Source organism: Tursiops truncatus, chromosome X, assembly GCF_011762595.2.
Source record: "Tursiops truncatus isolate mTurTru1 chromosome X, mTurTru1.mat.Y, whole genome shotgun sequence".
Taxonomy (NCBI): Eukaryota; Metazoa; Chordata; class Mammalia; order Artiodactyla; family Delphinidae; genus Tursiops; species Tursiops truncatus.
Window position 1 is genome coordinate 105,295,872 of NC_047055.1, and position 144,179 is coordinate 105,440,050.

General features: G+C 37.6%; 2 protein-coding genes across 2 annotated transcripts; both read left to right on the forward strand.

Moving 5' to 3' along the window:
• Positions 1-24,692: 24,692 nt before the first annotated feature.
• On the forward strand, positions 24,693-115,356 carry LOC101329221 (melanoma-associated antigen B10-like). Its single transcript, XM_073798900.1, has 2 exons — positions 24,693-25,052; positions 114,664-115,356. The coding sequence occupies exons 1-2, from the start codon at positions 24,693-24,695 to the stop codon at positions 115,354-115,356; spliced, it is 1,053 nt and encodes a 350-aa protein (XP_073655001.1).
• A 9,199-nt stretch (positions 115,357-124,555) lies between these two features.
• LOC101328930 (melanoma-associated antigen B10-like) lies at positions 124,556-125,275 on the forward strand. Its single transcript, XM_019933811.2, has one exon. It carries the CDS (start codon positions 124,556-124,558, stop codon positions 125,273-125,275), a length of 720 nt encoding a protein of 239 aa, XP_019789370.2.
• Positions 125,276-144,179: the final 18,904 nt, after the last annotated feature.

The window sequence follows — 144,179 nt, forward strand, 5'->3', positions numbered from 1 at the left end:
GCTAGTGACCTGGAGGTTTTGTGGTTATCATTTTGCAACTCTGCTGCTGAACCAGAGCATGTTCAGCCACAGTACAGACCTCAACTGGGTTACCCTTGGCCCTTTGGCTCAGCTGTCTGAGTCCCTTTGGCTACCGTAAGTCCTGCCCTCCCCACTTGTTGGTGCCCTGAGGAACCTTCCAACCACCATCAGGTCTATTCTGACCTCTAGGAACCTGGGGCTCTTCTGGACATGTGCCAGCCAGCATGTTGGTACTCTTGAGCACTTCCAGACATGTTTTAACCTTGCACTGATACGCTATGGGCCTTTTCTGAGACCAGACTGCTTGTGTACCCTTGCCCACTATAGTGCTGTGAAATATAGGGACCTATTAAGCAATCATCCTTCCAGCACAATGGCACTTCAGGGGACCCTTTCAGCCACCATACCTCCAGCACACTAGTGCATTGGGGAACCTTCTGGCTACCGTCTTCCCACCATCTAGGGTTCAGATGTTCCTGACTGACCCCCGCATATCCTCAGGCTGAAGGACCAAGGGTTCTTTGGCCACCAGCCTGTCCACTTGCAGTAGAAATCAGACCATTTTAGGTTATATTATTGGCCTTCCCCAAGGGTACCATAGAGCTTTTTGGACCTTGGTCAGTCCACAAGCTGACAAAGCAAGAAACCATTTGGCCACTGTCTGTTGAGCTTGTGCCTCAGGGAACATCCTGGCCACCAGACTTCCCACCAGCTGGGGTTCCAGCCTTCCTCCTACTACAGCCTGCTGGCATGCTATGAATCCAAGGGTTTTTCTGTTATCGGCCTGCCAAACTGTTGTGGAAACGAGAGTATATTCAATCACATAAAATGCCTGGAGCTGGGGAATACTGTTCCCTCTGGCCTGAAGCCAACCCACAAGCTCAGGAAGCTTGAGGCTTCAGCTATTCTTTGCACAGGGTTTCCTGGAGAAACCATTAGACCACCAACATACTCACTTGCTAGGGCTGCAGGGTTCCTTCCAGCACCCAGTCAGCCTGAATGTTGGGGAACCAAAGGTTTTTCAGACATCAGTCTATCCTTGTGATGTAGAAACCATAGCCTTTTAGGTCACTGAACAGGCTTTGCACTGGGGAACTGAGGAAACTTCCAGCCATAATCCAGCACATGTGTGTATAACATAGAACCCTTTTGGGCACTGTCCCCTTGGCACATTGGTACCTTTGAGGACCATGTGACAAATAGCCTGTTTACCTGCTAGCATTTATTGAGTTCTTATGGCTTTCAGCCAGCCCTGGGGCTGGGGAACTGAGGGGTCATAGGCTATCAGCCAGCCTACTTGCTATGGAACTAGAGCCTTTTCAGCCTTGTTCTATCCCACCCTCTAAATCCCCATGGCCCTTCCATACATGTGTCTGCTAACACATTGTTGTCCTGGGGGGAATTCCAGATATTTCTGTCTTTGCACTGATGCCCTGGTGGCCCTTTTAGCAACCAGACTGCCTGTACACTGCTGTCCCCACTGTCCCCAGCAGTGTCCCCATACACTGCTGTCCCCAGGGGCATTACAGACATGAACCAGATCCAGTGCTGTGAAATATATGGCCCTACTGGCAACCACCTATCCAACATTCTGGTGCTTCAGGTCCCCTTTTGCCAAGCTTACTGCCAATACATGCTGTTGCCTTAGAAAACTTCAAGCCAGCCACTTCTCTCCAGTTCGGCTGCCAGGAGTCCCTCCAATCCCTAGCAGGTCATGTGCTGGGAAACTGAAGATTCTTCTGCAGTCAGCCTGCCTGTCTGTTATGTTAGTGTCAATTCAAATTAGATTTTGCTATTACTTGAGGATGTTAAATGCAATCCCTATGGTAACCACAAAGAAAATATGGGTAGAATATATACAAAAGGAAATTAGAAAGGAATAAAAATGGTTCACTACAAAACATCAACTAAAATAAAAATAAGGTAGTAATAAAGATACAAGACATACACAGAACACATAACAAATTGGCAAAAGTCAGTCTTTATCAGTAATTCCCTTAAATGTTAATGGATTAAACTTTCCAATCAAAAGGCAGAGATTTGGTAAGATACATTCAAAATATGACCCAACTATTTGATCTACAGTGGGTCTACAAAAGACCCACTGTAGATCAAAAGAAACAAATATGTTCAAAGGGAAAAGAATGATATTGCAAAGATATTCCATGCAAATAGCAACCAAAATAGAGAAAGGTCACTACACTGATATCTTTTAAAATAGATTCTAAGTTAAAAAATACTATAACAGACAAAGGAGGGCACTGTACATTGATAAAAGGGTTAATTCATCAAGATATACTAATTATAAACCTACATGTAACAAATAGCAGAGCCCCTAAATATATGAAACAATGATGGACAGAATCGAAAACTTCAATACCCTACTTTCAATAATGGATAGAACATCTAGAGAGAAGAGCAATAAAGATATAGAGGTCTTGAACAACACTATAAACCAACTAGAGATAACAGGTATTTATAGAACAGTTCACTAAATAACAGCAAAATACACATTCTTTTCCAGTGCACATAGAACATTCCCCAGGATAGACCATATATTGGCCAGAAAACAAGGTTAATAAGTTTTAAAAGGTTAAAATAATACAAAGTATCTTCTCTTACCATAATGGAATAAATCTAGAAATCTATAACAGAAGAAAAATTGAATAATTCACAAATTTGTGTAAATTAAATAATACACACTTAAACAACCAATGAATCAGAGAAAAATCAAAGAGAAATTAGAAAATACAGACAAATGAAAATGAAAACACAACATAGCAAAACACATGGGATGCAGTAAAAGCACTGCTCACTAAAAAATATTACACCTGTAAATGCATACATTAGAAAAGATGAAAAAGACTTCTTGTCTCTGGTATGGAATGTAAGGAACTTTGAAATCATCACTCTCATTCTTACAACAAGAAAAAACTGAACAAATTGAAAATCAGCATCTCTTTTTAGATTTATCAGAGATGAGGTAATACAGAAAACTGCTGTTCTCCAAATTTTAGTGACACACAGAAAGATACAGAGAGCTAGCAGAAGTCCAGGAGCACAAACAACCACTGGAGCAACTTTCAGTTCCTTTTAATCGGCACATAATGGTTGGCTTTCAACAGAATAATTATAAGCCATACTAAAAGACAAAAACCACAACTTGAGGAGACAGAGAAAGTATGAGAATCAGATTTAGAGTGGTAAAGATTGTGGTAGTATCACACCAAGAATTTTAACAAATATGATTACAGATGGGTAATGTAAGCAAAGAGATGGAAATTCCAATAAAAAATCAAAAGACAATGCTAGAAATCAAAAACACTATAGTAAATGAAGAATGCCTTTGATGGACTCAGCAATAGACTAGACATGTAGGAGGAATGATTGAGTAATCTTTAAGATACGTCAAAAGAAACTTCCAGGACTTCCCTGGTGGCACAGTGGTTAAGAATCTGCCTGCCAATGCAGGGGACGCAGCTTCGAGCTCTGGTCCTGGAAGATCCCACATGCTGCAGAGCAGCTAAGTCCATGTGCTGCAACTACTGAGCCTGCATTCTAGAGCCTGAGAGCCACAACTACTGAAGCCCGCCTGCCTAGAGCCTGTGCTCCACAACAAGAGAAGTCACTACAATGAGAAGCCTGCGCACCGCAACAAAGAGTAGCCCCTGCTTGCCTCAACTAGAGAAAAGCCCATGCACAGCAACGAAGACCCAATGCAGCCAAAAATAAATAAATTAATTAATTAAAAAAAAGAAACTTCCAAAACTGAAATGCAAAGAGAAAAAAAAGAATGTAAAGACAAAATGAGATATTCAAGAACTGTAAGACAATTACAAAAGGTGTAACATACACATAATGAGAATAACAGAAGAAGAAAAAAGAAAGGAACAGAAGAGATATTTGAAGTAATAATGACTAAGGATTTTCAAATATTAACAACAGACACCAAACCACAGATGGATGAAGCTGAGAAAACACTGATCAAGATAAATACCAAAAAGTCTACTACTAAGCATGGCATATTCAAACTGCAGAAAATCAAAAACAAAGAGAAAATATTGAAAGAATCCAGAGTGGGTGAAAACACTTTACCAAAGAGGAGCAAGGATAAGAATTACACTGATCTTCTCTTTAGAAACCATGGAAACAAGAAGAGAGCAGAGTGAAATATTTACAGTGCTGAAAGAAACAAAAATCCATCAACCTAGAATTCTATACCCAGAGAAATTATCCTGCAAAAGTGAAGGAGAAATAAAGACTGTCTCAGACAAACAAAAATTGAGGTAATGTGTAGTCAGTACATCTGCCTTGCAAGAAATGTTACAAGGAGTCCTTCAGAGAGAAGGAAAATTATATAGGTAAGAAACCTTTAGAAACTTTAGACATCATGTTCTAAATACACCAATAAAAAGAAAGAGACTGGAAGAGTAGATAAAGAAGACCCAACTATATATCCTCTACAAAATCCCATTTTAAATATGAAAACACAGATTGATTAAAAATAGAGAGGTAGATATAGATATTACATGCTAAAACTAATAAAAAGAAAGCTGGAATAGCTATATCAATTTCTGACAAAGCAGGCATAAGAGCAAGGAAACTTATCAGGGACAAAGAGAGGTGTTAAATAATGATAAAGGGGTCAATTCTCCAAGAAGACATTACAACTCTTAATGTGTAACATTAACTACCAACAGAGCATCAAACTACATAAGCCATAAACTGATAGAACTTCAAGGAGAAATGGTCGAATCCGCTCTTATAGTTGGAGACTTCAACACCCCTCTATCAGTAATTAATAAACTCAACAGGTAGGAAATCTCTAAAGACAGAATTCAACTGAACAGTACCAATCAACGGAATCTAACTGACCTTTATATAATAACGCATCCAACAACAGCAGAATACACATTTTCATTATGTTGACACTGAACATTAACAAAGATAGACCATATTCGGGACTAAAAAGCACAACTTAACAAATTTAAAAGAATTAAAATAATATGTATTATGCTCTAAGATCACAGTAGAATTAAGCTGGAAACCAATAACAGAAAGTTAGCTGGAAAATCCCAAAATATTTGGAGATTAAACAACATGCTTCTTGATAACACACAGGTCGAATAACAAGTCTCAGGAGGAATTAAAAAGTATTTTGAACTTAGAAATATTTGAAATGGAAATGAAAACATAACATCAAAACTGAGATACAGCAAAAGCAGTACTTAGAGGGAAAACTATAGCATTGAATGCAGCTATTAGGAAAGAAAATCTAAAATGAATAATATAAGCTTCTACCTTAGAAAACCAGAAAAATAAGAATAAGTTAAATCTAACATAAGCAGAAGAAATTAAGTAATAAAAATTAGCAGAAATCAATGAAATTGAAAGCAGGATATCAACAGAGAAAATTAACGAGACCAAAAGATGGTTCTTTGAAAAGGTTAACAAAACTTACAAACCTCTAGACTGGCTAAGTAAGAAAAAGAAAGAAGACAGAAATCACTAATATCAGAAATTTTTATTTCTGATATTAGTGATTTATTTATTTCTGATATTTCAGGAGCCAATTACTGCTGATTCCATAGCTATTAAGAGGATATTAAAGGATTATGAGGAACAGCTCTATGCCAACAAATTTGATAACCTAAACGGAATGGACCAATTCCTTCAAAGACACAATCCGCCAAAACTTACACAAGAAGAAATAGATCATCTAAATTAATAACAACAAGAAGAAATTTGGAACTAATAATAAGCAATTATAGCAGATTTGCAGAATACAGTGTTAATACACAAAAGTCAATTGCTTTCTTACATAACACCAATGGACAATTGGAATCTGAAATTAAAAACATAATACTATTTATATTATCACCAAAAATATTAAATACTTAGGTATAAATGTAATAAAATGTGTCCAAGATCTATATGAGGAAAATGATAAAACTCTGATGAAAGAAATAAAAAGAAATTAATGGAGACATATTCCATGTACATGAATAGGAAGACTCAATTTTGTTAAGAGGTCAGTTCTGAGACTTCCCTGGTGGTGCAGTGGTTAAGAATCTGCCTGGCAATACAGGAGACATGGGTTCGATCCCTGGTCCGGGAAGATCCCACATGCCGCAGAGCAACTAAGCCCGTGTGCCACGACTACTGAGCCTGCACTCTAGAGCCCACGCACCACAACTACTAAAGCCCACGTTCGGCAACTACTGAAGCCTGCGTGCCTAGAGCCCATGCTCCTCAACAAGAGAAGCCACCGCAATGAGAAGCCTGTGTACCACAACAAAGAGTAGCTGCCGCTGGCCGCAGCTAGAGAAAGTCTGCACACAGCAACAAAGACCCAATGCAGCCAATAAATAAATAAATAAATAAATAAATCAGTTCTTCCCAACTTGATCTAGAAACTCAATGCAAACTCAACCAATATCCTAACAAGTTATTTTGTGGACACTGTCAAAACTAATTCTTAAGTTTACATAGAGAGGCAAAAGACCCATCATAGCCAACATAACATTGAAGAAGAACACAGAGGAGTGACACTACTCAACTTTAAGACTCACTGTAAAGCTACAGTTATCAAGATAGTGTGGTGTTGGGGAAAGGATAGAGGAGATAAATGCAACAGAAAAGAGAGTTCATAGTAGACCCACTCAAAGTCAACTTATCTTTGATAAAGGAGCAAAGGCTATTCAATAGAGAAATAATTGTCTTTTAACAAATCATGCAGGAACAATTGGAATCTATGCAAAGAAATGAGTCTAGACATAGATATTATATCCTTCACAATATTTAACTCAAAATGGATCAAACAGCTAAATGCAAAACACAAAAATATAAACTCCTAGAAGACAACATAGGGAAGCATCGAGATAATTTTGGTATTGGTGATGACTTTCTAGATACAACACCAAAAGTATGAGCTATGAAAGAAAAAATTGGTAAGTTGGACTTCATTTAAATTAAAAACTTCTGCTCTGCAAAAGACACTATTAAGAGAATGGAAAGAAGCCACCAACTGGAAGAAAATCTTTGCAAAACACATATCTGATAAAGGATTGTTATCCAAAACATACAAAGAACTATTAAAACTCAAGATTAAGAAAACAAACAACTCAATTAAAAATGAGTAAAAGATATAAACAGGCACCTTACCAAAGAAGAAACGCTGATGGCTAATAAGCATATTAAACATGCTCAACATCATATGTCATTATGGAATTGCAAATTCAAACAACAAGAACCACTACACTCCTATTAGAATGGCTAAAATCCAAACCACTGACATCGCCAAATGCTGGGAAGGATGTAGAACAACAGGAACCTTCTTTCATGTTGGTGGGAGTGCAAAATGGTACAGCCACTTTGGAAGACAGTTTGGCAGTTTCTTACAAAACTAAACATGCTCTTACCATACAATTCAGCAATTGCACTCCTTGGTATTTACTCAAATAAGTTGAAAACTTATGTCCACACAAAAACCTGCAAACAAATATGTAGAGTTTTAGCTTTATTCACAACAGCTAAAACTTGAAAGCAACCAAAATGTCCTTTAATAAGTGAATGAATAAACAAACTATGGTACATCTATATAATGGAATATTATTCAGCAACAACAATAAATGTGCTATCAAGTCCTGAAAAGACACGGAGGAACCTTAAAAGCATATTAGTAAGTGAAAAAGCTATGACATTCTGAAAAAGGCAAAAATATGGAGAGTATAAAAAGGCCAGTGGTTTCCAGGGGTTCAGGGGAAGGGAGGGAGGAATGAATAGGTGGAGGACAGGTGCACCTTACTAGGGCAGTGCAACTATCCTGTATGATACATGGCATTATACATTTGTGAAACTCCATATAATGTACAACACCAAGAGTGAACCCCTAATGTAAATAATGGATTTTTAGTTAATAATAACATACCATTATTGATTCATCTATGACAACATTTATACAACACTAATGCAAAATGTTAATAATAGGGGAAACTGTGTGCAGGGGTAGGGGGAGAACAGGTATATAAGAACTCTGTATTTTCTGCTCAGTTTATCTGTAAACTTAAACCTGCTCTAAAAATAAAGTAATAATTTAAAAAAGAAGAAATATCAAATCAAAACCTAACTTCACACCTTGAGTAATTAGGAAAAGAAAAGCAAACTAAAACTAGATCTAGCAGAAGGAAGGAGTAGAAATAAATGAAACAGAACAGAACAACAATAGAAAGAATCAGTGAAACCAAAATTTGGCTCTTCAAAAGGATTAGCAAAATTGACAATCCTTTCGCTAGACTAAAAAAGAAAAATAAGAAAAGATGCAAATAACTAAAATTATAAATGAAAATGGGAGGATTATTAATGACTTTTGAGGGAAAAAATGTATTATAAGAGAATAGTATGAACAATTGTATGCCAATAAATTAAATAACCTATTAAAAATGGACAAATTCCTAGAAACATGTAAATTGTCTAAACTGACTAAAGAAAAAAGAGAAACCTGATAGACTTAAAACATGTAAAGAGATCGAATCAGTAATCAAAGACCTCCAACGAAGTAAAGTCTATAACCAGAAGCCTTCACTGGTGAATTCAACCAAATATTTAAAGAATTTACACTAATCCTTCTCAAACTCCTCCAAAAAATATGAGAGGGAACATTTCCTAACTCATTATTTGAGGCCAGCATTACCTTGATACCAAAGTTGAATGAAGGCATCACAAGAAAGAAAATTAGAGATCAATATCCCTTATGAATATAGATCTTCAGAGAGATCAATCTTAGAGATCTTATTGATCTTAGAGATCAATATCCCTTATGAATAAAAATCTTCAACAAAATACTAACAAACAAAATACTAGCAAACAAAATACAACCAAACAAAATACAACAGGATTGAAAGCATTAAAAAATTATATACCATGATCAAGTGGCATTTAATCCAGGAATGCAAGGTTGAACATAAAATCAATCAACATAATACATCACACTAATATAACCAAGGGAAGAAAACAACACAATCATCTCATTCAACACTGAAAAGGCATTTGAGAAAATCTGATACCCTTTCATCATAAGAACTCTCAGAACACTAGAAATAGAAGGGAACTACCTCAACATAATAGAAGGCGTGTATCAAAAACCCACAGCTAACAACAGACTGAATGCTGAAAGACTGAACGTTTTCCCACTACGATTGAGAACAAGACAGGGATCCCTACTTTCACCACTGCTATTTAACACTGCACTACAGTTTTTAGCCAGAGAAATTAGACAAGAGAAATAAATAAAAGACATTCAAACTGAAAAATGAAGAAGGAGAACTATCTCTATTCACCAATGACAAGATCCTCTATGTAGAAAATCCCAAAGAATACGGAAGAAAATTATTATAGTTAATTTAAAAATTCAGCAAAGTTACAGTGTAAAAAATCAACACAAAAATTCAATTATATTTCTATATCAGAAATGAAAACTCAGAAAAGAAAATTAATATAGCAATTTCATTTATAACAGCATCTAAAAGAACAAAATACCTGGGAATAAATTTAACCAAGGAATTACACAATGAAAAGTATAAAACAATGCTGAAAAAAATTAAAGAAGGTCTATATATTCCTAATATAAAGTAGAGTGTTCCTCTGAAATCTTTTGTAAACTGAAATGGTGTAAAGCAAAGAAGCAGCTACCTGAGGACACATCTTGTTAATGGATGCACAAAATAAATTGAGGCAAAGCACAGATATTCACAGACACAGTTCATAGCTATGACAACTTGATGCTGAGTGTATTTCCCAGGGAAAGAGCTTGGTGGTGCCACTCTCACTGCTCAGGGAGCTTGCTGCCTCTATAACAGCTCCCTGCAAAAGAAATGCTGAACACTATTTTTGCTTTTTGCCTTTTCTTGTAAAAGTGAAACTCCTCTTCAGATTTCTTTTGGTTAGTGAAAACAGGTAGTAATGTTGGTATTTCATAAAAATGAAGTGGCATAAAGTGAATTTTTGAAAAGCTGGGGATACCTGTACTACCCAAAGCAATCTACAGATTCAATGCAATCCCTATAAGTATTTGAACAATCTTTTTTTTTACAGAAGTGCAAAAGCCAAACCTCAAATTCACATGGAAGTGCAAGGGGCCCTGGATAGCCCAAACAATCTTGAAAAAGATAAACAAAATTGTAGGACTCACACTTCCCAATTTTAAAACAATGCAAAGCTACAGTGATTAAAACAGTGTGGTACTGATATAAGGATAGACATATCAACCAATGGAATAGAATTAAGAGTTCAAAAATAAACCCATATGTCTATGGCCAATTGCTTTTTGACAAGAGTGGCAAGTCCATTAAATGGGGAAAGAATAATCTCTTCAATGGATGATGGCTAGGAAAACTGGATTCCTACATTCAAAAGAATGAAGTTGGACTCCTACTTCACCCCATATACACAGATTAACTCAAAATGAAGCAACAACTTAAATATAAATAGAAAAACCATAAAACTCTTAGAAGAAAACAGGAATAAATCTTTATGACCTTGGATTCAGAAATGGTTTCTTATAAATGACACCAAAAGCATGAGCAAAAAAAGAAAAAATAGGTAATGGACTTAATCAAAATTAAAGATCTTAGTGCATCAAAGTACATCATCAAGAATGTGAAAGGACAACCTATGGGATGGGAAAAAATATTTGGAAATCATATACCTGATAAGGGTTTAATATCTAGACTATGTAACATCTACAACTCTACAACAAAAAGACAGTCAATTAAACAATGGGTAAGGGACTTGAATAGACGTTTCTCCAGAAGATATACAAATGGCCAATAAGCACATGAAGAGATGTGCAACATAATTGGTCACTAGAGAAATGCAAATCAAAATCATAATTATATACCTCTTTATACCTACTAAGAGAGCTATCATTTTTTAAAAAATGGAATAAGTGTCGGATAACATGTAGAGAAATTGGAACCCTCATACATTTCTGGGAGGAATGTAAAATGATTTAGCCACCATGGAAAACAGTTTGATGGTACCTCAAAAAACTACACATATAATTAACTTATGGCCCAGTAAATCTACCCCAAGGTGTATAACCAATGGAATTTAAAAGCAGATACTCCAAAATACACTTGTATATACCAATATTCTTTGCAGTATTAGTCACAATAGCCAAAAGGTGGAAACAGCCCAAGTGTCCATCAACAGATGAACAGATAAATTAAGTATGGTATACACATACAGTGGAATATTATTCAGCCATAAAAAGGAATGAAGTTCTGATACATGCTACAACATGGACAAACCTTGAAAACATTATGCTAAATGAAACAAACCAGATACAAAAGGACAGATATTGTATGATTCCACTTATATGGGGTACCCTCAATAGATAAATTCATAGAGCCAGAAAGTATAATAGAGGTTACAGGGGCTGGGGCAGGGGGGATGGGAAGTTATTGTTTAATGGGTACAGAGTTTTCGTTTGAGATGGTGAAAAGTTCTGGAAGTGGGTAGTAGTTATGGTTGCACAACATTGTGAATGTACTTAATGCAACTGAAATTAAAAATGGTTAAAAGGGAAATTTTATGATACATATATTTTTACCACAATTTTAAAAAATTAATAATGTACTATATCAAAAACCATTGAACTGTACACTTAGGGGTGTGAATTGTATGGTATAGGAATTATATCTCAATATAGCTGTATTTAAAAAAGATAGTTTTGAAGAGCTTAGGTAACTGAAAACAGATTTATGCTAAATGATGTTAATTAACAGATATTCAGTAATATCTAGATCATTATAGATATAGATATCTAGTAATACCTAGATCATTATAAATGAGATAAAGTACTGAAAAATTAATTGCTAGGCATAATTTTAAGGTTGTACATATTTGGATTTATTAATGAACATGTTCACTTTTTTCCAATTTGAGAAATTTTACTGCAAGGACATACTACTATATCCTTTGTATGATTATAAAAAGTTGTGAAATGTATATTTGCAAACTTTGCTAGTCTGCTATAAAATGCTGGTGTATGACAGTTCATAATTATCCACTTCCAAGATTTTTCTACATAACAGAAGTTACCAATTATTAAAATTTATAATCGATATAGTGTATGCAAGATATAGAGAGTATATTTTTATTAAGGAAGAGAAATAGTTTTGTCCTAAAGTAAAAGAACTGGTTGTTCCAGAATGAAAAAGAAAAAAGTGTTAGACAAAACCTGGAAGGATATAAAAAGTTGTAAAAGGTTCATGGATGAGGAATTTTGTTGCGGTCCAAGCTAGTTAAGATTGACAAATTTATTAATAACATTTTAAAAACAGCTTTAATTCAAACATTATATTGATGCAAGACTAGAATTTGGTTTTCTCTGTGTTAAATGACACAATTTTCTTAGATTATTGGTCTGCTCTTAAGAGGTTGTAAAAGGTTTTACTTTTTCTTCTGGTAATCTGCTTTGAAGGTAAATAGGCTATGTCTTATTAGAATAATTTCCTGTGCCTTATGTTGACTTCACCATGCCCCTGATTATTTAAGAAAACAAAGTGTTCTCACTTTTAAAAGACGTAAGGTTTTTTACAATCATGTTAATTCCAATATTTACTTTTAAAATCTGTCTTTGTCACTGGCATAAACTAGGTAGCCAAGCACTGTTTTTCACTGACCCATGATCCCATTTAATTAAATGTTCAAACCTCCTGACAAGTTCTGACATTTTGCCTTCCTAGAACCGAATCCTAAATGTTATCTTTTGCACCTAAAACTGTCTCTGAATTTCCCAAAGGCCCCTGGAAATTCACAAAGGATTTGTTCTTTCACCTTGTAAAAAGAGTTGCTAGAAATTATCTGATATGTTTTGAGTTATGTGGGAAGTGTTGTCAAATCAGAAGAACCACTTAGCCTTCCCTAGGCTAAATATGTATGGGTAAAATGTTATTAATATAAATATTTAAGAAATTGCTTGAATTTCCTAGAGATTTATCAATGTCCTTGCTGTCAATGATGTTTCCATTTATCAGAGTCCTGGTACCGTTCTTCTTGATATTAGACAACAACAGTATAATGTTATTAGTGATAATTTCAGTTACTTTTTAAAGTGTTAACTTGGTCACAATTTTATTTCTTAAAATTAAATCCAGTATGTTCTAGGCCAATGGTTTTCAACTGAGAATTCCCATCACTTGCCTATGGAGTCTCATTAAGATGTTCAGGACCTACTCCAGATTTGACATTCTTTACTTAATATTTTTGATATATTCTTGGTATACTCTAAATAAATGCTTGATGTATTCTTGGTGTATTATGTCTCAGGATTATTACATGTTACATTTGAAGCTCTTTTTCTCTGCAAGCATTATGTTCACCCATTTTCATAAATTAGATACCCATTCTTTGAAAATAGGGCTAACTGCTGTTTATAGATATTTTGTCTAAAACCTTTTTGAATTGACTTTATTTTGTTTTGCATGCCACAAAATCAAATTTCCTGGTTAAATGCATTATTTTTATAATGAACTCTCATCAGATCATTCATTTTGAAAATTATCAGTAATAAGTTAACTACTGCCATTTTGTCTTCTGTCAACCACAGATAGTTTTCTTTTTTTTACTCTGATGTTTCCCTGAAAGCATTTGCCATCAGCTTCAGGCCAGACTGCTTGTCTTAAATAGGATTGTCTTAGAGACCCATGGAAAAGGACTATGCCAGCTGGGTATTCTTGGGCACAGGTTTCTAATAGCATCAAACAACTTTGAGGCCATACCAGTGGCCAAAATCAGGATTTCCAGAACTCTAGTAGAAAACCAGATGGGTTCATGAAACTGGTAACCTGAAATCAAGTGGAACAGGAATTAATTAAATAGGACTAAATGAAGTGATGAAGGATGATTATAGGTTTTGTTAGGAATATTGCTAGTACTTTAGTGCTCTATTTTCTGCATGTAAGCTATCTCTAACTCATAACAATTTAGTGGACTATGCTTTTGTGAAAAGAAATGAAACATTTATCTTTCTCTCCCTGCCTGATCCCTCTATAATTTGGAAACTCTTATTGAGTATTCTTATTTTCATGGCAATATTAGTTATGTGCATAGATTCAATGAGTCTATCCTCCTTGTTAACAGAACGTAATTGGAAGCATCAGTTATGCGACCAAGGCTTTTTCTGGAATGTCACATTTGAGACTGAGATTCATTTAATGAGATTGACTAGACACTTTAAAGGAAAGGAACAAAGGTTGACTTTATGGAGCAAATGCTTACAAAGCCTTCTTAAGAAAACTGGCCTGATACCTTAGGTACAGGTTTCTAGCTTTATAAATGAGTAAGGAAAATCACTTCCTGACAGGCAAGGAATCTTAGGATATTTTGTCGACCTCAAAAAAAGAGGGATTCAACCAAATCTACAGGTACTGAAGATAAAATGCGATGGCAAATTCTTGGCTTGCCTTCCTATCCTCAACAGGCTTTTTTTTTTACATTCCAGTCTGAGAGTCCTCGTGAAAACTTACAGCAAACTTAAAAAGGCTTATATACAAAATCATTACTGCTGTTTCTATGTAAATAATCAGGCCAACTCTAATGAGATCAGCCTTATTTTGTGATCCAGAATAATATTTCTTTGATATTATTGTTGTTCAAAGGGGGGGTGGGTAACTGTAGAAAAAAAAATGTTTCTGAAAAGGTACTCATCATCACTAATCATTAGGGAGATGCAAATCAAAACCATAGTAAGACATCACCTCACACCTGTTAGTATGGCTATCATCAAAAAGACAAGAGATAAATGCTCTCAAGGTATGGAGAAAGTGAACCCTTGTACACTGTTTGGATGATCATACATTGGTACAGCCACTATGGAAAGTATGGAGGTTCCTCAAAAAATTAAAAATAGAACTACCATATGATCCAACAATTCTACTGCTGGGTATATATCTGAAGGAAAGCAAATCACTATGTTGAAGACATGTCTGTACCCTCATGTTCACTGTGGCATTATTTACATAGCCAAGACATGAAAACATCCTAAATGTCCATCAAAAGACAAACGGATAAAGAAAGTGTGGTATATACATACAACAGAATTCTATTCAGCCACAAAAAAAAGAAGGAAATTCTGCCATTTGCAACAACATGGATGGTCCTTGTGGGCACTATGCTAAGTGAAATAAGTCTTACAGAGAAAGAGAAATACTAATGATCTCACTTATATGTGGAATATTCTTTTTAAAAAAACCTCATGGAAAAATAGATCAGATTTGTGGTTACCAAAGGTGAGGGTTGGGGCTGGGTGAATTGGATGAAGGTGGTTGAAAGGTACAAACTTCCGGTTATAAGATATATAAGTACTGGGAATGTAATGTACAACATAATGAGTATAGTTAACACTGATGTATGGTATATTTTAAAGTTGCTAAGACAGTAGATCGTAACAGCTCTCATCACAAAAACTTTTTTTTTTTACTGTACTATATGAGATTATGGATAACTAAATTCATTGTGGTAATTATTTCACAGTATATGTAAGTCAAGTCATTGTGCTGTGTATCTTAAAACTATACAGTGCTGTATGTCAATTATATCTCAATAAAACTGAAAGAAGAAAACAAATGAGATATAAAATTTTTTTTGATTATTTTTCAATAAAAAAACTATAGCACATCCTTCTGGGTTATCAGATACTGACCCTGTCAGTTTTCTTTGAGCTATTTCCTACCTCTTTGTGAATTGCAAGTAACTGATAGATATGAAAATTCTGTCTTGTCTGATAGAGATTTAAGTGACTTTCTCTCCCACTGTGGAAAAACCATTTTTGGCATCTACCTGTAAACTGGAATGAACCCTACTACCTTGTCCAAACTGTCAACCTGTACCAAATTTTTCAATCTTGCAGTTACTTTCAATATCTGGCTATATCCCTCCAAACTAACATTTCCAGGTTTTCTCTCTTTCTCTTACCCTGGAATCACCAAGAACTAAAACTTGACTACCAGATCCTTATAGTGACTCTAGGTGGCCTAATTGCTGGCTTTTTCTCCGGGATCTGAAAGAGCAATGTTTAGCTAAAGCCAGACCAACTTGATATATACCTTGAAGGATTCATCACTGTAGTAGACTATGCATGGCCTGATCTCTTCCTGGAGAAGTGTGTGGGTCACTAAGAAGTTCTGGTGAAATGCTAAGGCAATGCATGCCCTTATAAAAGAGGTAACAAAGACTGTTGACAACATCACCAAAAACTCAATGACCAGACATTTTCCGTAGCTTGGCCAAGAGGAGTAGGACGACTCTGAGCTCACTTCCTCTCATGGGCAGACCAAAATTACAACTATTTACAGAGAAACTACTTATGAGAAAGACCAGAATCTAGCAGAGAAGATCTTCTACAACTAAAGATATAAAGAAGGAACCACAACAAGACAGGTAGGAGGGGCAGAGTAGCAGTATACTCAAATGCATACCCCAGGGTGGGCAACCCACAAACAAGAGGATAATTACAGTTGCAGAAGTTCTCCCCAAGGAGCAATGGGTATGAGCCCCACATCAGGATCTCTAGTCCAAGGGTCCTGCAAAGGGACATAAGCCCCCAGAAAGTTTGCCACTGCAGGCCAGTGGGGCTTACTTTCGGGAGACCCAGAGGGCTGTGGGAAATCAAGGCTCCATTCCTAAAGGGCACACACAAAATCTTACATGCTCCAGAACCCAGGGCAGAAGCAGTAATTTGGAAGGAGCCTGGATAAGACCCACCTACTCATCTTGGAGAGCCTCCTGGAGAGGTGGGAGGCAACCAGAGATCACAATGGGGACACAGACATTGGCAGCAGCCATTTTCAGAAGCTCATTATACCACATGGACACTGATGCTGCCAAGAACCATTTTGGAATCCTTCATCTAGCTTATTAGCACCAGGACCCAGCCCTACTCACTAGCTTGTCTGTACCAGTAACTGGATGCCTCAGGCCAAGAAAGTAGCCTGTGGGGAGACAAAGGCCCACCCACCAGCAGGCAGACTGTCTTAAGAACTCCTGAGCCCACAGTGGCCCCAGGACATGGCCCTAGCTACCAGAGGGCCCAGGACATGGCCCTAGCTACCAGAGGCCCCAGGACATGGCCCTAGCTACCAGAGGGCCCAGGACCTGGTCCCACACACAACTGCACAGGTGCTATTCCTGGGACCCCTGGGGCCTTGCAGCCTGAGACTCCCAGGACCCAGCTCTGCCCAAAAGTGGGCAGACACCAGCCCCAGGACCCCCTGAGTCCTAGCTTCACCAACACACCAACTCTGGGAAGCCCAGGGTCCTGCAGCCAGAGACCCTGGGATGTGGCTCTACCTGTCAGTGAGCTGACATTAGCCTCAAGGTCCCCTGGGCCTTTTTCCCACCCATCAGAGGGCCAGTACTAGCCCCAAGACCAGCCTCACACATGAGTGGGCAGGTACCAGCCCCAGGACCCCTTGGGCATCAGCCCAACCCACCAGCAGGCTGGCAGCTCAGGGATACCTTGGGGCCCTCAGTCAGCCATACCAGGATCCAGTTCCATTTACCATTGGGCCAATATCAGCTCCAGGACACCCTGGGCCTCAGCCCCACCCACCAGAGATTCAACACTAGCTCTGGGACCCCTAGGCCCTGCAGCCAGAGACCTCAGGACCTGTATCTGCCTGACAGAGGGCTGGCACTAGCCCCAGGACCTGGATGCACCCACTAATGGGAGTGCACCAACTCCAGGATCCCTGGGGCCACAACCCCACCCATGATCACACAGACACTAGCCTCAGGGTCACTGCAGCTCCACAGCCTGCATTTTCAAGACCCAGCCAACATACCAGCAAGTTGGCATAGCCCTAGGACCACCTGGCCCTGGCCCTGCCTGCCAGCATGCCAGTACCAGCTCTGGGACTCCTTGGGTCCCTCAGTCAGCATCACTGAGAGCCAGTTCCACGCACCAGTGGGCTGACCCAAGATTCGGGACCCCCAGGGCCCTGAAGCCTGAGACCTTGGGACCCAGATCCACCCAACCAGTAAGCTGGCACTAACCCCAGAACCCCCTGGGACCTGGTCCTGCCCACCAGCAGGCCAGCACCAGCCCTGGAACCACCCAGGCTCCAACCTCACGTACCAGCAGGCCAACACCAGCTCTAAGATACCTTTGACTCCTCAGCCTGTCACTCTGGGATCCAGCCACTCACCAGTGGGCCAATACCAGCTTTGAGACACCCCAGAATCCACAGCTAACCATGTCAGGAACCAGCCATACCCACTGGAAGGCCAATACTAGATCTGGGAACCCCAGTCCCATAACCATCCACCCCAGAACTCAGCTCTGCCCACCAGTGAGCCAGCTGTAACCCTTGGAGCCCCCAGGGTTCTGTGGCCAGTTGCCTCATGACTCAGCCACGCCAACCAGTGGCTGGCAGTCTCCACACAAGGCAGGGCCTGGCAAACAACTGGACAGGGGTCCAACCACACCTACTAGACTACTCACAGTAGTCAACCCATAACAGTAGAAAGCCCCATGCAGTCCACATAGGGGGAAACCCCCTGGAGCATATAGGTCTGGTGACCAGAGGGGAGTACACTGCTGCAATGAATAGGATGTCTTCTATAAAAGGCTACTTCTCCAAGGTAGCAGAATGTAACCAATCTGCTAGATACGTAGAAATAAAAACAGCAAATTAGGCAAAATGAAGAGACAGAGGAACATATTCCACATGAAGGAACAAGATAAAACCCCAGAAAAAGAACTAAGTGAAGCAGAGATAGGCAATCTACCCAAAAAGAGTTCAAGGTAATGACTGTAAAGATGATCAAAGAACTTGGGAGAAGAATGCTTGAGCAGAGGGAGAAGTTAGAATTTTTTTAACAGAGTTAGAAAATATCTGGAACAAACAAACAAACAGAGATGAAGAATATAATAACTGAAATGAAAAATACACTAGAAGGAATTAACAGTAGATTAAATGATACAGAGGAATGGATCAACAAGCTGGAAGACAGAGCAGTGGAAATCACTAATGCTGAACAGAAAAAAAGAAAAAAGAATAAAAAAGCTTTCAGCTATTACGTTAAAGGAAACAGATATCAAGGTCTAGGAAGCACAAAGAGCCCTAAACAGGATCAACTCAAAGAGGATCACAGCAAGACACACTGTAATAAAATGGCAGAAATTAAAGATAAAGAGAAAATACTAAAAGCAGCAGGGGAAAAGCAACAAGTTACATTCAAGGGGACTCCCATATGGCTATCATCTGACTTTTCAGCAGCAACTCTGCAGACCAGAAGGGAGTGACACAATACATTTATAGTGATGAAAGGGAAAACCTACAACCATATGAGGCAAGGTTTTCATTCAGATTTGATGGAGAGATAAAAAGTTTTACAGACATGCAACAGTTGAAAGAGTTTAGCACCAACAAACCACCTTTACAAGAAATGTTAAAGGGACTTCTCTAAGTGAAAAGGAAAAGGCCACAAAGGAAACATGAAAATTACAAAAGGAAAAAGCTCATTGGTAAAAGGAAATTAACAGTAAAGGTAGTAAATCAACCATGTACAAACCTAGTAGGAAGGTGAAAAGACAAAAGTAGTAAAATTATGTATATCCAAAATAAGTAGTTAAGGAATACACAAAACAAAAAGTTACAAAATATAATGTCAAAAACAGTAATTGTGGAGGGAGGGTACTAAAAATGCAGGGTTGTTAAACTGTGTTTGAAATTAAGAGAGCAGCAACTTAAAATAATCATATATGTTTGTATGTGTGTATACATGTAAAAAAACTATATATAAACCTCATGATAACCACAAACTATAAATCTATAATACATACACATAAAAAAAGGAAAAATTAATCCAAACATAACACTTAAGGGAGTCATCAAATCATGATGGAAGAGAGCAAAAGAAGAAGAAAGGAGCAAGAAAGAACTACAAAAATTACCACCAAATAATTAACAAAATGGCAATAAGTATATACCTAACAATAATTACTTTAAATGTAAACAGAGTAAATGCTCTAATCAAAAGACATAGAGTGGCTGAATGGACACAAAAACCGGACCCATACATATGCAGCCTACAAGAGACTCATTTCAGATCTAAAGACACACACAGACTGAAAGTGAGGGGATAGCAAAAGGTATTTCATGCAAATGTAAACCAAAAGAAAGCCAGGGTAGCAGTACTTATATCAGACAAAATAGACCTTAAAACAAAGACTGTTACAAGAGATGAAGAAGGACATTACATAATGATCAAGACATCAATCTAAGAAGAAGATATAATAATTTTAAGTATGTATGTATCCAACACAGGAGCACCTAAATAACTAAAGCAAATATTAACAGACATAAAGGGAGAAATTTACAGTAACACAGTAAGAGTAGGGGACTTTAATCCCACTTACATCACTGGACAGATCATCCAGACAAAAAATCAATAAGGAAACACTGGCCTTAAATGACACATTCGACCAAACGGTCATAGATATATAAAGAACATTATATCCAAAGGCAGCAGAATACACATTCTTTTCAAGTGCACATGGAACATTCAGGACAGATCACATGCCAGACCGCAAAACAAGACTGAGTAAATGTAAGTATTTTGAAAAAAAAGTATCTTTTTTGATCACAATGCTATGAGACTAGAAGTCACCTACAAGAAAAAAAAAAAAAAACCCTGCAAAATACACAAATACCTGGAAGCTAAACAATATGCTACTAAACAACAAATGGATCACTGAGGAAATCAAAGAATAAATAAAAAGATACCTGGAGACAAATGAAAACAAAAACACAATGATCCAAAATCTATGGAATGCAGCAAAAGAAGTTCTAAGAGGGAAGTTTTTAGCAATACAAGCCTACTTCAGGAAACAAGAAAAATCTCAAATAACCAACCTAACCTTATACCTAAAGGAACTAGAAAAAGAAAACAAACAAAACCCAAAGTTAGTAGAAGGAAAGAAATCAAAAATATCAGAGCAGAAACAAACTAAGAACAATAGAAAAGATCAATGAAACTAAGAGCTGGTTCTTTGAAAAGATAAACAAAATTGTTAAACCTTTAGCTAGGCTCATCAAGAAAGAGAGGACCCAAATCAATAAATCATAAATGAAAAGGAAGTTACAAATGACAACACAGAAATACAAAGGATCCTAAGAGCTTACTATGAACAACTATGTGCTAATAAAATGGACAACCTAGGAGAAATGGACAAACTCCTAGAAGTATACAATCTCCTAAGACTGAAACAGGAAGAAAGAGAAAATGTGAGCAGACCAGTTACCAGAAATTTTATCAGTAATTAAAAGAAAAAAAAAACTCTCAATAAACAAAAGTCCAGGAACAGATTAATTCTGCCAAACATTTAGAGAAAAGTGAATTTTGCCAAAAATTTAGAGAAAAGTTAATACCTATTTTTCTCAAACTATTCCAAAAAATTTCAGAGGAAGTAACACTTCCAGACTCAGCCTCTGATGCCAGCATCACCTTGATACCAAAACCAGTCAAAGATATCACAAGAAAAGAACATTATAGGCCAATAACACTAATGAACAAAGATGCAAAAATCCTCAACAAAACATGAGCAAACCAAACTCAATAATACATTTAAAAAAATCATACACTATGATCAAGTGAGATTTATCAGAGGAATGCAAATCAATCAATGTGATACACCATATTAACAAACTGAAGATTAAAAAATCATGTGATCATCTCAACAGATGCAGGAAAAGCTTTTAACAAAAATCAATATCCATTTATAATAAAAACTCTACACAAAGCAGATATAGAGGGAACACATCTCAATATAATAAGGGGCACACATGATAAGCCTACATCTAACATCATAATCAACTGTGAAGTGCTGAATACATTTCCTTTAAGATCAGGAACAAGACAAGGATGCCTACTCTTGCCACTTTTATTCAACATGGTATTGGAAGTCCTAGCCACAGCAATCAGACAAGCAAAAGAAATAAAAGGAATTGGAAAGGAAGAAGTAAAACTGTTTACAGATGGCATGATTCTATACACAGAACATCCTCAAGACACCACCAAAAAACTATGAGAGCTCATCAATGAATTTGGTAAAGTTGCAGGATACAAAACTAACATACAGAAATCTGTTGCATTTCTATACACTAACAACGAACTATCAGAAGGAGAAACTTACCCATTTACCACTGCATCTAAAAGAATAAAATACCTAGGAATAAATCTAACTGAGGAGGTAAAACACTTGTACTTGGAAAACTATAAGACACTGATGAAAGAAATTGAAGACAATACAAACAGAATGAAAGATATACTGTGTTCATATATTGGAAGAATTAATATTGTTAAAATGACCATACTACCCAAGGCAATATACAGACTCAGTGCAATCCCTATCAAAATACCAAAGGCATTTTTCACAGAACTAGAACAAATAATTAAAAAATTTGTATGGAAAGATGAAACACCCTGAATAGCCAAACAATCTTGGGAAAAAACCAAAAACACAAAGAACAGAACTGGAGGTGTCATATTTCCTGGCTTCAGACTATACTAAAAAGCTACAGTAATCAAAACTGTATGGTCCTGGCACATATACAGACACATAAATCAATGGAATAGAATAGAGAGCCCAGAAAAAAACCCACACACATATGTTCAATTAATCTACCACAAAGGAAGCAAGAATATACAATGGAGAAAAGACAGCCTCTTCAATATGTGGTGCTGGGAAAACTGGACAGTACATGTAAAAGAATGAGATTAGAACATTTTCTCACACCATATACAAAAATAAACTCAAAATGGATTAAAGACATAAATGTAAGATGTGAATCCATAAAACTCCTAGACGAGAACATAGGCAAAACACTCTTTGACATAAATTATAGCAGTATTTTTTTGGATCTGTCTCCTAAGGCAAAAGAAATAAAAGCAAAAATAAACAAACGAGGCCTAGCTAAACTTAAAAGCTTTTGCACAGTAAAGGAAACCATTGATAAAATGAAAAGAATGGGAGAAAATCTATGCAAATAATATGACCAATAAAGGGTTAATATCCAAAATATATAAACAGCTCATACAACTCAATATCAAACAAATGAACAACCTTGATTAAAAAATGAGCAGAAGACCTACACAGACATTTTTCCAAAGAAGGCATACAGATGGCCAACAGGCACATGAATGGATGCTCAACATTGCTAATCATCAGAGAAATGCAAATCAAAACCACAATGATATCTCACCTCAAACCTGTCAGAAGGGCTATCATCAAAAAGACCACAAATAACAAATATTGGCAAGGTTGTGGAGGAAAGGGAACCCTTGTACAGTGTTCGTGGGAATGTAAATTGGTGCGGCCACTGTGGAGAACAGTAAGGAGGTTCCTCAAAAACCTAAAAATAGAGTTGCCATATGATTCTGCAATCCCACTCCTGGGCATACATTCCCACAAAACTATAATTCAAAAAGATAAATGCACCCAATGGCATTGCAGCACTATTCACAATAGCCAAGACATGGAAACAACATAAATGTCCAGTGACAGATGAATGGATAAAGAAGATGTGGTACATATATACAACGGAATACTACTCAGCCATAAAAAAGAACAAAATAATACAATTTGCAGCAACATGGATGGACCTAGAAATTATCATAGTAAGTGAAGTAAGTCAGAAAGAGAAAGACAAACACCATATGATATCACTTATATATGTGGAATCTAAAAAATAAAACAAATTAATGAATATTAAAAAAAAGAAACAGACTCACACATACAGAGAACAAACTAGTGGTTACCACTGGGGACAGGGAAGGGGGGAGGGGCATAGAGACACAAACTACTATGTATAAAATAAACAAACAACAAGGATATATTGTACAGCACAAGGAATATAGCCAATAGCCAACCCTAAACTTTATTTGAACTTCCTAACTACAACTTGTTTGTTCCCTTTAGGCCCAAACCTCTGACTCAGGTGCTTAAGCACAAATAAACATTTCCTGCCTCAACCTTTCCTTCAGTGCAATATTTGATATAGTTGTTAAGTTGCAGGCCCTCCTGCTTGCAGTTTTTAGCATCCTCCTTCCTCCTTCCACAGCCACCTATTCCATGCTCTGAGTATACAACAGCTTTGCTTGCCCACCCCTTTCCTAAGTTGTTTCTGGCTTAGGCTTCAAACATCTCCCAGTGCAATTGCTCCTCTCCCCCTATGGCAACAGTCACTCAATAGTGTCCTTACTAATGGCCATACGTGCATTTTTTTTTCCTGTATAGGGCTTTCCAGTCACCAGCCTGCCTGCGTCCAGGGAAAACAAGCACCCTTCCAGTCACCTTGCATGCCCCTCCCCCCAACCCCGGGGTGCTAGGGCTCTCTGGTTACCAGGAACTGGCCTGCCCCCATTCTGGGGTCTAAGGCTTTTCCTTTTGGCCACCATCCTTACCGCGTGCTGGTGCCCCGGGGTTCCTTCCAGTCACCAACCTGCCCACGTGGTATGGAACCTAGGGCCTTATCAGCAACCATCCTTGCCACACACTGATGCAGTGGGGTCCGTTCCAATCACTGGTCCGACCCTGAGCTCAGGACCCGGTTTCCCTTTCAGAGACTGTACAGCCTATGCAGTGAGGACCCTGGGGACCCCTCATGCCACCACCAAGCCCGCCCACTGTGGCACCCAGGCCCTTCCAGCCATTTACCTGCTTGACTGCTGCAGCACCTTCCAGTCACCGTTCGGACCTCGCGCAATTGACCCACTGGTCTTCCGGCCACTTCCGGCCTTTGAGCTGGTGCCCCCGGGGGCTCTTCCGATCACACGCGTGCCGACCCACAAGGGTTCCGGAAGCTCTGCAGTCACCAGCCTGCCCGTGCTCTGGCCACTGGGGACTCTTGTGCGGGTCTCCTCACGCGCTGGGGACCCAGCCAGTCCCAGAGGCAGCGACGGCCTGTTCCAGTGACCTGATTGCAGTGGTGGATGGAAGGCCTGTTACCAGGTCTGGAGAGTGGGTGAGGGGAAAGATAGAACAATGTACTGCCTTGGGCTAGCAGAGAGGGGCCAACGTTTTAAAAGATGTACTAGCCGTTTATAAAAGGCTTAATTCATATGGTATAAAAAGACTTCTCTCAGTTTTTCTCCCAACCTTTTAGGAGACAAGTTAAAATTCTTTTTGTGCTACATCGAGGCTTCTAGACCTAAAGAGGTTGCTGACACTGAATAAAAAAATAGAGTTAGAAATCACAGGTCTTATTTATTTTTATTTTTGCTTGCGCCTGGCTGCATGAGGGATCTTATTTCCCCCACCAGGGATGGAACCCATGCCCCCTGCAGTGGAAGTGGGGAGTCTTGGACCACCAGGGAAGTCCCTCACAGGTCTTATTAAGTGAACTTCTTGTTAAAAAAAAAATCTTAAAAAAACACATGTTTTCTGGCATGACTTTCGGAAATGGAATCTTTAGGCCACCACCAGAATAGACACCAGGAGCAACACAGGACTACATTTATTTGGTGGGTTAGAAGGGTGGAGCAAAAGGTCTTGGAAAGGAAGAAAGGAAAGAATTCATATTTAGAGGATATTTTCATGTTATAGCCATTGTTCTGTGTATGCATTTTATTTCCCTTCTGTATACATAGTTGATAAGGTGATGCCCTTTTTTGAAATATCTAATCTTTCTTCATGTTCCAAATTTTCTGAGAGGCACAAACTATGTTAAAAGTAGAGGTAGTAAAAGAACATATTTTGTTACTATTTTATTAAAATTTGTATGAAGTCTTATCTTTTGGTTACAAAATGACTAAACCTCCTCTTTGAGCTGCATTTTGTTTTGCTCTGTTTATAGTCCATAACGGACGAATAAATCCCAGCTTGCAACATCTAGTATCCAGATGTTTAAGAATTGTACGAATTCTTAGTTGTATGAATAAAATTAGCCCATTTGTGTACTTTATATTTAAACTCATAGGAAATCTTGTCCTCCGTAAAATACTTTTGGAAATGAATTTGAATTTGTTCAGCTGCCTCTGAGCAGTATACTTGTCTATACTTGTCCACTGTATTAGTGGTATAGAGGAGGAGGTGAGGAGGACATAGTTGAGGTCCAGGAAGGTCACAGTGAGCAGTCACCTTGGACCATTATCATTTTGTTACATGTGCATTTTTGTTTAATGGTACTGTGTATAAAGTGGACAAATAAGTTCTTATTTTAGATAGATAACTTTTCTAGAGATTTAGAAATGCCCAGTGTATTTAAAGTAGTGATAGTAAAATAAGACTTTTGAATAGCTGTGAAAATATTGATGGGAAATATTTTCTTTGGAAATGTAATTGCTAAAGCACTTCTGTGAGCAGTATACTATCAGCTTTTGAGCATTGGGTTGAAGGACATTGGAAGAGAGAATTGCAAAGGCAAGATATTAATCCTCACTATTGTGTGTATAGTTGACTATGTTATGCCCTTCTATGAAATATCTAGTCTTTCTACATGTTCTGAGATGCACAAAGTATGTTAAAAGTAGAAATAGTAAAGTGACACACTTCATTAATATGTGGGGGGTTTTTTGGTTAAAATTTGCATGAACTCTGTTAAGGGAAGGGAATGGCTAAACCTTCTCTTTGAGCAGTACCTACTGTACTTAGGTACTGGGTCAGGCAAAGAGGGAGGAGAAGACTGATGTATGTGTGCATACTATATGAATACATTGTAAAACAACTCAATAGAAACACCTTCTACATATTATTTTAATAGTATAGACCTAATAATTCTCTTATAAGCATTAAACTTATTGTACTCCTTTGCTTTGTGTTTCATTTTAAATTGAACATTAAGGGAATGCACTATTTTAATTGTATCTCTGCCAATATTTGTTTATCCAGAGGCTTGTCATTTTTGTCATTTAAGCAATATTTGCATGTCTATCCTGATTGAATTGGTGTATTATATTCTCGGTTATCCAAATAATCATGGCCTTTGGGCTTTCAACTGGTAAATATCTTTATATGTGAAAAAGAATGATGCATACTATATGATCTCAAGCACAAAACCATGTGTCACTGTGTAAATGTACAGACACACACACACACACACACACACACACACACACACACACAGGACTAGAAGTTCAAGTCAAACTGTAAACTTGTGATTATGGATGTTTCTTTATGTCCTTTGCTTGTTGGGTTCTATAATGCACATATCAACTTTTAAAAGTTGGGGGGGGCAATGTTACTTTTTTAAAAAATCCAGTAGATATTGCTGTTTTTACTTCTTAAATCTAATGCTCTTGAACAGAACTAGTAGTCCATCTTAACATTTGTCACCAACTTAATGGCCTTATTTCTCTGACTAAAGGCTTATGGGACTCTCTGTTGTTTAGTCATTTCACTAGGATATATATTAGCACTAATATTTCTTATGAATTGTCTTGGTACACAGTGAACACTCAGACTGAGTAGCTCGTCTTTTTTATTATAGAAAAATTCCCTTACGTCATATTCTTAAAATATTTATTTTCTATTCCATGTATTCATTTTGTTTTTCAGGCCACCCGCTACCCTCTCTTTACTCTCTCTGTGACTTTTACCAATTCTTACTTTTTGGTCACTGATTCACTTCTTGGCAGCTTTGTTTTTGCTCTTCACTGCTTTGACATGCATTTTAAATTTCTATCTTTTCTTCTCTGTTTAATTCCTTAATTTTGGAAGTGCCCTTTTTATCTTATTCTGTTTTTACATTATCTTATAACTCATAGTCTCATTTTCATAGTGGTAGTTTTCTTTTTAATTTCCTTGAAACTATGAAGGGTTGTTTAAACTTTTACCTTTTATATTCTTTTCCTTTCTTTTTTTTTTTTTTTCTTTTTTAAAAGAATACTTCTAGGGTGAGCTCCACTCCTCTGTCTCTCTTTTTCCTAATTTCTTCTGCCTTCCTGCCTTCCTTCCTTCTCCCTTCATCCTCTCTCTGGAGAATCCTCTACTTCTTCCTCCTCCTCCCGCTGCTTCTTCATCCTCCCTTCTCCTTTTATAATTTTACATAGTTCCCAATTTTATTTCCCCTACTTATCCATGAATCAGCATATGGATATTTCTTTGAGGGAATACATGTATACAGTTATTTTTATTTATTTATTTATTTATTTTTGCGGTACGCAGGCCTCTCACTGTTGTGGCCTCTCCCGCTGCGGAGCACAGGCTCTGGACGTGCAGGCTCAGTGGCCATGGCTCACGGACCCAGCCGCTCCGCGGCATGTGGGATCTTCCCGGACCGGGGCATGAACCCGTGTCCTCTGCATCGGCAGGCGGACTCTCAACCACTGCACCACCAGGGAAGCCCTACAGTTATTTTTAAATGCTAGCTTGGGGAATTCTCTCTGGGCCCACTCCTGGCACCAAAATGGTGTAATAGGTTTCACTTTGGCTTTCTTCACTATCTACATGGATACTGGATGAATTTTCATCTTAGACCATGAGCTGAGGAGCTGAAAACAAATGGATAGAAAAAAATGTTATGGCTTGGTTAAACTTCTAGTGCAGGCTTAGAATTTCTCTTCAATCATTTCACACATTTTATCTTTCTCATTGCACTAGGTTCCGTGGGAAGACTTTCTGCCTAAGTTCTATGAGGAGGCATTGTCATGCCAAAAATATGCTTTTTATATTGGGATATATTAGTAATTTTTTTCTTTTTTGTTTACTCATTTACTTACTCCTCTATGCCTTCCTTTCTAAAAGTGGAGCTTTAGAATTTCACTGCCAATATAAACCAAATTGTTAAATTACATTCTCTAAGCTTGGAACCTAAGTTTTAAACTCCTTCCATAGTTTTAGAGCTGATTACATACTCTCTTATTTTAGCTTCTTTTCATTCTCTTCAGTTGTTTTTCAAGAAAAAGTTGCTTTGTGCTTTCATGTATACCATTTCCCCCAGTTATGTATTTGTCAGCAAATGTTACTATATGCAGTGTAATAAGAGCTACATTTATAGAATGCCTACAATATGTCAGGCACAGATCTTTGCATAATTCTATTTTAGGAGACAGATAACTTTTCATATTTTTCAGAGGAAGAAAAGGCTCAGAGAGATTTAAAAATTATCCTACTTGTAGACCTACTGCCCAAGATTTATCTCAGTTTGTTTGTTTAAAGCTGGTGGGGTTTTTTAACTATATGTTTTGTTTGGTTTGCATAATTGTTATGATACACTACCTGCAGCCAGAAACAAAGATCAAAAGTGTAATGTTTGCTTGACTTTAGAATTATGGTCCAAAGGCCATGTATAACATCATCAGTAATATCAGTTCTCTATGTTTTGTTCTCAAAACTTGCTAATACATTTGGATTATACCTGTTCACTATGTATGCTCTCTACCTCAAATGATCATTAGATTTTTGAAGGCAGACATATCTTTCTATAGAACATAAAACAGTGCCCCACATCTGAGTCCTTCAAAGAGTAATGTTGCCTAACTGACATGAAAACTCCAGAATGAATCCTTGATGATGCACTGAAGGCAGCCTAAAAGGGCTTTTATCCAATGTAAATGTTTAAGCCTATCTCTCAAGAGGTAGGGAGCAAATATATATTGTAGCCCTCCCTAATTCACTCTGTAGCTGTATCAAATAGAGATAGTCACAAAAATATGGGAAAATTGTTACCTCCATGACTTAATTTTATTTCTATAATTAACTTTATAGTTTTAATTAATTAAAATGTTAAAGGTGAAGTGATTATGAAATGCATAATGCAGTTTGGTCTAGAGCATACTAATTAAGCATTTCTCTTCTTTCCAGTGGAAAGCCCTAGAATAAACAATTTACATAATAGCAAAGACCTGCCTTCATTTTTGGCCTGAATCATGGGATGGCAGTATGAGCACAGATTCTCTATCACTTGGGCATTAGCAACATATTTCTCATTCTAAATGAAGATGTTTAAGGGATATCCTATTGTAACAAAAATATTTTGGTGGCTCTAATATCAACAATTTATATTTCTATAGGTAATATTATTTTGAATATTTGCTAAATGTATTTTTTGCTATTTTTAATTAGTACCAGTTAATTTTGTAAAATTAATATTTTTAAGTTAAATTAAGCTGGATCTCTTTAGATTTATTATGAAGAAACTGTTTCCTTGCCCTGTTACAATTCTGAAATGCTGGCCACCATTTATGAGTAAAATAAATAAAATCTTGACAAATCTCATTAGTTTGCCTATTAAGATAGCTCTGGTTTGATGGATAAGAACAATAATACATCTAAAAGGCATTCTTGCAGTGGCTGTCGATCTGAAAGGAAACTACATTGTTATCAACATGAATAGTTCTCCGTGATGTGCAGTTCAACAAAATCATCCTTGGTATGAATGTTGTAGGTTTGAAAATTAATAATGTAAAAATGTGTTCCAAAAACCAATGATTGACACATTAAAAATTAAGTGCCAACTAATCTTTTTTCTTTGTAACTTTCCCCATTACACTCTCCTGTTCTTATCACAGTACTTTCCACATATTCAATAGCTGTGGCATTTTAAATTATTGTATGTGATAATTTAATTATAATTTTTCCAGTGTATGTTTACTTAACTGCTTTGACTTTTCTATGAAGAACCCATTCATAATATGAAGAATGTGAAAGCTGGATGTTAAATGGAACTATTTTAATCTTATTTGTGTCTGAGGCCACAGGATATTAAGTAGCAATAACCTCCTATTCCCAAATTAGGAGAAGACCATCTCTGCAGGGCTTGTAAAGGAGGTATGTAAATGCCAACTTGCTCACCAGCTTCAGTGTATAAAAACAAGTAGAGGTTGCAGAAGCAGGGGTACTAGAGAGAGAATTTCATGGGGTAAGGCATTTTTTTCTTTCCCCTAATGGTAGGACCGAAGCTCTGAAGCTCAAATTTTCAGCGGGGAGTTAGATAGTGGTGGAGAAGCAGGGAAAGTTCTTCTTCTCTTCTCCCTCCCAAGAAAACCTCATTGATTTCTGCCCATGGCTGTTTCCCACTATTCATGGAACTGGAATTTGAGCCATTTTATACTAAAAGAAAAGAATAACATCTAAAAATGGGGTATTCCATAGGAGGAGATACATACGTTAAATTTAAAGGACTGGAGATTAAACACTGAATCCCTTAATTGGCAGCCAGAAGAGACAAAGTGTTCAAAATAAAAGATTCACCATTATCTTTCTCACCAAGACACTGGCGGATCCTCAGAACCCAAAACTGCCCAGTTCTGCTTGACCAAATATTCACAATTGGCCATTTCTTACCCTCCAATTTGTCTTCACCAAACTTTAGTTAGGCTTATCTCCTTCCTACAGTCCGCTGTGCGCAGCTTGCTCCAAAGCCTTAGGAAGCACTAAAAAAATGGAACTGTTCCCCTACCCCCCACTTATCAGCTTCTCCTGGGAATCAGATGACCACAGGGAGACCCTTTTCCAATGAAACCCCACCGGTCATTTCTCCTTGCTTGTCCAGAGTCCTCTTAAAAGATTACGCTTGTCTCTGCTTACCCCTCCTTTACACTGTGGAAGAAGAACTTGCTCTGTTTGATTTTGAAACCCAGATTTCTGAGATTGCAGAGCTCTCACAACTGCAATTGTAATTCCTTCTAATTAAAATCGCTCCCTATCTAAGTTCGGATTTGTTTATATTTGACATACTTTTTTTTTAACATCTTTTTTGGAGTATAATTGCTTTACAATGGTGTGTTAGTTTCTGCTTTATAACAAAGTGAATCAGTTATACATACATACATGTTCCCATATCTCTTCCCTCTTGCGTCTCCCTCCCTCCCACCCTCCCTATCCCACGCCTCTAGGTGGTCACAAACCACCGAGCTGATCTCCCTGTGCTATGGGGCTGCTTCCCACTAGCTATCTATTCTATGTTTGGTAGTGTATATATGTCCATGCCACTCTCTCACTTTGTCACAGCTTACCCTTCCTCCTCCCCGTATCCTCAAGTCCATCCTCTAGTAGGTCTGCATCTCCATTCCCATCTTACTCCTAGGTTCTTCATGACCCTTTTTTAAATTTCCATAGATTCCATATATATGTGTTAGCATACGGTATTTGTTTTTCTCTTTCTGACTTACTTCACTCTGTATGACAGACTCTAGGTCCATCCACCTCACTACGAATAACTCAACTTCATTTCTTTTGATGGCTGAGTAATATTCCATTGTATATATGTGCCACATCTTCCTTATCCATTCATCTATTGATGGACACTTAGGTTGCTTCCATGTCCTGGCTATTGTAAATAGAGCTGCAATGAACATTTTGGTACATGACTCTTTTTGAATTATGGTTTTCTTAGGGTATATGCCCAGGAGTGGGATTGCTGGGTCATATGGTAGTTCAATTTGTAGTTTTTTAAGGAACCTCCATACTGTTCTCCATAGTGGCTGTATCAATTCACATTCCCACCAACAGTGCAAGAGGGTTCCCTTTTCTCCACACCCTCTCCAGCATTTATTGTTTCTAGATTTTTTGATGATGGCCATTCTGACTGGTGTGAGATGATATCTCATTGTAGTTTTGATTTGCATTTCTCTAATGATTAATGATGTTGAACATTCTTTCATGTCTTTGTTGGCAGTCTGTATATCTTCTTTGGAGAAATGTCTGTTTAGGTCTTCTGCCCATTTTTGGATTGGGTTGTTTGTGTCTTTGTTATTGAGCTGCATGAGCTGCTTATAAATTTTGGAGATTAATCCTTTGTCAGTTGCTTCATTTGCAAATAGTTTCTCCCATTCTGAGGGTTGTCTTTTGGTCTTGTTTATGGTCTCCTTTGCTGTGCAAAAGCTTTTAAGCTTCATTAGGTCCCATTTGTTTATTTTTGTTTTTATTTCCATTTCTCTAGGAGGTGGGTCAAAAAGGATCCTGCTGTGATTTATGTCACAGAGTGTTCTGCCTAAGTTTTCCTCTAAGAGTTTGATAGTTTCTGGCCTTACATTTAGGTCTTTAATCCATGTTGAGCTTATTTTTGTGTATGGTGTTAGGGAGTGTTTTAATTTGGTAAAGTAACAGGGTACAAAATTAATGCACAGAAATCTCTGGCATTCCTATACACTAATGATGAAATATCTGAAAGTGAAATCAAGAAAACTCTCCCATTTACCATTGCAACAAAAATAATAAAATATCTAGGAATAAACCTACCTAAGGAGACAAAAGACCTGTATGCAGAAAATTATAAGACACTGATGAAAGAAATTAAAGATGATACAAATAGATGGAGAGATATACCATGTTCTTGGATTGGAAGAATCAACATTGTGAAAATGACTCTACTACCCAAAGCAATCTACAGATTCAATGCAATCCCTATCAAACTACCACTGGCATTTTTCACAGAACTAGAACAAAAGAATCTCACAATTTGTATGGAAACACAAAAGACCCCGAATAGCCAAAGCAATCTTGAGAATGAAAAACGGAGCTGGAGGAATCAGGCTCCCTGACTTCAGACTATACTAGAAAGCTACAGTAATCAAGACAGTATGGTAATGGCACAAAAACAGAAAGATAGATCAATGGAACAGCATAGAAAGCCCAGAGATAAACCTACGCACATATGGTCACCTTATCTTTGATAAAGGAGGCAAGAATGTACAGTGGAAAAAGGACAGCCTCTTCAATAAGTGGTACTGGGAAAACTGGACAGCTACATGTAAAAGTATGAGATTAGATCACTCCCTAACACCATACACAAAAATAAGCTCAAAATGGATTAAAGACCTAAATGTAAAGCCAGGAACTGTCAAACTCTTAGAGGAAAACAGGATGAACACTTTGACATAAATCACAGCAGGATCCTTTTTGACCCACCTCCTAGAGAAATGGAAATAAAAACAAAAATAAACAAATGGGACCTAATGAAACTTAAAAGCTTTTGCACAGCAAAGGAGACCATAAACAAGACCAAAAGACAACCCTCAGAATGGGAGAAAATATTTGCAAATGAAGCAGCTGACAAAGGATTAATCTCCAAAATTTATAAGCAGCTCATGCAGCTCAATAACAAAGACACAAACAACCCAATCCAAAAATGGGCAGAAGACCTAAACAGACATTTCTCCAAAGAAGATATACAGACTGCCAACAAAGACATGAAAGAATGTTCAACATCATTAATCATTAGAGAAATGCAAATCAAAACTACAATGAGATATCATCTCACACCAGTCAGAATGGCCATCATCAAAAAATCTAGAAACAATAAATGCTGGAGAGGGTGTGGAGAAAAGGGAACCCTCTTGCACTGTTGGTGGGAATGTGAATTGATACAGCCACTATGGAGAACAGTATGGAGGTTCCTTAAAAAACTAAAAATAGAACTACCATATGACCCAGCAATCCCACTCCTGGGCATATACCCTAAGAAAACCATAATTCAAAAAGAGTCATGTACCAAAATGTTCATTGCAGCTCTATTTACAATAGCCTGGAGATGGAAACAACCTAAGTGTCCATCATTGGATGAATGGATAAAGAAGATGTGGCACATATATACAATGGAATATTACTCAGCCATAAAAAGAAACGAAATTGAGCTATTTGTGATGAGGTGGATAGACCTAGAGTCTGTCATACAGAGTGAAGTAAGTCAGAAAGAGAAAGACGAATACCGTATGCTAACACATATATATGGAATTTAAGGGAAAAAATGTCATGAAGAACCTAGGGGTAAGACAGGAATAAAGACACAGATCTACTGGAGCACGGACTTGAGGATAAGGGGAGGGGGAAGGGTGAGCTGTGACAAAGTGAGAGAGAGGCATGGACATATATACACTAACAAACATAAGGTAGATAGCTAGTGGGAAGCAGCCGCATAGCACAGGGAGATCAGCTTGGTGCTTTATGACCGCCTGGAGGGGTGGGATAGGCAGGGTGGGAGGGAGGGAGACGCAAGAGGGTAGAGATTTGGGAACACATGTATATGTATAACTGATTCACTTTGTTATAAAGCAGAAACACACCATTGTAAAGCAATTATACCCCAATAAAGATGTTAAAAAAAAAAAAAAAAGAACTACCATATGACCCAGCAATCCCATTCCTGGGCATATACACTAAGAAAACCATAATTCAAAACGAGTCATGTACCAAAATGTTCATTGCAGCTCTATTTACAATAGCCCGGAGATGGAAACAACCTAAGTGTCCATCATCGGATGAATGGATAAAGAAGATGTGGCACATATATACAATGGAATATTACTCAGCCATAAAAAGAAACGAAATTGAGCTATTTGTAATGAGGTGGATAGACCTAGAGTCTGTCATACAGAGTGAAGTAAGTCAGAAAGAGAAAGACAAATACCGTATGCTAACACACATATATGGAATTTAAGAAAAAAAAATGTCATAAAGAACCTGGGGTAAGACAGGAATAAAGACATAGACCTACTGGAGAATGGACTTGAGGATATGGGGAGTGGGAAGGGTAAGCTGTGACAAAGCGAGAGAGAGGCATGGACATATATACACTAACAAACATAAGGTAGATAGCTAGTGGGAAGCAGCCTCATAACACAGGGAGATCAGCTCAGTGCTTTGTGACCGCCTGGAGGGGTGGAATAGGGAGGGTGGGAGGGAGGGAGACGCAAGAGGGAAGAGATATGGGAACATATGTATATGTATAACTGATTCACTTTGTTATAAAGCAGAAACTAACACACCATTGTAAAGCAATTATACTCCAATAAAGATGTAAAAAAAAAAAAGTTCAAATAAAAAAATTAAAAAAAAAGTGTTAGTAAGCAAAATTATTTCTCAAAGGTTTTGGAAATTCATGTTTTAGAAAGACAATTATTGATTTGCATTTTGAAAGGCTGTGCTAGAAAAATAAACAGGTAGTTTTCCTTTAAAGCCTTAACATTTTGTTTACCAACTCATCTTCCCTTTGTCAGAAGGCAACTCTACCTAGAGGCATCAACTGCGATCCTGTTTCTCAGATATTCAAGGCGTTCCACAGGCTGGACAGCACTCCATACCCATGATAATTCCTTTCATCTCTCCTTCCCTCCCCCTTCAGGGTTCTTTGCCCTGGAGAGATGCAAATTTGAGAAAAAAGGTTAATGGCTGTTAATAGCTAAATGTGTTTCCTTTTCAGGGGTAAAATGCTATTATAGAAAACAACTCTTGTCCTCTGTTGCAGATGGTATGAGTTTTAATTCTTGTACTTTTGTGTACAGGCTTTGCTGGGCAAGTCATTTGTTCTCTCTGAACTACAATTTCTTTATCTGAAAAAGTAATCTTCATTCAGTTTAGCACTTCTTCAGGGCCTTTGATGTTTCCAGGCCCAAGGATAACCACTGGGTTCACAACTATGCCCCTGAACAATTCTTTTGTTCCTACTGCACAAAATTGTTATGAAACTCAAATTAGACCATTTATATGAAAGCGTTTGGACAATTAAGTGTTATCATTGGGATGGTAGCATGTGAACACTTCCTTTGTTGCATTCAACCATAGAAAAAGGTAAGAGTGGGCATTTCAGGGAAAGAAATTGGTTAAGGATGGAAAAATCTTTTGTCAGAGATAACTTTTTAAGTTAATTCCAAAGAAATTACTGCTCAAACTGAAGGACTGCTATCTCCATAGTTCTATTCATTAAAATGTAAACCAAAAAACTATTGTTCCCTTTATGTTCAAATTAAAGTATCTTATTCTTTCCTTCTAGCCTGCAACACCGATATGCTGTAGAGAGGGACAAATGAAATAAAACATAACCACATATTAGTTTTCTATGCTGTGTAACAAATTATCACCAATTTAGCAGCTTAAAACAACATATGCTTATTATCTCACAATTTCAGTGGGTTCGGAGTCCAGGTCTGGTTTAGCTGGGTACTCTGCTCAGGGTCACAACACTTCAATCATGGGCTGTGTCTAATTTGGAGGCCTGATTGGGGAAGAATCTGCTTCCAAGCTCATTCAAATTGTTGGCAGAATTAATTAATTTCCTTGCACCTGTGTGATTGAGGACCCTGGCTTTCTTGCTGGCTGTCAACTATGGGAGCCACCCCTAGGTCCCAGAGGCTAATAACTGCATTTCCATGACTCATGGGTTTCTCCAACATGGCCACTTACTTCATCAAGCCACTCTGGGTCTAGTCCATATTAAAAGAGCATTCACCTGATTAAATCAGGCCCACCTTGGCTAATCTCCCTTTTGATTAATTCTGTATGGATTGATTTGGGATCTTAACTATATCTGCAAAGACCCTTTATCTTTGCCATATTCTATGGCTAGAAGCAAGTCACAGGTCTTGTCCACACTCAAGGGGAGGGTACTTCACAGGGCATGAAATACAAGGGAGTGGGAATCATGTAGGCTACCACAATGCTTAAAAAGAATTAAAGAGAAGATCTTTTTTAAAAAAATCTAAATTTGATTTTTTCAAATCAAATGCACTGTACCATTTCCTTAACTCCTCTATCACAGTCGTTTTTGTTTTGTAGGCTGCTTTAGGAAATAGACCGGTATCCCTCCAGGGGAGATAAGAAGTGCATACACGTAGTGGATGGAGAGAGTATGAGGGCTATATTGGTGATATTATCAATAATACTACTTAACAATTAACTATGGGCCATGAATTATTCAGAGTATTCTGCATGAATTACTTAATTTAATTCTCACAACAACCTTATGAGGTAGGTACTATTATTATACAAAGTAAAAATGTGATTATTTGGAAGATCTACATAGGAATGCCTAGTAATATTTGCGCCCTTCGTGCTTATTGTGGTGTATGTGTAGTTGCTGAATCCAGATTTGTTGAACTAATAGCCTAAAATATTTATGGTTAACATTTAGAGTCTATAGTACTTAACGCAGACATTAAACCAAAGGTTCTTGGCAAGTTGTAAACTACAAACAGCATGCTGGTTGTTAGGTGTTCTGGGTTTCTAAACTTGACCCTGCTTTTTCACTTACTGAGAACTTGAAGTAATCACTTTAACTCCCTAGATCCCCAAAATCTTTCCTTTAAAATAAGAATTTGAAACTAGATCACCTGTAAGAGTCTCTCTGTACTTAAGTAAAACACATTCAAAATGCATGGGGAATTTGTCACACAGGGTCCACCTAATAACCAAAACACATTTCTAAGTACTTTAACCACATATACTTATAGTAGGAATAATGCTAGGTGAGTGAAGTTCATATTTGGGCAAGGGTTTTGTGACAGGACAGACTTAGGTTTGTGTTCTAGCCCTAAAACGTATTAGCTGCAAGTGAGCCTCTTTGAGCATCAGCGTCTTCCCCTGTGAAACTTCAAAAAGAGAACTTCCTTGCCAACCTGTTTTGGGAATCAATTAAGATAACTTACATAAAGCAATTAATATAATGTCTGGTGCCATGATGCTGCTCACTTTCTCTTTTTCTATGGAAAAAAAGAAATATAAAAGAACAATCTGTAAACAAGACCAAATGAATTTTATCTTCATATAGCAATTCAAACTTTGAAAATATAAACTTCTTAAATCTTCCTTTGGATGTTTATAAACATACAACACCCCACAGTAAGGGTGTGTGTGTGTGCGTGCGTGCGCGCGCGTGTGTGTATGTATGATGCTATTGTGTGAATAAAGTTCCCTTGTTAGCTGAATGAATCTTATAAGTTGCGAGACTTGAATATAAAATGTCTCCCTTGGTGGTTATAAAGGAAAGTCATGTGTACATTTCTGAATGTTCCATTATACACACTTTAATTGCAGTGGTATTTTAATTGCACAGTGATTGCAGTTTTATAAGTGAGACTTATAAAAATAGTCTATGCTATACTATATTGAATGAAGCATTTCAGCGTTTAAGAAGATGATATAAAAAGAGTTGTAAACTACAACTTAAAAAATTAAAATTAACTACAGCTTAAAAAATTAAGCTCTTTTTTTTAAGGTGATTGCTCTTTAATTCCACCTTCACTGCCCATAGGCTGAAAACAGTTGGAAGAGGAACATTGTAATTGACTAGCATGGGAGATTTTAACACTTACTTGCAGTGTTGAGGGAAATCAGTTTCTGTACATCTTCTGAACTAAGCTAAAATCTCTATCTAGAGCATTCCTATTAAGTGGCCATCTTATCAACCTTCCCTTTATATGTTTCATTCTAATTTCTTTGTGGGATACCCTTGCTCATATAATAAAATATAAGCATGGATATGTTATGCTTTTAGGATCAAGCATGGCTTCTTTGATCATTCCTTTGTGGATATTCCAGGTATTAAGAACACACATGGTTGAAAAATTACATTTTTAGAAGTCCTATGCCCACAATATCTGCTTCTGTACTTTCATACTCTTATTACTTTCAATTTCCATTTTTTATCCCACTATATTCAAAGAAACTAATATCACCATGAATAACATGCTGATTCAGACAGATTTTTTAAAGAAATTAAAAAGACCAAAGATCACAGCAGCTGTTTTTCATCTAAGTTCCTTCTATCCAGGACCAATTTTCGAATGAGTGACTAATATTTATGAGGCTCTAGGCATCAGAATCTGCTGGGATTGAACCAGCTTTACTGAAAGATAATACAATAGATAGTTGTTTGAACCATTTTGCTTCTGAATGAACAGACTCAACTAATTCTGTCTCACATGTCCTTCTTGGCATATGTGCAGTTGACCCTTGAACGATGTGGGTTTGAACTGCGCAGGTCCACTTATAGGCAGATTATTTTCTATAGTAAATATTACAGTACTATGTAATCTGTGATTGGCACATCCACTGATGCGGAACCACTTATGTGGAACTGCAGTTATTCAAAGGTCAACTGTATTAGAAATAGTTTTCCTCCTAATTTAAAAGTACTATTTTTACATGTTTGTAATTTTCTCCTGTCCAGAACTGAAAATTGGCAAAATCTAGAACAAACAAATGTGATTCTGTCAGCTTCCTAACCTATGAAATAAGGAGGTTGGGAACTAATTGGCTTTTAAGGCTTTTCTTCTGAGTCATGTTCTATGGTTTTAGTTTTCTAGGCTCCCACATTTCTTGCTCAGATAATTGAAAAAAAATTTGGTATCCTATGTTTCTTTTCTACTTTCTTCATATTCCAAGGGCTTGCTTGATTATTTAATGAGATTAGGAATACATGCATAAAATGGGGTCACCTTCTTCCCTGAAAACAGTTGAGAACAAACAGCATGGAAAAATAAAAACTCAAACAAACTTGGTGAAAAAACCCCACAAAAAAACCCCAATCCCCAAATCCCCAGTGAATTAGAGTAAAATGGAACAAATCAAAATCTCAGCCCCAAAGAAATTACATGCTTTTCAGTTCTAGGGCATCTCTCTCACAGAGCTGTTCATAAGTTGGTAGCCTACTAAGCTGGCCATCCCTCCATTGAACCAAAGGGCCATTTACCACAGAGAGGCTAGAGAAGTGTGGCAAAACTCACATGATACCAAGAAGTTCAGGGGAAAGTGATGATCAAAGAATTTGATAGACATATCATTATTGAAGGAAGCAGATTTTAGTTACGGCTAAGCTTACACACTTAAGCAGGTTGAAGCTAAAAATCTATAGTTGCTGATCTGGTTAACTGAAGAGCAGTGGGAGCTAAATCACCATATAAAAGATTATCAAAGTGCTGGATTCACTGAGAGTCAGGCCTTCTACCAACTGGTAGGTGGAAAATACTCTCAGCATTGAATGTCAGGGAGAAAGAGTTTTAATTCTATTGATCTAAATCTAAGATACTTACTCCTTAATTCATCCCCTGGGTCTTTCTACCTTACAGCATTTAATGAAAGCAAGAAAAAAAAAGAACCTCAAGGGAATTCCCTGGTGGTCCAGTGGGGTTAGGACTCTGTACTTCCACTGCAGAGGGCACTAGTTCGATCCCTGGTCGAGGAACTAAGATCCCACATGCTGCGTGGTGTGGCCAGAAAAAAAAAAGTTAAAATTAAAACCTCAAAATCCTCACAGGAAACAACTCCTCTTAGAATATACTTTAATAAAAATGTTTCATATTGACAGAAATTCTGCCAGGGTCTGAATTAGATGTATAAAATACTAAGAACACTGGATACATCAGCATTTGATGTGCAGCTAGACGGTGAGTGAAGACGTATTACTTAATTTTTGAGGATTCTTCTTGTACAGAGTTAGAAAGTGCTTGTATTTAATCTTTGATAAATTCTAAGCACTTCCTTAAGATATTCTTTTCTGCCTAGGGAAATATATTCATTAAAAGAATATTTTAAGATGTAACTTAATGAATAAGAGCAAATATTCATGAGAGAGTAAGTTTCTATGTGTTTACTAAAATTTTAAATAAAAATTCACTTAAATCAGTTCAGCAAATGTTTATTTCACATCTACTATATAGAATGTACTAAGCTAGATGTCGTGCTTAAGTAGATAAAATGTCAAAGCAATACTGTACATATTAGTGGGAAAAACTTATTACATTTAAAATGTAACCTTATTCTATTAACGTTGCTTTGCTATAGAATATGCTACAGGTTTCCTCATACCTTATTTATTTGCGTGTTGCTGGGTTTTTTTTAAGGAGTAGAATGACATATTTATATGCTCTTATTTTTCTTTGCTATTTCTTTCTTATTATTTTTAAAGTAATATCTTCATAGCAGTTTTCAGAAGAAATTTAGATTATAAAAAGAGAAGACATACATATGTGGTAATATCTTTTATGCACACCACACAAATTTCACAGCTTATTAAATTTCTTCTTTGGTTGTTGCTAAAATGCACCTCTTAGCAAACCAAAGAAATTTACTTCATGACTCAAATTCTCTGTTCTTTGCAGAAGCCTAGCATGGGTACCATTTCAAATTTTTGGCTCCATAGTTTTAAATATTTGATGTTCAAGAATGTTTCCTGCTGATCGAATAACTCTTTCACTCACAAACATAGGAAGGAAAAAAGTGGAAAAGAGAAGCTGAGGGAAACAAATTGTTCTTAAAATACAACAGCTGGCTGAATTAAATTGAGTCAATTACAGATTGCATCTTACACTGAAATACAGTTTTCAGCAAAGAGACAACAATAATGTGATGATTTAGTTTTTGCATGAGATTCTCACTTATTGAACATGTAAAATAGACAAATATGACATTTATCAGGAAATACATGTTAAAATTTTAGCCCTCTGGGTTGACAGACTGTGTCATAGTGAAACTTTGCAGTGACAGTAGGGCTAGAAGAAAATTTGAAGATTATATCTTTTTATTGCAGCAGTAATTAAGTGGGCAGATGTCTCAATTGTGGTGCAATTGGCCTACTTTTCCACAAGCTAAACTTCTTTGCCCATCTGGACATGGCCAATGACCTACTTTTCTCAATTCTACCAGTATTGTATACTAACTCACAAAAGTGAAAAGTAATCTACATATTATGAAAGGAAATACTGTGGTCGAAATGACGTATGATGTTTAGCAATTACTCTTGTTTTCCTAATATATTTGTTATGGGGTAAATATACTTTCTTATAGGCTATTTTATGTAGATTCCTAAATTTAACCTCAATATATAGCAGAAAGGTAAGCCTAGATGTGAACACACACACATACACACACATACATTTTGATTTTGATTTCACATTTCATTTTCACCTTTAAAATACTCTTTTGAACCTGTCTTCCCTTAGCTGGACTTGCTATGAAGACGGCATAAATTTACTGTTTCTTATACAAATTTCAGGGAGTGACCTTGAGCCTGAGTCTTGGGCACTGTTGCCTGTGTCTTCCTTACGTGAAATTGTTCAGTATTAGATTTTACATTGATTTTAACTGGAAAATGGATATCTTTCTTGAACTTTTCACTACTATTCTTTCTCCATGAGACATTGAACACACTTTTCTTTTTGTTTCATTCCTATATATATTCATGAATACATATATGGTTTTAATACATAAATTCACTAAAAATTATTATTATTATTTTAATATTTTAAAAATTAATTTAGTTTATTTCTTTTTGGCTGCATTGGGTTTTCGTTGCTGCGCATGGGCTTTCTCTAGTTGCAGCAAGTGGGACATGGGCTTCTCATTGCGGTGGCTTCTCTTGTTGCGGAGCACGGGCTCTAGGTGCGCAGGCTTCAGTAGTTGTGGTGCACGGGCTTAGTTGCTCTGTGGCATGTGGGATCTTCCCGGACCAGGGCTTGAACCAGTGTCCCCTGCATTGGCAGGTGGATTCTTAACCACTGCACCACCAGGGAAGCCCACTAAAAATTATTTATTAAATCCCTATCCTGTGCTGAGTACTTTGCTGTTGTGGAAAATATGACTATCTTATAATGGATATTCAGAAACTTAGAATATTTTAAATCTTGAATGTTATGTCTACCTCTAAGTATAAAACATAACTTAATATTCTGAACTAAGTTCTAAAGATTTAAATAAAAGGAACATGTTATGGTAATTTGAGACATAGTTTGTCTCAGTCAGATAGACTAAGCTGTTCCGTAGTAACAAAAATTCCCCAATTCTCCAAAGATGATGATAATGGTAAAGTTGATATCTTGTTTATTCTACGTGTCTGTTCTGGGTCACTGGGAAGGGATAGGGGAAGTACTTTTTGTTCATGGTAGTTGCACACGGAGTCAAGCTGACAGAACCACCACCATCTGGAATATTGCTGGTCATGGGGAAAGTGCAGAAAGGGATCTATGTATGGTAGCACATCTGCAATTTAATGAGCCAGCTCAGTAGTGACGAACGCTGCTTATACTCACAGCAGCAGCTAAAATCTAATCACACAGTCCTATCCAACTGCACAGAGAACAGGAAGTACAGTCCTATCATGTATATAAATGGGAAAATAACCAGAAATATTTGTCATACAGCACTAATAACTGAAGAAACAGTGGTGTTTGACAAACAGCCCCCACCTACTGATCATTGAATACTATTTGGCTCACCCTCTTTCTCTCGTATAAAATATGTCTATGTCTATGTCTATGTCTCCTCCCCAAGGAGATAAACCAAAAGCCTCTTTTAGGCAAAACATCAATTTCAGTGTCCAGGATCACAGCGTTACCTCTATCAGGGAGACTGACGTGTGGCAAAATCTATGAACAAGAAGAAACACAAGGTATTTCCCTACACCATCCCACCATATGCAATGAAGGAACAAGTTCAGTATAACTGCAGTAAACACTCCTCATGAGAAAATAAAGGATAGGGGACTTGTAGAGTTGGGTAGCAATTCTGACACGTCACTAGGAAGACATTTGAATGTGGGGACTATTCCTTGATTAGACTCCAGATTTTCTCCCTAGAAGGAACTCCCCAGCCATTGATTTTTAAAACCCTTTTCTGTGTCCGGTGGTAGGTTCTTACATTTTTATTACCATCTTTGCCCACATTTGAAATGAGATTTCAGACTAAGCTGTTCTTGAGGGCTGTTCAGCTTTCTCATCCTGCTTTGTCTATTCAGAAGTTTGAAAGCCCAAGTATTGCTTTGTGTCTCAAAGAACTGTAAAAAATTTTACTACAAATTTGTGTTTTCTTTCTCTTCTACTCCAGTTTGTTCCGTGTGTAAACACATACACACACACCTATTAGTTTTTTGTGTGACATAATATTCTTTACTCACTTTTACATGACATTTTTGACAAAGCTACTCAGCTCTCCTCCTATTACAACTTTTTCTTTAACTTTTTATTTTGAAATAATTAAAATTTACATAAAAATTGCAAAATAGTAGAGTTCCCATATACCTTTCATCCAACTCCCACCAATATTAACATTTTATATAACAATAGTATAATTATCAAAACCAGGAAATTAACAATATTAACTAGATTACAGACTTAATTCAAATTTTATCAGTGTTCCCACTAATGTTTTTCTTCTCTTCCAGGATCTAAGCCAAGACTCCGTATTGTATTACTTGTCATGTCTGCTCAGTCTCCTCTAATTTGTGACAATTTTTAACTTTTTATTTTTCTTTCATGACCTTGACACTTTTGAAGAGTACTGGTCAGGTGTTTTGTACATGTTTCTTAACTTGGGTTTGTCTGATGTTTTCTCATGATTAGATTGAAGGTATTCATTTTTGGCAAGAATATCACAGAAGTATTATTCATAGTTATTTTTTGAGATCTCTCTCTCTCCCTTTCTTAACTGTGGGCACATTGTTGGAACAGTTTGTTTCCATGTCTGCTACCTAGTCCTAAAGCTAATGCCTCATATTTGAGACTTTTGTTATAGCAGTACTCCCTTTCTGGGAATCAACTTTGTGTCAGTCATAACAGACAGGTTACGTTATAGAAAGTACAACTTGCATATCTCAATGCTTAAAGAAACACATGCTTACTTCTCACTCACACTACATGGCAATCACTGGTTGTTAGAGAGGCTTTCTTTGCTCATGGTCGTGTCTCAGGTATTCAGGCTCATGAAGCAGCCACTATTTTCAATGTTTCTGGTCATAGCAGGAAGTATGTTACCTCAACAATTAAATGCCCCAGCCTGAAAGTGACACATCATGCTTCTGCTCTCAATTCAATGTTTTGATCTAGTCAGAGGTCACCAGGAAGTATATTCCTACCATGTGCTTAGAAGGAGGAGGCCAGAAATATTTGACAAACAGCATCAATGATGATCACATTCCTACTATAATACTTCATAAAATTTAAATGGTTTTATAAAATTATTTTCTGATTTTGCATATTATGTGCAATGGAAAAATCTGAAAAAGAGCAAAAAAGCATGAAGGATAAACATCACATTATTCCTAATTCAGCCCTCAAGAAATTATGCATAAGTGTTTATGCTTGTTTCCTTGCATTTGCTTTTCTGTGTGTGTGTGTGTGTGTGTGTGTGTGTGTGTAACCAGGATCACACTTCAGAAACAGATTTATATACTGCTAAATTTGACTTACTGTAAAAATTCTACTATTTCAGCAAAAATTTTTTGAAATGATTGTTTTATTAAATAACTATACTATTTCATCACATATATACAATGACATTTTCATTTATATTTTTCTTTGTTAGATATATTGCTGTTTTTAATACTCTACTATTCTAAAACTGCTATGATATAATCTATTTAAAATACATTCTTTCTGTTTTTCTACTTATTAGCATGGCAGATGAAAGCTGGACAGATTGTCATGAGACTTTGGAGGCTTATATATGGTGCTTGGTTTATTATTATTATTCCTGGATATTAGTTATCATGAATAAATAAAGTTCTTGCTGCACCATACCTTAAAGCACAGCACATGGAGTGTTCTCACTTACCTGCAAAGCAATTTTATCCTAATTCCAGAACATCACCAGCCCCTCATATGAATTTTAAACTGTCGTTTAAATAAGAAATATTTTGCTGTTAATCTTCTTGGGGTTTCCAAGCATATCTACAAATTCTCGTGGTTTTCTCTTATTTAAAAACTACACTGTGGCAGCCATGAGAATGAGCCTCTTAGATCTATGATTTCAGGGAGCATAATTGACAGAGATCCCCAGTTACTGCCCTCTGAAATCCGTCACGGTATTGGCACCGAGGTCACACTTCCCATGAGCTGCTCTCAGCCAGTGACTGAGCATGGCAGGGATACTAAGACAGACAGACCCGTCCTGGGAAACAGAACTCCTCTGACTCTTGATCTTGGCTCAAGGACTCCCCATCAGCTTTGCTGAAATTTTTTAGAACTGCACTGCATTTTTTAATTTTCTCTCTCTCCCACCTTTCCACTAAGAGGCATGCCAGGGATACTGGCCTGCTTTTGCTTTTCCTTGTTAGGGGGCAACTATGAGAAGAAACTCATCAGTGTTCGAACAGTGTGGGAACCAGAGCATCAAGGTTGTCTGAGAAAGCTAGCTTCCCTGCCTCTGGAGACACTGAGGTTCATAACAGGTGTGTTGCCCCTCCTTTCAGTAAAAGGAGCTCATCTATCCTTGGAGAACTCATCCATCCATCTCCTCCTGCTGAGAGAAGATTGTACTCAGGTCTCAGGCAGCTCATTGTCTAACAAGCTGAAGTAAGTTCCTAGGGTCACATTTGGACACTTCTGCTCATTGCCCCTACCACACATTAAAATGTTTGCTGGTAGTTCAAGATACTATTTTTCATAATACAAAAGTGTCCTTCTTTTATATTCATAGAATTATTAATATTAAGCTATCTTTTCAATCCTGAGATAGCCCTATTTTTTTCTCAGCAGTTAAATCACTTAATGAACAATTGAATTTGTTTTCATGAAATCAGGTATTCTCATTTGAATTTACTGGAGATTGAACTATTGTGGAACCATGGTTTTACGCAGATGTGTGCGTGTGTGTGTCCACAATGAGCTTATGTGTGTCCCTTACATTTGCCAATTATTGACAGCCTAGGTGTGTTCCATTCAAATACAAATTGCTTGGCTTTCCATTATTTTCTGTAAGAGTAAATGGTTTACTTAGCATGGAAATTATCATAACAGAAAACAACACATCATCTTTACTTAGAACCTATTTGAAAACTTTGGTATATTTTTCCATTTCTTCCATGTTAATTTGTTGGTTCAGGTTTTGTCTACTTACATCAATTTAGATAATTTATGTTTCCATAAATATTTATTTTCTCAGATTGACAGAATGTATGTAGTCTGTCTCTATATTTTTAAACAGCTCTGTAGGTTTTTCTTTCTTTTTGCTTCAAATTTTATTTATCAGTGTTTTCTATATTTAACTTGCCAATATTTATTTATGAAACACTTTAAGAAAACAAGTATTCTATTTGTTGTATTGTAATTGATTGTCCATATTCTTATTTATTAATTTATGTTTTAAGTGTTCTGATTTTTTTCTTGCTTTACTTTGGGTAATTTTTTCTTTCTAAAATTGAATTAATTATTTACTTAATTAAAATTATTTTTTCTCTAAGGAACATATTTAAACCTATGAATCTTTTTTCCATGAGTAGGGCTTCCAGCAAACTTCCTATGTCTTGATAAGTAATATTCTCACTGTTTTATGGATTATTTGCAATGACATTTTCTTATGCTTTTGTAATTTACATATTTTAAATGTAAAGAATAATGCATGCTTGCCGTGACAAACTGAGCAATACAAAGATTTATAAAGAAATGCGATATCTCCTCTACCCTGGACCACCAATGTTATAATTTTCTCTACTATCTTTTTGCATCTTTCTTTGTGCTTCCTTCTATAGATACTTCCAAATATCCATAAATGCATAGTTCCTCCCCCTCATCTATATGTTTACAAAGATGGGATCATTCTCTATATATTACTCAGCTATTTAAAATTTTTGTTTGTTTTTTCTTAGTGATATACCATACTTAGCATTCCATGATAACACATGTAGAGCTAGCTCATTATTTTTCGATAATCGCTTAATATTCTGTGTTGAAGGATTTAGGCTCAGGCTACGGATTATTTCTCTATTGAGCTTCATTACCCTTTGTAACTAGTGAGATTCATTACAGGTTCGACCAGTTAGTTTTAGTTAATTTAATTTGGGGTATGTTGGAGTTTTTTTTCCTTTTTCCTTTGTCTTTGGCTCAGAAGACATTATTTGGAAAAATATGAGAGAAGATATGTTAGCAATTTAAAGTCAGATCCAGCTTTAAGTTAGTAGTCTCTCTAACTTTTGTGTTATTCTTTTCAACAAGCCTTGCCCCTCCATCCTCTTCATTTATGACTGTTCGTTCTTTCTCAATTGGAAGTTAAAGCTAGAAATTAAATTTCTCATCAAGATATACAAAGACCTCCATGACATCTTCTCTCCTCTTTCCAGCCTCATCATCAGCCATTCCCCATCTCCAAACAGACACTACACAATCATTTTCAATCCTAGATTATTCTTTGCTTTTCTGGACCTCCTTATTTAAATTCATGTTTTTCCTTCTGCCTTGAATATCCTTTCTCCTTTTCCATTTCTGACTAATTCTTATATATCCTCAACAGTCACTTTAGAAAGCACCACGTCTGTAAACCTCACCCCATCTCCACCCCATCCAATTTTAGGCCCATTTCTTTCTTTTGCACTGTCTATAATAGCACCTATCATCCTGTTGCTGCTGTATGTGACAGCCCTAAAAGTGTTTCCTGAGCTTCCCTGACTCCTCAAGTTCTCATTATGCATCTCCTCTTGGTTACCTGGAATAGCAAAACAGTAGCACCTACCACAAAATTTAACATTTAAACATAAATAATAAGGTACATGAAACACATATACATATGTATTTACTTATAAATTAGATAGAATACATAGAGATAACTTATCAATATGGACTTAAACCCCAGATGTCTAAACACAGAATACACTGCTAATCAATGAATATACGTTAAATGACAGATGTATCTTTTTTACTTCATAGGGAAGAAATAACCTTACATGGTTTTATTCTCTTTTTAGATGATGTTCAATGAAATTTTTAATGGTTAAATTGTAAGAAAGGGCCATGGATGCTTTATACGAGCATGAATAGGATAGACTTTTCTGCCTCTGAATGAAGACTATCCATTAATAAGAACAATTACAATTTACAGTCAGTTCTGTTTTCAATCTCTCTTCACCATCTCAACCTCCCCAAAAGATTTATAAGAAATATGTTTGTTACAAGCATCACACTATTTTTTATAATCTGGGCACTCAGTAATGTTGGGAATATAGTCCCAAACCACCTGTGTTTTGCCCTGTGAATTACAGGAGCAGCAGCGCCAACAATGTTCTATTGTCACCTTCTGCTCCACTGGCCTGCTGGCCTCTCTGCTCAGCCACCTGATTGCTCCTCATACAGAATGATCAATGCTAGAATTAGGATGGACCTTAGCACCAGCAATGTGAGCTCCCTTATGTTACTGATGAGGAAATTGAGGCCCAGAGGTTCAGTAGCTTGCTCATTAGTTTGCAGTGAGTCAGCGATAATGCAGACTCTTATCTCCTTGGCCAGTGCTTCTTTCTTTCTTTTTTCCCCCAATTTTATTGGGATATAATTGAATCCAGAACTGTACAAGTTTAAGGTGTACATCATAATGATTTGACTTACATACATCATGAAATGATTACCACAATAGGTTTAGTGAACATCCATCCTCTCATATAGATACATTAAAGAAATAGAAAAAATATTTTTCCTTGTGATGAGAACTCTTAGGACTTACTCTCGTAACTTTCATATATAATCTACAGCAGTGTTAATTATCTTTATCATATTGTATATTACATCCCTAGTATTTATGTATCTTCTAACTGGAAGTTTGTACCTTTTGACTACTTTCATCTAATTCCCTCTCCACCCACCCCCTGACTCTGGCAGTCACAAATTTGATCTCTTTTTCTGTGAGTTTGTTTGTCTGTTTGTTTTTGAAGTATAACTGACCTACAACTCTACGTTAGTTCCTGGTACACAACATGGTGATTCACTATTTCTATACATTTTAAAATGATTACCATGATTAGGCTAGCTGTCCTCTGTCGCAAAACAAAGATTTTACATAATTATTGGCTGTATTCCCCATACTGTACATTTCATACCCATGACGTATTTATTTTGTAACTGAAAGTTTGTACCTCAATCTCCCTCACGTATTCGTTTCTTCTCCCAACTCTCTCCCCTCTGGCAACCACCTGTTTGTTCTCTGTATCTATAACTGTTTCTGTTTTGTTATGTTTGTTCACTTCCTTTGTTATTTAGATTTCACGTAAGTGAAATGATACAGTATTTGTCTTTGTCTGACTTATTTCACTTAGCATAATAACCTCTAGGTCCATCCATCTTGTTGGAAATGGCAAGATTTCCTTCTTTTTATGGCTGAGCAATATCCCATAGTGTGTATATGTATACATATATACACCACATCATTGTTCATTCAGCTGTTAATAGACACTTAGGTCACTTCCGACTTCCATATCTTGGCTATTGTAAATAATGCTGCAGTGAACATTGGGGTGCATATATCTTTTTGAATTAGTAATTTCATTTTCTTTAGATAAATACCCAGAAGTGAAATTACTGGATCGTATGATAGTTCTATTTTTAATTTTTTGAGGACTCTCCTTACTGTAAGGAGAGTCCTCAAAAACTGGCTGCACCAATTTACATTTCTACCAACAATGCACGTGGGTTCCCTTTTCTCTACATTCTCACCAACATTTGTTATTTCTTATCTTGTTCATAATAGCCATTCTGACAAGTGTGAGGAGATCTCACTGTGGTTTTGATTTGCATTTCCCTGATGATTAGTGATGTTGAAGATCTTTTCATGTGCCTGTTGGCCATTTGTATATCTTTTTTGAAAAAATGTCTATTCTGGTCCTCTGCCCATTTTTAATTGGGTTGTTTGATGTTGAGTTATATGAGTTCTTTATATATTTTGGAATATTAACCCCTTGTTGGATATTTCATTTACAATTATCTTCTCCCATTCAGTAGGTGGCATTTTTGTTTTATTGATAGTTTCCTTTGCTGTGCAAAAGCTTCTTAGTTTGATGTACTCCCATTTGTTTATTTTTGCTTTTGTTTCCCTTGCCTGAGGAGACATATCAAAAAAAGATATTGCTAAGACCAATGTCGAAGAGTGTATTGCCTCTGTTTTCTTGTATAAGTTTTATGGTTTCAGGTCTTACATTTAAGTTTTTAATACATTTTGAGTTTGTTTTTGCATATGGTGTGAGAAAGTAGCCTAGTTTTATTCTTTAGCACATAGCTGTCTCTTTTTCCCAACACCATTTACTGTAGAGGCTGTGTTTTCCTCATTGTACATTCTTGCCTTGTTTGTTGTAGACTAATTGTCCATATAAGTGTGGGTTCATTCCTGGGCTCTCTATTCGGTTCCTTTGACTTATCTGTCTGTTTTTGCGCCAGTACCATACAGTTTGATTACTTTAGCTTTGTAGTATAGTCTGAAGTTAGGGAACGTGCAGTCAGTTTTATCTTAAGAAGAAGGTAATGTTCAGGATGATTTAAAAAACTGAAGTTTCATTTTGGAAAAATATATATGTATGAAAAGAAGAAAAAATTTTATATGGATATGTATTTCTTTTTCAATTGTTTCTGTAGGCATAAAAAGAATGAGCATCAAGAAAAGAGAATTAGAAAAGTAGATAACTTTATGTATTATGTATGTATGTATTCATTTATTGCCTTATAAATTATAATATAGAATTGAGGAAGATAATACAGGGTTTATAACAGTCAGCAAAGCTGATAAAATGACATGAAGACTTAGGCAAAGCTAAAAAGCTCCTTAAAAAGTCAAAAAAAATTAAATTAGTAATTTTTGAGCTTGGGGAAATACTGGTGGAGACTAATTTGAATGAAAATGTTGGTTACCTCTAGAAATATAATATGGAGTCAGAGAACTATCACTTCCCAAATTAGGCAAATTATCTGATTTCTCTGAGACTTAGTTTCCTTCACTATAAAATGGCACCAAATGGCATGCCTATCTCCCAGATTTGTTTGAGGAAGTGAGATAAATACACTAAAAGCCTTACAATAACACCGATTAGTATATAATCTGATTCTAAAGGGAGAAGGGGAGGGATTAAAGTCCACAGCACCAAAATCACCCATTGCCATCCATGTTTAAGCTGTACTTGCAAGTGATTTTTCTTGTATTTGCAAGTAATTGATGACTTGTAAATCCCTATAGAAATGATAATTATAATCCCATAGGATTTCTAATAGTGTCATTATTAGTTCTTTTAGGGATAAATTTTTGGTTAATAAAATCAGTCTACTGAGAAAATCAAAGCAGAGGCTTAAAAGGTTTACTTTGTCTACAATGGTCAAATTAATTAAATTTCATTTTTTCTTAAATAAACATAGTATTGATGTACCTGTTAATGACAATGATCCCTTACATTTTTTAGTGAGAAGGTTGAGCCTAACAAAGGAAATTTAACATTTTCAGGAGGTGAAATTGGAAAAGATCATGAATAATTTTCCCAAAACTGGAAACTGATAATTCAAACTATATCCATTTACATACCTAAGTGTAATGAACGTCATGAATCTTGTTCATCTCTGTTGTCTAGAACATAGCCTGGTGCATAGTAGGTGCTTAATAAATATTGGATGAATGAACTTTGTATTGCATTCTAAAGGAGAAGGAAATCACAAGGAGTGAAATTATTTAAATTAACCTCTGAGCAAGTGTGTTTACCTTGAAAGGTTTGGATAGGATTAATACATTATGAAATGTGCATATTCTTTTATAGAAGACACACCATAACTTCACTTGGGTAAGCATGTTTCTGATTTGCATGTAAATGTAAAATACCATTGGATTCTGGGACAATTCATTTAATCAGTCTAAGCCTCAGTTTCCTCATTAATAAGGTCAGGAATTTGGGTTGGATAGTCATTCCAACTCTGGCAATTCTAAATTTCTGTAATTCTGGGTTTTACTTAAATAAAACAGGTTCATTAGATACCTGGGTTTTATGGCTATAAATGGGAAAACCTATACTTAGTTCACAGTATCAATAGTATATAATAAAAATAATCTATTTGGCTATGTCTTTTGTAGTTTGTGTTTTTCCTCCATCTTACTTTCCAGAACACATGCATATTTTCTTGGTATTAATTTTATTTTTTATTGCAGCTATACAGACAAAAAAAATGCCAATTACTTTTTTAAAGGGTGTAAAAATGACTCAGTGCAGGAGACTTGGAAGTTATAACAATAGGGGGAATTTCTGTTTCTAAATCCAGTGTCTGTTATGGCTCCCGAAGGATTGAGAAGTGTTTTTAAAACACTGTGCAAGTTCATGCTCACGACTAATTGCTATGAAGAATATTGTGCTCATATAGTATCAGTATGTATAATACAGAAAATCTAAATTGAAGTTTGACAGTACTTATCTGTTTTTTTAATTGCCACAAAAAGCTATTAAATTTGCTGAAGCACAGTTTCTATGGAACCACTTCTCTGAGTTTTATCTCAGTTGTTGCACAGCACCAGGGAAGAGTATTATCTACTCCTCATACCGTCAACAAATCTAGCTTTGTGCTAGTTTCAAAAAGTTACACACACTATGTAAGGAGAAATTCATAGAAACTTAAAAAGAAACTTTTCATTTTAATAAAAATAGTGTCTAATAACTTGAGATTGTCTCTTTGCTCACCTGTGAGTCACAAAAGAAATTGGGGAGAAATTGTTCTTTTTATTTAAAATGACCATTGGCAGGCATGTAAACCTTATCTGGATGTATTTTAGTTAAATTCCTTGAAGTAATTCACTTCTGGGCTAAGAGCAAGTAAGAAATTTCAGCCCCCAAAAGTAATTTTTCACGACAAATAACTGAAGCAAAGATTTGGAAGGAAGGTGCCATCTGAACTCAAGTTATAGCACTGATAATTTCAAGCCTGACGAAAACTGATTATTGTGTTTGCTCATCTTAGAAGACAGGGAAATCCTAAGTAACGGGGTAGAAAAAAATGTAGTCTGAAAATCTAATTGACTGTCCATGCTTAAAATAAATAATGCAAATAATAGAAACACAAAATAGGCTTCTTTTGTTATCATAAAGTTATATAGTTTAAAAATCTGAATTTGGACCCCTTGAAGTAACAGAATTTACTTGAGGAAATTCTAAGTACCTCTCTTACTACAGAGAGTCATAGCAGAGTCAAAAGTCCTAGCATGAAACTGCTGAAAGTGGCTAATTAAAGTGTTGCATGACTTGACAGAGATGATAAAATATGGAGCTGCCTACCTTTAAGGAGAGAGTGGTTCATTTTCATGTCTATTTTTAACCAAGTATGAGAAAATTATGTATTTTTTAACAGAAATTCTGAAAGCTTTCGAAAATATAGAAAATACAACTTTAATGCTTCAATTTTAAGAAAATTGAATGAAATTTGACTACCTCCCACCTTTTCCTTCTCCATTTTAAAGATCTGGAAACTGAGGATAAATGACCAGACCAAAGATTTCTGTTAGCTCATCTCAGGACTGGAATTTAATTTTATGATACTCTGCCATTGGTTTTCTCTCCTCACTGCATTGATTCCAATATTCAACGTTCCCTTTTTTTCTTATATAATTTATATGATTTTTCTCTTCACTACTTACTAGGAAGCCAGATTAATTAACCAAGCATTTATGTTTGGTTTCCCAGATAATTCCCAGACGCTATGACTCTGTCCAGGATGTCAAGGTTTCACACAGTTCTGTGGGTCCTGAGAGAGGAACGGCCAAAGCCTAGATGGCAGAACCTTCTCTTTTGTCCTCCTCCAGCCTGATATCGTCACTTGTTCTGGGATTCCCATGGCTTGGGATTCATACCTGCCTAGTGAGCGAGATGCTGAGAAAACTCAGCTTGGGTTTTTCTGCCTGGGGATTACCTTCTGATGTTTTCATTGTTGATGCCTTGGGCTGACTTTTCATATCTGCTAACTTCCTGCAAATTTCTGCCAATGAACATAATAAATAAAATATTCCCAAACCAGGTGGCAGTGTGGCCCAACAGTGTAGTCTGGGGGTCAAGAGATGGGATTTTGGCCTTTCACTTGATTTCTGTTCCACCATTGTACATAGTTCTGGAATAACACATGGTTTGGAAAATAGTTTTTTGAGTTCAAACACTGGGTTCAAAGCTAGCAATATGTTCTTGAGGGAATAACTTGGGAGCGCTGTGCCTGTTTCCCCATCAACCAAAGGAGATAAAAATAAAATATAAATAATAGAATTGTTGGGAAAAATGGCAATTTATTTGAAGAGTTTAGAATTATGCCTGACAAACAGTGTCACTTGATAAAATGTAGCTATGATTATTAATATTACTGTGGTGACATTCCACTATCCATTTAGTAAGTAGGACTGCCATCTACTTCCACCTTAGAAAGAGTTTATTGAAATCTGCTGTGTGGAGAAAGGATGGGTTTTTGAGTTAGATCTTACTTGCATTTGAAATAGCAATTATACAAGCTGAAATATCAATTATACAAGCTACTAGGTATATAAACTCTGGATAAGTTATTCACTCTTTCACAGCCCTCGTAGTCCTCATCTGTGAAATGGGGATTGTATCAGAGAATTGTTTTAAAAAAATAAAATGAAAACTGATAGTGAGAGCAAGAGAGAGATTGATTGTGTTTTTGTCAAGTGGTGATGTGGAGGTAAGCCTTATGGAAAATGTGCGTGTGGGATGCGTTGGGGTTGGCGGGGGACTAATGCAATTGAGAATCCTGTAAGATTTGTAAGGAAATAATTTATTTCTGAGCATATTTGTGTATTTAGTAGTACTTCAGGAAGTTCTGTAGGTGTGACATAGAAAATAAATTGCCGAAATAAAAATTAAATAAGACATTATCTCTGTTACCCCTTTTAATGTAAAACAGTATCCTTGGCAGTTTGCAGCTGCTTGTGAGCATAGTATGTGTGTTAAAAAGCCCAGAGGTCTTTGGAAATTTGAATCCTCATAGCTAATAAAGAACACAAATGGAAATGATAATGTTGCAGTTTCAGTACACTGGGTTTTGGATTATTTTATAACTATGATGTTATCGTTTTCTCTTACTAAAATACTAACGATTCACTCGGCCAGAAAAGCCTAAGAAGTTGGTGGCATGCCAACTATGGTGAGCACATCGTTTGATTTGCTCCTATGGTTGCAGAGAATTTGAGTATTTCTGAAGCAGAAACAGAGAAAAGAAGGCTTATTTAAATAATAAGATCCAGAAGTGAAATAATGAGGAAAAAAAGAAAACTCTCCTGGTGTTTGGGGCCCGTGTGTCTCTGGTCCAAAATGCTCTCACCTATGAAGGCCCTCTCCAGAAGTATAGCTCCCATGAGATGTTCAGAATGACACCATCAGTGATTACACTTGTCCAATGTTTCTTTTTTCAAAATAAAAATATTTCTCCAAAGGATGGTACATCAAGTCTCTTATATTGTTATTTAGTTTCTTACTAATTGATTTCCCCCCCAGAGCTAAAGAAAGGGGCTGAGAGAAGGGGAGCGGAGAAGAACCAGGGGGTATTGTAGATTATATAACTGCTCAGAAATATTTACTTATTCTTGCCTCTCCTTTTTCAGGGGTGGAGTTTATTTCCCTATCATTTGATTTTTGGGTTTATGTGACTTGTGTTGACCAGGAGAATGCAGTAAAATTGACAACATAACCGGCCTGAGCCTTGGTCTTAGAGGGCTTCGTGGTTCTTTGCTTTCAGTCTTGTGGTTCTGCCATTGCCATGGGGATATTTCTGAGTTTGCCTGTCAGTTTAACAAGGAAAAAAAAGATACATGAACAGAGCTTCTCCAGCCAAGTCCAGGTGATCCGTAGCTTAGCCATTTATGCATAAGAAATAAATGCATAGTATTGTATGTAACTAGGATTGAGTGTTATCCAGTGTGTCATAGCAATTGATAACTGATGCAGTAGGGCGTGCTAAAAACCAGTTTTGCCTTCGCCACAATTTCTCAAGTTCTCTTCCCCTCACATGAGGCCTGAAGAAAGTCGTTGAGGGAATATAGTATAGACATAGCTCTACTAGAGTCTTTATTCATTTTCCAGGCCTAAGTAAAGCATCCATGATTACGTTTTCTCTTGAAGTAGATCAAATTGCCTCCTTAAAGCTTGCTGTTTTTAGTTGCATCTGTTGTTTTTAATCCACATCTTTCATGAAGAATCTTTTAAAAAAACAAATGATCAGTGAAGGGTGTTCTACTTGTCTCTTTTGCTCTGGTTTTCTTCAATCTTCTCATGGTGATTTATACAAACTGATTCTTTGTCTAGGATTGTCTATTCAAATCCCAGGTCCTTAGACTTAATATTTAGTCTTCTTTAGCTCATTGTTATTTACTATTTTGTACTGTGTGCAGGAAAAATCATCATTATTGGAGATTTTAAAAAGTGGATGAGATGGAAAGAGAGTAAAGTATATTCATCTTTATTTTGATCCTTTCAGACATGCTCTTTCACTATTTGTAAAACTTAGAAGATTGAGCACATCTTATGAGGGCATCTCCAAACTCTCTTTAATCTCTATAAACGTACGTCAGTTACAAAATAAACCAATTCAGTCAGAACTGTAGGTAAAAACATTAGCTTACTCTTCCTCTCTTTAGTCAGGTGAATTTTGCCCTAGTTTTATAAAGGGAGACACTAGAATTTAGTCACTTGTTAAGTTATGAAAAAGTTTCAATATGTTAAGTGGGGTATCTTAGTGGAAAAAGCAGAACTTATATAAGATTTTTTCCTACATATCTCTGGTATTTACATGGTTTATTCTAAAATTGACCCACACTTATTTTTCAAAACATAGTTTTCTCTTATTCAGGGCTCTTCCCTTTATGGTGTTATTATAACTTGACAATTATGAGTACTACAATAGTGATCCTTTTTTACTACCCAATATCAATTCTATTGGAGAACTTTTACATGCTCCAAAAAACTCCTTCCTACTCCCACTTTTAAATTTGATCCAACTTTCATCAATCCATTCTCCACTTAATAATCAAAGTGATATTTTAAAATTTAAATCAGATTATTTCTCTTTTTCTTGGCTTAAATTCTTCAGTCACTTCCAATTTCACATGGAATAAAATTTAATGTCTTAAATGAGGTCCTAAATTCTCTATTTCTCCTGCTTTTCTTTTATGTCAGCCTCACTATATTCTTTTACATCCTCTGAAAACCCCTTTTCTGGAAAACTCTTTTCTCATCTCAAGCCTTAGCAAGTAGCATTTGCAAAAACATGGAAGTACAAGAATGTATGGAAAATTCAGGAAAGGAAAAATTGTTCATTATGAATGTGGCATAGGGACATATCAGGAGTGGTTACAAAAATTAGCTTGTGTTTGCTCACATGCTACAGAAAATACTTGTGTTTATGTCAGCACATGTGATAATATATGCATTACACAAGTGCATATATATCATGTTTTTCTTGGTAAGTCAAGATAAAGTGTAATAAATTCAAGTTGGCAGGTGTGATCAAATGTCTTTACCATACAGGTGATATAAATTATTTAACGTCTTTGAGCCTCAGGTTTCTCACGCAAAAAAGAAGAAGAAGAATACCTACTCACAGGGTTGTTGTATTTCAGAGATTTCTTTTTTGTAAGGCGCACTAAACACTTGGCACATTGCAGCTATTCTATGCACATCAGGGAGTTAACCGTAGAGAGGAATGTTAAACAAAAAAACACAGATTTTACTCCCAGTGAGATTTAAAACTCTCAGAACAGAAATCTTTACAGGGCAAAAGGGGTAAGTACCCATTAACCTACTCATCTTTTAATATAATGACTAAAAATAGTAAAACTTTCTGGACTGAGAATTCCATATCCCAAATGCAGAGTCCTGCCATGAGGTCACTGAGGAAAGCTTTGATGGTGAGCATTGACCTCAAATATTTAAAGAACTAAATTCACCATGTTTGTGTGACCAGGACCCGTGCCCCTTTAGGTTCAGACACTGTATATTTCTCTGTGATTAAGCACATACTACAATATCAACTAACATTTTTAACTTGATTGTCTTTTGGTAACAAAGCTTCCAGGAGCGCCTGAGCCAGCTACGTCATTCAGGAAAACAGCTTAAAATTACGACACTAGTTTAGTTTTAAAAATATTATGAGCCGGGCTTCCCTGGTGGCGCAGTGGTTGAGAATCTGCTTGCCGATGCAGGAGACACGGGTTCGTGCCCGGGTCTGGGAAGATCCCACGGGCTAGGCCCGTGAGCCACGGCCGCTGAGCCTGCGCGTCCGGAGCCTGTGCTCCGCAACGGGAGGGGCCACAACAGTGAGAGGTCTGCGTACCGCAAAAAAAAAAAAAAAAAAAATATAGATATATAGATATATAGATAGATATGTATATTATGAGCCAGTCAGGTAATGGAGACTATTGTAATGCCTAAAGGAAATGAATACAGAAAGCGTCTAAGAAAACAAGTTAAGAAATTTGTAGTCTATGTATCACTTTGCAAAAAGCTCAAAAGTTTAGACTTTAAAAAATAAACCGAATCCTATCCTTTACAAATTTGTCACAAAACTTATGAGTACAGATTTTTTACCCGATTGTTAATGCCTCTTGTAACTACTGTAAATGCAACTTGTATTGTAATAGTCTAATATTCTTTAAGGATTTTATTTTGGCCAGAAACCATAATTGGAGAAAAAGGTTATTAAAAACAAATTCAACCTCAAAAAGTTGAAGATTTACTTTGATACTAACTGGGAAAGGCCTAATATAGTAGAATGCAAATATTAATCATGAGTTTATAAACTACGTAACATATTCAATAATAATTTCATCTTACAGAAACATTGTGTTTTGATTTAGTTTATGCCAAACCACAGACTCAATCCAAGGAATTTTCTATGGCGCAACTACTCACTTGGAAATACAAGGTTTCTCTAGAAGAGAAGCTTAACTATTATATTCTTACTGATATTTGATTGCTCTAAATGAGACAGAAGTAGAGATAGAATGAATATAGCACTGGCTTAGTTCACTACATTTGGTGTGAAATGTAGGTTTAAATCCAGGGTAGTAGTTTCATGACACTGGACAAATTACTTAACTTCTCCATGTCTCAATTTACTTCTGGGGATGATATTAATGGTCCTCAAAATAATTTGATGAGATGATAGCTAGAAGTTGTGTGTGTTGTAGTAGCAGATTGAATTCCCCAGAAAGCTAACTCTGACTTGAAGATTAAGTTCATTATGGAGTACTCTTGGGATAAACACTGTGGAAGGGAATATGCAGAAATGGGATTAGGCAGAGGTAGAAGCTAAGCGGCAATGCGCTGTCAGTGGAAGCCTCAGCCAGCCCATGGAGAGTTCTGTAGATAGGATGAATCTTCAGAGGAGTCCTGAGTTTGGATGAGAGGAATGAGTCGTTTTACCCCCTCACAGATCAGTCATAAGATGAGGGCCATCTGGAATGGCGGAATGACCTTGGCTGAGGCTGTTCACTTCAGCTGAGGCAATCATTGAAGAGGGCTTGGTAGCTTGAGGGCTGTCAATCATTAGCAGTACTTCCAGCGCCTGGGATAATTGACCCTTCCTTTCTGAACGGGATCTGGGCAGCACTTCAGTGTCCACTACAGTTAGTCACAAAGTCAACTGTAAGTGTTTAACAGTATATGTTACTATGAGAAGGGTCATCTTTCATATTTCAAAGAGACTTTAGAAGTTCCCTCCCGCCTCTTTTTATTCAGTTGCACTATTTTTGTATTTGAATTTGCTCTTCTATATTGGGTCAGGCACCCTATGAGGTATCTTGCATGTCTTATATCATTTAATTTTCATAATAACCTGGTAAATTGGTATCATCTTCAACAAGTTACTAGAGGAAACTGTTGTCAAAATTGAGGGTATAAGCATTTTAATTTACAAATCTAATATACAGTGAAATATGAATTCAACCCCAATATTTTTTAAAATCTAAAGCCTATATTTTATTGAGGACTTTGGTGTGGTTGGACTTTGCTATAATTTATAACTTAAGCTATTTTGACAAAATCTTTTAATGCCTATAAGGATTTTAATTTAGCATATGCTGTCGGCAACAATTATCATATTAAGATTAAATGTAAGATCTTTTAATTTTTTATATAATTTTATAAGTAGGTTAATTACATGAATTTAGTTTAATTATTAAAACTTGTATTTAATTTGGATAGACAGGTAAACCTAGAATTTTCATGAATATCTGACAAATACTCTCATATCTTATATAAAATATTTTGGCGCCATAATTTCTTACTGTGCTATTCACTCATTTTGACCTAGAAACACAAGTGAACTGATTAAAATAAGGATTTACCTAACTGTTAAATACCAGTGTCCAAAACAGAATGAACCAGAAATATCACAAGATATAATGACAGACACATTAGGTGGTCTTCAAACAAATACACTTTGTTCTTTGAGATACATTAGTTAGAGGAGCAGAAGCAGTACACCATGAGAACAGCTGGGTTTTTCAAGTAGCTCACTCATGAAAGGCAGGTGAGTGGGTGGTGCATTCAGTTAAGGGATTGAGGAGTTAAGGACCTTTCTCCATAACTGAGGGCTCAGAGAAAAGCCTTGGAGGTACAGAGAAAGCGAAAAGGAGATCCAAGTGAGAAAAAGTACAATGTATAGTGGGCATACAAGTCTAGAAGCAGACAGATAACAGGGATCGCTTTTGATTTGGCCTGTGACCAAGGATTGCAATCATATGAAACATGTTGGGGTTGGCTATTTTATTTTATTAAAAAAATTATTTATTTATTTTTTTGGCTGCACCACGCACCATTTGGGATCTTAGTTCCCTGACCAGGGATTGAGCCCATGCCCCCTGCAGTGGAAGCACAGAGTCTTAATCACTGGACCACCAGGGATGTCCCTGGGGTTGGCTATTTTAGAAGGCTTCCAAAAGCGTTATTCTCAGCAGTTTAGTGATAGAAAGAAACAGCATCAGCCTCCAGGTTATGGGATCAGAGATCAGCTTCATCACATGAGAGTTACTAGAAATTTCCCCCAGGTTGTGGCACCAGGTTTTTAGACAGTTTTAGCCTCTGAGAGTGATATGACCTTTTCTTAAAAATCTTCCGTGAGTGTGTCTTCAAGGTATTTTAGAAGTAGATTGGAATTTATTGCATTGGGGCCTGGATGTAATAGTTAAGATGAATTTTAAACAAGAAATTCTTGGAGCGACATAGGTCATTCCCAACTTGGCTCCCCTTCCCAACAAGAACAACTAAGAACTATTCACGGACAAGACACCACTGAAAAAATCCTAGAACACAGTGGTGAAGCTAAAGCACCCCCTGTATCACAGAGGCCAAGACAGAACCAATCAGAGGATGAGACGAGCAGTTACATGCTGACTTCAATGTCCCTCCTGCAGGCTGGCCCAGTGACCAAGCCCCGCAGATTCCCGCACAATCCCCATGAGGTAAGAGCAGAGTGGGGACTGCCAAGAAGCAACCGACAGGGCTAAGGAAGCTGGATGTCGGCAAGAACTGTAGGCTCAGAGATCTCCCCTACAGTTCTTAGCCTACAGTTCTTAGCACTGTGGGTCACTTCTTGTCAGTCCCCACTCTGTTCGCTTCATGGGGATTGTGGGGGGAATCTGTGGGGCTTGGTCATTGGGAACCTGATTGTGACTAAGAAGCGGGGAGGAGCTCACAACAACCAGCACTTAGATCTGGGCAAACCAAGTTCCTATCTACAGTACCCGAGTTGTAGTCCCAACCAGCAGCTATGCTCATCTGCAGAGCCAAGTGGGACAGTTTGACCAAGGAACGGGGAGGGGTGCGGATATGCCTGACTTGGGTCCTCAAAGGAAGAGCCTTGCTGGCCCTGGAGCCTGATCTGCCTCGCCCCCTGCCCACCCAGGCAGAGGAGGTGTCATAGCCCCACCCCTACTGAGTGTAGCTCCCAGCTCTGCCCGACCAGAAATCCTGTCCGGAACATGTGGAAGCTGTGTAGCCCAGCAACACTCAAGTGGAGAGTCTGGAAGACAGAACTGATCTTCTGCAGAGCAAAGCCAGTGGCCCCATTCAGCTAAGGAACTTGGGGTACTGGTCGGGTTGAGTCAAGACCGCAAAGAACCTCGCTAACTTTGGAGTCAGTTCTGCCAGGACAGGGAAACTAATTTGTAGCCCTACCTATGACTGAATACAGCCTTCAGCCCATCTGACTAGGGAACCTAACCAGAGCACACTGGAAGCTGCAGACCCCATTCAACAGCCCTGCTTACAGTGTCACTTGAACAGAGAGCACTACCAGTGGCTTTCCCCATCTGCAGAACAAAACTGGTGTCCCCGTCTGGCTGGGGAATTCAGTGAATATTCTTGCTTGATTCAGGTCAGCGAACAGAGAGCACTGCAGGTCTTAGGGCTGTTCTGCTGCCCCCCAAGTGCAGGGAAACTAATTCATAGTCCCACCTACAAGAGTATAGTACCCAGCCCTATTATCTAGGAAGCCCAACCAAAGAACCCAGACAACCATGGAGCCCATCCTACAGCCTCGCTTGGGCAGGGAACAAAGCCAGCAGGCAGTTCTAGCCAACTGTTCTCAGCGAGTGGCACCACCCCAACCCCACCTCAGAGCTTGGGCAATGGCCTTGCCCCCAAATAGAGCCCATTAGTAAGCTCCACCTGCCCAAGGACATTACCAGCTGACACGTCCAGAAACCCAAAATGAGCTGCATGGTAGAGAACTGTCTCTGCCAAACACATTAGGGTGGTTCAATGTATGCAAATAAATAAATGTGATGCATCACATTAATAGAATGAAATATAAAAATCATATGATCACCTCAATAGATGCAGATAAAGTACTGGACAAAATTCAACATCCTTTCATAATAAAAACTCTCAACAAATCAGGTATAGAAGGAACATAACATAATAAAGGCCATATATGACAAGCCCACAGCTAACATCATACTCAGTGGTGAAAGGTTCAAAGCTTTCTTGCTATGATCAGGAAAAAGACATGGGTGCCCACTGTTACTGCTTATTCGAAGTCCTGGCTGGAGTATTAGGCAAGAAAAAGAAATAAAAGGCATCCAGATCAGAAAGGAAGAAGTAAAATTGTCTCTGCTTGCATATGATATGATCTTATATATAGAAAAGCATAAAGACTCTACAAAAAGTGTTATGTCAACAAATTCAGTAATGTACAACCTGGTAACTATAGTTAATAATACTATATTAGTTAAGTACTCGGAAATTGCTAAGAGAGTAGATCTTTAATGTTATCACCAAAAAATGAAATGGTAATTATGTGAAGTGATGGAGGTATTAACTAACCCTACTGTGGTAATAATCATTTCTCAATATAAGCATCAAATCATCACATTGTACATCTTAAACTTATACCAAATTATATGTCAATTATATCTTAATAAAGCTGGAAAATAAATAAAATTCAGTTCCTCCCAAGAGGCCAATCCTCAATTAGATAAGGAGCTGAGCCAGAATGAAACTCAATGCACTGCTTCCTTCTTTGAGAAAGTCATATCATGAAAAATAGAAAGCTGGCTGAAAGAAATAGTGTGCTTAGTGATATAGCTGAATTACATTTTGGCATAAGCTCCTTATCTCATTGTAGTCTAGTCATGGACAGGCAGCCATTAACTTGGTGTAGCAAAGTTTTACCTGTATCATTTAATTTAATCCTCAAATCCATGCTATGAGAAATAATTATTAATCTCATTTTACAGGGAATTCAGATCCAGAGAGTTAGTGTAATTCACTCTCGTGTCTGCAATTAGCAAGTGCTGGTCAAGGATTTTCAATGCAGACTGACTCCATTGTCCTCCTGTTTAATTATTGTGCTTTACTGGCATTTCGAATATAAATGGGCTTTAGAAGCTTTTACACAATAATTTTTAAAATGAAATCTCATGTGTGTTCCAACACATAAAACAGATAAAAGTGGATGTATCTGGTTTGATTTGGGAAAGCAGGGAATTTGATATCTTACTTACTCAGACTCTATCAGCCCCATCTGTCTTGTTTTGTGTCTCTAGACACAGCTTGGACCCCTCTAGTCTAGATTATACTGGAGATTGGCATAGTTATTAGAGCACAGACAAGTTTTATTTTGTTCACTTGATAACATAACCAAGGTATGTATGTAGTACACAAAATACAATTTCATTTTGTGGATCAGACCTATAGAGAACAAAAGGAAGTCATTATTCAAAAGTCTGGGGGAACACTGATAGAATCAACCCAAGATCATCAATCTGGGAATATCTTATTCTTGTTTCAATGGCTCCTTTAAGTCTCTCTTTACCATGCTTTTATTGATGCAAACAATCATTTGGGAAACCCAAATGTGATCAAAGAAGCACAATTCCTCAGTCTATGCAGGTACATGTTAATTCCATTTAAAAAAATTTTTCAGAGGATGTTGAAAGCATATCAATACTTCTACCATTTTATGATGAACTCCTTGTTAGGGTCAGTTGCCTCAGGTTAAAAAAAGTGTAAATATGCTGTTTCTTTCAGTGAAATTAGCTCCTTTTAAGGCCTGGAGGGATAAAGTTTGAATTGCATCTATGATTCCTGATGTTTATGTACTGAAGTTTGCATACAGGTGAGGTTCTACATTGTATTAAGGGAATGATCAACAAATCTGTTAAGATTACATTTCTTCCAGGCAAATCTTAGGATAAAAATGTAGAGTTAACAAAGAGACTTTGCAACGTGAAAATGTAGTATACGAAAATAACCATATTAACATAAAATATTTATATGTCCCAACCTTATTTTCAGTAAAATAATTTTATACCATATAACTATTCTTAATAAGTGACCAAGTAAAATAGCAGCTCATTGATACTAATTATTTGACTTATCTCCCTCAAAATATTTCTTAAAGTATGCTTCCATTACTAAAACCATACTGAAAAAGCCACAAGCATCATTCAAATAAAAATTTCTGACTATGCAGTTCACCAGCAAGAGGAAATGCATTATTAATTATCAGAGCATTTGCTAGTTCCACTCACATTCTGCTTGGTAGTAGTTACTGCCATTTGCCATTCCATAATTTACACTCCACTCAGACCTAATTGCTTGCAGCTTCTAAAACAAACAAAACTGTTTTTAATCTTGGGTGCCTGCTGACACAGTTCTTTTTATCTGGGAACCCACTCTACTTTTAATAGAGTAATTAATGCTCCCTGCTATAATAAAATTCCCACAATCTCATTGCCTTAACCTACAAAGATTTAGTGCATTTTATCAAATCTAAGCTGCCATCTATTTTAAGGTGCATTGTTTTGTATAGTGCCCAGGAAGAAAATGAATTCTCCCAGTTAAATTATGGTACCTTGCTTCCTTATCACTTTAAGAAGCATCCTTATTATAGAGAAATTAAAATGTAAGGAGGAAAAGTACCTGAGAATCAATGATACTGCTTTCTCCTTGTGCATAGTCTACTGAAGATCATCTAACTGGAAAGGGTCTCCATCAGGCTGTGACTAAGGCATCCTGGCTCTTTCCATCTTGAGGCTCCACTGTCTCCTGGCGACTTCTGAGTTCTCCATAGGATCCTGTCCATTGAGATTAGCAAGAAGTCACGAGAGAGAGAGAGAGAGAGAGAGAGAGAGAGAGAGAGAGAGAGAGAGAGAGAGAGAGAGAGAGAGAGAGTATGGCAGTCGTTGTTTCAAATGTCAGGTCTAGGAGTGTCTTACATCACTATCACTCACATCCCTTTGGCAGCACTGATCACATGACATATCTAGATTTACGAGGAGGAGAAACGTATTTTTCCTGTGGTCCAGGAGGAAAATGAAATGGTGTGAATACCACATGGTATCACTACTCCAGTTCAGCCCCTATCACTTCCATTCATCTTTCACAACTTACCACAAGAATCACCTTTTCTGTTCAAGTTTTTCTTACTCATTACTCTTCCAAGTTAAAGTGACTACTCTTCCTTTCGTGCTGTACTGATTTTCTTTTTTTTTTAATTTAATTTTATTTATTTTTTTATACAGCAGGTTCTTATTAGTTACCTATTTTATACATATTAGTGCATATATGTCAATCCCAATCTCCCAATTCATCCCACCACCACCACCCCACCCCAACTTTTCCCCCTTGGTGTCCACACGTTTTGTACTGATTTTCTGATATAAAATTAATAACCCTGTATGTTTGCATTAGACAGTGTCATAGTCTGCTAGGGCTGCCATAACAAAATACCACAGACTGAGTGGCTTAAACAACAGAAGTTCATTTTCCCAAAGATCTGGAGGCTAGAAGTCCAAGATCAAGGAGCCAGTAGGGTTCCTTTCTGGTGAGACCTCTCTTCCTTGCTTGCAGACAGCTGCCTTCTCACAGTTTACTCATGAGTCCTTTTCTCTGTGCATGTGCACCCACCAAGAGAGAAATCTCTCTGGTGTCTGTTCCTCTTCTATAAGGACACCAGTCCTATTGGATTAGGGTTCCATCTTTATGACCTCATTTAACCTTAATTACGTCCTTAACGGCCCTATCTCCAAATACAATGACATTGGGAGGTTAGGGCTTCAACACAGGAATTTTGGAGAGACACAATTCAGTCCATAACAGATACCAAGTCCTTTTAAATGAGTGGATCCCTTCTGCCTGGAAGAATTTAGAAAATTAATACATTTATTCTAGTTTAATTGGAATTAAATTGGAAGATGATGAAGAAGGGAAACAGTTGGGTTCTAGTTCTAGAATTTACATCATTTATCTATGTGATCTTTTTTTGCAGTACGCGGGCCTCTCACTGTTGTGGCCTCTCCCGTTGTGGAGCACAGGCTCCGGACGCGCAGTCCCAGCGGCCATGGCTCACGGGCCCAGCCGCTCCGCGGCATGTGGGATCCTCCCGGACCAGGGCACAAACCCATGTCCCCTGCATCGGCAGGCGGACTCTCAACCACTGTGCCACCAGGGAAGCCCATCTATGTGATTTTTAACCCTTCAGACACAAGTTTCTTCATCAAAAATTTTAGGAATTACAACAGATGGGTCTTTAAGTTTTCTTGAATGCTAAAATTTTTAATCTATTTGACACCCACAATAAAAATCAATGAAAGATCTTAATTCTCAATCAGGGCTCACAATTTTGATATACATACATCTTTTAAAGCAACAGATCATATTCCTGTATTGGGTCACAATTTACATTTATGCAAATTCATGATTGAATTCATGATTCCTGACTTTGTAACTATATCCTACCACACGCTGAAGACACATAATGCTATTCCAATTTCCCTTGCTATTGACTGGGTTGAAGTATAATATATTCTAATAATTATTTGCCATCAGGGAATTCTTTAGCAAATCTTTCCTCAGTTATTCCATTTCTGCAATACAGATGGGGAGATTTTTCACTTTTCAAAACGCTAGTGAATAAAATTCACATAAAGCTACCTTTCAAAATATAAAGAATTCATCTCATTTGAATCCTACCAAGGTCACCAGTGACTCTAAATTTACTTGAAAAAACACATTTAAGTTAGAATGTGTTGTTAAAAAAGCAAAAATCAGCTAGAGCATTGTGAATGAGGGATAATGATAAACAATATTCCACCATAGAGTTAGAAGTCATCAGCAGTAGTAAGTTAATACTATTAGCTTTGAGGCTAGTTATAGTTAGTATTTTTATAAAAATACATTAAGAAAACAAAAGAATGATAATTTATTTTTCTAAGTAGGAAGAAGTTAGAACAAAATACAAATATTCAAAAGAAAAATGTATCACTTCAGATTTGAAAATGTTTCCAAATATATTCATTTCTCTGTAATTTAATTACATATTTTGGGACTTTCAAATGATACTTCTCTGTTGAAAGCAGGAAATAAAGAATATTTTTAAAAGTTCAACAAATATACATGGTAAGATTTGGGTATATATAGATATATATGTTATTAATGGCACCAATGATCAGAAGGTTTTTTTTTTTTTTAAACAATTAAACTATTTTTATTTTTGTGGTACGTGGGCCTCTCACTGCTGTGGCCTCTCCCGTCGCAGAGCACAGGCCCCGGACGTGCAGGCTCAGTGGCCATGGCCCACGGGCCCAGCCGCCCCGTGGCATGCAGGTCCCTCCCGGACCGGGGCACGAACCTGTGTCCCCTGCATTGGCAGGCGGACTCCCAACCACTGTGCCACCAGGGAAGCCCCAGAAGTTTTTATTGAGCCTCACTATATACCAGTCACCATATTCAGTGATTTAAATATAAATCCTCACACTAAATGAATGAGGTAGGTACTATTAACATCCTATTTTGTAAATATGGAACCCAACCAAGGTACAGAGATTTAATGTCAAGACTATACAATTAGAAAGTTGTGGAGCCCAGACAATTTGACTAGAGAATTTGTGTTCTTTCCACCATATTCAACTATTTCTGATAACACTGGGGCATCAGTTATGTGATTCGTACCTAGAGTAAATAAAGTCTTAATAAATTTTGTACCTTTTTGTGTATGGTTGTAAAGTAACTTTTTATAGTACATAATTAAGAATGAATTAGAAGTATTTTTTTAGTCTTGCCAAAAATGTACAAACAGAATCTAACCATGAAGAAACAACAGATAAGCACTGTACAAAGTACTTGTATTCTTCAAAAACGTCAAGATCAAGAAATACAAAGAAAGGCTGAGGAACTTCTCCAGAATAAAAAAAGACTAAGGAAACATGACAAGTAAACGCAGACGATGATTTTGGATTGGATCCTGGACTGGTGATAAAAGGGAATATATATAAAGGGGATTATTGGAAAAATTGACTAGATCTGAATATGAGCTGAAGTTTAAGTAATAATGTATCAATGTTAAATTTCCTGTGTTGTGGTTATATAAGAGAATATACTTGTTCTTAGGAAATACACACTGAAGTACTGAAATGTGTGTGTGTTTGTGTGTGTGTGCATTGGTGGGGGGTGCATATGAAAGGAGAGAATGATAAACAAGTGGGATAAAATGCAAATATAAATGAATTAATGAATCTGGTGAAGGCCATAAGGGGATTTTCTTGCAACTTTTCTTTAGGTTTGAAATCATGGAGAACATCATGCTAAGTGAAATAAACCAGACACAGAAAGACAAATGTTGTATGATGTCATTTTTATGTGCAATCTAACATATTAAGACTCAGAATCAGAGAGTAGAATAGTGGTTGCCAGGAGCAGGAGGGAGGGGGAAACAGATGTTGGTTAAAGGGTACAAAGTTTCAGTTATGCAAGATATGCTCTGGAGATCAAATATACAGTATACAACACGGTGACTATAGTTAACAATACTGTATTGAACACTCAAAATTTGCCAAGAGGGTAGATCTTAAGTGTTCTCACCACAAACAAAAAGAAAAATAAAAAGAACATGGTGACTATGTGAGGTTATGGATATATTAATTAATTTGATTGTGGTGATCATTTCACAATGTATTCAAAACATCAAGTTGTACACCATAAATACATACAGTTCCTATTTATCAATTATACCCCAATAAAACTGAAAAAAATAGGAAAAAACACACTAAAAGGATAGGATAGAAAGAAGTATGTTATCGATTGTTTAATTCATAAGCTTATAAAAATATAGATTAATAAGCCATCAAGCACTAAAGCAGGCACTAAGGATCAAATGAAATTGAAACTAAGTATCTTCATCAGGAATGTAATTATCTGCGAAGAAATGTTTGAAAGTAATAAAAACCTTCAGTTAAATAGAGAATTGGGATATGTTAGTTTAATTGTTTTTTATTAAGAAAACTATCAAGAGACTAAAAAAATATATTCCAGATAATATTAAAATATGTTGGCTTCTTTCACAGGAAATATCCATTTTAATCATAAGAATGTTTCCTTTCTTGTGGATCTGCTTTGGTAACTTTTTTTAACTAAAATAAGTTAGGCACTTTCACATTTATTATTATTTTAATTCACAGAATCATTCTCTAAGTTGTGTTATTATTTCCATTTTTGTAGATGAGGAAACTGAGGCTCAGAGCAATTAAATAACTTGTTCAAGGGCACACAGGAGTTATGCTTCTTGGATTTCACATCCTCATCAGCCTGATCTTAATCCCATACTTTTTCTACCTTAACCCTCTGGCATTTAGTGAAAGGTGATTCATTAAAATATAAAGTAAATTGAAATAGCCAAGACCACTTTCAATGAAAAATGAGATGGGAGCCTTCTTAGTGGCAAAATGGATTTTGAAACTTTGCTTTGTAATGAAATGCTAGCCCTTTACAAATTAGAAGTTGTTGATCTTTAAACCATGGCTCATTTCAGTTTACTGAAGGGGGAAAAAGAAAGACTAAAATGGAAAGAAAGAATAAAAGAAATACTGCTTTTATCAATGTGTTAGACATAAAAATGACTGATTAATTGAAAAATTGTCACATAGCTTCTCTGATATTGAATACTTTCAGACACATTTGGCTTAAAACTGAATGATTCCTTAGAGACCTTTTTTCTACCCCCATAACTGCAATGCACCTTAAAAAACCCTTATTGGCAGGAGTCTCAAAGCTGCTGCAGCATTTTGTATGACAAAATATCTGACAAGAACTCTTCTCACTGGGACAGTCATTAGAAGCCCAGGAAATAATGCCAATAGAATAAGTCATCCATCAGCTAAAGAAGATGTGCCTTCTTGGCTTTTTCATTTTATTTTAAGGAGAATCATAAAATAAATATGTGCCATTGTCATTGATATCCAAAAGAATTTTTTGAAGTGTTACATAATTATTTACTGAACTATTAAATAATAAAGAAAATAAGTTATTGTGTTAATTAATTAGTCAGTTATTTTGTATACTGTTGTTGCTCCACAACAGAGATTTTCAAAAGTGCATTAGAATCACCTGGAGGTCTTATTAAATGCAGATTGCTAGACCCCAAGCTTTGAGTATCTGATTTAAGATTGGGGCAGGGCTTGGTAATTTATATTTCTAACAAGTTCGTAGGTGATGCTGATGCTGCTGATCTGGGGACCATACTTCAGGAATATTTGGTCTGGAATATATGTAAGATTTTTAGATTTCCAAACTAAGATTCTTCATTGATCATCTGGAATCACTTAGAATCCTTTGTATTCAAGAAAAGATTATAAATATGCAAACATAACTATCTTTAAAAGGCTCTGTTTCCACCTGGTTTGTTAATTGACCTTTGGACTTAGATCTTCACTGTCCAATATGGTAAACACTAGGTACATGTGGCTATTTAATTAATTAAAGCTAAATAAATTTAAAAGTTCAGTTCTTCAGTCACATTAGCCACATTCAAGTGTTCAATAGCCACATGTGGCTAGTGGCTACTAGAGTAGACAGAGAAGAACATTTCCTTCATCTTTGGAAGTTGTATTGGATAGTTAATAGAGTCTTCCTTAACTTTTTAAAAATTTTTTATTAAAAAAATTTTTTTGACTGCGTTGGGTCTTCGTTGCTGCTCGTGAGCTTTCTCTAGTTGTGGCAGGTGGGAGCTACTCTTCGTTGCAGTGCATGGGCTTCTCATTGTGGTGGCTTCTCTTGTTGCACAGCGCGGGCTCTAGGCACACGGGCTTCAGTAGTTGCAGCACACGGGCTCAGTAGTTGTGGTATGCGGGCCCTAGAGTGTGTAGACTTCAGTACTTCCAGCGCATGGGCTCAGTAGTTGTGGCACGTGGGCTCTAGGGCACGCTGGCTTCAGTAGTTGTGGTGCACAGGCTTAGTTGCTCTGCAGCATGTGGGATCTTTCTGGACCAGGGATCGAACCCGTTTCCCCTGAATTGGCATGCGGATTCTTAACCACTGCGCCACCAGGGAAGTCCCTTCCTTAACTTTTTCAAGTTAACATAACATAACATAAACAGAGCAGGCAGATCAGTGATGTAATTTCAGGCATTTGGTCTTCCTCAATATCCCCCTCCAGCTAAGATCATCTGTGCGTGCGTACATGCACACTTAAGAACACAATTTTCTCACTCAATATCTAATATCTACAAGCTAACCTTCAAGTCTGGGATCCAGTTTAAAGACATACACACTGGGAAAGATTGTCCCTTACATGTTTTAATCATTTAAAATTCTGTAGGTTTTAAGAGCTTCCTGAAGTTCTAATTTGAGGGCACAGATAATAGAGAAAATTAAAAGTAAAATTAAAATAGTAAAACATATTTTGATCCTGGAATGTTGGAACAGAGGAATGTACCATTCAGGAACATGTAAAATATTCAATTTTACTTCATTTTCTTCTAAATTGTCCTGCGTATTATATTGAATCCTCTCTATAGTGCCAATTTGGCTATGAAGAATAGAGAACAGGGGGCTGTGACTTTCTATACGGAATGCTGTATGTCTATGTCCCCATTCTACTCACTTTTCTGTGACATTGTATGACATCATTGGATCTCAGTGCCTTGTTTATAAATGGAACCAACATGATTGTTGTAAAGAGGACATGAAGAAAGTATGTTTGAATGTACTTTGTATACTGTCAAAGCTTATGCAAATTCTGTCTATGGCATTTCTCTCATGCTAAAAGTTGATATTCTGGTTGTGAAAGAAAGCTGATAAACAGCCTCACGAGACAGTATGGCACTACAATCCCAGAAATTCTCATCTTCATCTCTGTGAAACAGGGCTGCCAACTCAATGCACTTTGCAGCACTGTGCAAAGATAAACAACAAAATATTTCAGCCTTTTAAAGCTTCACACATTCAACTTAGAAGTATAAGATGGATGTGATAAGTAGGATGCTAAGGTGTCTCTCAATGTTCTTCACCCACTCCTATGAGATCCTCTGCCCTTGAGTGTTTGTGGGACCTGTGAATATAATGAGATATTACTACCATGATTATGTTAAATTTCATGGCAAAAGGAATTTTGCAGATGTCATTAAGATCTTAAATTAGTTGATGTTAAAATAAGGAAACCATCCTGGGTGGTTCAGACCTAATCAGATGAGCCCTTAAAAGGTCCTGAACTCTTCCTAATGCAAGAGATTGGAAGTGTAAAGGATTCAATGAGAGGGAAGGTCTCTGTTACTGACATTGAAGATGAAGGGGGCTACATGGCAAAGAATGTGGGAGGCTTCTAGGAGCTGAGAGTAGCCATAGATGATAGCCAATGAGGAAATGGGGACTTCATTCCTACAACCACAAGGAAGTAAATTCTGCTAACAACCTGAATGAACTTGGAAGAGAATCCCAAGCTCCAGATGAGAGTGCTGACATCTTGATCACAGCCTTGTGAGATTATGAGCAGAGAATCCACTCATGCTAGCTCAACTTCTGACCTATAGAAACTGTGAGATAATAAATTGGTGTTTAAGCTGCTAGATTTATGGTGTTTTTGGTACAGAACAATAGAAAACTAACACAGTGCACTGGCACTTAGGAGGTTGCTTTTTAGTATCTATTATTTGAGAGAAAGAGACACTTTGACTGCAGCATTTCTGTACATAAAGTATTTGAAATCATAGCATGTTATTCATATTTAGTGTGGTTCAATTCCTCAGGAATCAGAGGACTTAAAGGGAGGAGAGTATGCAGTGAGTAGATGATTCCTAGGCTCTAATTCAGTAGGTCTGCATGTGTGGCCTGCAGTTAAGACTACTAGGGAACATCTGTCAATGGTTACTGAGAAAAAGTTAATTAAAATCAAGGCCACTTGGTCCGTACAATGAATTTTATGGGCGTGCCGTGTGAGAATCAGGTAAGGTCCTTTTAAAAACTGACTTAGAGAGAAAGGCACAATATATATATTTGTGATCACCAAAGTGTCAATAATATCCTAAGCCTTCTTACAGTTTTTCCATCTTCCATTCAAACTGGTAATAACATACAATATTCTAGAAGAAAGAGAGTAGAGAAAACCTTACCACAGAAGTGTCTGTGTTTTGAAACATCTGATACTCGTAAGTGATCATGATCCACCTTGTTCTCATCTTGGGCTGTACGGCCAACATTATTTTTATTGAGGATGATCAACTGCCTTACAATGTATCTTTGGTATGCAACTCAGTGATCTGCAAAGTCGAGAAACAAAAAGAGGTCATAGTGAAGACTCTGCTTATTAACAGCCACCCTGCCTTAATATCAGAGCCACAACAATGATTGGAAAATTGAACATTTTTTATTCCTTCTCAGTTAATTACAAATTTCCTTCTGGCATTAATATTGGACTATCATATGTTTAAAATTATATCTCAACATCGATGAACCTATATTTTAAATAATTCCTTAATTTGATTCTATTACTGCTGGTTCATTGATCTTCTTTTGAGAATCAATTGGAGAGATCATTGATAAAGAGCACTTACAGTGGCTGAGAAGTAATTTGATCAGACCTACTACCGTAGTCAAGATGAGAAAGTTACCAGTTCTGCCTATGGAATGAATCAATATTGGTAGTGAAATCTAAGTATAGGGATTTATTCCTCTTGACAATTATCTCCTAGGCATACAGTTCTGTTCCTGAAGATTGTTCCATGGACCACCCACATCAGAATCACCTAGAAAGCTTGTTAAAATGTACATGCCTTGGCCTCACCTCTGGCCTATTCAGTTAGAGCCTTTGGTTTTACTGCCCAAGAGTCTGCATTTTAAAGAAGCTCCCTACAAGATTCTTAGGAACACCTAAGTCAAGAAACAGTGATAAATGGAGGCTAAGAAGTGGAGTTGTTTTGTTTCCTAGGTCTGGTAGAGTCCAGACCTCTTCAAACTTGGCATACCCTCTCTTCTGAGGTTCATGAGGCCTACCTTAATGGTCTCTGATCTCAACTATAATGACAAATCCTACCTCAATATTGAATGTCTTTGTACCCTCTGCCAACAACGTATCTCAAGTAAGAGACTGTTTCTAACTTGTCTTTAGCTTTGCAAATATCTCCACTTTCCTCCATTTTTATTCAAAAGAGTAAATCACCTAGAATGCCTTTGAATATGATGCTACTATTTTATACCAGATGAGTTAAGATGGTAGGCACATTTGGAAGGGGTTGTGCCTCAGGACTCCACAGTCATATTTTGAACCTGAAAACCTGAGACTTTTCATGCTTCAAGAGAAGTTATCTTAAAGCATGTCATAAGATCATGTGATGGGCCTGAAACTTCTGGGAATTTAAACAGGGATGATTAACTTTCGTGATCATGGATGAAAGAAACCCCTCAAAAAAGTCAGGAGGTGAACTTTCACCTATACTTTACATATATATTTTGGGTCTTGGAGATGGATAGACGTCAAATTGTACTGCTACCGTGTTACATTCGAACCGTATGTGTCTGTTTTGTCTTCTATAAAGTTCATGTGTATATGTCTCAATTTTATCATCTATAAAATTCACCTGCCTTTAGGATAGAGTTTTCAGATAAAATATAGGACGTGCAGTTGAATTTGAATTTCAGATAAACAACAAACAATTGATTCAGTATAAGTGTATCCCATGGAATACTTGGGACACATTTACATGAAAAATTGGTTTGTTGTGTATCTTAAATTCATATTTAACTGGGCATCCTACACTTTGCTAATTCGCACAACCTTAGTTTAGGGATTTAAATTGCATAAGTCTAAGGATTTTTGGAACAATTAAATGAGCTAGCACATGCAAAATGCAAAAATGAATGCTTGGTAAATATTTGACATTGCTGTGTACATTTTCCTACTTCTTATCCATACCTTCTGTTCCAGTTTGGGCACTTTGCATAGGTGGAAGCTCTGACAGGAAGAGATCTACTTGTCTTCAGATTTTTCCATCTGACTAAATAACAACGTTTATAGTTAAATCCGCTATTAGTTTTCATAGCTTAGCTATATGTAAATTCCTATATTCTACTTTGCAAAAATTAGGAGCACAGAAAAAATGAGCTAAACATTATTTTATCTAAGCCCTGGAACAGGTTAATACGTATATCTAATAACAATCAATGAAAAGTCCTTTTATTGATATGAAACATATAGGTTAGATATGAGGTATAGTATATAGGAAGTAATTTCCTTTGGGTATATCTTAAAAATTTCTGAAAAACATTGTGAAATTGCATCAGTAACTTTTTTGATAATGCAGAAATGTTTCAAGAAGCCAAATAGTAAGCCAATTTCTGTACCACTTCACTTCTTTATAAATGAAAATGGTGTTTCAGTCTAATTCTAGTTGTGATTTTCTTGCCATGAATTTTCATAAAGAGAGAAAACCAATATGTATATACGTTAATTTTTAAACTTCATATTATATACTTATATAAGTAAATCCAGATATACTTAATAAAATAAAAATGGGAGTCTTGTTTATTATCATTTACATCAAGTTGGTGATTTGATTTTGAGTTGGGTGCTCTTCAGCAGATCAGATTAATTGGAACTTCTCAGTACAGTTCAGCAAATACTGCTAAGTGATTTTCAACTGTTCGCAGCTGATGACTAGGAGGACAATAATTTGGGGGGCCTTTTTAGATCAAATACCACAATATTTTAGATTGAACATACCTAATGTTAAATAGCTGAGTACACTTTGCTTTGGCAGACAGCACAAAGGAAAAAGACACAATCTGCCTTTGGTAATTTTAACTCATCGAGGAGATAAGTTTGTATCTATTTCACTTTCTGTAGTTTCAAGAGTGTTCTTTAATTCAAGGTCCAAATTGGTTCTCCAAATATCAAGAGGTTTTTAATTAATAAGTGTGTAAAATTTTGGTAGAAATGCTGTATTGTTTATCACTAGACTGTGTGGTCCTCAATTTCTTCCCTATTCCAAAGTTTAGGGATCTTTGTGTGAGGGACAGGAGAATTGATGTGCAACAGGAAGCCTAGCCTGCTAAAGGAGAAACGGTTTGCTCAACGATTAACCACTTCAAATCGCAGTGTGGGTAGTTGCAATTAATTCGGGATCTCCCTTCTTTCCAGCAGAAAAGACTGTGTCTTCTAGTAGCAGCATTGTTCCTATCGTGTCATCCCTTGGCAATTCTATACCTGAGGAGTAAGAATGACTTAGGTATGTCAGAGGAATCACCTTGAAAGAGAACACAAAGTAATAAAAACAAACATTTATTGAGTGCTTCAATTTGCCATGCACTTTTCTAAGTTCGTACTCTACATATGTTACTGTTCTCAACAAATCTGAGGTGGATAGGATTATCCTCATTTAAAAGATGAGGTGATTGGGACACAAAAAACTTAAGTATCCTAACTAGTGTCACACAAGAATGAACTGGTGGAGTTACGATTTGAACCCAGGCGGTCTGATTCCAGAGCCACTGCTCTTATGATTTATATCATAATTGTGGGGAGATGGTTAGTCCTTCTTCATAATTCAGATTTCTCCTATCAAGAAACTATTACTATTGAGTGGAGTTCAAGATAAATCTTGGAGCAAAACATTTAGCCTAAATTATTTTCTTCCTTATTGTCTGCCACATGTCTGTAATTTCTTAGCACATTCAATCATTCAACATATGTTTATTGAACATCCACTACATTTGGGGATTATTTGAGACTTCAAGGTTAAGAATGCAAATAAATTACAGTTTGGCATTAGAAGAAGTTAACTACTTAAAGTGCAAGGTCCGGGAGGTATTAGAAGCACCATGTATAATATGTGCTGGGGAACAGAAAAAAATAAGGTCTTGGATTCTGCCTGGGCCCTTAGGAAAGGCTTCCTTCAGATTTTCTCTCTAAAATTATATGGTTTTAAGATCAGCATTAACTTAAGATCTTGATTGCTAACATCAAGGATCTACAGCAATCATACTCTGCCTTTATACCAAGACGTCAATAATGAGCTAAATAAAACATTCTGTATTATAAAATATTATCTATTTATATAATTTTGGAACTTGCCTTACCAGTTCTCGTTCATAGATCCTACTAAGCAAACACATAACTATATATCCATGCTATTTAGTAGCGGCCATAATCTTCATCCAGGGTATGATGTCATCTTGATATCCCTCAGTGTTCTGCCTATATTATATCAACTTGACTCTGTATCTTAAAAAATGTAGCTGTGATCATTTGCTAATTTTCAGGGAAAGGGCCTTTTAACACTGACTAAGGGAAAGAGAAAATCAAATTCCCCTTTCTGTTCTTTTTATCCCTATACACTTTTTGGTGGTTAAGTTATGGATGGAGTATTATAGCATAGAATAAACACATTAAATGTACAGACTAGTGAACATACCTCCCCTCACATCCGTAACATGTGCCTGTACGCACACAAATACACACACACACAGGAAAATACAGACTCAGTCAATGGCCATTTATATCACATTTCATATAGAGCAGAGAAATACTCATATTTGTTTTTTTCCTTTCTAGTTTGCTTTTCTAAACAATTCAGGATATATAACAATGATATGACACAGATATATTACTCTGTGGAGATATGCGCATTCACGACATTGGCAAGTGGTTTGAGATTGATGACATAGAACTGCTCTAGCAGATGATCTGGCATTGTATGCTCTTCTCCTCTAATGAAAGAAGGAGCTACACATGGATCATAATTATCAAGAACTATCTGTTACTGTCAGTGACAAAAGGAAATCACATTGTTTCACTGTGTGTGTATTAGATATTACTGCTGAAGATTAAATAAATGTAATGTATTATAGATACAGAAGGAATACATTAAAAATTAGCTGAGATATTTATAAGATGCCACAATAGGAAGCAAGGGTTCATGGCATTATCCAAGGTAATGATGATTTTGGCATTGAACACGACTTACATGTTTATGCAATGGTAAATGTTTTCCTGTTTCAGAAGTTACTTTTTATAGAAAAAGGCAACAAGAATGTAATCACTGGTATTAAGTGCATTAGGGGAAGTAACTAAGCAGATGAAATCTTTCTGAACATTCTCCAGCATTGTAAAAATACACCTAATCATATGGCCATATCGCTGGTTACATGACCTCTTTAAAAAAAAAAAAATCTGAAGAGGAAGCACAAATATTTTAAAATATTTTTTAAAACAAATACTGTGTTTTTGGCAGGGAATATTATCTAAGTTGTATAGATTAGGATGACTTTGCTCTGTTTTAAAATCTAAGTTCAAAATTATTTAAAAGTGAAATGGAAATGATATACAGAAATACTATTTACATTACCAGATATAAATTTTCAAATATTCGTAGTAATGGACGGGAACCTGGAAAATACTGGTTGCAATTAAATTTGGATTTGGAATTGTAATCACCTATTCACACCCTCAGCATTCAGCTAACTAGTTTTTCTATTACATTTTAAAATTATCTTAGCTATACCTACACAAGTGTTAGAAGGCTTGAGTTTATAACTTAACAATTTACTAACTGAGGAGAAAGTAAGTGATCTTCTTTCACGTTAATCAGTTGTTACAATTGATGACACTGAGCAGAAAGAACAACCAGAAATCAAGAGCTCTGGAATTCTCAAAGCCTACTGCTTGGTTTCATTGCAGCAGCTGTTCCACTTTGGCTGTGTGAATTCAGCAGCAGGGTTTGGTCTCCCTAACCACTCCTGTGGTTGTATATTCATGCTATACTCTGAAGTCCACTTTCAGAGAACCTCCACTTGCTGGTTTTTGGTTTGTTTGTTTATTTACTTACTTACTAGTGTGGCAATTAAAAATATGTTTCTTGTAGGTCTAGACAATAAATTCATGCGTACTTGGTAGCTAACTATAAAAAAGAGATGAGCCATCAATACATGTTCTGTAGAGGCATTCCAAAACAGGAGTGCCTGGTATATTTAACACAGGGCTTAAGGTATTTTAATAATTTAAAGACATGCTATGTTTGGTATTTTACTATTATTATTTTACTTTATGGTATTTTTGTTTATTTCCCCTTTTTGTTATTTTTCTGGACTAAGTTGCTCTACATGCTTTTTTTTTCTCTGTCACTTAGAAGGCAAGACTCTTTAAAAATTTTCTGTTGGTGATAGGATGACTGAAATGTTTGGCCTTATCAAGTACTATCAAGGATGTGGAATTTTAGAACACTTACATTGCTAGTGATGATGTAAATTTGCACAGCTGTTTTGGGGAAAATACCTAAAATTACTTACTTAAGCTATGCAGCAACTTAAGCAGCTTATTTTATTCCTGGATATATACCCAACAGAAATAATTCTTCATGCATGTACAAGGCATGCATGACAGTGATCACAGAAGTTTTATTCATAATAGTTGAAAGCTGAAAACAACCTAAATGTACATCAAAAGTTGAATCGGTAAACAAATTGTGATATATTTATGCAGTGGAACACTTTACAGCAATGAAAAAGAGCAAACTACCGATAGGAGCAACTAGATGGAGTAATTTCAAAGACATAATATTGACAGAAAGAAGTCAGACACAAAAGAGCATGCACTGTATGATTCCATTCATGTGAAGTTAAAAATACAATTTGTTGTGATAGAGATTAGAATAGTATTTATCATTGTAGGGGGACGCTACTGACTAGTCAGGTGGACAGGAGAAACTTCTTGGGATGTTGAAGATGTTCTCTAACTTGATGTGGGTGGTGGTTACATACGTGAGTATATGTGAAAATCCAAAGAAATTAAGATTTATTTTTTCAATTTAAGTAATTCTTCAGTTAAGAAAAATATACTGTACCAGTATATTATATACCAGTTGTATATAAATGTCAACTACTTTTGAGTTAATATTTCTTTCTTTTCTTTTAACATCTTTATTGTACTATAATTGCTTTACAATGCTGTGTTAGTTTCTGCTGTATAACAAAGTGCATCAGCTGTATGTATACATATATCCCCATATCATCTCCCTCCTACATCTCCCTCCCACTCTCCCGATCCCACCCCTCTAGGTGGTCACAAAGAACAAATCTGATCTCCCTGTGCTTTGCAGCTGCTTCTCACTAGCTATCTATTTTATATTTGGTACTGTATATATATCAATGCCACTCTCTCACTTCGTCCCAGCTTACCCTTCCCCCTCCCCAAGTCCTCAAGTCCATTCCTTATATCTGTGTCTTTATTCATGTCCTGCCCCTAGGTTTTTCAGAACGATTTTTTCTTGCTGTTAGATTCCATATATATGTGTTAGCATACGGTATTTGTTTTTCTCTTTCTGACTTACTTCACTCTGTATGACAGACTCTAGGTCCATCCACCTCACTACAAATAACTCAATTTTGTTTCTTTTTATGGCTGAGTAATATTACATTGTATATATGTGCCACATCTTCTTTTATCCATTCACCTGTCGATGGGCATTTAGGTAGTTTCCACATCCTGACTATTGTAAATAGAGCTGCAATGAACATTGTGGTTCATGACTCTTTTTGAATTATGGTTTTCTCAGGGTATATGCCAAGTAGTGGGATTCCTGGGTCATGTGGTAGTTCTATTTTTAGTTTTTAAAGAAACCTCCATACTGTTCTCCATAGTGGCTGTATCAATTTACATTCCCACCAACAGCGCAAGAGGGTTCCCTTTTCTCCACACCCTCTCCAGCATTTATTGTTTGTAGATTTTTTGATGAGGGCCATTCTGACCAGTGTGAAGTGATACCTCATTGTAGTTCTGATTTGCATTTCTCTAATGATTAGTGAGGTTGAGCATTCTTTCATGTGTTTGTTGGCTGTCTGTATATCTTCTTTGGAGAAAGGTCTATTTAGGTTTTCTGCCCATTTTTGGATTGGGTTCTTTGTTTCTTTGATATTGAGCTGCATGAGCTGCTTGTATATTTTGGAGATTAATCCTTTGTCAGTTGCTTCATTTGCAAATATTTTCTCCCATTCTGAGGGTTGTCTTTTGGTCTTGCTTATGGTTTCCTTTGCTGTGCAAAAGCTTTTAAGTTTCATTAGGTCCCATTTGTTTATTTCTGTTTTTATTTCCATTTCTCTAGGAGGAGGGTCAAAAAGGATCTTGCTGTGATTTGTGTCATAGAGTGTTCTGCCTATGTTTTCCTCTAGAGTTTTATACTATCTGGGCTTACATTTAGGTCTTTAATCTATTTTGAGTTTATTTTTGTGTATGGTGTTAGGGAGTGTTCTAATTTCATTCTTTTACATGTAGCTGTCCAGTTTTCACAGCACCAATTATTGAAGAGGCTGTCTTTTCTCCACTGTATATTCTTGACTCCTTTATCAAAGATAAGGTGACCATATGTGCATGGGTTTATCTCTGGGCTTTGCATCCTGTTCCATTGATCTATATTTCTGTTTTTGTGCCAGTACCACGCTGTCTTGATTACTGTAGCATAGTAATATAGTCTGAAGTCAGGGAGCTTGATTCCTTCAGCTCCGTTTTTCTTTCTCAAGATTGCTTTGGCTATTCGGAGTCTTTTGTGTTTCCAAACAAATTGTGAAGTTTTTTGTTCTAGTTCTGTGAAAAATGCCATTGGTAGTTTGATAGGGATTGCATTGAATCTGTAGATTGCTTTGGGTAGTATACTCATTTTCAAGGTATTTTATTCTTTTTGCTGCAATGGTAAATGGGAGTGTTTCCTTAATTTCTCCTGCAGATTTTTCATCATTAGTGTATCGGAATGCAAGAGATTTCTCTGCATTAATTTTGTATCCTGCTACTTTACCAGATTCACTGATTAGCTCTAGTAGTTTTCTGGTAGCATCTTTGGGATTCTCTATGTATAGTATCATGTCATCTGCAGTGACAGTTTTACTCCTTTCTGGCTTGTAGAGTTTCTGCTGAAAAATCAGCTGTTAACTTTATGGGAGTTCCCTTGTATGTTATTTGTCGTTTTTCCCTTGCTGCTTTCAATAATTTTTCTTTGTCTTTAATTTTTGCCAATTTGATTACTATGTGTCTCAGCATGTTTCTCCTTGGGTTTATCCTGTATGGGACTCTCTGTGCTTCCTGGACTTCGGTGGCTATTTCCTTTCCCATGTTAGGGAAGTTTTCGACTATAATCTCTTCAAATATTTTCTCGGGTCCTTTCTCTGTCTCTTCTCCTTCTGGGACCCCTATAATGCGAATGTTGTTGTGTTTAATGTTGTCCCAGAGGTCTCTTAGGCTGTCTTCATTTCTCTTCATTCTTTTTTCTTTATTCTGTTCTGCAGCAGTGAATTCCACCATTCTGTCTTCCAGGTCATTTATCCATTCTTCTGCCTCAGTTATTCTGCTATTGATTCCTTCTCGTGTAGTTTTCATTTCAGTTATTGTATTTTTCTTCTCTGTTTGTTTTTTAATTCTTCTAGGTGTTTGTTAAACATTTCTTGCATTCTTGATCTTTGCCTCCATTCTTTCTCTGAGGTCCTGGATCATCTTCACTATCATTATTCTGATTTCTTTTTCTGGAAGGTTGCCTATCTCCACTTCATTTACTTGTTTTTCTCAGGTTTTATCTTTTTCCTTCATCTGGTACATAGCCCTCTGCCTTTTCATCTTGTCTATCTTTCTGTGAATGTGATTTTTGTTCCACAGGCTGCAGGATTGTAGTTCTTCTTGCTTCTGCTGTCTGCCCTCTGGTGGATGAGGTTATCTAAGAGGCTTGTGTAAGTTTCCTGATGGGACGGACTGGTGGTGGTAGAGCTGACTGTTGCTCTGGTGGGCAGAGCTCAGTAACACTTTAATCTGCTTGACTGTTGATGGGTGGGGCTGGGTTCCCTCCCTGTTGGTTGTTTGGCCTGAGGCAACCCAACACTGGAGCCTACCTGGGCTCTTTGGTGGGGCTAATGACAGACTCTGGGAGGGCTCACTCCAAGGAGTACTTCCCAGAACTTCTGCTTCCAGTGTCCTCTTCCCCACGGTGAGCCACAGCCACTTCCTGCCTCTGCAGGAGACCCTCCAACACTAGCAGGTAGGTCTGGTTCAGTCTCCCCTGGGGTCACTGCTCCTTCCCCTGGGTCCGGATGCACACACTACTTTGTGTGTGCCCTGCAAGAGTGGAGTCTCTGTTTCCCTCAGTCCTGTCAAAGTCCTGCAATCAAATCCCACTAGGCTTCAAAGTCTGATTCTCTAGGAATTCCTACTCCTGTTGCCGGACCCCCAGGTTGGGAAGCCTGATGTGGGGCTCAGAACCTTCACTCCAATGGGTGGACTTCTGTGGTATAAGTGTTCTCCAGTCTGTGAGTCACCCACCCAGCAGTTATGGGATTTGATTTTACTGTGATTGTGCGCCTCCTACCATCTCATTGTGGTTTCTCCTTTGTCTTTGCATGTGGGGTATCTTTTTTGGTGAGTTCCAGTGTCTTCCTGTCAATGATTGTCCAGCAGCTAGTTATGATTCTGGTGTTCTCACAAGAGGGAGTGAGAGCACGTCCTTCTACTCCTCAGGGAACATTTGTATCTCTACCTTCTCTGTGCTTGATGAGGACACTGCACCGTGATATGACTTGCTTGGGTTCTTGTCAAGTGCTGCCATCTTAATCAGGTAAGAAACATTATTTGAGGTGAATTTTCCTCACTATACCTTTGGATGATTTTCTGTTTTCTATTGCAGCCTATATCCTGGGCCTAACATTTATCTATTCTTAAGTGTTGCCTGATGGTCTAATATATTAAAAAAGGATACCAAATGGCACCTTCTCTATCTGCCTAATAGCCTTTTTCCTTCTGTTTTCCCTTTTTAGTTTCTACAGATCCATACTTTATAAGATGAGATGCAAATTGTTTCTTGGTCTCTTTCTAAGATTTATTACCATCTGCACCACATTTAGCAGAAATAACTTTCATGTTTCTGCCATGTGTATAACCCTCTCCAGTAACTCACAGAATTCTTGCTGTCAATAAAACAAAAAAAATAAGCTATTCAGATATAGCAAAGTTTTTCTGATCGTGAGAACGATAGTGACTTCCCCCAAGGGCTCTCATAAGGAAAACATTGTATTTTGTTCTTTAGTGTGTAACACATTTGATAACTTAATCATCAATAAACATGTGAACTAATTTTTAAATTTTGATTTGGATCATTCTGTCTTCTGACCATCATTTTTTATCCATCTAGATAACTTACACCAGTACTCTTAATTCAGCAATTATTTGTCTTTATGGAAGCCTCCCACCTGGAGATTATCCATTGTCCATTGCCTGTGGATGTCTATATTCCCCTCTTACCCAGGTAACATTCCTGATCCATCATTAAAGTCACTCCTTTGCAATTTCTTGCAATATTCTTGCTCCACTCTTTCTCCCTTATACATGGCTGGCTAAAAGCATCTATCCAAATACTTTGTGCCTTCAGCCAGGAAGCTGAAATCAAAATAAAAAATGCACACAAATATATTGGATATATTTTATATTCATGATCACGCATTTAAAACATACACAATATTGCGAGACAAACTTTTTTCACTTTCTTAATTTGACTGATTTCCCATCCTTCAAATTATTTTTCGTAAGTTTTTCTCTCTCGTCAAAGAACCAACATTTTTCCATCTACTCCCTCTCTCTCAGCCGATATTCTAATCTCACTCATCTCTTATGAGATAGAAACAATAAATGAGAAAACTCCCTCAGTTTCCTTTGACCAAGTTTATCATTGTGACTTCTTTTGTATTCACATTGCCTGCCTTTCTTCCTTTGCAGTGTCCCTACTTCTAAGGCCAACCTCAACAATTGCTACTCTTGATCTCAACCTCCCTTATCTTATCAAGCATAATATTCTTGCAATCATACACTCTCTCTCTCTTGCTCTGTCTACTAGTCTATCTCTCTACTAGTGCATTTTCCAAAATACACAAAATGATACTTTGCCAATCACCTTAAAAACATTGCTGGGATATTAGTCAGGACAGGCTTAGCTCTGCTGAGGTAACAATTGAAACTATTTATTTCTGGCCAAACACAAGAAAGGTTTATATTTTCCTGATGTCAGAGTCCAAGATGGGTAGCTTGGCTCTTCTTGGAAGCTCTCCTTAATACTGGCCCAGCAACCCAGGTTGCTTGCATATTGTGGTTACTGTTTCTGGGACACATGTCTTTCAAGTTTGCCACTGAGGGCAAAAAAGAAGTGGAAGACTGCATGAGATGTTTTCAAAGCTCAGTGCTGAGAAATGGCATGCATCATTTCTATCAACACCCCATTTTCCAGATGCAGTTCCATAGTAGGAACCTAACTACGAGGAAGACTGAAAAATGTACTCTTCCTATGCTTAGGAAGAGGAAATGTTGTGAATACTAACATTTTCTCTGGCATAGTCACACTAATCCCACATGTCCCATCCAGCTATTGCTCTTATGTCTCTGTTCTTCTTAAGAACAAAATTTTTAAAAAGATCTCTATTACCTATTTAAACATCCTTAAATTCTTTTTTCTGTTCAACATACAGCAATCCATTTTCCATGCCCACTAAATCATGCTGCTATTATCAGTGATCTGAAAGGTGACATATCAAATGGTTGAACTTCTATTCTCTTAATACTACTCTCAACAACATTCCACACAGTTGGCCACTTCCCCCTTCCTGGTATTTCTTGATGTATATCATGTTTGGTGTCCATGAAACCATAGTGCTTGTCTTCTGCCTACTCTACTAACTTCCCCATATCATTCTGCTTTGAGGTTGCTTCAACTCTTCCTCAAGTTTTTTTCGTAGGCTTTCTACTTTCTTCTCCAGAGGAGCACATCTGGTTTTGTGTTTTTAAATTCTTAGATGCCACTCTGTCCTAAATTTATACCTCCTGTCTCATCCTCATTTCTTTTTTTAAAAAATTGAAATACAGTTGATTTACAGTGTTGTGTTAGTTTCTGGTGTACAGCAAAGTAATTCAATTATATATGTATTCTTTTTCATATTCTTCTCCATTATGGTTTATTACAGGATATTGAATATAGTTCTGTAAGCTATACAATAAGACCTTGTTGTTTATCCGTTCTACATATAATAGTTTGCATCTGACCATACTCATTTCAATGTGGCTTTTCATATTCAATGGCATTTGGTTTCTTTCTTTTCTTTTTACTGCCTTTCCATGTAATCTATCAGTGAGTCTTACTGGTTTCTCCTCAAAGATGTATCTTAGGTGTGAACCTTCTTTCCATCTCCACTTTTCCTCATTAAGAGAAGCTTATATTTTTCTCTCATCTAGCCTAGTACAGTAGTTTTATAACTGGTTTTCTTGATTCCTTTCTGTTGGTTTGTAACTCTTGTCTTCATAAAATCTGTTCTCCAAAAAACAGCCAGAGATTTATTTAAAAAAAAATTATATCACTCTCTTGCTTAAAACCTTACAAAGGCTGATTATAATTATAATATAGGGTTGAACTCCTTACTATCACCTACACAGTCCTATAAAATATGTCTCTTACTTGCCACTTTGACATCATGGCCTACCACTTATTCACTCTACTCTAGCCACTCTAGTCTTCTTGGCACTCATTGAACATTGCTCACCTCAGGGACTTTGCAGTTGTTCTTGTTTTCACTAGGAACTCTCTTCCCCAGATCTTCCCATGGGTAGTAACCTCTTGTCATTTAGCTCTCATTTCTAACACTACCTTAGTGAGATCTTTCTTAATTACCCAATTAAAACTTTTGATTTCCCTCTCCTACTACGTTAGTTTTAGTTTTCCCCAAAAGCAAATCTTGAGACAAGGCCTTGAATGCAGGTAGTTTATTTAGAAGTTTATTCCAGGAATCACAAATGAAGGAATGGGGAAAGTGAGTCAGGGGAGTAAAGAAAAATGAGTAGGTTGCTGTAGTGAGAAAATGGAGCTAAATCCTTCTAGGATACCCTAAGAAACTGTGGAACACACTTTAGAATTATCCCATCAGAGAAGGACACTGTAGTATTTATATACTAACTCTCATCCCCCATTGGTTGAGATTGAGGTGAACCCTGCCCTTTGCACTGCTGAGTTGTGCCTAGTCAGGCATACTACTGTGGTGCCAGAGAAAGTCCTCAGGCAGAGAAGCAGAAATATGCATGTGCTTGAGGTTCCAGATGGTGTTCTACCATAGTTGCAGGTGAATTCAACGTAGGCCATGGAAATACATGGCAGGGCATTAATAGCATCTGTCACACACCTCTGTCCCCCAAACACACGTACACACTACCTATGCCTATGCTGCTTGTCAACTATTAATACATTTCTATATCTTCTCATTTATCATTGTCAAAGTTATCTTACATATTTGCCTTCTTATTTATGTTTGCTTTCCCCACAAAGAATGTGAATTTCATAAAAACAAGGTTCTTGTGTTTCTTATTCACTGTGACTTTCTGAGTGCCTTGGACAGTGATTGGAATGCACACAGCAAATATCTTTTAAATGAAGGAGAAAACAATATTCTCTGCAAATATTTCCTATAAGTACTGGGATCATTTTCTAGAACACTTTAAGGTTACCTTATCATTTTCTTATAAGTCTATGATTTTCCTTTTTTTCTAAAGGTGGGAACTGTGCTTTCTAAACCGTGACTGTCTTGCATTATTTACTACTGGAGATGTCAGCATATTTTGTGCAGTTGATGACATTTCTTCTAAAAAAAATGCCATCTTCCAGCCATATTAATCAGTAAGTGACAAGGCATACATAGAAAAATGTCTCTAAGCTCAAGTGACAAGAACATATAAGCATACACATCACCAACTGCATGCAGCTGTCCCAAGAAAGAACTAAGTGCTGTACATAAGAGAAAGTGGAAAGGAAACCAAAAGAAGAGAGAGAATGAATCATTAAAGTGATAGGAGTGGTACATCCTAAGTAGGTTCTAAAGATGCCACCAGAAAACTACCAGAGCTAATCAATGAATTTGGTAAAGTTGCAGGATACAAAATAAATGCACAGAAATCTCTTGCATTCCTATACACTAACAACGAAAGATCAGAAAGAGAAATTAAGGAAACAATCACATTCACCATTGCAACAAAAAGAATAAAATACCTAGGAATAAACCTACCTAAGGAGGTAAAAGACCTGTACTCAGAAAAGTATAAGACACTGATGAAAGAAATCAAAGATGACACAAACAGATGGAGAGATATACCATGTTCTTGGATTGGAAGAATCAATACTGTGAAAATGACTATACTACCCAAAGCAATCTACAGATTCAATGCAATCCCTATCAAATTACCAATGGCATTTTTACAGAACTACAACAAAAAATCTTAAAATTTGTATGGAGACACTAAAGACCCCAAATAGCCAAAGCAATCTTGAGGGGAAAAACCAGAGCTGGAGGAATCAGACTCCCTGACTTCAGGCTATACTACAAAGCTACAGCAATCAAGACAATATGGTATTGTTACAAAAACAGAAATATAGATCAATGGAGCATGATAGAAAGCCCAGAGATAAACCCATGCACCCATGGTCAACTAATCTATGACAAAGGAGGGAGGGATATACAATGGAGAAAAGACAGTCTCTTCAATAAGTTGTGCTGGGAAAACTGGACAGCTACATGCAAAAGAATGAAATTACAACACTCCCTAACACCATACACAAAAATAAACTCAAAATGGATTAAAGACCTAAATATAAGACCGGACACTATAAAACTCTTAGAGGAAAACATAGGAAGAACACTCTTTGACATAAATCACAGCAAGATCTTTATTAATCCACCTCCTAGAGTAATGGAAATAAAAACAAAAATAAACAAATGGGACCTAATGAAACTTAAAAGCTTTTGCAAAGCAAAGGAAAATATTTGCAAATGAATCAACGGAAAAAGGATTAATCTCCAAAATATATAAACAGCTCATGCAGCTCAATATTAAAAAAACAAACAACCCAATCCAAAAATGAGCAGAAGACATAGACATTTCTCCAAAGAAGACATACAGATGGCCAAGAGACACATGAAAAGCTGCTCAACATCACTAATTATTAGAGAAATGCAAATCAAAACTACAATGAGGTATCACCTCACACCGGTTAGAATGGGGATCATCAGAAAATCTACAAACAAATGCTGGAGAGGGTGTGGAGAAAAGGGAACCCTCTTGCACTATTGGTGGGAATGGAAATTGATACAGCCACTATGGAGATCAGTATGGAGGTTCCTTAAAAAGCTAAAAATAGAATTACCATATGATCCAGCAATCCCACTACTGGACATAGACCCAGAGAAAACCATAATTCATAAAGACACACGTACCCCAATGTTCACTGCAGCACTATTTATAATAGCCTAGTTATGGAATCTAGCTAAATGCCCATCAACAGAAGAATGGATAAAGATGTGGTACATATATACAATGGAATATTATTCAGCCATAAAAAGGAAGGAAATTGGGTCATTTGTAGAGACGTGGATGGACCTAGAGACTGTCATACAGAGTGAAGTAAGCCAGAAAGAGAAAAACAAATATCATATATTAACGCATATATGTGGAATCTAGAAAAATGGTACAGATGAACCAGTTTGCGAGGCAGAAATAGAGACACAGATGTAAAGAACAAACGTATGCACACCAAGGGGGGAAAGAAAGGGGGTGCGTGGTGCTGGGACGAATTGGGAGATTGGGATTGACATATATACACCAATATCTATAAAATAGATAACTAATAAGAACCTGCTGCATAAAAAAATTAAATTAAATTTAAAAAAAAGAAAAAAAGAGAGAAGTCATAAAAAGGAAACATGTATTTCAATGAAATTTATAAGGAACATTAAGGACATGGGTTTATAGAAAAAATACATCAGGAAAAGGTAAGTGACGGTGCATTGAAGGTGAAGCAGAGATTTTAATATTAATTGTGGAAAGAAGAAAGTGGGCTTTGGAGTGGAGATCAATGCTGTGAATCACAATCAGCTAAGCGCCTTAGACACTAATATGGATGTTTATAAATGTTTACAGCTGTGAAATGGCTCGGCTTTTTAGAGAACCTCAGTGGTGTTGGGGGATAATAGCTGTGAGTTCAGCACCTATAGCTTTTCCACCCCTAAAATCACTACCATGGTATTTTTTAATTTAGGATGAGTTGCTTTGGTGATTCTTGTCTTGAGCAGTCCTAGAGGGGACTAGGATAATGCATGATTATCTGGATTGGCACAGTGGACTAAACAGAGGCTATTTCTAACACAAACTAGTATCTTATTGATGAAGTGCAGGTTCCTGTTTTTGTAGATCACTCCTTGGCTTTGTGCCTCACCTTTGTTTCCAGATCAATCTTTAAATCTTCTGCCTTTAATGCATGAAACTATTTGATGTGGGGCTTCGCTTGTGGCGCAGTGGTTGGGAGTCCGCCTGCCAGTGCGGGGGAGGCGGGTTTCATCCCTGGTCTGGGAAGATCCCACATGCTGCGGAGCAACTGGGCCCATGCGCCAAAATTACTGAGCCTGTGCTCTAGAGCCCACAAGCCACAACTACTGAAGCCCACGTGCCTAGAGCTCATGCTCCGCAACAAGAGAAGCCACCAAAATGAGAAGCCCACGCACTGCAACAAAGAGTATCCCCCACTCGCAGCAACTAGAGAAAGCCCGCGCGCAGCAACGAAAATCCAACACAGCCAAAAATAAATAAATAAATGAATAAATAAATAAATAAATAAATTTAAAAAAAGAAACTATTTGATGTAACACTTCTTTAGAAAGAAGAAAAATGGGGGATAAATTCCTTGAAATATTTTCTTGTAATATTTTATAAATCATTCAAGGTGGAGATTATTGGTAAAACGCCAAAAATGAAGATTCGAACTATCTTAAAAGAGACTAACAAGACAATATTTTTACACATTTCTATCCACATACATGAAGGTTCATTTAGAGCATGAAAATATAAGCACTTCAAGGAAGATTAATAACTTTATATATCCTTTTTAATTTCACTTAAGTCAGTATCTGAGTGTATATATACAATCTCCTCTTTAAATACATGTGAAGAATCGATGTGCAGGGTGTGTAAACCATGACATAATGAAGCAGAAATGGCACTCAAATCGATTTTAGTATCTACCATATTACAGCCTAGCATGGTGTGTCATGATTGCAGATGGACGGGGAAACCACTGTAACCCGCCCTCTTGCTTGATGGATGCTTTTAATCCAAGGGATTCTCTGTTTGAGAAAAGATGAGAATACAACTGGGATGTTAAGAGAAGAGTTAAATCGTTTGCCACTTTTCCAGAGAATAGCTACAGATATGAATAGAGAGAGAAATTCCAGGGCACTCAGGGTGGAACGTCATTGGTCCTGAATTGCTCATGTCAGAATTGCTCAGGCCACACATAGATTCTAATTGCTGAGAATAGCAACAGCTTTAATAATGGAGGCTAATAATAAATGTATGAAATGGGATGGGCTGTTGATGTTCAGACCCACAATGAAAAGGCTCTTCCAAGTGTTGGTACTGCTGCACTGGGATTGTTTTTTTGCAGTCATCCTCAAAAGTAAAAAATCACAACAGAATAATAATCTAATTTTTTAGAGGGGAGGGGATAGGCATAGTGGAAATTATACACAGCAAGAGAATTAAACAAGTGAAAATTAAGAAAGAAAAGAAAGGGCAACAGTGGATTATAGGAAAGAAGAAAGGGAGGGAAGGAAGGAGGGGGGAAGGAAAGAATGAACTAATATTCTTGGAATGATTATTGAATTTTGGACTCTTGGCTCTATACAAAACAATTTAAAATTCTACTTAAAGCTTTACACATAGCTCTCTAAAATATCTAATTTTATTTATGCAGTTTTTGTCTATAATTGGACTCTTCCACTAGTTAAGAAAGCTCTGTGAGGAAAAGACTTTGTCTTATTCATCCCTGTATCGCCTGTGTCTAAAACAGAGTCTGACTCATTGAAGACCTCGAGGGAACATGTGCTAAATAAACAGTCTAACAAAATAGGGATTCTTTTCCAGAAAAGGTAATAACTGAAGGCTGAGCTGCTGGTGGCAGGATGCACAAGGGAAGACTTTTTCCACCAAAAAACTAAAAATCTGTGTAATTTTCTTCTATTTCTCCTTATTAAAGACTGTTTTCATACACCTGATGTCCACTGTCAAGTTCAAGGTTCTATTATCCCTGAAAGAACAAGGTACATTCTTGTCTAGGCTCTAGATATATTTAATTCTGTTACAAACTTCTAAGGTATCAATTCATATTTTTAAAATATATCTGATGCCCCCATAATTGAGAAGGTATTTGAGGGCAGAATATATTTCTTTCTTTCTTTTTTTTTGAAAAACACATGGTAGCCTCTTGACTGTTGTACCAATTAAAATTTCATCAATAATGTGAGAGAGTTCCTTTTTAATAAGTAACTTATACATGCTGTCAGAAAAGAGGGAAAATGGAGTTATATTAAGAGAGCTGCAACAGTTAGATTAAGGAGACAAATAAAATTTGTGTAAACATTTGATAAATGGGAAAATCATAATGCCCTTTTCAGAATAACCATTTGATTTTTTGTGGGTATTATTTGAGTGAAATTAATGAATTTTCATTTGAGCATGTTGGCTTTTTACTCATAAAGGAAAAGCAATTCAACAGAATAGTCAAAAGCAAAAACCTTTTAAAAATTTTACGTTCCAAGGGATGATTCAGCCCTCTTCTTTACTTCGTCACTTTGAACTAGGCTGCTTACATTTATCAAATTAACTAGATGCTTTACAAATCTTTGTATGTGCTGGATAAAACTGGCTGATGTCTGACAAACTATAGTCTACAATCTCCACATCAGTTGTCTGTAACATGCTTTGAGCTGAATTCTAATTTTCACTTCCCTATTTCTAATTTTTGATAATTGCACATTGCCTATCAATAATGTTCTCATTTAAACCCTTGCTGTAATAGATACATATATATCTAGTTCTTTTGCTCTTGCATAAGACATTGTGGCAGTTAATTCTATAGTCTAAGGACCATTTTGTAATGAAATTTTGCTTGAATTGCTTATAAAATAATCCCCTTCTCAAACTTGATCGATAAACCTCTTGTTTTTCTAATTAGTTATTACATTGGCTCAAACAGCTTCCTAGAATCAATCAGTTCCTTTCTATTTCAAACTTCTGTGCCATCATTTCTTTAACTCTATCAGTCACCTCTGACTAATCTATCTTTATAATTCATACCCACAACCCTGAACTATTTCTCTGCCTTCTGACCTAAACTTTTCAATCTCCACTATCCTTTCCCTAGTTTAGGGAATCTGGAGGTAAGCCTGATATTTCAAAAATGATACTACTGGACTTCCCTGGTGGTGCAGTGGTTGGGAGTCCGCCTGCCGATGCAGGGGACACGGGTTCGTGCCCCGGTCCGGGAGGATCGCACATGTCGCGGAGCGGCTGGGCCCGTGAGCCATGGCCGCTGAGCCTGCGTGTCTGGAGCCTGTGCTCTGCAACTGGAGAGGCTGCAACAGTGAGAGGCCCAAACGATACTACCTCCCTTTGGTGGGACACATTTAATAATTTTGTTATAAAATACTTTATGTTCTTTTTCCATTTTGTCCTCAGTTTGAGAATAATATGGCTTTTTGTTTGATCCATTTGTTGATACACTAAAGTCAAATTAAGTTATGCTTAATAAACCTGAAACTTTTATATGATTCAACGTGCCACAGTTGAGATTTATTAGTAACTGAGGACAAATTATCACATTAGTATATTTTATTCTTTCTAAATACAATTTTTATGTTATATGTCGTAAAATTCACTTTGTTGTGTACATTTTTATTAATTTTGGCACATTTGCAGAGTCATGTATCTACAGCCAAAGTCATGATACAGAACAGTTTTATCAAATCATAAACTTTCTTTATGGGTTTCCCTGGTGGCGCAGTGGTTAAGAATCTGCCTGCCAATGCGGGGGACATGGGTTCGAGCCCTGGTCTGGGAGGATCCCACATGCCGCGGAGCACTGAGCCCGTGAGCCACAACTACTGAGCCTGCGCGTCTGGAGCCTGTGCTCCGCAACAAGACAGGCCACGACAGTGAGAGGCCCGCACAAAAAAAAAAAAACCAAAAAAAAACCTTTCTTTATGCCTCTCCTTGATAGTCAACCCTTTCCTCTACCCTGAACCCCTAGCAACCACTGATCTATTCTCCATCCCGATAGCTTTGCCTTTTCCAGAACATCATATAAATAGAATTATTTAGTTTGTAGTCTTTTGACCTGGCTTTTTCCAGTTAGCAAAAAGCATTTGAGATTTATGAATGTTGTTGCACGTATCAATAGTTTTGGGTTTGGTTTTTTTTTTAAGTTTTATTGCTGAATACTATTCCACTGTATGGATGTACTACAGTTTGTTTATCTGTTCACTGGCTGAAGAACATTTGGGTTCTTTCCAGTGTTTTGTGATTATGAGTAAAGCTGCTAAAAACTTCCACATACATGTTTTTGTGTGAACATAATTTTTCTCTCTTTTGGGGGGAAGTGGGATTTCTGGGTCACATGGTATAGGTGTGTTTACCTTTAAAAGAAACTGTTTCTGCTTTCCAAAGTGATCATTTTGCAATTTATGAATGTTCGAGTTGCTCTGTATCCTCACCAGCAACTGATGTTGTTTTTTAGGCATTCTAATAAACATTTGGTAGTATTTCATAGTGGTTTTAATATGAATTTTCTTAATGACCAGATAAAATGAACATCATTTTATCTGCTTATTTGCCATCCGTATACCTTCTTTGATTTAGTGTATATTCAAACATTTTGCCCATATTTTTATTGTGTTGTTTACTTTCTCTTTGATGAGTTTTGAAAGTTCTTTATATATTCTGTAAACAAGTCCTTTGCCATATAGGTGACTGACAGATATTTTTGCCCTGTCTGTGGTTTGTGTTTTCATTCTCTTAACAGTGTGTTTTGCTGTCTCAGGTCTTCTACCAATCTTTTGGGGGGAGGGTAGGGGAGCGAGGCCCATGGAGTAAGTTAGGTGTTAAGAGTGGGTCTGAACTCCCTCCCTATCTATGATCCCCAAGGGATCCACATACTCTTGCCAGTCTCTACTTGTCCTTTACCAATTTGTTAATAATTTCAGCTGAACTCTTTTTAGATTTTGGTCTAGTTGGCTACCCTGTGACTGAGGTCTCTTACGGATCTAAAAAAAGTTGTAAACTTGCAGTTTGTCCAGCTTTGGTTCTTGTTATAAGGATGGATTAATGTTTTTTTCAGCTCTCTACTTCCCATGTAGAAACCAGAATTCTCCTCATTCTGTTTTTCATGTGACTTTTCATTTACCTAAGTTGGGGAAATATTATTAGAAACAAAAATCGTTTGTTAACCTAGAAAACCTCTCCACAAAGGTAGAAAAAGAGAAAGAAAACAGTTTTATTATTGAATGAGCATTAAACTGGAGTGTGATACATAGCACAGGCAATCTAAAAAGAATGCAAAGACAGAAAGAAATCTTACCCTTTTATACAACCAAGCAGATACAACCCATTATATACTTGTTCCCAAGTAAACAATAACAAGCCTCAAGTATGAGGACTTGACAGCACCCTTTCTCACACAAAGTTCATCCAAAATTCACCTGGTAATTGGAGTGACCATTTGTGTTTGGTAATGGTCTTTATCCAAAAGAAAAAAAATTTCCTGGATCTTTATGACAGGAGCTAGGTTTGCAACTTAGAGCCAGATACCAGCTAAACTTAGGCTCCTGTCCTCCGTGGAAACTGGGAGATAGGACACTATTTTCCTTGATGATTGCATTTCAAATCATGGCTCCCTGGTCCTTGAGGAAACATTACTGGGTTGTAGAACTAAAAAAAGGCTTACTTAGCTTTTGAAAAGATTTACATACATTTCAAAGAGGCAGAGAAAGATTTTATAATTACTGAAATTCTAAAGTAAATGCTTTAAGAAAAGGAAGGGGGAGGAGCCTGTTTCCCTGTTTGCACCAGGGAGAATTGATTTTTTTTTTCTTATTTTTAATTTGTATTTTTTCTTACACCTGTAAACATCAGGAATGCAGCCCACAGAAAGGTTTACACAATATATTTAAATGCTTTGGTTTACTTGAGATTTACAACAATCCTGTGAGGCAAGCCAGAAAGTAATTATTTCTATTGGTCCAGTTTAGTAGATGAGGAAATTAAGATGCAGAGAAGCCAGTTGAATTGTCCAATTACACACTTCTAAGAAGAAATAAAACCAAGGCCTCTCAAATCCAGCTTCTCTGGAGTTGTCTCCAGTCCTGCCACTCTATACTACCTTCTCAAAAGCTTATATATTAATAATCCCAAATTTATGTTTAGGATCAAAGAGTAAACACATGCACACTTCGCAGGTCTCAACAAACGTTTAGGATATATAATTTAGCCATATTAAATGTACCCTTGATTGGTTCAGTTGACAAGTAATTTGGCTGAGAGCAAAAGAGCCAACAGAGTTAATATTTATTGATACATTTATTATCAATACACACATCTCACCTCATTTATGCCTTCAAAGAATATTTATTGAATGTGTATTATGTACCACATATCATTTTAGGGGCTGGGGAAGCAGTAATGAATCAAATTGATCAAGTCCCTGCCCACATGAAGCTTATATTCTAGTGGGTGGAAAAGAGAATAATACTTAACACTACATAAAATATGTATATATATACACAAAGTGATTGCAATGTATACAGTGTAGAAAACCAAAGACCAAAACAAGAAACAGGGGACAATATGTGTTAGGAGGACACAAGAGCTTTTTTTTTTTTTTTTTGGCAAAGGCCTGAAGAAAGCTAAGAGTAAGCCATGATGATACCTAGGGAAAAAGCAAATACATAGGGGAAAAATAAGTAAAATGTCCTTGAAGCAAGACTATGTTTGTGTATTCAAGTAACAGCAAAGAAGATATGTGACTGGCGCTGAGTCCAGGAGGAAAGAGAGGTGGAAGGGGCTAGGTTATTAAGAGCCTTGTAAGTGAGATCAGAAGCCTTTGTGTTTTGAGAAAATGACGTTGATCAAACATTTAAAAAGTTCACTCTGGCTGAGAAGACACTATTGTGGGTCTAGGGCACCAGCATTGAGACCAGATAGGCAACTATTGCAATTCAGCTGAATTCATGGTACCAAATAGGGGGAAATATCCCTGCTTTATCTTATTGTTATAGTTTTTAAATTCACTTTTTTTCAAAATGTTTTTTTAAATTTATTACAGTGGTAATAGATTTATGATACCATGTAAATATAAAATATGGACTTTAATACATCAGAAGGGCATTTGCTTAGGAAACATTTCATTGACATTTCATGTAGAAAAATAACTTCACATTTGCCTAGGATAGGCTGAGACCATGACAGAATGAGTAGTAAGAGTGCTCCGAGCTGTGTTTTTCAAATAAGAATTTACTTGATAGTTTATCAAGTAGACAACATGTGGAGAGAAAGATAGAGTCTGCACATCCAAATTCATCTTGTAGTAACATTTGCGATTGAGATTAAGGAGAGACGAACTGGAGTAAATTCCTATCTGCTTAAGAACTGACAAAACTTGATTTACATTTGTCAGTTTCTCAGTATTACTGAAATATGTATTGGTCCACTAACAAATTATTGCAGAATATCTTCCACAAATTCAGTAACAGTTTTTCTGCACGGTGTCCCTATTTTTATCTTAAATGCGGCAAATTATCCTCAACTTTAGGATAGTCTTCAAATTCCTTTGCATGTTAAGTAAATTTATTCAAAGGGCTTTTAAGTCGCTTTATAATTTTACTAAGATCTGAAATACAATTTCTAGGCTCTTTCTACTTTATTAGTTTGAAATAACTAACTGAAGGCTTTGGAAGAAAAATCAGTATCTAAAAATGTTTTCCCTTTTTCTATTGTTAGAGTAAAACAAAGTAAGTGTTGAGATCTCTTTGTCACCTATAGATTTCTCATTACCCTCATAGCATTCCATTGTTTGCTACATCCTTAATTGAAGGACTGTTATAAACACTTATGATCATCGATCTTAGTAAGCTCATGTAATTTAATAGACTTCTTGTGGGGTAGTTGTTCCTCAAGAAAAAGTTGCTCTTTATTGTTCAGTTTATTTTCACATTAATGGTTGTTTGAGAAGCTGCATCTATTTGTTTCTTTTCTTTTCTGACAGCTTTTAGCTTCTCCTCCTTCTTGTATTTATTTTATTATTATTATTTAAAGAATCTAGATCCTACCCTCATCTTTTACATAGAGTTAACAATAAGAATGACTAAGGTAAAGATGTCACTGACATCCCCATGACCACAACATAAATTCAGTCCAAATTAAAAGCCATCATCTTCCAGGCTTCCATTTCTTTGACCTACACCTAGGTATTTTCCTTTCTCATTTGAGTATACAAAGCCAACCTTCTTCACTTTCATACCCTTTTTCTAAGATCATAAAAACTTAAGTCCCTATTCCATAAATACACTCATTCAACACAATTTATATGTAGAATATATGAATCAGTGGTATCATCAGAAAAGGCAAAGGAATATGCATTGAATCTTGGGATCAGATAACACTGAGAGCTATAATGGACCTTCCAGATTATTTATACCAGCAATTTTATTTTATTGGTAAGCAAATTCAAAGGTCTGAGAAGTTAAGCAGCATACTTCAGGATACACAACAAAGTGCAAGTACCGAATTGGAACACTGGTATCTTGACTGCCATTTCGTGTTTCTGCTACTACACCACAATGATTTTCACCTACATAAGTAGTCGTAGTAACAGTATAATGAAACAATACTTCAAAAAGGAGAATTAAGATTATGTTGATGATAATTATATTACTAAGCACCTGCTTGGATATGCCATTCTTTCTTTCATCCAAATTACTAAAACAGAATACAAAGCACTTAAAAAGATACAACTGCTATATTATAGTAACTTATAAAGAAGAAATGACCATGGTTATAATATAAATAATTTCCAGAAATGTACCTAATTATGGAACATTTTCAGAAAGTAAGCATTTGCTTTATAAAAAATTAAGTGGCAAGGTTTTCTCTGATTTGAAAGAGAAGAAATCAAAGGAGGTCAGGAAAAGTTGAATATGCACTTTTATTTTTGTTTAAAGGAGAGTAAAAATTTTAAGTGGATACTTTATGTGAATTTTTAATGTAGAAAGTTATAGAGGCATAAGGAGTTCTAAGAGAGAATCAAATAAAAAGATAATTCAACAATGAACCCCGTTTATTACATTCTTACTATGTAACAGATGTTTCCTGGCTCTGGGTGGTAAAAGAAAATAAGACCTAGTTTTGGATCTTAGGAATCTCAAGACTAATATTAAAACAAATTTATACTATTTAGTAAACTACAATATAGGTAGAAATATATGTAGGAAACATGATACAGACGAAGTACAAAAAAGGAATTTGTTTGCTTGACCCATCAATGTCAAGAAAGGCCCTGCCAAGAAATGATGACTAATATTGGTGTCAAAAGTTAAGAGTTCACCATAGAGACATGAGGAATATTATATCTCAGCAGGGGAAGCAGTCTGTTTAATGGTTTGGGGACATCAAACAACATGACATGTTTGAGCAAGGGCCAAAATTTTTCCTTTTGGATTATGCTTAGAATGTTTCAGGAGATGAGGATATAGAATTAGATAGAGAGCAGGACTTGGGAAGCCTTGCTCTACATAACACATCAAACAGTTTTTTCATAAGAAGTGAAACATACGGAGAAAAAGAAAAACAAAAGAAATGTACAAATCTGGGTTTATTTTGGTGAAATCTGTTGAAGCAAACCTCAGGATCATGATGTTATATATATTGTAGTGAAAAGTAATGCTTTGGGAAAGACAGAAAATCATCCACAATCGCATCATCATTTACCTTGACTTCTTGAAAGGTAGTAGCATCACACTCCCCTCTACATGCCCCTTCTCACTTTCGTTTCCATGAAGAGCCCCTCACTCCAACTTTTCTTCCTAGATATCTAAGCTCTTTGCTGCCATCATGCCCATAACTTTGTGACCTGAGGATGTAGTGGGATTGTAAAAAATTCCTCAGCAAATAGTAGTGCAGCCAGGGAAAGAGGAATGGGCAAATCAGTTAAGGCAGGGGAGAAAATAGTATGGTTAAAGGCAATGCAAATTGAATAGGAGACTCATGTTTAAGTTGAGGAAAAATGAGGAGAAAGACATAGTGATTTGTGTGAAAAAGACTAGAGGACTAGGGCCGAAATTAAAACCCTTAGAGCTGAATTTTAAACTAAATGTACAAAGTAATTTGAAGCAAAGCTAGTGGACCAAAATATAACAAAGAGTCCAAATTGTGCCTTTCCATAAGCAAAGGTCATGAACCAGTGGTAATTTTCTTTGTAATAGGAACCCTATAGGAAATCTAAGATCAATGCTGGATGTAGATTTACTTGCATTAAACATGCTGATTCTACACTATTTTTGAAAGGTTAAGAAAACATGTGAGGAGCCCAATACAATGAAAAGTGTTTGCATGATTTCTTTTTTGAACCTGAAGAGGTTGAAGCAAACCCTAGACTGAATCTGTAAGATGATAGTTGTAGCAGACGCAGATGGCATCCCACCTCTCACCTTTACCATCTTGATTCATACTTGTGAACTTCAAACTGCCAGCTCTTAAATTTATGTGTGTGTGGGGTTTTTTTTGGCCCTTGGGGCTTGTTTTGCAGCTAGACAGCAGACCAGAAATTATAGGCAATTAATAGCTCCCAGGACAGCTACATGTAAAAGAATGAAATTACAACACTCCCTAACACCATACACAAAAATAAACTCAAAATGGATTAAAGACCTAAATGTAAGGCCACACACTATCAAACTCTTAGAGGAAAACATAGGCAGAACACTCTTTGACATAAATCACAGCAAGATCCTTTTTGACCCACCTCCTAGAGAAATGGAAATAAAAACATATATAAACAAATGGGACCTAATGAAACTTCAAAGCTTTTACACAGCAAAGGAAACCATAAACAAGACCAAAAGACAACCCTCAGAATGGGAGAAATTACTTGCAAATGAAGCAACTGACAAAGGATTAATCTCCAAAATTTACAAGCAGCTCATGCAGCTCAATATCAAAAAAACAAACAATCCAATCCAAAAATGGGCAGAAGACCTAAACAGACATTTCTCCAAAGAAGATATACAGATTGCCAACAAACACATGAAAGAATGCTCAACATCATTAATCATTAGAGAAATGCAAATCAAAACTACAATGAGATATCTCACACCAGTCAGAATGGCCATCATCAAAAAATCTACAAACAATAAATACTGGAGAGGGTGTGGAGAAAAGGGAACACTCTTGCACTGTTGGCGGGAATGGAAATTGATACAGCCACTATGGAGAACAGTATGGAGGTTTCTTAAAAAACTAAAAATAGAACTACCATACGACCCAGCAATCCCACTACTGGGCATATACCCTGAGAAAACCATAATTCAAAAAGAGTCATGAACCACAATGTTCATTGCAGCTCTATTTACAATAACCAGGAGATGGAAACAATCTAAGTGTCCATCAATAGATGATTGGATAAAGAAGATGTGGCACATATATACAATGGAATATTACTTAGCCATAAAAAGAAACGAAATTGAGTTATTTGTAGTGAGGTGGATGGACCTAGAGTCTGTCATACAGAGTGAAGTAAGTCAGAAAGTGAAAAACAAATACCGTGTGCTAACACATATATATATGGAATCTAAAAAAAAAAAAAAAATTCTTCTGAAGAACCTAGGGGCAGGACAGGAATAAAGAAGCAGATGTAGAGAATGGGCTTGAGGACATGGGGAGTGGGAAAGGTAAGCTGGGACAAAGTGAAAGAGTGGCATGGACATGTATACACTACCAAATGTAAAATAGATAGCTAGTGGGAAGCAGCCACATAGCACAGGGAGATCAGCTCGGTGCTTTGTGACCATCTAGGGGGGTGGGATAGGGAGGGTGGGAGGGAGACGCATGAGGGAGGAGATATGGGGATGTATGTATATGTAATAGCTGAGTCACTTTGTTATAAAGCAGAAACTAACACACCATTGTAAAGCAATTATACTCCAATAAAGATGTTAAAAAAAAAGAATGCTAAGTGGTAAATTTTGAAATCTAATTTTATATTTAATATTTCAAAAATCTCCCTGTAACCAAAGGCTACCCCCATTAGAACAGTGGTAAGGATTCAGGTGTTATTATATCTCACTGATTCCTTATTTACAGGATATTAGAGAATATAAAATATGCTTCATCAGAGAAGGAAATGAATGCTTATTATTGTGCCATTGACAAGCTGAGAACCTTGGGGTCAGAGCACTCAAGAACATCTACCTGTCACGTACTAACGGTAAGTGTGTGTAAAATGTAAGAGGAAGGAAGATTTTTCCTAACCCTATAGCTTTCATTATATTCACCTATCTGTCCTTTACATCTTTGATTAATTCCATTTAGGGGCACATAGATGTTTTCACAGACAGTTTATTTTGATTCACAAAATGGAAAAACAAAGGACCTTTTTTCATTTTGCTTAAGCTTTAACTTCTAATTGAAGAAACTCACCTGGAATAAGCTTTACAATAGTGAGTACATTTTGTGAGTCAACTGTCACTTAAAACATATAATTCCTGAAACAAATTGGTTTACATGGACTTTAATTTTTGTCCTACTGTTTACTTTCTCCCAATAAAATATGCACCAGATGGATGTTAAGAAAATGGATTGAGTGAGAGAATACATTTTTGCAAAGGTGATTTCTCCTCAAGTAAATCGTTCATATTACTTCGCCAAAAGTTTATGTCTAAGGAGGAGAAAATCAACTATACAAATGACTAACTATTAAACAGAACATATAATGTTTAGGGACAATTCTCTATGGGTCACTTGCTATTCTGCATATCTTGTGAGGCACTGGCTGCCCTTTGTCTGATATTTTCAACAAAGTCTGTGTATCAAACAGCCTTGGAAGTTATAAATAATGTCTCCAGAGCAGGGGGGAGGCATGCTTTCTGCCCATTATACAAAATTCAGGTTTCCTAAGCACAGGGCTCCTTTCCTGCAATGCAACTCACTGTATGTTCTGGTGTCACCTGGACCTCTCCATGTCACTCTCTGGTTACTGGGACTTGGATAACCAGTGTAAGAAAATGCATATACTCTGGCTACTACTATTGCTTTGAGTAATAACGTTCTTTATCTCTTACCCAAGCGTCTTGTGTTTTTTGCCAGCATCCATGAAACTGTGACAGGCTAACTTGTTAGCTTGCAAGAAGAATAAAAATCTTAGCTTCTTCACAGCTCTTGACAGCAGCAAATACCTCTGTTTTCCTATTTGCAAACAAAAAACAAACAAAATTAGCCTTTAAAATAGCATTTAAGGGCTTCCCTGGTGGCGCAGTGGTTGAGAGTCCGCCTGCTGATGCAGGGGACACGGGTTCGTGCCCCGGTCCGGGAAGATCCCACATGCTGCGGAGCAGCTGGGCCCGTGAGCCATGGCCGCTGAGCCTGCGCGTCCGAAGCCTGTGCTCCGCAATGGGAGAGGCCGCAACAGTGAGAGGCCCGCGACCGAAAAAAAAAGCATTTAAAATTTTCCTTTTGCTCCTATTTTTGTTTTAATATGTATCATAAGTCTGAATTTCTTCAAATCATTTAACTAGCTTCAAATATATGATTAAAATGTGAGATACGTAACATGATGAAGAGTGAAACTGTAAATCAAGGAATATAGTTTTGATATCAGTTATTTATGAAAGTGACGCTACAACCATTTTAACTTGTCTCCTTGTAGCACTGTGTTCTTTTTTTAACAGAACATCAAATTCACTAAGGTTAAGTAATGATGATAAAACTGAACTCTCTATTGTTACATATACATTATTTTTACTTGTTTATATCCATATTTTTTACTTTAAATGTTGTCAGAACTGTAAGAATAACATATATGTGTATATATTACACAGGTATACATTATTTAGATCTAAATTTATATACATTTCAGTATTATTTATATACTTACGTTATATATAAATTTATATATTTTTATTAACATACATTTGAGGAATATGTGTGAATATTTAAGCCACATCACTATAAGCTCCTTTGCTAATTACTTATCTAAGTCTGAATTTCTTCTGTATTTAAGCAGAATAAACAATTTAAAATTGTAGGCAACAAATTAATTCTACTCATAATCTGCACTGATTATCTTATATAATTATCTAAAATAGTTGTACACAATGTTTGTATGGTGTTATATGCAAGAACATGGGGGAAACAAAGGTATTTAACTACTGAAAAATTTCATGACTTCCTGTCATAGGCTTTTGTCCTATCCCCTTCCCCATGTATTTTCTCTTTTGAATTTTAAGTACTGCACAATTTCAAACATGTGCTCCTGTGGAGAAGAAGGGACATGCAGTTTTACATCCAGGTGTGATGCGACAGATAGCATCACTGAGTTCTGTATACACAGAACAGTATTACCAATTCCATGTCATAGTTATCTATACTACTATAGTGCTTGCTAGAGCAGGGAATATCTTCTCCCTGGATTTCATCAGCATCAGGATTAATTTGCTGGCCTCAGTGTTGACCAGGATACTGGTGCTGGTGGGGTTAGAGATCTGGACATCATCACAAAGCTATTTCTATCACCAAACAACAAGGACTACTCTAAAGAATAGGCACAGTTTTAGTAAATCATTTTTATGCAGTTGCACTTGACGTCATTACGGGAAACTTGGAAGCTAGAATTAGAGGACATTTTTGATCCTTTAAGAAACTTTCCTAGCTCAGCAGACTATGAATACTATTAAATCTCTTTCAGAGATAGTATCAGCATGATGGCGTACTTAGGATTGGACCCTAAAAACCCATCTAAGTCAACATGAAAAAAGAGATTTTGGACATTCACTACAGTGCTATCAGTTTGAGAATGTTTGAAGTCTGTGCTTCCTCTTCTATTATTCCTGTTTTTAGATTAGAAACTCGAGAAAGGCAATGCTAACATTTGTTCCTAATTGCTAGGCAGTATGCTAAAAAATAAAGATAAGCAGAAAATAAAAATGTTGATGGTTGTTATATCTAAGTTATATGATGATAGAAATATTTTTTTTGTTCTTTAAAGCTAATTCTATATTGCCAAAAATCACAACTCATTCTCGAGCCTAATCCCTGGAGACAGATGTAAAAACAGAATTCATAATTGGTTAAGTCTTAAAGAATGGGGCAGAGATTAAGAATATGGTGATTAGCACATGAGATATTGTCCTAAGACGCTGTGTTTTTGCTGATGGGTAGAGGGTCACTGATGAGATATGGAGTTTAGGGATAACAGAAGTAGTAGAGATGGGGTAGGGATGACTGTTACATGAATTACTTGCTAAAATAAGTTAGATCTTAATAGCTGATTTGGGGTTTAAAAAAACGTAAATATCAAAATATGATCTACATGAGAATGACCATATCAAATGCCTAGGTAAAGCCCAGTGATCAATATGGTGAGCAGTCTCAAAGAGAAGTAGTCTATTTTGAGCAAAATACCACCTACCTGTGAAATGAACAGTCAAAAAGCTTATCTTTCTGTAACAGGGTATAGATAATATACAAATATCTCACGCACTACATCTGACTCTCTTCTTTGGGGCTTATGCCTTGAGGCCACATAAACGTGTTTGCCATAAGTTAGTTTATTATTCTCTTTCATTTTAAGTAACTTATTGAATATTTCCTGTACTTTTATGGTAATTTTACAGTAATTTGCTTCCATTATGGTAATAATGAACGTTTATCAGCAACACTGTAAATAGTTAAACTACCTACATTTTTTTTTAACAGTCTGGCTTCAAAAATTGCTCATCTAGAACTTATCTAGCCTTAATTACAAAGCAATGTTACCTTGTTCTTTTTGTTATTGTGATATTTGGGATGGGGTTAATTATGACCAACAAATATTAGGAATCGATTCTAGATGAAGGAGTAAGATGGGCTCTGAAATGTCTAAAAGATAGAAAGATCAGTTGAAGGATGTATATACAATACCATCACAGCCATGTGAAAAGGGAAAATGCATGGAAAATTACTCAAATACTTGGTGTATGCAAAGCTAAGAAGGATTAAGTAATACTTAACCTATGCTTCACCAATGCGTTAAATAAAGTGGATAATTAAACATTATCAGTAAAACTTGGGTATTCCTGTTTTCTTAAAGTTCATGTTGTTCTATTCTGAATCATATCGTATTCTTATAATTCTTATACAATATTCATAGAGGCTATTCACAAAACCTAAATGTATACAATATTCATAGAGGCTATTCACAAAACCTAAATGTACAAATGCATACACATATGTAACCCATCCCCATCAAGATATAGTGTTATTCCACCACCTCACAAAGATCAGTCATGCCTTTCCCAGCCAATTCCAATAGACCACCTCCACATCATTCCTCTTCCACAGTTCTGATTTCAACTATAGATTGGATTGGCTCATTCTAGAATTTTTAACAGCTTTATTAAGGTGTAACTGACATACAATAAACTGCATATATTGAAAGCACAAAATTTGATAAATTTTGGCATATGAATACATTCACGTAACAACCAGCACAATCAACATAATGAATATATCCATCACCCCCAAAAGGTTCCTCATGCTCCTTCGTAATTTCTTTCACATCCTTCCCAGTCCACAGGCAACCACTGAATGATACTCTTTACGTCACTATACATTCGTTTTCATTTCCTAGAATTGCATATAAATGAAATCATACAGTATGAGTTATGTTGTTATGTGTTATGTTCTTTCACTCAAAATAATTATTTAGAGAGCCATGTATGTTATAGCATGTATCAATACTTTGTTCCATTGTATGTATACACCAAAGTTTATCTATTCCTCTGTTGATGGACATTTGAGTTCTTTCCAGTTTTTCACTATTACAAATAAAGATGCTATGAACTTTCATATAAACATCTTTGCATGGATATAAGCTTTCATTTCTCTCAGGTAAATACCTGGTGGTATAATAGCTAGGTCATGTTGCAGGTATGTGGTTAACTTTTTAAGAAACTGCCAAACTGTTCTCCGAAGTGGATGTACCAACTTACATCCTCACCAGCAGTCTCTGAGAGTTCCTTCACATCCTTGGCAATACTTGGTATGAGCAGTCTTTTTACTGTGCATATTCTGATATGTGTGTAGTGGTATCTCATTGGGATTTTAATTTTTATTTCCCTAATGATTAATGATGTTGAGCATCTTTTCACGTGCTTCTCTGTCATTCTTAACTGTCTTTCAGTGAACTGTCTGTTTAAACCTTTTGACCATTTATATTGGGTTATATGTTTTCTTATTATTGAGCTTTAAAAGTTCTTTATAAATGCTGGGTAGCTTTTTACCATATAAGCCTTTTACCATATATATGTTTTGCAAATATTTTCTCCCACTCTATTAGTTGTCTTTTCATTCTCTTAGCAGTGTCTTTTTGAAGAACAGATGTTTTTAATTCTGGTGGAATCCAATTTATCAATTTGTTCTTTTATGAATTGTCCTTTTGAAGTAGTAGCCAAAAAATCTTTGCCTAGCCCAAGAACCCAAAGGCTTTCCCCTACATTTCCTTCTAGCAGTTTTATAGTTTTGGATTTTACATTTAGATCTGTGATCCATTTTTTGTTATTTTTCTTGTACAGTGAAAGTAATGGATCAAAGTGTGTGTGTATATTTCCAATTGTTCCAGTATCATTTTTTGAAACGACTATCTTTTCTTCACTGAATTGCCTTTGTACCACTGTTGACAATCAGTTGTTTATATATGTTAGAGTCTATTGCCAGTTTTTCTATTCCGTTCCATTGAGCCATTTGTCTATCTTTACAAAAATACCACATTGTCTTGATTATCATACTTTATAATGTCTTGACATGAAGTAGTGTCAGTCCTCCAAATTTCCTTTGCTTTTTCGAAGTCATTTTGGCTATTCTTGTCCATTGTATTCCCACATAAATTTTAGAGTATATCAATTTCTTTAAAAAAATATAAAGGCCTTCTGGGATTTTGATGGAGATTTTGTTGAACCTAGAGATATTTGGGGGAGAACTGACAACTAAATGGTCTCATTTTCCAATCTCTAACTCCTTTATTTCATTTATTTCCTTTTACTGGGCTGGCAGGTGTCTCTTTTACAATGTGGAATAAAAAATAGTGATAGTAGCCATTCTTATCTAATTCCCAATTTCCAGTGGTTTTCCACTAAGTATGATGTTTGCAATGGAGGGTATTTTTTTGGTAGATATCCATTATCTAGTTTGATAACATCTCTTTTTATCATGAATCAATATTGATTTGTATAAAACAATTTTCTTTATCAACTTGTATATTTGTCTCATTTAATATGTCATTGTGTTATGCCAGCCCTATACTTATTTGCCCTCAGAGCCACTCCTTACTCTTTCTTTGCTCTGCTCTGTAGTGTTTTGCAGATAACTCCTGCAGGCTGCAGCTCCTAGGTTCTCCAATATTTGGCTACTATCAAGGATCGGGCAACAAGGACACCAGCAGATTATAGTCCAGGAGGAGAGAAACAGTCAGACATTTTCTCCTTCTCCCTTTCTCTCTCTGAATCAAGTGGCTTCTCCTTCAATGGTTACATCTTCTCTATGACTCTAGCCCCCAATATGTTGGTTAACCATGGTTCTGGATCCTGCTGACCCCAACTCCCAGTCTCCAGTAACACTACCTCATCTCTTTGTCTCTCTATCCTAAAGATGGGAGTGATTTCCTCAAGTTGCAAAGTATTGGTTTTCCTGACTCTATCCTGTTTGGCTTCTCCATTATTTGAGTAACCAATTTCTTGCATTAAATTCTACCTGAGTTATCGATTGAAAGTAACTTCTGTTTTCCTGAATAATCTCTGACAGTTGCATTTGTAATTATTTTGTTTGATTTTCTAATGTGAAACTCTCCTTTCACTCCTAGGAAAAACTCAATTCAGTCATAAGCAGTTAAATGTGTTCAAGTCTCTTATATCATATATAACTAAAACAAAACAAAGCAAAACACCCACTGGGACCCTGAAACCTCTCTAAATAATTCTCTGCTTCTCTCCTCCTCTTCACATCCTTCTCCAAAATAATTTTCTCCACTTACTAGTATTTGTGTGTGTTTGCATGTATATGTGTGTGTGTATGTATATATATGTATATAGATATTCAAAAAATTCTAAGAACATAAGGAATACAGAGACATTCAGCTTGTAAAAAATTCCAGCACTACACATAAATCTCTATTAGCATTACTTGTGGGAAACACCCCAAGTGGTACTCAGAGGGATATTTATAGCCTTAAATAAATTTATTTAAAAAATAATGCAACTGCTATGGAAAACAGTATGGAGGTTCCTCAAAAAACTAAAAATATAACTACCATATGATCCAGCAATTCCACTTCTGGGTATTTCTTGGAAGAAAATGAAAATGCTAACTTGAAAAGATATATGCACCCCCATGTTCATAGCAGCATTATTTACAATAGCCAAGATATGGAAACAACCTAGATGTCCACCAATGGATGAATGGATAAAGAAAATATCATATATATATATGTATGTATATATATATATACATAATGTAATATTATTAGCCATAAAAAGAAGGAAATCTTGCCATTTGCAACAACATGGATAGACCTTGAGGGAATTATGCTAAGTGAAATAAGTCAGACAGAGAAAGGCACTTATATGTAGAATAAAAAAAAAAATGAACTCAATGATACAGAGAAACTACTGGTGGTTGCCAAAAGCAGGGGGTGGAGAGTGGGCAAAATGGATAAAGGTAGTCAAAAGGTACAAACTTCCAGCTATAAAATAAATAAGTCCCGGGGATGTAATGTACAGTATGGCAACATGGTTAATAATACTGTATGTGTATATTTGAAAGATGCTAAGAGGGTAGATCTTAAAAGTTCTCATCACAAGAAAAATTGTAACCATGTGTGGTGATGGGTGTTAACTAGACTTATTGTGGTGATCATTTCACAATATATACAAAAGTCGAATCATTATGTTGTATACCTGAAACTATTATGATGTTATATGTCAATTATAACTCAATTTAAAAATAAAATCCATTAAAGAGAATAGAAAGCATAGAGACCATAGGAATAAGAAATTAGGGAAAAGAACAGGCTAATTTGAAAAAGAACTAAAACAATATCTGGAAATAAAAATATAGTTATTGAAATTAAAATCCCAATGGACAAAAAAAAATAGAAATACTTAAAACATGCAAAAAATTTCAAGAAACCAGAGGAGCACCATACTAAACCCCCCAAAATAGAATGTATGAAATAGTGTAGAAATGATTAATTAAAAGACAATGAAAAGAAAAAAAAGGGCTTCCCTGGTGGCGCAGTGGTTGAGAGTCCGCCTGCCGATGCAGGGGACACGGGTTTGCGCCCCTGTCCGGGAGGATCCCACATGCCGCAGAGCGGCTGGGCCCGTGAGCCATGGCTGCTGAGCCTGCGCGTCCGGAGCCTGTGCTCCGCAACGGGAGAGGCCACAACTGTGAGAGGCACGCGTACCGCAAAAAAAAAAAAAAAAAAAAAAGACAATGAAGCCAACTAACAAAAGCCTACTCTTTGAAAACGCTGATATAACTGACAGTTTTATAGTTATCATCAATTACAAAAGAAAGAAACAGAAGTGATATTAGTTGAATAATATTGTACAAAATATAGGTGCAGAAGGAATTTAAATATTCTAAGAGAACAGTATAAATATTACCAAATGGAGGACAAGGATAGGTTTCTACATAAATATATATTTCATCTAATAAATTCAGAAGGAATGATAGAGAAAATTAACATTGTGTAACTCTCAATTAGTTAATGGATAAATATGCTAATCTTCAAAGACTGCAAACATCAACACAAATGGAGACAGACATTAGGTTCCTAGTAATAAAAGTGCACAGTATCACCTATGGAGCAGTCTTTCCAGAAGAAGAAAAAAAACAAAGAGAAAAAAGTTAAACCTTAATCTGATCTAACTTCAACCGATTTAAAGAAATACACGGGGAGAAGGACACCAGTGTTGGCATCAGCAAAATCCAGGCCATACGAAACCGGACTGAACATAAGATGAGGGTTTTCCCCCGAACAACAGCAACAAAATGACAAGGAAAAAGAAGTAATGTATCTATTGGAGAGGGGGGAGGATAAGATCTATAAATTAATGGACATAAAAAACAATGACAATGAACAGACTTTACTTGACTCTAATTCAAGGACAAAACATTTAAAAAATATGTCAGGTAAATGTGAAAAGTAATTGGACATTTGATGATATCACAGAGTTAGTTTTTTTAAGGTAGAATATGTATAATCCTACCATATAAGGTTTATATTTCATAAAGAGTACTTACCTTTTGGAAACCGGCACTGACATATTTAAAGATGAAATGGTATTATATCTAGGATTTGTTTCTCATTATTTCAGTGGCAGAGATTGGAGTACCTATGGGTATAAATGGAACCAGACTGACTATGTATTGATAATTGTTGATTCTAATGTCAGATGTATTGGTTTTACTACACTAGTCTCTCTATGTTGTATATGTTTGAGAATTTCTCCAATGAAAAGAATATACATGTTGCCATTAAATTTGAAACCCCAATGAAAATAGACCATTATTTAGAAAAAATATTAATTACCCAATTGATCCAAAGAGAAATAGAAAACTGTAATTGAGAAATACAAACTGAAACTCTCCTCAAAGCTCCAGCCACCTTCAAATGTTTCAGGACAAGGCAGTTCTGCCATATAATAAGCAAAAAATGAACCATTATCTTATGTAAACACATCCAAAGCATACAAAAAGATGGGAAATCTTTCAACTCATTTTCCCAGGCTAGCTTTCCTTGATAAGAAAACCAGCTGAGGACACCCCGAAAACAGAATACTTGAGCCAAGCTCACCCACACACAGGCAAAGATCCTAAATAAACCCATAGAAGTTTCAATACAGCAGTGAATTAAATGTAGAAAAATGAGGCTGAATCCAAGAAATGTAAAGATGATATAACATTAGGAAAAAACTACCTAAAATATTACCACATTAACAGATAAAATTTTAAAACGCTTTGACCATGTACTGAAATGCAGAAAAAGCTTTTGAAAAGAACTCAACACTAATGCATAGTAATACCATTTAGCAAACTGACATTAGAAGGGAATTTTCATTTCCTAAAATCTACAGCAAAAGAATTGAAATGTGAAACACAAAGTGTTAGTAGCATTCCCGTTAAGGTAAGGAAGAAGACACAGCAAGCAGAATGCTACCAACTCTACTGTTCAACACTGGACTGGAATGCATAGCCAGAGGATAAGAATACAAAAATAAATAAATTTTAGGACTATTAAAAAGAAACAAAAGTTATTCGTTGTAAATTTGATCATCATTTTAGAAAATCCAAAGGATTTTGTACAAGTATCAAATGAAAGAGCCCGTTACCAAGGCGGATATGTTGAGAAATGTAATACAGATGTACAAGAATCACTTCTATAAGATCCTCAGGAAAGCCTCTGAGCATTTGGAGCTGGCCTTTGGCCTTGACGTGAAGGAAGTGGATCCCAACAGGAATATTTATGTCCTTGTCAATAAACTGGAACTAAGCTATGATGCAAAGCCGAGTGATGACAGAGAGGTTCCCAAGACTGGTGTGCTGATGACTGTTCTGGGTGTGATCTTCACGAAGGGCAACTGCGCCACTGAGGAGCAAGTCTGGGAATTGCTGAATATAATGGGGTTGTATGCTGGGAGGAATAACTTCATCAGTGGGGAGCCCAAGAAGCTCATCGCCAAAGATTTAGTGCAGGAAAGGTACCTGGAGTACTGCCAGGTGGCCAACAGTGATCCTCCATGCTATGAGTTTCTGTGGGGCCCGAGAGCCCGCGCTGAAACCAGCAAGATGAAAGTGCTGGAGGTTCTGGCCAAGATCCATGATACGGTCCCCACTGCCTTCCCATCCTGGTATGAAGAGGCTTTGAGAGATGTGGGAGAGAGAGCCCGAGCCAGGGCTGCAGCCAGGGCTGGCACTGCTGCCCTGGCCAGCGTGCGCTCCAGGGCCATAGCCAGCAGCTTTTCCTGCCCTGAGTGAAGGCTGAGGAAGATTATTTAACATGTTCAAAGAGAACAGCTAATGTTCTCATTAGTGGAAGGTTGGGGCAGGGCTGGAGAAAACAGAGTATATAACCTGTTTGTGCTCCTGTTCTATGTAGTAACTTGGATAAATTTGCCTAAATGTTGCTCCTTTTAGTAGAAAGTTTAAGTAGCTTCAGAGTCTGAGTTTATGAATGATGTAAATCAGACATTTATTGATGTTTATGAGGTTTAAGAGTAAGAGTTTTACTATTTTATAGAATTGGGAAATTTTCCATCTCATTTAGTTATTTGGAACAAGATAACATGTCATTGGGTTAGGCATTTCCTTGGAAATGTGAAAAGAAATCAGCAGTAAAATGGTTGGGATCAAGAAATAGAGGAAAAAGTAAAAGGCGATAAATATTTACATTCCCTTATCATGTTTAGTCTGTTGTTCTGTAAAATTAAGAGATATATACTTGGATGTGCTTACTTTATTCAAGAATGTAGAATTAATTACATCATAAGAAATTAGACCTCTTGCACACTGTCTCATCTATTTCTCAAACATTCCATGAGCATCTGCTCTTTGGCAGGCTCTGGGCTACTACTGGGAATGTCAGGAAAAACAAGACCAACTGTGCCCATAGAATTTTAGAGTCTAGGAACAGCTGTAAAGTAAGGAAGATAATGAGATACACCCTAAGACCTAAGGACAGGTCAAAAGGAGGAGAGGACATAGGAGGATCCAGAAGAGAGCAGTCAAGTGTAAATGCCCTGAGGCCAGTGGGTTTGGGAAATGGCAAGTCCTTCAGTGTGAGTCAGTGCTGTGGTAAGCTGGGAGGCGGGTCAGATGAGGCTGTGGGAGTGGTGGGCAAGGGCCAGACACTCAGAAGGTGTGTCCAGAGTTGAGAGACTAAAGCCTGAAATGGAAAATTTCTAGCAGTTACGTTTGAGTCATGGATAAACCAGAGAAAGTTCTCCACCTGGGATAAGAATGGAAGGTGACCTACATCCTTTCCAGTGTCCTTTTCCCAGTGCAGTTGAGCACAGCACGTGAACTATGTGTTTTATGCTCATCATCCCCAGGGAATTTCTGAGAAATAGGGGTGATCATCTATGACATGCGTGTGGTCAGAAGCCACCATGCTAGCAATCTTTGCTCTGGCCTGGGAGAGACAGAGTCCACTACATTTGAGGTTCATCTTATTTAGGTTGTCTTGTGTGTAATTTGGCAAACTCCTGGTTAGGGCTAGATTTTTTTTTTTTTTTTAGGGCTAGATTTTTAATGGGACTGAAATAAATGAAAATAGAGGTGGTTTGAATGGAAGGACAGTTGGAAGGGATGGAAGGAGTTGGTGCTTGACACAAATTCTGGAATCCCTAAGTTCCACCTGGGGAAGATTCCCCTAGACACACAATAAATAACATAACCTCAAAAACTTATGTAGTAAGTAATTTAGTTTTACTTGCTAAGCATCATGTTAGCTAATACGTTATGCCATATCATAGGGTGCCCCATATTCTCTGATATCTCTTGGATTAAAAAAATCATAGAGCAGATTTTGGTAGGGTCTGCAGTCAAAATAATAACAGTAATAACTGCAAATCATGAAAAGACTCAATACTTGCCAGACACTGTGCCTGGTGCTTTCATACATTACATACATCCCAGGAGTCCTACACAGCAGGGCTTATCAAACTCACTTCATAGAAAAGCCTCACAGAGCTTCACAATTTTCCTGACTTCACATGGCTCATGAGTGTCAGAACTGGGACTAGACCTCTGGTCTGAATTCATTTAGGGCTCTCACTGTTCCACTCCTTGAATAAAGCAGTTGCTCTGTCGCTTAATTCAGTTCTACTCTCAACACTCCACAATGTCTTTTAGGCAATGAAATGAAGGACCCTGTTGCCAATGTACTAACGCCAGGTATAATAAGTAAAAATTAAAATGAGAATTAAAAACAATTCAGGATAGGCTGTGAGCTTAGTTTACCTAGGCTCCTCCTGCCCCTACCCCCAGAGATCCTTGAGATCTGACTCTGCCCTAATCCAGCACTTCCAGAAATATATCACTCTTGGCCTGGGTCTTCCTCCTGTCACAATCTAGATCCTGACTTGCTGTCTAGTTTCCTTTCTTAAGGCTGCTATCTGCTCCCAGTGGAAAAAAAAGCCCCGAATCACCTGCCTCTCCCCTGATTTAGAGCCTCCCAATCCCCACAGATGTCCCCTGTCTGTCCCATCCTTGACTATGGAATCCCTCTGATAACAATAGCCCCGTCCATGTGGTTGTTCACTTTGGCAGTGAAGTTTAGACGTCTGCTCATCTGCTCTGGGCCCTTCCCCTACACTCAAAGTTTTTTCCAAATTGGCCTGTGAGTAGAGTCTGGTTTGGCACAGGATCTACGGGTTATTGGAAGATAACCCTGAAGTTAGGGAAGAGATTTTAGAAAGCGGATGAGGTTAGTAAGAAAGGAGAATTTAACTTGGGATTTATTTGAGACTGACCACTGAATCCATACACTGAAGAGTGAGCTTAACTAAGTGGCCAAGAACCAAAGCTTCTTTCCTAAGTGGTAGATGAGGAAGGACCAAGGAAATCGCTGTGTCACAACCATCTGCAGAGGCTGGATTCCTAAGAACTCAGGTTTTTAGGAGGATTTAGTATTTTTCTATTGCTGACAAACAAATTGCCATAAATTAAGGGACTTACAACAACACACATTTATTCTCACATTTCTGTAGATGGGATATATGGGTTGGCTATGCTGTTTTCTTTGTTCAGGGCTACACAAAGCCCAAAACAAGCTGTTGGAGACTGGGTTCTCATTGGTAGGTGCTGAGAAGAATTGCATTCCACTCTTACTCAGGTTGCTCTCAGAATCCAGTTCTATGAAGAATTCAGTTCTCTGTGGTTATAAGACTGAGGCCATTTCCTTGCAGACTGTCAGCCGGAGATGCCATAGTTCCTCTAGGCCTTCCTTCAGTCCTTGCAAATGGGCCCCTGCTTCTGAAACAGCACATTGCATCTGTCTCTTGTGGAAACTCCTACTTTCCCCTCTGCTGCATCTCTCTTCTGCATCCAGCCAGAGAAAAGTTCTTTGCTTGTAAGGGCTCATGTTGTTTGATTGGGCCCACCCAGATAATTCAGTATAACCTCCCTATTTTAAGGTCCATTCCATAATTTTAATTACATACACTAGGTGCCTTTGGCTATGTAACATGACATATTCACAAATTTCAGAGATAAAGCTATGGGCATTATGTGGAATGACTATTGAGTCTACCACTGAGGTAGAATATGTCTCCTTGGTGGAGATGCCAGCTTTAATAAGAAAAAGAAATTGACCATCATTTTCCTGAGTGTTGTCTGTATCTGCTCCAGAGGAAAACCCTGCTTTTCCAGTGTGCCTAGAGACATCTGTACAAGTGTTCAGGCATGTTCAACAGGTGGTGAATAGCAGAGACTCACAACTATGATTTTTTCATGCAGCAGAAGGAAGAAGAAAAATCTCAGTGTATTGAGATTATAGAGGTTACTGAAAAGGTCAGTGTAGAATGGTGCTAAGAATGAAGAAGGGTGCATCCTCCCTGCTGAGATTTATGAGATCCTTTTGAAAGCTGAGGTGACCCTGTATTTGAAAAACACAGGTCACATACTGGCACTAGAAAAAGTTGTTGAATTGCAAGGAAATTTGATCTTCCCAGAAAATCCTCCAGGAATGATGAGGGCTAATGTCATAACAAATTTTAATAGTTGCTCTTTTTTGAGCAACTACTGTGTGACAGTTAATGGGAACATCTACAAGTGCTCATTCACTTCGTGTCCTACTCTCCATCCTTGTAGTTCATATGGAGACTACACGCGCAACCACTTGTAGCTAAGAAGGGTCATGTGATTATCCATGACACTGAAATATGAGCAGAAGCATGCTTGTCACCTCCAGACCCAGGTATTTGAGAACCAGTATGTCAACTCCATGCTTCGTGTTTCATTCAGCAGCAAACGCGGAGAGCCTGTGTTGAGATGTGGAAGCTCATGATGGAAGCAGCCTAGATCCCTGAGTCACCTGACAGTGTAGACACCACCACCTCCTGCCAGCACCCATCAGATTTTATGTGCATAAGAAATAACATTTCGTTATGTTAAGCCATTCAGAAATCAGACTTCTCCCATCACATCTCATAAAAATCTTTATCTGAATAATACATACCTACTCTTTCTGTTATTTTTATTTAAATATCTTAACCAAAAAGGAAATAGGACATATATTCTTGTTTCCAAAACATTCTAACAATAGGAAGAAATCCCAATTCCTCTTCCTTACCATGTTCCTCCAAAATTCATCCTTGCCCAGAGGTAACTGCATTAAAAATTCTTCTGTGTAGTATTTTAGCATTTATTCCAGGCCTAGTCTTACATACCTGTGCTAGAAATATACACTGTGAGTTTTTAAAATACATGCATAACACTATTGTTCTGGCTTTTGCCCTTGTCACTGAATAAAATGAATGCAGGATCTTTCCGTGAGAACATATATAGATCGTGTCGCTCTTTTAACTATGCCCTAGAATTCTAAAGTGTGTATGTGTTGTAATTAATTTAACCATTCTCTTCCTGACAGACACACAAGTTGTTTCTCATTTGCTGCTATGATTAACAGAACTGACATCAACATCATCGAACATCAATTCTCGGGCAAATGTGCATGTTTTATCATAGGAAAGATGTACAAAAGTGCAATTAGATTAAAGTGGAAGGAGTGTGATGATAGTAAATTTTTATGAATATTGGTGATATTCTGTTCCAAGAATGCTATACTAAATTATCTTCTCACATATTTATGTATGTGAATAAATTAAGCTCTCATTGGTATTTTATCAAACTTTTAAATTTTGGTCAAACTTTTGATTGAAAATATATCATCTCACTGTCATTTTAATTTGTATTTCCCTATTTTCTAAATAGATTGAGCAGAAAATTAATTTAGTCCTTCACCCATATAAAGCAGTTTCTTCAGTGATATCTTAAGTACCACGATTGCCCTAGGTGCACGCTTTAAGAATTCTGATAAGTCAAGTAAATGTTCCCTTTACTTTGAGAAGCAAGGATCTGTCAGAATGATCAGGTGCCAGGAAATGAGCCTGGACAGGAAAACATCACTAAGTGAGGGACAACAGGAGGATGTTGGGAGGGGTGATGGGGTGATGGGGGGATGGGGGGAGTAATTTCCAGAATCCATGAGAGAGATCAAATATTGAAACAAGTCCAGAGAGCCTAGGGCAGCTGGAAGTCGGGGACCTGTATACAGACTTCAGCAAAAGATGGAAAAGGTACAAGGAGGAGAGAAGGTGGAGAATCTGGTGGAGGGTACTGGACAGCTTACATGGAAAGGCTAGGGAATCTCTGGATCATCATTACCACCCTGAAGTTGTAGAGTGGTCTGAGTGGGAAGGTCTGCTGGATCAAAGTACCAGAGGCACGCCTGAGAATGCCCCTCCCCAATGTCAGGCAGAGTATAGCTAGCTGATCTGTGTCATCCACCAAGTGACGTTATTGACGGATTCTGGGAGGGTACATCTCTTCACTACTCTGGTGGTTCCGTGCACCCTTGCCAGTGTACCAGGGCCGAGAGCTGTCTTGATGCCTGACGGAGACGACTATTTCTCCCCATGTATGTGGCCCTCCTACTGCTGAGGCTGAAGCTATGCAAGTGGATGGAATTGGTTGGTGATCCAGGTCAGGTTTTAACTGGGCAAGTATTACTAATGAGTAGAAGGGGGTGTGCAGCTGCAAGGAGGGGGAAACTGGAGGAGGAATTCCCTAAGGCTAATTACCTCAGTGACTCTGGGAATAAAGGGCTGAGTATAGACATGCCTTGAAAAACAACTCTGGTGTTATCCCCAGCTTGGACTGCCTCCATGGTTCCTGATTTCTTTGCACACCAGAGGGCAGAAGTACTTTGGCTCTGTTTGGTGGTCTGTGTTGCTACCAGATACTGACTGGAGTAGGGGGCTGGTCCACAATGCAAACATTTACAGGGTAGATGGAGAACCATGTAGTTTGTGTAGTTCCTTGTTAAATGGACGGTGGATGACAGATATATGTGGAATCCAAAGCTATATCTCTCTTATGGTAATAACTCTTATGGTTTAACTTGATTGAATTAAAAGTAAAAAAAGAAAATTCTGTGCCAGCCATTCCTGAAATCATCACAGTGATCTGTAGTAAATATAGTAAAATCAAACTCTGAAGTGAGGACAGTGGACCAGCCTGTCAGTTTCAGGCTGGCCGATGGAGGAAACCCAGGCCCTAACAAAATTAAAGGTGAGGACTCTGAATGAGGTCAGAGGGACCAGCCATTCCAGAACAGATGGTGCCATACAGAGGCCCATCCCTGTTGTCAGCCTTGGGAAGCTCCAGAAAGCGTGGCTGGAAATGGCTTCCCTTGAATTCTGTCTCTGGTGTCTAAGGGATGTGAACACTTTGATCTGAGGTGGGCAGCATCAGGTCAGCAGAGGGAAGAGTTCCTGTCTTGCTTGACGTTTAGGTAAGGTCCCTGATTTAGTTTGAGGGGACCCCGCACCCCAGAAGAGTGGACCCCAGGGCCTCACCCCTGCTTTCAGTCCTGGCAAGTTCTGTGCAGGGATTTCCTAAAGTAGTGCCTTCTGCATTTCCCCTCTGGGGACTCAGAAAGTTGGGGGCATTGGATCTGAGTGTCAGCTCAATGGAGAGTGGGTCCCAGGCACTAACAGAAGTAAACATGAGAATTCTGTTTGATTCTGAAGGAACCCCAGAACATGTGGGCAGCAGAGTGGCCTGCTCCTGGTGTCAGCTCTGGGAAACCCCGGTATGGCTATGAGGCTCAAGAAGTCCCTTCACCTCACCCTTTGAAACCTGGAGAGCGATGTATGGAGGGCCTTGGTTTCAGTCTAGTTAACCAGAGGGAGGATACACAGGATCAGGCAGGAATTAAAAAAAAAAACAAACCCTATGTGAATTCCAAGGGAATCCCCACCCGTACAACAAAGTTGAACCCATAGAACCCCGCCCCCTCGCCCCATGTCAGTCCTGGGAGACCCCAGGCAAAGCTGGCCGGAAGTGGTGCACTCTGATATCTGCCTTGGGGTCTCAGGGAAGTGAAGGCATAGGTCTGAGGGGAGCGGTGTCTTGTACGCTAAGGGAGGCACTCTGGGCTCTGCCTGGAATTACAGGAAAGATCCTGAGTTAGATGTGAGGGTACCGCCCGTCGCGGACTAGAGAGGCTCCCAGAGAGCCCCGCTCCTGCTATCAGCCCTTAAAGAAACCAAGCAGGAATGTAGCAACCTCTGAGAACCTTCTAAATTCCCTCTGAGAACCTTCTAAATTCCCTCTGAGAGGTCTAAGGCAGGTGAGGGCGGTGGGACCAGGGTGTCAGCTTCAAACTAGAAGAGGGACGAGTCCCAGGCCCTAAAGGAGTAAAGGCAAGGACCCTGGGCAAAGTCTGTGGGAACCACCCGCTCCAGCGCATAGGTGGCCTCGCAGAGCCCAAACCCCTTTTGCCGGCTGCGGCGAGGGGCCTAGGTAGGGGTAAGGATGTGACGTGGGCCAACTTCTGCCTGTGGTGTCTGAGGAGGCAGCATCACGTCAGTCCAGGGAAAAGCTCCAGGCTCTGTGTGGAATTACGGTAAAGACCCAGAGTTGGGATTGAGGGGACTGGCCAGTCCAGATTAAAGGTGTCCCCAGAGAGTTCCACCCTGCTCTCAGCCCTGAGAGAACCTGGATGGCAATCATCTGACCGAACGACCTGTTAAGTATTTTTGAAATTTCCCCTGAGGGGATGAGGGCGGAGCAGGGTGTCAGCTTCAGACCAACAGCGAGACGGGTCCCAGGCCCTAATGGGGGTAGAGGCGACATCTGTCTCTTTGTGTTCCGGGGGGAATGAACACTCGAGAATGGGAGGAGGATGGCATGGCGTCAGGGGGAGGTGCTCCCAGGCCCCGCGGCCTGTTACAGCGAGGGCGCCGAGTGAGGTCTTGGGGAACTCCCACCCCCGACAAAGGGGGCCTTGCAAAGCCCCACCACCGCCGTCAGCCCTAAGCAGCCTCCCGTAAGGGGTGAGGCCGAGGCATCCCCTCGTGTGCTCCTCGGGCACTCTCAGCAAGACGAAGTCTGGTCTGAGACAACAGCCTCATGGTCATTAAAGGGAGGGAATCCAAGCTTTTCCAACCGTCAGTGTGAGGATCCTGAGTGAGGGCCGGGGGGACCACCTGCCTCAGAACAGTGGGGGTCACAGAGAATCCTATCCATGTCATTAGCTCCGAGGGTACCTGGGGCAGATAGGTTAGACTGAGGCCTCCCTAACCTCCTCCTCAGAACTTTCAGGATTTGAGGGCCTTGCTCTGAGAGCATAGGTCTCATGTCAGCAGAGGGAGGAGTCCTAGGCCCTACCAGAAGCGAAAGTAAGGGCACTGAGTGAGGACTGAGACAGCTAATCATCCAAGGATAGAGAGGGTCCCACGGAGCTCTGTGTTCTCTTCCCTGTGCATTCCCAGGCAAGTGTGGTATAATGAAGTTCTGCTCATTTCCATCTCTGGGGTCTCAGAGTGATAAGGACTTTGAAATGAGGGGTCAGCATCAGACCAGTAGAGCACAGGAACCCCAGGGCTTGCCAAAAGTGAAGTGATGACACTCTGTTCGTTAACTCGGAACAGAGCCACTGCTCTAAGCCCCAGTGAGCCCCAGGCAGATTTGGAAGGTAGGAGCTAAGGTACACCCTAGTTATTTCCACAGGGTCCTCAGGGAAGAGGCAAATTAGAGAATAGGAACTCTGTGGGCTCCTAGAACAGTGCCCTCAAGGAAACCTACAGAGGCGGCCTTCAGTAGAGGCCAAGCCTGTATCTATCTCCCTGTTGAAGTGGCCCAGCAATCTCATCCTCTTTCCTTTAGGTCACTGAGTCACCCGCCACTTGCCTGCTGCTTTTGTTGAAAGTCATCATGCCTCGGGGTCAGAAGAGTAAGCTCTGTGCCTGAGAAAAACGCTGCCAGGCCCTAGACGAGCCCAAGGATCTGGTAGGTGCTCAGGCCACTGTGAGAGTGGGAGAAGAGATTCCGTCTTCTTCCTCATTGCAAAGCTATTTCCCAAAACTCACCTATTGCTTGGTCATGTTGCAATCCACAGGGTCAGAGAGCCAGAGCTGTTTCATACACTGAGCCCATCTACAGAGGCCATATGGATGAGAAGGTGGTTATACTGGTGTACTACCTGTTGTACAAGCATCAAATGAAAGAGCCTATTACCAAGGCAGATATGCTGAGAAATATAATCCAGATTTATAGGAATCACTTCCTTGAGATCCTCAAGAGAGCTTCTGAGCACCTGGAAATGATCTTTGGCCTTGACCTGAAGGAAGTGGATCCCTACTGGCACATCTATGTCCTTGTCAACAAGCCAGAACCAAGCTATGATGCAAACCTGAGCGATGATAAAGAGGTTCCCAAGACAGGCCTGTTGATGGCTGTTCTGGGTGTGATCTTGACTAAGGGCACTTGTGCCACTGAGGAGCAAGTCTGGCAAATATTGAATGGGATGGGGTTATATGAGGGGAGGAAGCACTTCATTTTTGGGGAGCCCAGGAAGCTTATCACCAAAGATTTAGTGCGGGAAAGGTACCTGGAGTACCGCCAGGTGCCCAACAGCGATCCTCTGTGCTATGAGTTTCTGTGGGGCCCAAGAGCCCACACTGAAACCGGGAAGATGAAAGTGCTGGAGTTTGTGGCCAAGATCCATGATACGGTCCCCAGGGCCTTCCCATCCTGGTATGAAGGGGCTTTGAGAGATGAGGGAGAGAGAGCCCGAGCCAGGGCTGCAGCCAGGGCTGGCACTGCTGCCCTGGCCAACGTGCGCTCCAGGGCCATAGCCAGCAGCTCCTCCCACCCCAATAGAGTCTGAGGCAGATTCTTCACTTTGTTGTTAAAAAGAGAAGTCCACATTCTAAGTAGTAGAAGGTTGGGGTGGGGCTGCAGACAACATAGTGTATAACATATATTTGTGTTTCTGTTCTATGTAGTAACTTGGATAATTTTTTAAAATATTGTTCCTTTTAGTAGAAGGTTTAAGTAGCTTCATAATCCAAATCTATGAGTGATGTTGCTCAAACACTGATGGCTGTGAATGAGATTTAAGAGTAAGAGTTTTATTATTTTGTAAAACTAATTGGAAAAGTTCTACCTTATTTAGTAATTTGGAATAAGATAACATGGCAATAGACGAGGCATTTCCTTGGAAATGTGAAAAACTCAACAATGTAATAGTTGGGGTCAAGAAATAAATAAAAGATGATAAATTCTTGGCTTCATTTATCACTTTTGGTCTGTTATTTCATAACATGATATATATATATAAATAAAATAATATTGTAATAAATATTGTAATAATAATATTTATTATTATTAATATTGGAGAAATAATATTGTAATAAATTAGACCTCTTTTTCAGTGGCCCACTTTTTTCTCCCTTAACAATAATTAAGCATCTAATCTTTGCAAAGCTCCCTGTTAGTATGGGGAATACTAAGATGAACAAGAACCATTCCTGCCCATAGAATTTTAAAGTAGAATTTTAAAGTCTTGGAGCAGCTATGACGTTAGGAATATTGTAAGATATTCCCTACCACTAAAATGACAAGTCAAAAGATGGTGTGAGGACTTGGGGGTTTTAATTGTAGTGAAATGTAAATATCCCATGGTAAAGGGGTTTGAAACCTTGGGAAACTGCAAGCCCTTCAGTGGGAGGTAATTTTAATTAAGCTGGGTGGTCGGTCAGATGAGTTTGTTTGAGTGGTAGGCAGAGACTAAAATCTCAGATGATGTGTCTCAGATTGAGAGACTAAAGCCTGGAATGAAAAGCTGCTTTTAGCAGTTGCTTCAAGACCATGTATAAAGCAGAGCGATCTTCACCTGGGGCGGAAGTGGAAGAGGGCCTGTGCTCTTTTTCCAGTGTGGGGGAACACAGTCCAAAAAATAGGTGATTTGTGCACATTATAACAATGGAGTGTCTGAGAAGTAAGCGTGATACTTATATGAGGCGGGATGCTCAGAAGCCACTGTGCTGGCAATCTTTGCCTTGGGCTGGGAGAGACATAGTCCATCCAATAGATGGGCATTTTAATTAGGTTATCTGGGATGTAATTTGGTAAACTCTAAGCTAGAACTAGATTTGTGATGGAGGTAAAGTAACTGCAAACACAAGTGTTTCGGATGGAAGGGAAGATATAAGGGAGGGATGGAAATAGCCTTTGACACAAATTTCAGGAATTTTGAGTTGCATCAAACTGGGTAGGATCCCCCACACCAGTAATAAATAATATATCCTAAGAAAATTTATACAGCAAGTAACTTAGTTTAACATGCTAAGCAACGTATTGGCTGATTTCTTATGCCATATCCTAGAGAGCTACAAATTCTATGATATTTCCTGGATTGAAAAAAAAAATAAACCAGAGGGGGAGGTTAGTAGGTTTTAGGGTGAAAATAATTATAGTAATAACTAAAGTTTAGTAAAACCCAATAAATGCCAGAGAGTGTGCCAGTGTCTTGCATAAGTTACATTCCAACATTCCTATTTACATGACATATGTGAAGCAAGAGCAAGAGGACTACTCATCAAGTCCATTTCACAGATGAAGACTCTGAGGCTCAGAGCGTTTTGCAATTTTCCTGAGTTCACCTGGCTTGTAAGTGACAGAGCTGGGACCAGAACCCTGGTCTGAATTCCTCTAGAGCCCACACTGTTCCACCCCTCCCAGCCTGAGGCCAACTTTCTATCTTTTAATTCATTTCTCATTACTCCACAATGTCTCCCGGGAAATAAAAAAAAGAAGTTATCTGCAGCCAATGTACTAAACCCAGGTGTATTAATAAAGTGAAAATGAGAATTAAACACCAAGTGAGGACTATCTATGGCCTGCATTTGCCTAACGTTCTCCTGCCCCTATCCACAGGGTTCTTTTAGGGCTGATTCTACCCAGTGCTGGTACATGGGACCAGATCCAGTCCTTTCCGAATTACATCGCTCTTCCCCTGGGTTTTCCCCAGTGTGCCCTCATGCCCACACCTGGATCCTAACCTGCTGTCCAGCTCTCCCCTGCTTCCTTTTATAAGGCTGCACTCTACTCCCAGTGGAACAGAAAACCCAGAATCACCCACCTTTCCCCTGATTTAGAGCATTCCAACTCCCTGCAGACATCCCATCTGTCCCATCCCTGACTGTGGAATCTCTCTTCTAGCAGCAGCCCCAACCACTGTTGTTTACTTTGGAGGTGAAGTTTAGAAGTCTGCTCATCTGCTCTGGGTGCTTCCACCACACTTTCAAAATTTTTTCCAAATTGGCTTGTGAGTAGATTAGGCACAGGATCTACAGGTTCTTGCAAGATAAACCTGAAGTTAGAAGGTTTTAGAAAGCAGACAATGTTAGAAAGAAAAGAGAATTTAATCTGCTGACTTATTTGAGACTGGCCACTGAATCGGTACACTGATGAGTGAGCTTAACTAAGTGGCAAAGAACCAAAGCCTCCCTTCTAAATGGTAGATGAGGAAGGACCAAGGAAGTCACTGTGTCACAACCATCTGCCTAGACTGGATTCTAACAGACCCTGTAGCCCTTCCAGAAGTTTATGCCAGTATTCCACATATTGCCACAAATTTAGCAGTTTACAACAACACAAATTTATTCTCTCACATGTCTGTGGGTAAGAAATCCAAGTTGCGTCTGCTGGTTTCTCTGTTCTGGGTTTCACAAGGCCCAAGTCAAGCTTTCAGCTGCCAGACCTCTCCTCATGAGTTCTGGGAACAATTTCCTTCCAAAAGCATGCAGGTTGTGACAGAACCCAGTTCTTTGTGATAATAAGACCAAGGCCCTGTTTTCTTGCTGACTGTCAGCTGGAGCTGCCATAGTTTCTCCAGACCTCTCCCCCGTCCTCACATGTGGGCCCATATATTTTGAGTCAGCAATTAAACTTTGAATCTTCCTCACGCTTGGCATTTCTTGAACTTCCCTGTCTGCCACATCTCTCTTCTGCAGCAAGCCAGAGAAGGTTCTCTGCTTGTAAGGGGTCATGTCATTAGATTACCTGGGGTCCAGCCAGGTATTCCAGTATAATATCTTTATCTTAAAGTCGCTTGCATAACCTTACCACATCTGCAAAGTGCCTTTGGCCATGTAACATAACATATTCACAGGTTTCAGGGATAAGGTATGGGCATCTTCATGGAGCAATTATTCAGTCTACCAACAATATAGAACATAATCTCCCTGGTGGACATGCCACCTTTGATAAGAAAAAAAAAATTGACCATCATTTTCCTGACTCTTGCCTGTATCTGCCCAAGAGGAAAACCCTGGTTTTCCAGTGTGCCTAAAGACACCTGTACAAGTGTTCAGGCATGTTCATCAGGTGATGGGCAGCAGAGGCTCACAAGCTGTGATTTTTGACCACGCAGAAAAAAGAAGAAGAAAAGTTTCAGTGTATTGAGACTACTGTAAAGGTAAGTGCAGAAAGGTACTATTTAGTGACAAAAGGTGACCGACACTTCCCTGCTGAGATTTACAGTGTCCTTTAGGAAACTGGTGTGAGCCTGTATCTGAAAACACCTGTCACATAGCAGACACTAGAAAAAGTTGGAGTGTTGCAAGGCAATTTTTGCCTTCTCAGAAACTTCTCCAAGAATGAAGAGGGCTTTTGTATACAAATTGTAAGCGTTGTACTTTACTGATGATCTCCTACTCCATTAACTGTTTGTGGAGAGATTGCAAGACTGTATCGTCCAGTCCACTTGTATTAGAAAGGGTTTTGTGACTACCCTTGCCACTGAAATATGAACAGAAACAATGTTTGTCCTTCTCAGACCAAGGCATTTGACAGTGTGCTACCTCAATGCTTTCTGTTCAATTAAGCAGCAAATATGCAAACCTGTGCTGAGATTTGGATCCATACGGTGGAAGCAGCCTGGATCCCTGGGTCACGTGACAGCAGAGACACTGGCTAACCAAGGCAAGCTTTATGTGTAGGAGAGAGAAACTTTTGAAGTGTTGTCATTCAGGTTTCCGGCTTCGTCCTACATTTCTGCTAACAGATACTTTATCTGAATAACACACAGCTACAATTATTTCTGTTGTCCGTCTTACTTAAATATACTAATTACAATAGAAATACTGCATATATTCTTGATGCTACAAAAATATGGATGAATCCAAATCCCATTCCTTATTTCATCCTCCAAAATTCAGCCTTACTCACAGGTAACCATAATTTTTCAATGCTTATATATTATATTAAAATATATTCTGGGCTTTTTTCTTACATAGATATAGTACGAAAATTCAACGTGAGTTTTTTAACACATATAGATAATGATATAAATATTGTTTTGCCTCTCATCCCTGTCACTTAACGAAATGAGCGCAGGATTTTCTGTGAAAGCACATATGGATCCATCTCAGTCTTTTAACTACCCCCAATAATTCTAAAGTGTGTATGTGCCATAATTAAATTAACCATTCTCCTTCTGATGGGCACATAAGTTGTTTTCCAATTGTTGCTATAACTAATAGAACTGATACCAACATTGTTAAATATAAATTATTGGGCAAATGTGTATTTTTTCTTATGGAAAGACATAGAAATGAACATTGGGTTGAAGTGGAAATAGTGTATTGATTGTAAATTTTTATGAATATCACTGCTATTCTGTTTCAATAATACTGTACCAATTTCTACTCTCACATATTAATGTATATAAATATCATAAACTCACAAGCATTTTGTTTGATCAACTTTAAATGTTGATCAATCTTTTATGTGAATATATATCCTCAATGTTATTTTATTTTGTATTTCGATTTTCTAATTATTTTACTCAAAAAATAATTCCTCATTAATTAATTCCTCATCCATACAAAGCAGAATTTTTGTAAGGTATCTTGAGTACTGGGATATCTCTGGGTACATGTTTTAAAACTCTATGTCAATAAGATTCTTTTCAATTACTTTAAGAAGCAAGGATTTGGTTAGAATGACTAGATCTCCAGGAAGAGTCTAGACAGGATATCCTCAACTAGTAAGGAGCACCAGGAGGCCTGGCTGGTAAAGAAATTTCCAGAATCCATGAGAGAGGCCACATACTAAACCAAGTCCTGATAGCCCAGGGCAGGCTGGCAGTCAGGGTTCTGAATTCAGAGTTCGGCAGATAGTGGAAAAGGAAACAGAAGGACAGAACATGGGGAATCTTGGAGGGTCCTGGCCAACTTCCATGAAAAAGCTTAGAAAATCTATGAATCATTACCAGCTTAAAGTTGTAAAGCCATCTGAGTGGGTAGATCTACTGGATGAAAGGACCAGAGGCTTGCCTGATACCCCTCCCTACCTTAGAATCTCCCCTGCTCACTGTCAGTCAGGCAGAGTATAGATAGCTCACCCCCTGTCAGGCAGTGATAATATTAATGAATTCTGGGAAACCTACATCTCTTCACTACTCTGGAGGTTCTGTGCATCCTTGCCAGTGTACCAGGGCTGAAAGCTCTCTTGATGCCTGATGACAAAAGCTATTTCTTCTGTGTACAGAGCCCTTCCAGCACTGAAGTTGGGGCTAGAACATTAAAAAATAATCTAGATGCTATCCCCACCTTAGACTGCCTCCCTTGGTTCCTGAGTTCTTTGCAGCCATAAGGCAAACGTGTATTCGGTAGTCTATGTTGTCACCAGATACTCTCTGGGGTAGGCAGCTGGCACCAGGTATGTAAACATTTTGCAGACTGGGTGGAGAGAATCATTGCAAATGGTGCAGATTGGGAGTTTGGGATTGACATGTACACACTGCTATGCTTAAAATAGATAACCAACAAGGACCTACTGTAAAAAAAAATAAATTAAAAAAATGACTGGAGTTGATATGTGATGTCCAAGTTGTTGTAATAACTCCAGATTGATTGAATTAAACATTAAAATTAAATTCTGTGTTAGCTATTCTCAACATTTTCAATAGTTTTCTAATTACAGAAAAGTTGCAAAGGTAGTACAGAGAGTTCCCTTATACACAGCACTCACTCTCCCCTATTCTTAATATCTTACATTAGTATGATAAATTTGTCACAACTATTGAACCAATATTGATACCTTACTAGTAGCAAGAGTCCATACTTCATTCAGTTTTCCTTCATTTTTTTCCTAATGTCCTTTTTCTGGACCAAGATCCCACCCACAATAGCACATTGCATTTAGACATCACTTCTCTTAGGCTCTTCTAGACTGTGACAGTTTATCAGACTTTCCTTATTTTTGATGATCTTGACAATTTGGGGGAGTATTTGTCAAGTATTTTGCAGAAGGTCCCCTCTATCGGGATGTCTTTGATATTTTTCTCATGATTAGACTGGCATTATGGGTTCTTAAGAGGAAGGCCTCAGGAATAAAGTGCCATTTTCATCACATTATATCAAGGGCGCACTATCAACATGACTTAACAACTGATGATATCACCTTGTTCACCTACCTAAGGTAGTGTTTGTCAAGTTTCTCCACTGTACAGTTACTCTTTCCTCCTCCTTTCCATACAGTACCCTTTGGAAAGAAGTCACTATGTTCAGCCCACTTAAGGGGTGGGGAGTTATGCCCCGCCTCCTTGAGGGTGGAGTAGCTATATAAATTATTTGGAATTATTCTCTACATAAGATTTTTCTATTCTCTCTGATTTATTTATTCATTCAGTCACTTATATATAGCAATGTAGACTTATGGGTATTTATTTTATACTTTGGGTTATAATACAGTATTAGGTTTATTTTCCCACTCATGTTGTTCCCTTGCTATTAGAGTCTTGTTGCTTTTAAGCCCTCTCAGAAGATAGAGCTTAGAAAATGTCTGTATACTAGCCCATGTACCCATATATATCTATAATTATTTATACATCTGTCCATTTGTATCTATATTAAGGTACACATGAGTCATACTGATGTCTCCAACTCTAATCTAGTATCACGTTGATTCATTCTAGCCTTCCCCCCTGCTTACCTTTGTGAGAAAATTGGCTCCAACTATCCGTATACTTATTTACTCAATCCCAGTATACACGTATATTGATTTCAGATTGTTAGCCCATACTCTTCTAAGAACCTTACCAACTAGAATACAGTATCTATATACAGTTCCTTTTTTCTTTAGTCTTACAGTATCCACTCATTTCCAAAGTTACTTAGGTCAGCACTCCTTTTCCCCATACTCTTCATTGATGTTATTTCATACGTTTGTAAACAGCTAGATTTTTTTTTTTTTTTTTGGTCATAGTCTGCATTCCATCCTGGGATACCTAGATCTCTGAATTGATTTTTTATTTGCATACGTTAAGGTTCACTCTTTGTTCTCTAATGTTCTATGGGATTTAAAAAATGCATAGTGTCTCATATCCATCCTTACAATACCATAAAGATAGTTTTACTATCCTAAAAAATCCCCTGTACTTCATTTGTTCAACCACTTCCCCCCGACAAAAAAACATCTAGAAACTACTGGCCTGTTTTTTGTCTCTGTTGTTGTCTTTTCCAGGATATCTTACAAATGGAATCATATAGTATGCAGTATTTTCAGACTGGCCTCTTTTGCTTAGCAATATGCATTTAAGGTTCATCCATGTTATCCCGTGAATTAGGAGTTGATAGTTTATTACTTTTTATTGCTGAATAGTATTCCATTGTATGTATGTACCACAGATTATTTATTCACTCACCTATTAAAGGCATCTTGGTTTTTGGTAAGGTAATTATGGATAATGCTGCTATAAGCATTTATATACAGTTATTTGTGTTGACATTAAGTTTTCAATTCAATTGGATAAACAGGAGCACAATTTCTGGATTGTATCAGAAAAACATGTTTAGCTTTTTAAGAAACCACTAACCTGTTTCCAAAATAGCTGCATCATTTTGCATTTTCAACATCAATGTGTGAGAGATCCAAATGCATCCTTGCTAGCCTTTCAGTAGGTGTGCACTGGTAAAACATTGTTGTTTTGGGCTTCCCTGGTGGCGCAGTGGTTGAGAGTCCGCCTGCCGATGCAGAGGACACGGGTTCGTGCCCCCGTCCGGGAAGATCCCACATGCCGCGGAGCGGCTGGGCCTGTGAGCCATGGCCGCTGAGTCTGCACGTCCGGAGCCTGTGCTCCGCAACGGGAGAGGCCACAACAGTGAGAGGCCCGTGTACCGCCAAAAAAAAAAAAAAAAAAAAAAAATTGTTGTTTTAACTTGCATTTCCTTAGTGCCAAATTGTGTTGTGCATCCTTTCACATGTCCATTTATCATCTGTCTATCTTCTTTTGTGAGATATTTGTTGAGATCTTTTGTCCACTTTTAAAATAAGGTAATGTATTATTTTTGTAGAACATCTGTAATAACACAAACTGGGAGGCTTACAACAAAAGGAGTTTATTCTCTCACAGTTATGAAGGCCAGAAGTCTGAAATCAAGCTGTCAAAAGAGTTGGTTCCTTCTGGAGGCTCTAAGGGAAGATCCATTTCCAGACCTTTCTTCTACCTTCTGGTAACTACCGAGCAATTCTTGGATGTTCCTTGGCTTGTAAATACATCTCTCCAATCTCTGCCTACACCTCCATATTCACATGCCTTTCCCCTCTATGTCTGTGTCTCAATTCTTCCTCTTTCTCTTATGGGACCTGTCCTTGGGTAGATCATCCTTAATCCAGGATGATCACATCTTGAGATCTTTAACTTAATTATATCTACAAAGACTTTTTCCAAATAAGGTCACATTCATAGGTTTCAACAGTCTCTTTTTAGAGACACCATTTAAACCACTACTGGTTCCTTGTTTTATTATTGTTGAGTTTTAGGAGTTCTTTGTACATTCAAATACAAGTCATTTATCAGATATGTGATTTGCAAATATTTTCTCTCAATCTATGGCTTAGTTTTTCATTCTCTTAACAGTATCTTTCACAGAGCAAAACTTTTTAATTTTAATAAAGTCCAACTTATAAGTTTTTTCTTTTATATATTGTGCTTTTGCTATTGTATCTAAAACTCATCACCACATCCAAAGTCATAGATTTTCTCCTGTATTTTCTTCCAGAAGTTACATAGTTTTGCAGTTTACATTTAGATATATACTCTATTTTCAGTTAATTTTTGTGTAAGGTGTGAGGTTTGTGACTAAGTTCATTTTTTCCCATATGAACATCCATTGCTCTAGCACTGCTTGGTGAAAAAAATTATTTTTCATTTGTTGATATTTGCCTTTGTACCTTTGTCGAAAGTTAGTTGACTATATTTGTGTGGGACTATTTCTGGGCTCTCAATTCTCTGGTTCAACGACCTATTTGTCTATTTCACCAATACTATGCTGTCTTGATTACTACAGCTTTATTTTAAGCCTTGAAATAGGGTACTGTGAGTCTTCAAACTTCATTCTTCTTTTTCAACATTGTGTGGGGTCTTCTAGGACCTTTGCCACTTCATATAAATATTAGAATCAGGTTTTTTTTAATTTCTACAAATAAGTTACTGGGATTTTGATTGGGACTGCATTAAATGTATAGATTAAGTTAGAAATAATTCACATCTTAATAATGGTGAGTCTATCAATTCATTAACAGAGAATATTTCTCCATTCATTTAGATCCTCTTGGTAAGTGTCTTGTAGTTTTCCACAAATCGATTTGGTATATATTTTGTTAGATTTATAGTTAAGTATTTCATTTTTTTGCATTGGTAAATGTTTTTGCTTTTTTAAACTTCTAATTTCAATTGTTAATTGCTGGTATATGGTAAAGCAATTATACTGTTATTAGGTCCAGGAGGCTTTCTTTATAGATTCTTTGTGGTTTTCTACATAGACAATCATTTCCTGTGCAAAAAGTATATAATTGTAATTTATCCCTTTCCTATCTGTATACCTTTTTTTTGTGTGTGTGTGGTACGCGGGCCTCTCACTGTTGTGGCCTCTCCCGTTGTGGAGCACAGGCTCCGGACGTGTGCAGGCTCAGCGGTCATGGCTCACGGGCCCAGCCGCTCCGTGGCATGTGGGATCTTCCCAGACCGGGGCACAAACCCGTGTCTCCCGCATCGGCAGGCGGACTCTCAACCACTGCGCCACCAGGGAAGCCCTCTGTATACCTTTTATCTATTTGTTATTGTTTGTCTTGCACTGGATAGGACTTCCATCATGATATTGAACTGGAGTAATGAGAGGACATCTTTGTTTCATTTCCAGTCTTAGGGGGAAAGCATTCACTCCCTCATTATTAGGTATAAGGTTAGCTCTAGGTTTTATGTACCCTTTATCAGGTTACAGAAATTCCCTTCTAAACCTACTTTTTAAAGTTTTTATCCTAAATGGGTATTAAAAATTTCAAATTATTTTTCTACATCTATTGGTATGATAACATTTTTCTTATTCAGTCTATTATTCTGATAAAATCACTAATTGATTTATAAATGTTATATTAGGCTTGAATTCTGGAAATGAGCCCTACTTGGTAATAATGTATTACTCCTTTTACATGCTGAATTCCATTTGCTACTATTTTGTTAAGGATTTTTTTGTCTATGTTCATAAGTTTTCCTCTCCAGTAATATATTTATCTGGCTTTGGGCTTAGGGTGATGCTGGCCTCATAAAAAAAACAGAGTGCTTCTCTCTTCTTCTATTTTCTGAAAAAGATTGCACATGATTTGTATTATTTCATCCTTAAATATTTAATGGAATTCATCAATGAAACTATCTGGGCCTAAAGATTCCTCTATTTAGAAGGTTTTTAACTATTAATTAAATTTCTTTCATAGGTGTAAGGCTCTTCAGACTATTTCAATTTAAATGAGTTTAGGTAGTTTGTGCCTTTCAAGGAGCTAATCCATTTCATCTTTATCAAATTTGTAGACATAGAGCCGTTCATAACATTCCATTTTGACAAAAATCCTTTTAATGTCTCTGGGATCCAGAGTGGTGATCCCTCTTTTATTCCTGATATTGGTAGCTGATGTCTTCTCTATTTTCTTTCTTGGTTATCCTGGCTAGTGACTTACCAAGTTTATTGATGTCATTGAGGATTTTATGGATTTTCTCTACTGTTTTCTTATTTTAAAATTTCATTTATTTATAATTATTTTTTATTATTTCCTTTCTTCTGCTCATTTTACGTTTAATTTGCTCTTTTTTCTCTAGTTTCCTAAGGTGGGCTCTTAGGTTATTTGCATCAGAGCTTTCTTTTTTTTCTAATATTTGCATTTAATCCTCTAAATTTCTCTCTAGGCAGTAGTTTAGTAGCAATCCACAAATTCTGGTAATCTGTATTTTCATTTTCACTTATTTCAAGAAATTTTTAGATTTCAAGAGAAATTTTAATTTTAAAGAAGAAATCTTTGATATAAATTTTAAAGAAATCTTTGATTTATGAATTATTTATAAGTGTATTGTTTAAGTTATAAATATTTGGGAACTTTCCAGATATATTTCTGTTATTGATTTCTAATGTCTGCTGTGATCTGAGAACATATTTTGTATGATTTGTATTCTTTTAAATTTGTTAAGGTGTGTTTAATGGTATTTTATGGACAGAGATATGGATGAAAATGTGGTGTATACAGTAGGCCCTTATTAGTTATCTATTTTATGTATAGTAGTGTGTATACTGTATAGCACAGGGAACTCTACTCAATACTCTGTAATGGCCTATATGGGAAAAGAAGCTAAAAAAGAGTGGATACATGTATATATATAACAGATTCACTTTGTTGTAGACCTGAAACTAACACAACATTGTAAATCAACTATACTCCAATAAAAATTTTTTAACAATTTTAAAAAAGAAAGAAAAAGAAAAGTTGGTCTAGCTTGGTGAATGTCACATGTAAGCTTGAGAAGAATGTATATTCTGCTGTTGTTGTTGGATGGAGTAGTGTATGATGTCAATTAGGTCAAGCTGATTGTTAGGATTGCTCATGCCATCTATATATTTGTAATGATGTTCTGACTTCTTCATCTATCAATTACTGACACAGAAGTGTTGATGCCTGCAACTATGACTGTATATTTCTTCTTTCAGTTCAATCAGTTTTTGCCTCATGTATTGTGATGCTCTGTTGTTAGGTGCATATATGTTTGGGGTTGTAATACATTCTCAGATAATTGATCCTTTTATTATTACATAATGTCTCTTCACATCCCTGATATTATTCCTTGTTCTGAAATCTGCTTTGGCTGAAATTTATATAGCTACTTTAGCTTTTTTTGACTACTTTTATCATGGTATATCTGTCTCTATCCCTCTACTTCTTTTTAAGCAGTCTACTCTGAAGTGCATTTTGTTGAATTCAAAGGTGAAATGCCTAACTGAGATACAAGAAACTAAAATAAAGTTAGACAAGCATGCATCATGAGACAAACCAGTGATGAGTCCCATTCAAACAAAATCAGAGCAGATACTAGTTCATACCACAGCCCCCATGAATGTGTTTCTATTTAATAGAACCGTACATTAACAGTAGCAACACAATGACCACAAGAGACCATAAGTGCACTTGAACTTTTAGTTAGTTCTAGCTAGGCTCTGACAAGTCTACCATTCTTTTTTTCACCAGCCAAGTAAACAAAAGAATTTATCTGTTAATGTCAGAAACCTTAAAGTTCTTTATTCAGCTGAAAATGACCACAAGTAAGGGTGCATTTTCTAGCTTCCTGCTTCCTCAATACAGATTTGCCTAACAGGTTAATTTCAGCGTAACAGAAGGTGTCATCTGGCTGGCTGCACCATGTACTGGTGAAAGGAACAAGTTTAACGTGCTTTGTGCTCAGGTTGCTAAGCTTCTTGGCTGGCCCTGTCTTGCCCTGCACCTTGGTTCTCAGCATTCTGAGACTTGGTCAGCTGAAGATAAAAGAAATCTACCAGACAGTTTAGAGGTATGTTCTTAACAAGATAATCCATCACATCATCTAAAGACTCCTTCTTTTTCTGTAGCTGACTCTTGCTTGAGTGCTTTAGTTCAATTACAATATAGATTTATTCCAATTACAGTAAGCTGGTTATGTGTCTACCATGTATGTGAATTTCCCTTGCTCTTGTTTTAATTAATAGACATTATTTTTAGAGCAGTTTTAGACTTACAGAAATATTGAGCCGAAAGCACTAGTTCCCATATACCCCCACCCTGACACACACACACACAGTTTTCCCTATTACTGACATCTTGCATTAAGTGTGGTACATTTGTCACAATTAATAAACTAATATTAATATATTATCATTAACTAAAGTCCATAGTTTACATTAGGGTCATTCTCTGTGTTGTAGACTTTGACAGATGCATAATGTTATGTATCCACCATTACAGTATCGTATAGAAGAGTTTCACTGTACTAAAATCTCTCATCCTTTTGCTTTTAACCTATCAGAGTCTTGATACACAAATGGGTTTCTCATAGATAGCATATAGTTGAGTCTTTTTTAATTTATTTTTTAACCACTGTGATAATTTCTGCCTTCTAACTCGTGTATTTAGAGTATTCACATTTAAAGTGATTATTGATATATCAATAGTTTTATTAAAATCTACTATTTGTGTAACTGTTTTCTATTTGTTGCATTTGCTCTTTTTTATATCCTTTTTTATGCTCTCTGGTATTAACTGAGCATTTTATATGATTCTATTTTATCTCTTTTCTTGATATATCGTTCATACTTTTCTTTAACCTCTTCACTGGCTTTCCTAGGGTTTACAATACACATTTCTAAATAATCTTAGTCCACCTTCAAGTAATATCATATTGTTTCACATGTAGTGCCGATTCTTTATAACAGAGGATTTCTAATTCCCTCCTGTCTCTTGTGACATTGCTCTCGTTTATTTTACTTGTCCATGTGCTACAATCACCTAGTCCATTGTTACTATTGCTGCTTAAAACAAACATTTTTAAATTAATTAAGAATGACAAAATTTAAAGATTTCCTTTTATCTCCATTTATTCCTTCTCTGACGCTTTTCCTTTTTTATACTCATCCGAGTTTCTGATCTATATCATTTTCTTTCCACATAATGAATTTATTTTAACATTTCTTGCACAGTAGATCTACTATGAGGCCTATGAGGCAATGAATTGACTCCGGGTTTTTTTGTCTGTCTGTTTGACTGAGAAAGTCTTTATTTCCCCTTCTCTCTCTCTTTTTTTTTTAATTTTGTTGGATACAGAATTCTAGTTGATACTTTTTCTTTCAACATTTTAAGGATTTCACTTCACTCTCTTCTTGCTTGCATGCTTTCTGATGAGGAGTTTGCTATAATCTTTATTTTTTTTCCTCTTTAGGAGACGTGTCTCTCCCCGCCCCCAACTTTCTTCAAAATGTTGTCTTTGCCTTTGGTTTTCTGCAGTGTGAATACGATATGCCCAGGTATAGTTTGTTTGTTTGTTTTGGTATTTATCTTGGTGTTCTCTGAGCTGTCTGGATCTATGCTTTGGTGTCTGTCATTAATGTTAGAAAGTCCTTGGCCTATTGTTTCAAATGTATTTCTACCCCCATTCTTCTCTGTCTGGCATTGGAATTATCTGTATATTACACCTTTTGATATTGCCCCATGGTTTTCGGGTGTTCTGTTAATTATTTTGTTCTTTGTTTCTCTTTTTGATTCAACTGAGGAGGTGCAATTCACCTATCTTCAGATTCACTGATTGTTTCCTCACATGTGTCACATCTACTAATGAGCCTGTCAAAGGTATTTTTTCAATTCTCTTACTGTATTTTTGATTTCTAGCATTTAGTTTTGATTCTTTCTTATACTTTCCTTCTCTCTAATAACATTACTTATTTAGTCTTGCATATTGTCTATTTTTCCTATTAGAGCTCTTAAAATAGTACTCAAATTTATTTAAATTCCTTGTCTGGAAATTTCAAAATCTGTAAAGTAAAAACCTAACAAATGCTAACTGGATCAATATTTACCACTAACTATTATGTTTAACCTCTAACTATTAATGATTGTTGATTCTGAGTGTCAGGTATATTGGGTTCATTTTACTCTTCTCTGAACGGTTGTATAACATTAATAATTTCTCTAGTGAAAATGTTCATTATAAATATCATATCTTTATACCACATTTTCTTTCTCCAATAATCTGTTGATGAGAAATTGCTAAACTCATTTTAATAGGTGTGCTGACCTTCATACAGAGACCAAATAATGACACACCAAGAAAAAAAATCACTTGAGCTAAGCTCACTTATGTAGAGGCATCTATCCTAAATAAATTCATGGCATATCCAATACAGCAGTGAGTAAAGAGGCTGACTTCAAGAAATGCAAAGATATTATAACATTACAAAAAATTGTCAACTGGACTTTCTCTATATTAATAGATTAGAGAATAAAATGTATTTGATCATGTCCAGGGGTGTAGAAAAAGCCTTTGAAAAAATACTTAACACCATGGTTAAAAGCCTTTAGTAAAATAACATTTGAAGAGAATTTTCATTTCCTAAAATCTACAGCAAACTTAGATAAATGTGAAATGTTAGAAGCATTCCCATCAAAGTCAGGACAAAGATACAGATATTATGGTACTGTATCTACTGTTTAAAAGTGGACTGGAATACATAACTAGAAGAATAAGAATATTGAAATAAATAAGAGGAAGGAATATTGAAAAGACAGAGATAATAAATGGCAACAATATAACCCTCTAATTAGAAAATCCCAAGGAACCAGTGCATAAAATACTCAAATGAACAAGAGACTCCAAAAGCTGTTGTATATAAGATTACTATACCAAAATCAGGAGCCTAACCACACAAAAGCAATAGCTAATTAGAATAATTAATAGAAAATACTCCCATAACAACAGCAGCAGCATCCAAAACTTACTTAAAAGGAAACTTAACAAAAATGTACATGAACTTTTTGTAGGCAACTATAAAAATGTACTGATAGAAAAAGAAATCCCAAATAAATAAAGAAGTACACTATGTTTATTCATGGGGAAAAGAATATTGTAAATATGCCACTTCTCCTTAAATTATTTACAGATTTATTACCTGGTATGGACTGAATTGTGCCCTCCCCACTCCCCACAAATTCATATGCTGAAGCCCTAATCCACCACTGTTACTGTATTTGGAGACAGGGTCTTTAGGGAGGTTATTAAGATTAAATGAAGTCATAAGGGTGGGGCGCTAATCCAATAAGGCTGATGTCCTTACAGGAAGAGGAACTGACACCAGATATCATTCTCTTTCTGTGTATTTACAGAGAAGAGGCCCTGTGAGGACATAGCAAAAAGCCAGGAGGAGAGCTCTTACCAGAAATTGAGTCGGCCAGCACCTCTATCGGGAACTACTAGCCTCTAGAACTGTGAGAAAATAAATTTCTGTTGTTAAGAAATCCAGCCTGTGGTGTTTTGCTACGGGAGCCTGAGCATGCTAATACACTGCCTCATATGTAGTTTCCAAGATGGCTACCAGAATTGGGCTGCTGTTTACTAAACTCGATACTGGAGAAACTATAAAAGGGAGAATGAAAGAACAATACCAGCAACAACAAAACAAAATAAATGAGAACCCCCTGGGAGAGACTAAGGCTGTGTTGAACTAGAACCTGACTGTGGGCAGGTAGGGGGATGCCCTGAATTCGAGACAGGTCTGTAGCCTGCAAGAGAGGCAGATGACAGGATTGATTAGAGAAAAGCCTATAACGTTGAGCCCTTGATTCTTCCACTGTGCTCTGGGACCATGAATCTCTACTGCTTCACTGAAGGAATCTGAGGCAGCATTTCAGAGCCCGCATGCCAGGAGCATGGGACACCAAAGATTGGGCTGGATGTGGCAGTATGGTCCACAGGCTGTGAAATAACCATCTGAAACTTTCTTAGTGCATGACAACTGGCCTTTTTAAGTGATCATCTTAATAGACCATCGCACACAGACTAAAAGAGAAAAGCAAGTAACACAGTAGTTGTACAAAAGGACAGAAATTCATTTCTGAACTTTTGGGCAATGCCCCTGATGTCAACAAAGAGAGACCACAGTGGGAACTGTCAGGCTAAGGCGCCCCTTCACTAACTCCTCTGGGATTCTGTGGGGCATGGCTGGGGACAGGGATGGATTCATACCAGAGAAGGAAGGAATCGCAGGCCCCGCCAGCAGTCAATGTGAGGACCTTGAGTGAGACCTGACGGGCTCCAAACCACAGAAGAGTCTCGCCTCCTTTCCCCTCAGCTCATCTTACCTGCAGCAGCCATGTCTGGGAGGCTCCAGGCAGAAGAGTCCAGATGAGATGTGCCTGCACTTCACACCAGCAGTCTCAGGGAGTTGATGTCTTTGATGTGAGGCCTTGGCCTCAGGTCAGCAGACGGGAGGTACCCAGCACCTACAGGAAGTCAAGAGAAGACACTGAGAGAGGATTGAGAGCAGCATCCACCACAGAAGAGGGGGCCCCAAAGAGCCCTCACTGTCAGTCTCGGGGGACCCAGGCATGGCGTGAGGCTCAGGGCCCCAGATACTTCCGGCTGGGGGTGCCGACAGAAATGAGAACCAAGGTGTGATGCCTGCTGACTCAGCTCAGCAGAGGGAAAAGTCCCAGGACCTGCCAAGAGTCAATGAAAGGCCCTCGTGCCAGGTCTGCGGGAAGCTCCCCCGGAAGCACCCCCCACCGCCCACCCCCACTTCCCCGCCCCTGCCGTCCTCCTGGAGCCCAGATGCGCATGACCGGAAGTCACGTCCTCCGAGCCGCGCTGTGGGGGCGAGGCCATTTTTGAGAGCTGACGTCCGGCGACGGTGAGCCGCGAGAGGAGTGCCACGTCTCGTCAGGTGTCAAGGTGTGAGGTGACCCCAGTTAGAAGTGTGGGGACACGCCCCTGACACCCCCAATCCCCATTCCCTCCGAAAAGAGGCGGCCACACAGGCCCCGCCCACGGCCACACAGGCCCCGCCCACCACGCCCCTGCTCTCGGCCCCAGAGGCTCGGGCCTGGCTGTTAGGCCCAAAGTCCATCCGCTTCCCCCATGGGGTCTCGGGCAAGGAAGGCCTCGCTCTGAGGCTGGTGGACCCTGGCTCAGCTCAGTAGAGGGAGTGCCCCAGGCCCTGTGGAGTGAAGGACGGGACCCTCGTGGGGACCGAGGGGCTCCACACCCCACAATGGCGGCCACGCGGACCCCGCCCCTGACGTCGGCCTGGGAGCCTCCGGGCAGGTCTAAAGACTGAGGGGCTCCCTCAGTGCAAACGCGGACGGACGGACAGACGCGGGAGGCCCAGGGAGGAGGGGGCCTTGTCCTGAGGGGCTGGCCGCAGGTCAGCAGAGGGAGGATTTCCAGGGCACGGGAGGAGTCAGGGCGAGGACCGTCCTCCCCGTCGCAAGGGCACCTCAGAACCCCTCCCCTGTTGTCAGCCGCTTCCTTCTGGCCACACACGGAGGAGGGAGGGCTGCTGTCTGAGAGGGGAGGTGCAGGCCAGCAGAAGGCGCGTCCCTAAGCACTCCCAAGAGTCAGCCCAAGCCCTTGAGTGAGGGCCAGTGGGGCCGCCAGCCGCAGGGCCTCGACCTGTCTGCCGCACGCTGCAGGCCTGGTAAAACTCTGCCACGTGCGGCCGCGTGGTCACCCTCACCGCCTCCGAATGAGACTCAAGGAGGTGCCGGCACTGGTGCGAGCAGATGGCCCTCGGGGCAAGAGAGGAGCTCCAGGCTGCACCGGCCGTCCAGGGAGGATCCCGAGTGAGGACTGAGGGAGTCACCCACCCCGAAGAGAAGGGACAAGAGAGAATATGGCCCGTCCCCTCCTGTCAACCCTTAGACTCCCAAGAAAGGACTGTCAGGCT

Bases quoted from the DNA above. Each gene is read 5' to 3' on its own strand.
- LOC101329221 (XM_073798900.1), top strand. From the start codon at position 24,693: ATGCCACCACCAAGCCCGCCCACTGTGGCACCCAGGCCCTTCCAGCCA. The intron at 25,053-114,663 runs GTGAGGGGAAAG...TCATCATTTTAG, and splicing joins TTACCAGGTCTGGAGAGTGG to AAAATCCAAAGGATTTTGTA.
- LOC101328930 (XM_019933811.2), top strand. From the start codon at position 124,556: ATGGATGAGAAGGTGGTTATACTGGTGTACTACCTGTTGTACAAGCAT.